Source organism: Ochotona princeps, chromosome 14 (genome assembly GCF_030435755.1).
Source record: "Ochotona princeps isolate mOchPri1 chromosome 14, mOchPri1.hap1, whole genome shotgun sequence".
NCBI lineage: Eukaryota > Metazoa > Chordata > Mammalia > Lagomorpha > Ochotonidae > Ochotona > Ochotona princeps.
The window spans coordinates 17,207,812-17,335,653 of NC_080845.1; the positions used below are offsets into that span (position 1 = coordinate 17,207,812).

The 127,842-nt window shown below is 44.6% G+C and overlaps 2 protein-coding genes across 3 annotated transcripts; one reads left to right on the forward strand and one right to left on the reverse strand.

The window, feature by feature from the left end:
• The first annotated feature begins 17,700 nt into the window (after window positions 1–17,700).
• On the forward strand, window positions 17,701–72,686 carry FKBP15 (FKBP prolyl isomerase family member 15). Of its 2 annotated transcripts, none has more exons than XM_058672966.1 (28): window positions 17,701–17,901; window positions 26,809–26,933; window positions 29,340–29,424; window positions 29,852–29,921; window positions 33,115–33,189; window positions 33,481–33,579; window positions 38,302–38,451; window positions 39,817–39,885; window positions 41,619–41,762; window positions 45,103–45,245; window positions 45,978–46,035; window positions 49,428–49,535; window positions 50,746–50,851; window positions 51,326–51,432; window positions 52,836–52,950; window positions 54,323–54,432; window positions 54,707–54,814; window positions 55,192–55,286; window positions 56,118–56,220; window positions 59,116–59,287; window positions 61,334–61,470; window positions 63,248–63,403; window positions 65,042–65,194; window positions 66,171–66,293; window positions 67,255–67,362; window positions 67,590–68,305; window positions 69,792–69,888; window positions 72,014–72,686. In XM_058672966.1, the coding sequence occupies exons 1-28, from the start codon at window positions 17,849–17,851 to the stop codon at window positions 72,089–72,091; spliced, it is 3,663 nt and encodes a 1,220-aa protein (XP_058528949.1). In that variant the 5' UTR covers window positions 17,701–17,848; the 3' UTR covers window positions 72,092–72,686. The 2 variants fall into 2 exon arrangements, with proteins under 2 accessions (XP_058528949.1, XP_058528950.1); XM_058672967.1 differs by having other exon boundaries at window positions 56,118–56,196; window positions 59,122–59,287.
• Window positions 72,687–74,848: 2,162 nt separating this feature from the next.
• SLC31A2 (solute carrier family 31 member 2) lies at window positions 74,849–89,717 on the reverse strand. The gene is made up of 4 exons (XM_012929739.2): window positions 89,652–89,717; window positions 83,787–83,853; window positions 76,699–76,888; window positions 74,849–75,803 (listed from the first exon to the last, which is right to left on the reverse strand). The coding sequence occupies exons 1-4, from the start codon at window positions 89,655–89,657 to the stop codon at window positions 75,635–75,637; spliced, it is 432 nt and encodes a 143-aa protein (XP_012785193.1). The 5' UTR covers window positions 89,658–89,717; the 3' UTR covers window positions 74,849–75,634.
• Between the last annotated feature and the right edge of the window lie 38,125 nt (window positions 89,718–127,842).

Below are 127,842 nucleotides of genomic sequence, written 5' to 3' on the forward strand. Positions count from 1 at the left end.
CAAGGAAGTGCCCTTGAGGTAAGACAAGAAGTAAGGAGCAAAACCAAATATTCTAGTAACAACAAGAAGAAAAATTTATCCCCAGATTATAAGAGTTTCTCAAATCACATGTCACATTTTACAGGTAAGCACTAAGCTCCCCCAATGCTATTAAGAATTTGGATTCAGATGGTCTTAAATTCTGGCTCTAGCTCAGTCTGTTGTTAACATTTCCTATACAAGCCCCCTGGGACAATAGGTTGGCCATACGTCCTACCTAAAGTGGCTACTAAAGGGACTGCATTGATTTCAATAACACTTAGGTAAATGACACAAATTTGGTATTTGCTCAATGAAGAAATATATAAAAACCTCACTTTTCATTGTACCTCCTCAAAACAGTAGTCATTAATCTAGGATTTATGTAACTCAGTGTTTAATGCCTTTGCTCCAAGTGGAAAACATGAGATGGAGTCCATGATGCATTCTGGCTACAATGATCGCAGTGGGCTCTTGCGTTAAACACCTGCTAAGGTTTCTCAATCTGAGCATTATGGACAGTGTGGGCAGCATAAATTTGTAGTATGAGCCATCCTGTCTGTTGCAGAATGTTTAACAAACATTATCTATAGCCTCTTCCCATTAGCCTCTTCCCATGAGCCATTAGCACTGCCCCAGTAGTGACAATCAAAAACGACATTTTCAAAGTCTCCTCTGGGGGAGGGGAGGGGAGGGATAAACCTGCCTTACCCTGTAGACAACCACTTTTGTTATCTGAGTTGTAGTGTCTTGTCTGAAACTCAAGGAAACACGGAGATAATATGTTTTGTCTTCCAGGATTGTTATGTAACTCAAATAACATGGGAAAAAAGAAAGATGGAAAAAGGCCACATATGATTTAAAAGCATTTTTACTACTTTGTAAATCATTTCTTGTTTACAGAAAGTATTACAAGATTTAGGTTAAGGCTATGTCCAGTCTAAAACACCTTTCAGGTAGGTAGTCCATTAACACTTACTGACTAAAGTCTGGGTCCAGTCGTAACTTAATTTACTGTTGTGATCTATTCTCAGGCACACTCTTTTCCCTGAGAATTGAAGTACAACAGTGTAGTGTAGTATGTTCCCAAGTCTAAGTCTACTTACAGGTTGGGCCTGGATTAAATGAGACTGGCTACTCATTTTACAAATAGAAAAACCAAGGTTCAGAGTTTGAGTGATCAGCCAAGATTACAGGGTAATTAGCCCAGTGGTAATCAGTCATTAGAACACCACTTCTGATACCAAGTCCCACGTTCTTCCTGATATCTGTAGCAGGTACTTCTATCTGCCTTGTGTCCTTGCATCTTAACACTATATTAGGTTTTTAGGATTTATTTATTTATTTACTTACGTATTTATTTTCCTGGTGATAATCTTGAAAAACTGAGGAAGGAAAAACAGCTGCAGTTTCAACAAAGACTTAGAAATGTAGACCTTTTCTATGAAGAGGCACAGTGAGGTTTTTTTTTTGTTGTTGTTTTGTTTTCAAATTACCAAGCACCCTGACCAGCCTAGGAAATCCTATTCGGTTGTCCAGGAGGAGTTCAGTCTGTTACCTACCTCCAGAATGGCTGTGTCTTGCAGTGCCTTACACTGTGCTATGTCAACAGACCACGTATGAAAACTGATAACTACAGTATTCTGGATGGCTCCATCTCTAAGGAGCTCTACAGCAAGTGAAGAGGAACTTCTTTATAATTCCAAGCTCCATGTCATATTTCTTCATAATAATTCTTCTTAATAATTCACAAAAGCCCTAAATGCCATTTGACTATAACTTTTAGCATCAAAAGCAGAAGTTTTGAGAATAATTCATAAAGTAATCATTTATTCTGATCCTTTGGAATACTGGATCACCTCTGATTATTATGCCTTGTGTGAGCTTTCAAACACTGTCTCAAGTAGCACCATTCCCAATCATCGACACAACAGTTTTCTGGGTAATTCTCAGGCAACGTATGGGTTGGAGCTCACCTTAACTTTTATGATGATGACAATTATTTTTAGTTCTAGCTCTAGTTTTTCTACTATATTAAGTAATCTAGCTTTTCTGGTTACAGCTGTCTTAGTCAATGGATGGAATAATCTATCTTACAGCCTATTTCAGTTAGAACAATTTAGGTGTATATAATCATTCGATGAGAAACAAATGCATACTTGTCTTTTCTGGACACTCTTAATAGCAGAATATACTTAAACATTCTAGCATTGCAGTGGCTTTCACACTTATCAAACACTCAGCAGAGCATACTGCTCATATCATTTGCTAGCATTTTCCTATTCACCAATCTTACATAGTCATACCCTCTGAGAGGCACCCTGCCAAAGTTAAACAGTAAGAACAAGAGCCTTCCCTATTCCTGGAGTTGGACTGCTGGCTAATGTAGGGGCCTGCCATCTTTGGAACTCAGAACAAGCTACTAAAACTTCGTGAGGATGACACATGCACTTACAAGTGGGACAACAAAATTGTACAATATCGTAACATCAAATGTAAACAGACTTACAAAAGTGACTGGCACATGAATAACACATATAATAAGTGCTAATTACTTTCCTCCTAACTCACGTGTTTTAAAAGTGTGGTCCAGGAACTGCCTGTAGCAGAAGCATCAGGGATGTCTGGCTGAAAATGAAAACTTGTGGAAATTACTTCATACTACTGAATTATCTCCCAGGAAGTGCAGCCTGAAAGCTTGACTATAGGGACTGATATTGTGCCACTGTGTTAGGCCGCCAATTGTGCTTGCATCCCAAATTGGAGTGCTGGTTCGAGTCTCAGTTATTCTCTGTTAATTTATTTGAGAAGCAGCAGATGATGGCTCTAGTACTTGAGTTGCTGCCACTCATGTGGGAAACCTAGGTTGAGTCCCTGCCTCCTTAAGCCTGGCCTAACCTCAGCTGCTGCAGCCAACTGGGAAATGAAGTGGTAGAAGGATCTCTCAGTTTCTCCTACTATTTGTCACTCTGCCTTTTAAATAAATAAATCACTCTTTAAAAAAATAAATTTAGATATAAATAAAGTGAAATAGCAATTCTTATATATTCTAAAACCTGAGGACTACAGTTCTGAATTATAGAGCTGTATAACACAGTTAGTAGTACAGTAGACCTCCCTTGCCCACAATTGATTATCTAGACTAAGGTGAGTGTAATAAAGTAAAACACTTTGATAAAGCATATTCATTTACCTCCTATTACATTGCTCCATTTTACTGCGACTTATTGTAATTTCACACTATGTTTAATTTATACATTAAGTATGCACAGGAAAAAAACATAATATATATGGCTTTGGCACTATCTATAGTTCCAGGCATCCACGGGATTTCTTGGAACAAATCTGTAGTTAAGCTGTGAGGGAAGCTACTGTGCAAAGAACACAAGAATTGGACATTTATCAACTGAGAACTCAAAAAAAAAAAAAAAACCCAGGAAAAGAAAAAGGCCAAGATTCAACCAAGAACTAAAATAAAGTATTTATTTTCAATTGCCAAAAGAAGCACACAGCTAGCCTGGTCTCACCTTACAGTTCCACATACTACTAACTAATAATGAAAGGCACTTTTGAGCTAACACTGAGTTCATCACTGAAGTATTCATCTTCAGGATTTGACTGAGTTTCTTTTTAAACCACCGTGTGGGTAAAGTCCGTAAGTCCCAGATGAAGGGGAAATGTTATATTTTTGGTAGTCTTCTTTTTCTAGATTTGTTATAAAATGCAGGGATTGTGTTTGAAAGGGAGATTTCAAACAGGAAGCTGCTATTTTGCCAAGACTTTGAAATCCTATGTGAAGGGCCCAGCGGCGTGGCCTAGCGGCTAAAGTCCTCTCCTTGAAAGCCCTGGGATCCCATATGGGCGCCGGTTCTAATCCCAGCAGCGCCACTTCCCATCCAGCTCCCTGCTTGTGGCCTGGGAAAGCAGTCGAGGACGGCCCAATGCATTGGGACACTGTACCCGTGTGGGAGACCCGGAAGAGGTTCCAGGTTCCTGGCTTTGGATCGGCGCGCACCGCCCATTGCGGCTCACTTGGGGAGTGAATCATCGGATGGAAGATCTTCCTCTCTGTCTCTCCTCCTCTCTGTATATCTGGCTGTAATAAAATGAATAAATCTTTAAAAAAAAAAAAAAAAGAAATCCTATGTGAAGAAATGGTACTTACAATTCCCAACATGATTAATGAGTTTAAGACTTGCTGTTAGCAGACTGACTGCTCAAGGGTCTTTCCCTAACCAACTGCCTTTTTAAGATGACATTGAGTCCAAAATCCTGATTAGTTCACCCCCAAAAAACAAAAACATGCGAGGGTTCCAAATATATTGTCCTTCTTTATTATGGCAACTTTCCAGACACACAAGGATTTATACTTACTCTCTAACTGGTAAAACTGTACTTACTGGTTGTAGGCCCTTGGGCAAATTACTTAATACCTCTATGCCTCAGCTCTAAACTTCAGATAATAAAAGCAACTTATCTCATAGGACTGTTTTGCAAATTATTATCAGGAGTTCACTGAGGCAACAGTGCAGTGGCGCAGAGGGCAAGTTCGCTCCCTCTAAAGCAGGGATGACAACGTCACCTACGTCATGACAGCACGTATTTAAACACTTGCCTAAGCACACAGCCTCAAGACAGTACGTCCTCAGTGAACACTAATACTACTTCTTGACTTAATGTGTTTTTTTGTAAAGCTGGCATGGGTACAATCCCCCACATCCATTTATTTGTCCTCTACCAGTCACTCCATAGCTAGCCTTTCTTCCTCATCCCTGCTGTTCTCAACATGGGGGTTTTGAGGGCAGTGCTTCTTACTCATGTCCACTTATCTTTACAGGCAGCAAAGTCCCTCACCTATGTTAAATCATGATCAGTTATTTCCTTCAACTTCCTTCTCGTCTGCATTGTATTTTTCTGCTTGTTTTCTAATTACAAGAAGATCTGTGTTTTTCCCCCCCTACTATATTTCTATAGTAATTTCACTGGAATTTGAGGATTTTAAAAACACCATGTTGAAAAGCAGAAATCATTCTAAGCTATAACATAGCACCACGTACCCTGTGTTACTGCAGAAATCACAGCAAACATATTTTCACAGTTTATTTCCAGAAACTTTGTGAGCCTTCTCATAAGTGTTCAAATAGCGACTTTGTGAAATCTGAAGGCAGAACGAGCCCTGGAAGGCACTCAGTTTCAACCAGCCGACAGCAATTTTCCATGAGAATCCGACAAGTTGAAAACCATGGCTACTTGATTTCCTGCATGTTGGAATTCTGTTCTGTATAACTTATCAGGATTATAATCCACAAGCGGGTCTGGTTATCTCATATCCCACCAAGATTATCAGCGCTGTTTCACAGAGAATTTATGAGTGCTGAAAGCATTCCTGGCAGGTTTATTTATTCTAAAATCAGAAAAACCACCAAATCATATTGTGCTTTGTAAATGTATAACTTCATTCATTTATAACTGGAGTTCACATTCATCTATTACACTTTAGTATTTATGATCTGAGACATACAAAATGAGATTTGTGGGAATCCTGTTTGAGTTGGATGAGTATATCCCCATGCTGTACCTATGCCTACTGAGTAAACCTAACTCCTTGGGTATCATTAGTGTACAATTAAATTTAAAAAGCTATTATAAAAATTCTAAAAAAAATTATATATATTTGTCTGAAAGCCAGAGCTAGAGAAATGGGGGGAGAGATAGAGATAGAAAGAGAGATCTTTTTCTTAAGATTTTTAAAATTTATTTTTATTGCAAAATTAGATATACAGAGAGGAAAGACAAAGAGGAAGATCCTCCATCCATTGATTCACTCCCCAAGCGGCTGCGGCTGAGCCAATCCAAAGCCAGGAGACTGGAGCCTCTTCTGGGTCTCCCACATGGGTACAGGGTCCCAAGGCTTGGGATGCCCTCTACTGCTTTCCCAGGCCACAAGCAGGCAGCTGGATTGGAAGCAGAGTCGCCAGGATTAGAACTGGCGCCCATATGGGATCCTGGTGCATTCAAGGCAAGGACCCTAGCCGCTAGGCTACTGTGCTGGGTCGCGAAAGAGTTATCTTAACATCTTCTGCTTCACTCTCCAAATGACTGCAACTACTAGGTCTGGATCAAGCCAAAGCCTGGAGCCAGGAATTCCTTCCCGGTCTTTCACATAGATGGCAGGGGCCCAAGCACTTGAGCCATCTTCCTCTACCTTCCCAGGCCACTTTAGCAGGAATCTGGTTACAAGTGTAGTAGCCAAGACTTGAACTGGCACTCTGATATGAGATGCCAGTGTCACAACTGGTGGCTAACCAGTTACATCACAATATTAGCCTCAATGGTCTGAATTTTTATTGCAGTACATGAAATGGCAGTGGAAGCTAGAAAGATGATGTATGTGCATTTACAAAAATATATACCCATTTTCAAGATCTTTACTTGGTCTTTCATCCCTTCCTGAACTGTATTAAGTGAGCAAAGAGATAGGCAGAGACGTAGGTCAAAGCTGTGCAATGAAAAGCAAGGATATGGCCCTGGTAGGGCAGCACAATTGAGGCTAGGTCCCTTTGATATCTACTGTAACTCAATTCAACAAATATTAACTAAATACCCTCTGTGCCAAGGGCTAAAGAAAGGTTATAGATGAAAAGGGTGGAAGTTCTGGCTTAAACTTGCTATCAGACAGAACAAACTTTACAATTTTTTAAAAAAACAATTTTTTTTTTTTGAAAGTCAGATTTAAAGAGAAAAGGAGAGATAGAATAATAAAAAAAAAGAGAGAGAGAAAGAAAGATCCTCCATCTCCTGGTTCACTCCCCAAGTGGCTGCAATGGCTGGAACTAAGCCGATCCAAAGCCAGAAGCCAGGACCTTCTTCTGGGTCTCCCATGTGGGTAAAGGGTCCCAAGGCTTTGGGCCGTCCTCCACTGCTTTCCCAGGCCACAGGCAGAGAGTTGGATGGGAAGTGAAGCAGCCGGGACACAAATCTGTGCCTATATGAGATCCTGGTGCATAAAAGGCAAGGTTTTTAGCCACTAGGCTACCACACCAGGCCTAAACTTCACAAATTATAAAAAGAGAATGCCAGAGGGATGGCAGGTTAATAGGAACAGTTAAGAAAGTAGAAGGGAGGCTGGTATGGCGATGTAGCAGATTAGGCTATTGCCTGTGACACAATTTCTTATGGAAGTGCAAGTTCAAGTTCCTGGCTGTCCTACTTCTAAATCAGCTTCCTGTTGATACATATGCCTGGGGAAGTAGTGGAAGACTGCCCGAATATTCGGGCTCCTGCCACCTTACGTGGGAGACCCAGATGGAGTTCTGGACTCCTGACTTTGGCCTTGGCAACTCCAGTCACTGCAGTCATATATAGGGTGAATCAGTGGGTGAAAGATCTCTTTTTATCTTTCTTACATTCTCATTGTCATTTTGTCTTTCAAATAAATGAATATTTTTTTTAAAAAAAGGTATGGGAAGATGACACAATTCTGACCTGCTTTATGAGCACCTCGTCTCTCAAAAACAGAAGTGATTGTGATGGTATCACACATTTATCTGATGGTCATTAGAGCTTTTGGAAGACAGATACTGGGAAGCAGGGTAGAGAGGCAATCTCCTTTTGCTCTAAGTTGAAAATCTTCACCTTGCAAATTAGCTCTTGAGTAAATACTGAAAAGCACTTGCAAATCTATAGGACTGTGACACAGGGGACCTCAGTGATGTCTACAATTAACATAATTTTGATGAGGTTACTTGCCATGCGCTTATTTAAGATTTAGTCTCTGAATAAAAGATCAAAATTAAGATGCTTCCAAGTAAATGATACTTTGTCACTTCTTTTACTCATCCTTATTTAAAGTCTCACAGTCAGAACTTCAAGTGTCTTTAGTTCTCAGTCTGATGCACATATCCTTGGATCCAGCAGCTCTACTTCTAAATATACTGGCACATATGTGAATGGTCATAAGTTGTTATTCATTACAATACTATCTAAAAGAGTAATATGCTGAAAACTCAATCTAATTCTTAATTAATAGGTCTCTGACTAAACAAATTGTTGTATTTATGTACACTAGAGTACTTTACGGAATATTTTGCAGATAAAAAGAAGAATTAAAGGGGCTAGTGCAGTGGCATAACAGGCTAATCCTCAGCCTGTAGTACCAGCATTCCATATAGGCATAAGTTCAAGTCCCAGCTACTGTACTTCTGATCCAGCTCCCTGTTTATGGCCTGGGAAAACAGCAGAGGATGGCCCAAGTCCTTGGGACCCTGCACCCACATGGGAGACCCAGAAGAAGCTCCTAACTCTGAAACAGCTCAGTTCTGGCCACAGAGGTCATTTGGGGAGTGAACCAGCAGATGGAAGGTCTCCCTGTCTCTCCATGATTCTTTTGAGTAAAATTTTAAGTCTTAAAACAAATTAGAAAAAAAAAAACAATGAAGCTCTTTATATATTTATATGATGATCTCCAAGATATGTAATAAAGTGAAAAAAGTGCATTTTATGCTTTAATTTGTAAAAAAAAACTGAAATAAGAAAAAAGTATATACAGATTATTTGTATAGACCTTATACTAGCATTAGTGGAGGGATGATACAAGAAAGAAGTTAACAGTAAGGTATGTAGGAGGTTAATTGGTCAAGGAAGGATAGGAACAACAGATATTTTTCACTGAATGTCCTTATGTATTTTGAATTGTGAACCATGTAATATATTTCCTATTTTACAAAATTAAATAATGGCTTAGTGGCTAAATCTTTGCCTTGCAATTGTCAGGATCTCATATGGGTGCTGGTTCATATCTCGGCTGCTCCACTTCCCTTCCAGCTCTCTGCTTGTGGCCTGGGAAAGCAGCAGCAGAAGATGGTCCAAGGCCTTGGGACCCTGAACCCACGTGGGAGACCCAGAAGAAGCTTCTGGCTTCTGGCTTCGGACCAGCTTAGCTCTGGCCATTGCAGCCACAAGGGGAGGGAACTAGCAGTCACAGATCTTTCTTTTTGTATCTTCTTCTCTCTCTAAATCTGCCTTTCCAATAATAAATTAGTTAATTTAAAAATTAAATGATCAAGTTCAACTCCTTTACTTCACAGATGGGGAAACTGAGTTCCACATTATTGAATAGTGACATTAATACATTCTTTGGTCAATGGAATCTATAACATCTGCTGTTTTGACCTACGCCTTACAACACCAATCTAACCTCATTTTTCAACCATCCTCCCATTTCTCTAGATGGTTTTCTGGGAAGTAGCCAAGCAGGAAGGGTTCCTGAGCATCCAAATCCTGTTTTGGTGGCAATAACATAGAAGCTCCTATTTCTCTTATCCACTCCCACCTTCCCATACAAAGAAGATCAAGTGTACAACTACATTCTTCACAAAGGCCTTTAGAAAAGGTTTTATTTGCCTGGGCCGAATAGGACAACTCAAATTTGATATGTCAAACAAACACACTGAAAAGGTCTTTTAGTTATGCAATGATAGAAGGGCCTAAGTCCAATGGGGAGTGGATCTCTTAGCTACTATATTTCTCTGATATCTTGTGTTGCTGGCTAAGCCACAACCTGGAATAATGCAATCACGGGATGCACCCTTTCATTTGTCCCTTGCTGGATCTTTGTGTGGTCTTGACACTATTCTAATCTGCTGAATTCAGATTAGACTTACATAAAGGTTTTAGTGTGCTGTATCAGCAGCATGATAAAGGAAGCACTGTACAAGGTGTTACAGGCTGGGAGTTCCAGATTGTTTTTTTCAAGAGAGAGAGACAGACAAATATCTACCCTGCTAATCTCAAGGGGTCTTAAAGATTAAGAAAATGTATCAAATACTTTCTCATCTAAAGTATAGTAAACATAAGCTATCATTAATACCTTATTTGCTCACTAGATGAGAAAAGGAATCTTCAAAAAGAGATGTATAAATTAAAGGGCTCACTTTCATGTCATCTGCACTATGCCTCTTAGAATCTCATTTAAAGAGTACTAGCTCTGGGCCCAGTGCAATAGCCTAGCGGCTACTAAAGTCCTCACCTTGCATGGGCCAGGATCCCATATGGCTGCCGGTTTGCATCCCAGCGGCCCCACTTCCCATCCAGCTCCCTGCCTGTGGCCTGGGAAAGCAATTGAGGAGGGCCCAAAGCCTTGGGATCCTGTACCCGCACAGGAGACCTGGAAGAGGCTTTGGGCTCCTGGCTTCGGATCTTCCCAGCTCCGGCCATTGCAGTCACTTGGGGAGTAAATCATTGGATGGAAGATCTTCCTTTCTGTCTCTCCTCCTCTGGGTATATATGACTTTCCAAAAAAGCAAAATAAAACTTCAAACACTGGAAAACATTTGAAATACTATTTTTTTTAAGATTCATTTATTTTTATTACAAAGTCAGATATACAGAGAGGAGGAGAGACAGAGAGGAAGATCTTCCATCTGATGATTCACTCCCCAAGTGAGCCGCAACGGGCCGGTGCGCACCGATCCGAAGCCGGGAACCTGGAACCTCTTCCGGGTCTCCCACACTGGTGCAGGGTCCCAAAGCGGGTCTTAGGCCGTCCTCAACTGCTTTCCCAGGCCACAAGCAGGGAGCTGGATGGGAAGTGGAGCTGCCCGGACTAGAATCGGCGCCCACATGGGATCCCGGGGCGTTCAAGGCGAGGACTTTAGCCATTAGGCCACGCCGCCGGGCCCTTGAATTATTTTTTTAATTCAGTAGGAAAATGCAATTAAATAAAATATGAAAGACAATCACCACGAATTAATAAAGCTGTTCTTCAGGTAGAGGTTGTAGAGTAGAGTAAACTGAGCCAGCAGTTGACACCTAGCATCTTAATCTGGGTCTTCAGATGTATTAGCTATGTGGCTCACTCAGACCTAAATATTTACTGCACAGCTGTGGAAAGAAGGCCCTACAGGAACGCCTAGCCTCAAGAAGCCCAATCTGGGGTAAGAGGAAAACAGGTGAGTAACTGAAGTTCAGCGTGAAATGTACTAAGATATAGATTATGTGAAGGGTTGTGAGGGAGCTGGCTAAGAAGCCATCAGAAGAGGTAGAAGGAATGGGGAGCGGCACAGAGTTACACAGCATTCTTCTGTCGCATAAACTGAAGGATTACCTTCTAGGCATTCCAAACTGCTTCAAACTTCTAAACTAATCACAGTTGGACAAGAGCTCTACTACTGATTTAGGGAAAGACTCCACTTGGCTAAGAAAAGTCCTCTAACTTGTCACTGGGTGCTCTCTTTATATGCTTCCTTTCATGTTTACCTTTGAGATAAAGACTTCCATCTCCTTATGCTGCATTGCATAATGTTCCCAGCCTGCAAAAACAGGTTGTATACAAAAGCCTAGAGCCTTTGTGTAAAGGAAAAGAGGTAGGGTGGACCCTACACAACCCTTTCCTTCTCTGCAGGGCTTTGCATTCCTAAGGATGGGCCCCTCCTCTGCTGGGGCATGTTACCTAAATCATGAAATGATGTTACTCAAAGTGAAGGGACTTCAAAAGCCTTTCCTTCCCAGTCCCCACTATAAGACTTCTTTTGGCAGAGACAGCTCCTTGTAACTGATTAAGTGTCGGGCTTTTGATGACCTGTCATACTCAGCTGCAAACTACAGGGGACTTTGGAGTTATTAGAAGACATTGTTATGTTTAGAGCTGAAAGTGGGAGTAGAGGCTTTATTCTACTTCCCCCTCCCAACCCCCAATCAGACCTGCTTTGCTAACTTTAAATAGCAGTTATCTGGAGCTGCTGGGTCACTACTTGTCTGGCATCTTTTCACTCAAGTCATCTTGTCACTGCAAACACTTTGCTGGTTTCTGGTGATGATTATTCCATTGTTTTGGGAGTAGTTTTGGTGGGGAAGGCACAAGGGAGAACCACAAGTAGAGGCAATTCAAAAATAAGAGAGAGAAGAGAGAGAGATCTGAAGCATCAGATTTTGAGTACAATGTAAATTGCTGTTTTCACAGTAGTCATATCACTTAACTCAAATTCAATCGGGCAACTTTGTTTTTCTCCATTCAAACACAGAGATTATAAGAGGGCATTTAACCTAGCAGTTAAGTTTCCCTAGTCCCATATTAGAGCACCTGAGTTACACTCCAGACTCCAGCTTCTCCATAATAAAGACCCTGGGATGCAGCAGGTTTAAGTAGGTGGTTTAAGTAACTGGGTTCCTGTCACCCACGTGTGAGATCTGGATTGAGTTTCTGGCTCCTAGGTCTGGCTGGGCCCTGTTCCAGATGGGCTCTGTGGGCATTCAGGAAGCAAACCGCAGATGGAAACTCAGTATTTCTCTCTCTCCCTCAAATAAATGGATACAGATTTTTTAAAAATTTGAAATTGACATGATAATCTGAAGGAAAACTGAAGTTTTTAACAGATGCCCTATGTAGTATTTAACATGCCTTAATCTTATTCAACCTTCAAAATAACCCCTATGTTCTAAGAACATGACAAAATGAAAAATGAAGAGGCTACTTACAGTAAGTGGAGGTAGGAGAATTTTTACTTCTTACTTCATATGCTTCTAAGCCATTTGAGATTTTTATATGTCATTTAGCAAAAATGTCCCATTTTCTACAGAGCTAACTACAAAGTTGTCACCGTACCTTCAAAGTATTTGACAAACATAACTCTACATTCCTTTTCTGTTCTAACCAATTACTTCTTTATGTGGGTTGTTGTCTCAGACTCTTGGCAGACTATCCCACACAACTCTCTTAGCCAACTTGACTGACCACACACTGGTAGATTATTCTCCAACATGAAGGGTGTAACACTTCCGGTTCTCCTTGGTGAAGCTGTGTACATACCAATGATATTAGCTTGTTTGTTCACAAACCAATATATGCCAGTTGAGTTCTAAATGTTTTCTATGAATTAACTCGCATACTCTTCACAACAATCCCAGGAAAGGGATACTGTCATCATTCCTATTCTACAAAGGAAGAAACTGAGCAGGATGCCCAAGGCCTACAAAACTTACAAGTAGAAGAGCAATTTGGCTTTGGAGCTTAAGTATTTTGCTACTAAACTACATAGCCCCTCTAGTTTTTATATTAAAACCGAGTCCATTGCTCTGGATAGATAAAGGCCAGTCGGGTGAATATACACACAGGTCTGACAAGTGTAGGGGAGATAACTACACAGCTTGAAAGGAAGTTTAAAAGCACCTAGGAAGATTCTGCACTCAGACTGCTTTGTAAGCGACTGTAAGCATCCACTTTATGTCAAAGAAATCAAACATGATGTAGATCAAAGTTGGCAAACTTTATGGAACGAGTCAAATAGTAAACATGGGAAGTGTGTGGGCCGTGTGGTTTCAGTTGCAACTACTCAGCTCTGCCTTGTGGGACAAAAAGCAGTCAGTGACAATAACACAGTTGTGTTCCAATAAAGCTTGTTTGCAAATACTCATCAGCTAGGCTGACAGTCCACTGATCCCGGAGACTTACTCCTGAAAAAGCTTTATGTTAAAATAAGGAAGGACATTTGTATTTTAAGGAAACATAAAACGCATGCAACTAACATCCACAAGATTCCCTGCTTTAACTTACATTTTTTTTCTGTGTGTGTGTGTGTGTGTGTGTGTTTATTGATTACATTGCATTATGTGACACAGTTTTATAGGCACTGGGATTCCTCCCCAACTTAACGTTTTAAATTAATCAACTAATGGCTATAACTGCTAAGAGGGGAACTCTGGCCTAGGAAGAGAAGTGTGCCTTCTTTCCTGCTTCACATGTTTGCGGTGCTTACGCCCTCAATTTGGAAACCTTTGACTCTCATCTTCACTGGGATCCTACTCATTTTCTTTCTTTTTTTTTTTTTAAGATTTTTTTTTATTATTATTGGAAAGCCGGATATACAGAGAGGAGGAGAGACAGAGAGGAAGATCTTCCATCCAATGATTCACTCCCCAAGTGAGCCGCAACGGGCCGGTGCGCGCCGATCCGATGCCGGGAACCAGGAACCTCTTCCAGGTCTCCCACACCGTCCTCAACTGCTTTCCCAGACCACAGGCAGGGAGCTGGATGATCCTACTCATTTTCAAAGCCCATTATCTAAGAATACAATCTCCTCCAAACAAGATCAGATCTCTTCCTCTTTGGAAATCCCACAATAATTAATTTCTCCTTCTCATGGGACTGTTTCTATTATAGTTATTTGTGTTCTTTAATTACCCCCACTGCTTAACTACAAGCACTTCAAGGACAGGAATGCTGACTTAATCATTTTCCTAACCCTCACAACACCCAGCAGTGTCTTAAACATAGCAGGCTTCTAGATATTTTTTTAATTGAATTCTCACATTCTTCTACTTTGACTGGCTGTGTGAACAAACAGTATATTCAATTGTTACCCCTTATCACTGAACCAATGATACACAACTTGGTCATAATTTTAAACTATTAATTTTACAGTGCATTTACCAGTACAGATTAGTATGGGGTCACTTGTGCATAAAAATTGTCTTCCAGGTTCGTGAGTCCCGGGAGTGGGGGATCCAGCAGGGCTCGGGTCGCCTAGCCCTGGTCCCTTGGCTTGCCTGAGCGGTGGGTGCTGGTTTTGTGAACCACCAGGGGTGGGAGATCTGGCAGGGCTTGGGTTGCCTGGCCCAGGTCTTGAGGCCCACATACAAGGTGGGTGCTGGGTTTGTGAGCCCCAGGAGAGGGGGACCTGACGAGGCTCATGTCACCTGGCCCTGGTGCTTGGTCCTGCCCATGAGTGAAAAAGGCATAGCTGTGGATGCTGGCCCTGATATATGGACAATATGGCAGTCCATTTGGTACCATCACAGAGGAAGGAGAACAGAGCAAATTGGACAACTATCCCAGCAAACAATGGCAGCAAAAATCGGGGTGAATGGAGACTTGAGGTCAGCTATCGCAGCCAGTGGGCACTGGGAGGACTGCCTCACCCTTGGATTGGTGAAATTGGCAGCAGTGCAGAACCATCCAAACCACTTGATCAAAACCCTCAGAACATGTACTCTAGTGGGACCTTGGGTTGATATCGGGTGGCAGTTCCCCATCCCTGGGTACTGGGACATTTGGGAGGCCGAGTGTGCCTTTCCCTTTTATTTCCCCCCTTCCCTCAGAGACAAGAAGAAATGGAGAATCAGGAGGCAATGATTTCACCCACTTTTCCCTGATCCTCTATTCTTTCCACCCTGGTCAACCCTGTAATTACCACCAAATTAGTAAAAACCGTAAAAAAAATTGGGAGAGGAAAGGGAATGGAAGAAAAAAAAAAAACCTGTCACCTCTGCTGCAAAATTGCTCATCATTTGAAAGAAACTGTTAAAATTGCTGCTGCCCACTCAAACTTCAGGTGTTCAATTCATTTCATAAACACATCAAGCTGTGTACTTCAGCAAAATAAATAAACAAAAATGCTGACTTCCAAAGCGTTTGGTCAATGTCTGGGTCTAATCTACTAGTATGAAGCATTTAGAGAGCTTGGCCCAAGCTCAGGGTGTGTTAAAAGAAGGGCTGGGACATGAACTTGGGTTTCTGGATTCCCAGTTCAGTATTTCTAGTTGGGAGTATTCTGACGTTGGAAGGCAGTGGCTTTTTCAGGTGCACACAATGATGCAATCCAAGGAAGAAAGCTGAGGCGCACTCACCACATCTCCCTTCCTCAAAATGTCCAGGAGAACGAGCAGCTGTGTTCCCACCAGTCTGGATATGCCTCTGTGGCATCCCACTGCCCAAAGGGCTGGTTTTAGGCTTCCTATTGGGTCTAAGAAGGCCACTTAACCACCCTGGATAAAACACCTCCACTCGAGAAGGCAAGATAGGCACGATCCACATTTCCCTGTGAAGGACCTCAGTTTGTTCTGGAAAGTGAGGTCAGAAAGAGCTATGGTACTTTCCCACTGCATTTTTCCTCTGGAGAGATGGTCAAGTTCACATGCTCTACAGAGCTATGGCAGCAGGGTCCAGTTCTGGTGCTGGATTCCAGTTGCGTTATTGCTTTTGCACCGTCAGCTTTCACTGCCTTAATTATCTTAATCCGTAAAATAAACACAAAAAGCCAACCAGCAGCCCCATCCTCAGAGGGCTCATTTACTGAACAAATTATTGTTACATACAATATTTCTCACTCTCCTTGTCACCCCCCACCCCGCCCAAGAACTTTGGACAATAACACAATCACTTGCACTTAACAACGCAGGCCAAGCAACTCAGATGGTTCACAGTCTGGATGGCAATTCTAATCTTTCCAGAAGCTACCTATAAAAGGCAAGAACCACCTCTGGGATCTCTGGAAAACAATCCTAAGAGAGTAAACTAAGTATTGAGGCAACAAGGATGAATTTGTTGTATTGTTTCTCCCCACTCCCCCACTCTAAAAGAACCCATCAGACCCCATTATGGACAAGAAGGCTTATCCCTGAGTAGCATATCAACTGCTATAAAAAGCAGAAGAGCGGAAGTGCCCAGAAGCACAGAGTTCTCTGGGAGGGCGTTATCTACGTCCCTTCCACTAAATAATGTTAGCAGATGAAACCAATCAGGTGAGGGCCACCTGTAGTGCCAATCCCAGGGAGAGAAACCTTGAGTAAAAACAAAAACTCCAGCAGTGACATCCACAGAAATGGATACTGCACTGAGACACCACCTGCTTATTCACACCTGGGCTATGCCAGTGCTACTCCAAGGTTGTTCCAAGAATGAGACCAAAGGCAGACTTGTGTAAGACTCGGAGAGGTAGGAAACCGGAGGCGCGCGAGTAGGCAGCAATTGATTTCGACTCAAGGACAGTCACAGGAAGGTTTAGAAAACCTCGGGGCTGGGCTGGGGGTTTTCCGGCTCCCAAATTCTCCCCTTGCCATCACTCAGAGCACCCTCGGTCTCCCACACCCCACCTGCGTGGAATACAGGTGGACTCGGCCAAGAGGACTTTGCGCAAACTGCATGCCACAGTCTAGCAAGAACCACTCTATGTCAGGGCAGCGGTGCTCAAGGTGCTGTAAGACTCTCGCGCGCCCCTCAGCTCACCGGACGAAGGACCAGAACCCAGCCCCACTCTGCCCTTTGCTTCATGTGACCTCGGACCAGTCCCTCTAGAGCTGAAGTTCCTTCGTTTACTTCGCTGGAAACCCTGGAGTTATGGGGAGATCTGGATTGAAATGGCCTCTGACGTTTACAGCTTCTTGACCAACTAGCACGCGAAAGCACTGTGAAAACGACCCGTTGCATAGCCGGGGAAACTGAGGCAACGCGCACGCCTGTCCCAAGGTCACTCCGGCTCCGTGGTTGCAGGGTCCAGGCCAAAGCTCAGATCCCCAGAATTCCAGTCCTGGACTCGGTCTCCTCCGCCGAGCCGAGAGTGCGGCGCGGAGGGTCCTTGACCCGCAGAGGACGGTGCCCGTGATTGGGCCCTAAGAGAGGGGCGGGGGAGGCCTTACCTTCCCAGTTCGAGTCCCGCCGCCGACGCCTTCCTCTCAGAACCTTGGCCGGTCTGCCCTCAGGATTCTTCACAAGCCCCCTCCACTGGTGCCCGGCTCGACGTGTCCACCGCAGCCAGAGGCCGCGGGTTCCCGCCCCTGCCCCGCCCCCAGGCCGCCCAGTCCAATCCCGACGCCAGACTCGCCAACTCCGCCCCTGGAGAGGCCTTGCGTCACGGGACGCTCCGGCCCGCGCCAGCCTCTCATTTGCCTTTACCCCGCCTTCCTGGAGTCGAGTCTCCTCTCGGCCTAGTAACCGTGCCAGAGTTCGCCCTGCCGGAAAGCAGGCCGCCCCACGCTGCGGCCTTTTGCGACGGCGGTGGTGACAGGACCCGGGGGGCGTCCGGCTTCCTCTCAGCGCCGCCGGGAGAGAACGGACGCGATGTTCGGTGCGGCGGACGAGGACGACACTGACTTCCTGTCGCCCAGCGGCGGGTGAGTGGCTGCAGAGCGTGCACTAGGGGGGTACGTGACTGAGAGGCAGACTGGCGGATGATTACAGGGGCGGCTGGAGCTCAGGCCTTTTCCGTACTTCCGGGTCCAGAGGATTTTATATTATCATCATCACCATCATTATTTACTTGTTTATTTTGACCACGTTCTGGGGCCCCACCTGTCTCAGAATCTGGACCGAGATGACGGCTGTGCTGAGTCCTCCGTTCTGGGTTCCGGACACACCATCTTCTCCTGACACACCTCGTGACCCCGGGGTCCGCCTTGTGCTTCTTTGGCTGTAGTTGCCCCAGGTGGAATGAGGGTGATTGCGGATGTGGGTAGGCTTGCCTTGGAGTTTTTACAGGAGTCCGCTGTCCCTGTGGACCTTGGAGCTAGGCCCTGGTGATGCCGCACCAGCATTTTTCAAGACCCGGCTTGGATGTCACTTTTTTTTTTTTTAAGTACTCGCTTTCTCTTCCTTTTTCCCACGGTGAAGCTTTGTCCACCGAACCCACTAGGTGCTGAGCACCGACAGGACAGGACACCGTAGTGTTGGATGGGTCGTGCCTGTTGAATGAATTTTAGCCACGGAGTTTGACTTTGTCAACCCTCAAAGAGAAGGATTGTTATCCCCTGTCCTCAGTCATGCTGTACACATGTCTGGTAGATGACTTCCAAGGAGGATGGGGCATTCATCTCTAAAGAATCAGGGTAGCTGCTTTCGCGTGTTACAGTACACGCCTTGACTCATTTCCTAACTGGGGAGTTTCTGAGCTCCTGTCCTTGCAGAAACTTACTTTGAACACCTGCTCCAAAAATTTTGTGCGACCTGAAGCATGTACTGACGCTTGCCCCAACATGGGTCTCTAATTCTGCTAAATGCTGAAAAGTTATACTGACAGTTAAATTACTGTGCCGCCCTCATGTGGCGCTGCTGTTGGAAGGTTTGAGATGTGAGTAGGTATGAGATCTCTTTGGCAGACATTCAGTATAGTGGTTGACATTGCTTGGGATGGCCATATTCCGTATCAGAGTGTCTCCCTGGATTTCAGCTTCCTGTTTGTGTGCTAGTGGGAGGCAGCAGGTGATGGATGGCCCAGAAGGTTGGGCACCTGGACCCACGTGGGAAACATTGGGTTCTTGGGGCTGTCCTAGACATTTGGAGGAGTGAACCAGCAGATGCAAGAGCTTTCTTTCTTGCTTCCTCTCTTCCTCTCTCCCTCTCCCTCTTTCAAAAATAAGAAGATTCGGGCCCGGCGGCGTGGCCTAGCAGCTAAAGTCCTCGCCTTGAACGCCCCGGGATCCCATATGGGCGCAGGTTCTAATCCCGGCAGCTCCACTTCCCATCCAGCTCCTGCTTGTGGCCTGGGAAAGCAGTCGAGGACGGCCCAGAGCACTGGGACCCTGCACCAGTGTGGGAGACCCGGAAGAGGTTCCAGGTTCCCGGCTTCGGATCGGCGCGCACCGGCCCGTTGCGGCTCACTTGGGGAGTGAATCATCGGACGGAAGATCTTCCTCTCTGTCTCTCCTCCTCTCTGTATATCTGACTGTAATAAAATAAATGAATCTTAAAAAAAAAAACAAAAATAAGATTTTAGGGGCCAGCACTGTGACATAATAAGTTAAGTTGCTGTTTGCAAGGCTGGCATCCTGTGTGGGTGCTAATTCGGGTGTCTGCTGCCCTGTTTCTAATCCACCTGCCTGTTCATGGGCCTGGGAAAGCAGCAGAAGATGGAAGTCCTTGGGCTCCTAAACCCGTGGGGAGATCTTGATGAACTCCTGGCTTTTGGCTTCAGCCTGACCTGGTCCTGACTGTGGTGGCCATTTGGGGAGAAGACCAGTACATGGGATAGCTCTTCTTCTGTCTTTAACTCTGCCTTTCAAATCAAATCAAATCAAATCAAATCAATCTTTTTAAAAATGGGAAATGTTAATGAGATCTTTGGACATTTACTGGCTAGCTCTGTGTGACATATTTGCTTTTACTCTCCCTGCTGTCTTCCTCCTGTTCACACTTTAAATGGCTTGCTTGGATCCACCTAGTTCTGCTTTGAATTCCATCCGTTGCTCAATTATCTTGAAATTTAGCCATGCGTGTTCTTTCTTCCTGTTCTACCCACAACATTCTTTAACATTTCTGCACAGTCTAACTTCTCTGCTTTTGCTGACTGTATAGTTTGCTTTGAGCTCTATTTTGCGCTTTTTGAAGATTTCTTTTGAATGTGAGTTACAATTAAAACTCCTGGCTTTGGGGCCTAGCGCGGTAACCTAACAGCTAAAGTCCTTGCCTTGCAAGCACCGGCATCCTATATAGGTACCAGTTTGTATCCTGGAAGCCCCACTTCCCATTCAGCTCTCTGCTTGTGGCCTGGGAAAGCAATTGAGGACAGCCCAAAGCCTTGGGACCCTGCACCCAGGTGGGAGACCTGGAAGAGGCTCCTGGCTTCGGATCGACACAGCTCCTGCCGTTGAAGCCACTTGGGGAGTGAATCATCGGACGGAAGAGCTTCCTCTCTGTCTCTCCTCTGTGTATATTTGTCTTTCCAATAAAAAATAAATGAATCTTAAAAAAAAATCGCATTCTGAACTGTGTGAATAGGAATGCTACGACTTCCAACTCTCAGACCCCAAGAGGAACACTGCTCACTGAGTGTTACAGAGCAAATGACAGTCATGTGCTATTTCCCGGATCCCTGGCCAAGATAAGTTCCTTAAGTTCTTATTAAATATTTTCTTTGTTTCTTCCCTATTTCCTTCCTTTCTTTTTTTGAAAGACAGATAGACTTTCCAAGCCGCTTTTCTCCCCAAGTGTCCACAACAGCAAAGGTTGAGCCAGGCCCAGCTGAGGTCCCAGAATTTAATCCAGGTCTCCTGTGTGGCTGGCAGGGGCCCAAGCACTTGAGATACCACCTGCTGCCCTCCAGGATGGACATTAGTTGGAAATGGGGGAGCAAGGTCCTGAACCAGACAATCCCATATGAGATTGGACACCCCTAGTGGCGCCATTAATCTTTGTGCCAACTGCCTGCCTCTCCAAGATAAGTTCTTGGTGGCTCATCTCTTCTGCTTTCATCAGCCTGTTTATGAAGGCCTGAGATACTTTTTAACTCTGGGCATGTGACTCTTCTCCCAGGCATAGCTAGCAGCTAATTTGATAAAGAAAGACTTAGTACAGAAAATGAAGCAAAGAATTAGTTATTGTTCTCAGCTATAACCAGGAAAATGGAATCAACTTTAAGATTGAGACTATAGAAGGTTTTATCAGCAGCTGTTCCTTCCAGGTTTTTCTGAGGAAGTAGGACACATGATAGTGAACACTGTGGCTGCTGCTCAGTTCCTGTTTTCTAGCTGTAATTTACTGTGAATATGCTTGTATAATTTTCACGTCTCTTGACTGAGAGGCATAGTTTACTTTATTCTAGTTAGGATATTCAAGCATAAGAGAAATAGGAGTATAGGTGTCTGGGGTGGCTGACTAGATGACTGATAATATGTCTTCCAAGACTGATTAGTGTTGAAGTAACAACCAAGGGACATATTTTTTCTTTTGTTGATTGTGATTTTAGTCCTTTCCTTACCATTGTGACTTGAATTTTTTTTTCTTTATTTGAAATGCAGAGAGAGAAAGACAGAGAAATGTCTTCCATCTGCTGGTTCATCTCCACATGACCACAGCACCACGGGCTGGGCCAGAAGGCAAGAAGCCTGGAACTCACTCTGGGTCTTCCACGTGGGTAGCAGGGACCCAAGTCCTCGAGCAGTTATTGTCTGCTGCCTGCCAAGGTGCACATTAGCAGAAAGCTGAATCAGAAGCAGAGCCAGGATGGGATGCCCAGAAATAGATGCCCAGATGGGATGCAGGCATCCCAAGTGCGCATCTTAACCACTGTGACAAATGTCTGTTCCCATCGTAACTTTAAAATGGATGCTTGCTAAGTGCATACTATTTGGCTTTAGTTAATAAAAGCATGTAAGACACAGCTTCTAATCTAAAGAAACTTCCATTTTAAAAAAGATTTGTTTATTTTTATTGGAAAGGCAGCTTTACAGAGAGAAGGAGAGACAGAAAGATCTTGTGTCTGCTGGTTCACTACCCAAGTGACCACAATGGCTGGAGAAACTCACCCAGGTGCTTGGGCACCTGCCACCCATGTGGGGACTCTTGGCTCAGGAGTGGCCCAGCTACTTTGGGAGTGAATTAGTAGGTCAAGTTCATTCTCTGTCACTCTGTCTTTCAAATAAATAGATAAATAAGTAAATCAGTAATTTTAATGAGATTTGCTTATTTGAAAGGCAAAGTGAGAGGGAAAGAAAGGCAAGATTCCAAACTCTGGTTCACTCCTCAAATGGCTGCAGTGGCTAGATCTGGGCCAGGCTAAAGCCAGAAGCCTAGAAGTTCCCATGCAGGTTTCCCACGCGAGTGAAAGGACTCAAGGTCTTGGATCATCTTGTGCTGCTGTCTCGGGTACATCAGCCAGGAGCTGGATGGGAATTAGAGCAACCAGGACTCAAACCGATGCCTACATGAAATGCTGTGTTTTATGCAGCAGTTTAACCTACTCCGCCACAATGCTGGCCCCTCTATACAGTTCATTTCCATTTTAAAATATTAACAAGACATAGAATTAATGTGTTGACCTGACTTTCAGGACATCTGTGGAAACACAGATTGCCTGAAATACTTTTATCTTTAAAAAAGGACATTTCTGCAAAATAGCAAGGCTAATACTCTTGGCTCCAGGCTTTGTATTGGCTCAGTGCTGGCTGTTGCGGCCACTTGGGGAGTGAACCAGAGGATGGAGGATCTTTCAGTCTCTCTTCTGTGTAAACCTGACTTTCCAATAAAGATAAATAAATATTATTTTTTAAAAAAATCTTTTTTCTAAACAGAAAGAAAGCTGGGAAATGAGAGGCAAAGTCTTTTTAAAATATATAATACACACACATATACATTTTATACATATGTATATACACACACATACATACATACACACACATTCACAAATGTATTTTATTTGAAAGGCAGATAGGGAAAAAGACCAAGAAATTTTCACTCCCCACATGCCCATAGCAGTCAGCTGGGCTAAGGCAAAGCCAAGAGACCAGAACTCAGTCTGTGTCTACCATACGGATGGTGTGGATCCAAGCACTTGATCCATCACCTGCTACCTCCCAGGGTTTGTATAACAGGAAGCTGTGTTAGTAGTAGTGTAAGGTGTGATTCAAAACAGTCACTCTGACAGGGAATCTAAGTATCTCAAGCCGTGTCTTAGCCACTGTGCCAAATGACTGCTCTATGGAGAGGTGAAGTCTGTAAAACTGTTTTGTAGAGTTTGGATTATTGTCTTGATAGTACTGAAGAGTTGTTGGTGTTTAGAAAGTTCATGGAGCCAGCGCTTGGCACAGCAAGTAAAGTCTCCAACTGTAGCAGCTCCGGCGTCCCATATGCTGGCGCTGGTTCAAGTGCTGGCTGCTCCCAGTTCCAGTGCAGCTTCCTGCCAACGCATCTGGGAAAGCAGTGGAAGATGGCTCAAGTGCTTGGGCCCCTAAGCCGATGTGGAGACCAGGAAGAAATTCCTGGCTCCTGGCTGGCTGCAGACCAGCCCAATTCCAGCCGTTGTGGCCTTTTGGAGAATGTAACAGCAGACTGAAGATCCCTCTTTGTCTCTCCTTCTCTCTCCCTTTCAAATAAACGAAATAAATATTTTTTTTATTTTACAAAAATAGGAAGGAAGGAAGATAGATACATCATTAGGGGTACAGTAGAGAGACAGATAACTTGAAGCAGACAAGACCAAAGCAGATGAATCAGGAAATTGTTGCAATAATTCAAACTAATCGAAATGTTAGTGGTCTGAATTAGGGAAATGACTGGATAAGGAGAAGTGAATGTGTTTGTGAAACATTTAGGAAGTAAAATCAAATGGATGTGGAGATTGGGCCTGACCACTGTGGGCTAGGAGGAGGCAAGGGTGGTGCCTGGATTTCAGTTTTGGTTGTGGATGTTTACAAAAAATAGTTAATACACCAGACTCAAGACTGTCACCCGTAGAAAGGGCTGCATACAAATTTGGCATTTGGGTGATAACAGGGAACTTACTGTAAACTGTCTCTACATTGATACAGGAATTTCTAAACATTCATAAAAAAATGTGTATTGTAAAAAACTATGCATGGAATGAAAAAATCTTTTTGCACCAAAATGAACATTTGCTTGCCTGCCTTCTTTCCTTCCCTCTTTCTTCCTTGCTTTACCTTGTCCCAGGTTAATTTGTGGACAATGTAGGGGAACACTGGCCTCATGCAGACAGCAGCACAGGAGACATACAACAATTATGTCTTCTTGTTGGCAGTCAGAGGCTGTTACTGTGGAATCTTTATGGAAGCCTGAGTGCCTTTGGAGAGGGAGAGAGAGAGCAGACAGAGAGATCTTCCATTTGCTGGTTCACTCCACAAATGGCCACAACAGATGGAGCTGAACTGATCTGAAGCCAGGAGCCTCCTCTGGGTCTCCTACGTGGGTGCAGGATCCCAAGGGCCTGTGCTTACCTAGGCCATCAGCTGGGAGCCAGATTGAAGGTGGAGTAGCCAGGACTGAAACTGGCACCCCTGTGAGATGCCAGCACTGCAGACGAAAGATTAGCTTGCTATACTCTGTGCCTGCCAAACTCATCATCAACCCAAATAAAACCTTTTTTTTTTTGAAAAGATGATTTATTTTTATTTACTTGAAAGGCATAGCCCAAGATCTTCTGTCTGTTGGTTCACTTCCCAAATGGCTGCAATGGCTAGGTCTGGGCCAGGCTGAAGCTAGGAGCCAGGAACTTCTTCCAAGTCTCACATGTAGGTGCAGGGGCTCAAGAACTTGGGTTGTCCTCGATTGCTTTCCCAGGTACATTAACAGGAAGCTACCCTGGAAGTGGAGTAGCTAGGACATGAATTGGTAACAAGATGGGAAGCTTCTGTTGTGGGCAGTGGCATTATCCACTACATGAGAATGCTGGTATTCCAAAAACTTTGCAGAGTGACAAGAGAGGATGAAACACACACACACACACACACACACACACACACACACACACACACACACATCCTGTATTCACTGGTTGACTCTCCAATGCCCATCTGTAATAGCAGGAACTGGGTCAAGCCAAATCCAGGAGCCTGTCACTCTGTCTGGATCTCCCATGTGGGGTGACAGAGTTCCAACTACTTGTGATATTTTCTGCTGCCTCTATAGACACATTAACAGGAAGCTGGCTTAGAAGTGGAGTAGTTGGGGACCTAGAGCGGTAGCCTGGTGGTTAAAGTCCTCACCTTGCATGCTCCAGGATCCCATATAGGTGCTAGTTTTAATCCTGGCTGCTCCCCATCCCATCTAGCTCCCTGCTTGTGGCCTGGGAAAGCAGTTGAGGAAGGCCCAAAGCCTTGGGACCCTGCACCTGTGTGGGAGACCCAGAAGAAGCTCCTGGTTCCTGGCTTTGGATCAGCTCAATTCTGGCCTTTGCAGCTGCTTGGGGAGTGAAATAGTGGATGAGAGATGTTTCTCTTTGTTTCTCCCTTTCTCTGTATATCTGCTTTTCCAATAAAAATAATAAATAAATCTTTGTAAAAAATGAAACAAAATGTCAAAGTCAATCAACTCACCCATACTGAATGTCGATGTTATAAGTGGTAACTTAGCCTAGTATACCACAACAAGCCCCCAAACTGGATTTAGTCACAAAGAGGTTATTGGTGACCTTAGCAAGACCAGTTTCTATGGAATGGTGAGGCATAGAATTCCTTGCAGGCAGTGAGAAAATAATGATAAGAAGGTTCAGACTTACCCATAGGAAGGTAAGTTTGCGGTATAGTTTTATTTAATTTTTAATAAGCTAGTAAAAAGCAGGAAGGGGGAATAATCCGTAGAGATATCTAGAAGCCATGATTTACTAAAAGCGAGAATGTATGGCTTGAAGAAACTACAGGTGGCATCTGGACTAAAAACGTCAATTTATAGGTGGAGGAACTCAGTGTAGCAAGAAGAAATACTTTGGCCAATAGCCGGTGACTCCGCAAAGTTAGCTTGTAATATTCAGACCAGCAAGATACAATTTTGATATCAAGAATTTTTTAAAAAGATTTATTTTTACTGGAAAATCAGATTTACACAGAGGAGAGACAGAGAGAAAGATCTTCCATCCGCTGGTTCGCTCCCCAAGTGGCCGCAATGGCCAGAGCTGAGCTGATCTGAAGCCAAGAGCCAGGAGCTTCTTCCAGGTCTCCCACGTGGTGTGGGGTCTAGAGGCTTTGGACCATTCTCTACTGATTTCCCAGGCCATAAGCAGAGAACTGGATGGGGAGTAGAGCAGGCCGGACATAAACTGATGCCCATATGGAATCCCAGCGCATGCAAGGTGAGACTTAGGCCATTAGGCTACCGTGCTGGGCCTGATTTCAAGGACTTTCAGCTGTTAATTCCTGTGTTGAATCTTGATATCTAGTCAGAGAGCTGTGTGGGTTGTCAGGATTGTTTTTTTCCCTAAGATTAGTTTATTTTTGTTTGAAAGGGAAAAATAGAGGTGAAGGGGAGAGATCGTTCGTTTGCTGGTTCACTCCCTAAATTTCCACAGTAGCTGGGCTGGGTCAGGCAGAAACCAGGAGCCAGGAACTCCATCCAGGTCTCTCACGTGGGAGGCAGGAACCCAAGTACTTAGACTGTCATCTGCCTTTCCAGGTGCATTGACAGGGAGCTGGATTGGAAGCAGAGCAGTCAAGACTCAAACCTTATTCATATTGGCTGCTGGCATGGCAGGCATTGGCTTTTCCCACTGTGCCCCCAACATTGACCTCATTTAAGGAGCTTTTATAATGATCCCACATTTAGGTTATAGTAAATGACATTTCATTTTCATTTTCTAACAGTACCAGATTGGCTTCACTTTTTGGACTGGACCAAGCAGCTACTGGCCATAGCAATGAATTCTTCCAGTACACAGCCCCGAAGCAGCCTAAGAAAGGCCAAGGAACAACAACAGCAACAACATCAGGTAAGTTTAAGAGGCATTAGGACTGTGCCTTAACAGTGTAATTTGGCAGGTGAGCATCCTTCCAAAAGTGACTTGCCAGGTCATCCAACTTTGGTCAGTCTGGCTAAGTGCACTGATAGTGGTGGATGCCTCTCTAAGCTCTGCAATGCTGAATTTCAGCAGCTAAGTAGTATTGGAGACAACGGAAAAGGTAGCAGGCAAACTCTTCTGTACACTGTGGGCATTGCCATCCAAGGCGCCCTTAACTAGGCATTGTCAGATGTTTGAGAAAAAAGGAGAATACTTTTGCTTCTTATACCTGGACGGCCTAACTGTATACCAAAGTGAGCTTTCCCCAGCTAGACCATGACACATTTCTGTAAGCCTGTACCTTTATTGTGGTGGACATAGGATTTGTTTACTGAGTGAACGTTTATTAAATGAAAGGAGAAAAAGGGGAGCTAGTATTCTGACATGCCTGTTGCTGTGTGTCTAGTCTCAGGTGCTGTCTACAGACTATCTTGCTCTGTCCTTGCAGCAATTCTGAGATAGATGGAGCAACCACCACCATTTTATAGGCCCAGAGGATTTTTAGAGCTTGATCCAAATCTTCCAGTGGAGACAGAATTTGACCTGTATTCTAATCTAATTCCAAATCTTTTATTGCTTCTACATTTTGCTCTCTGTGCAAGAACCCAAATAGGAATGAGACTGATAGTAATAACCCTGGACAAAACAGCTGACTGGGCACATTGAACTCACATTTGCATTTGTGAAAATCAAAATATTTAGTGCCTTTTACATGCTGGGCGCTGTGTTGGCATTAAGGAATTGTCAGGATATTTAGAGTTGAGTCATTCTAACAGATACCATATATGTGGTCCACACAAGAGGGAAAAACAGCCATTTCCTTACTGTCTGTTTACTCACTACATACTTCTGTGCCTTTAGATGAGAGTGAGGTTTTTCCAACACACTCAGCAGTTCTCCAGACCAGCCAGGCTGGCCTATAATTCAATTAAATTCTGCTGCTGTTTACTTGGATATAGTGTTAGATCTCACAGTGAGGTAGGTCCCTCAATTAACAAGATTTACCCTAGTTCAAGTCTTCACTACCTTGGCTTCTGAATTACTGGCTATGCACGTGGGTCCTACAATTCCTTCCTTGATAGGATGGCTCCCAGAACTCAGGGAAACATTTTCTTATGTTTGATTTTTTCTTACAAAGATGCAGATGAGCAGCCAGATGCAGAGATAATGTAGGACAGGGTTTTGGGAAAGAGTGCATGGAGCTTCCCTTTTTGGTGTGCTGCATTCTGCCAGCACCAGCCCATGTTCAACAATGCAGAAGCTTATCAAGCTTTGTGGTGGAAGAGTTTTTACGGAGCTTGATTTCCAGCCCTCAGCTCCCTTTCCTGGAAGCAGGGGGCAGGAGGGAGGTGGTTGAGTGGAAAGTGCCAACCCCTTTGAATCCTGCTTTGGCTTGGTCTTCTGAGTGACTGCCTCCAGCCTGAGGCTTTTCAGGGGCCCCACCCTAAGTCACCAAATTAGAGCAAATTTAATTTTAAGACATGATTTGCAGGAGTTGGGAAACACCTCCTTCTATAAAGTAGAATGTTCCAAGGAGTTGAACAGAAGGGGGCTGACTTTATAGACAGTAAAAAGATGAAAAAAACAGAAATAAGAGAAAGTGGATTGGTTGAGAATTAGTCTCATTGACAAAGAGGGGACTTCCTTAGTATGCTGACACAAGGCTGGTTTGCTTGGGGTTGCAAGTCATTTTCATTTTCTTTAGGCTTTTCTATATTTTGTAAGTTTTCTACAATGCACCTAAAAACCAGAAAAAAGAAGTCCATATCAAAAAACTCTAAAAAGGATGCTTCCGAAAACAAGTTCTTGCTTTTTTTGTGTGTATGTTAATTTTATCTGTTATTCTTCCATGAGCACATTCCTTCAATGGAAATATGCATCCTATTTGCTGTTTTAAAACATTAATATTACTCTATAGATTTGTGAAGTCATCCTAATTTGTATCTGTAATCCTAAATTTCCTACCCTCGAAAACAGAAAAAAGCGCAAGAGCTTTATTCTCATTTATCATAGTGATCAAGACATTGGAAAGGAGAAGATAGATGGACTGTGACCTTGCTGTTTAGATAATGCATCTTGTCCAGCCTAAAGTCTTAGTTTGAGGAATATGATTGGAAGTTGAAATTATGAGTTCTAGTAATGACTAGCTTGCTACTGTCAATGTGTAAGGCACCTGGCTTAAAGCCTGTTCCCTCACCCCCACATTAGATCATAGCAATTCAGTTTTTGCAACACTAATGACAGGGTATAAAAAAGAATTTTGAAGCTACTTTAATTGTTAAAAATCAGTTTCAAGCAAGAAATGCATCACACCTTTATTTTTTTCTTCCTCTTCAGGAAATCAGGCAACGCCCAAAGCAGCCCCAACCGCCGCTGGCACTTCCACAGTCCTGGGCGCAACAGCAGTGCATGCCTACCGATAGTAAGTGGCTAGCAGGGAATGCCTTCTCAAGAATTTTAGAGGGGAGAGAGGCTGAACTCATACCTTTTCTCAAAAAAAAAAACCTCTCTATATCGAAGAATGTTTACTTACCTGTTTCACAGGGAAAGTATTTTCATTTTTCAGTCTGAGCTTTCTGCACATAAAACTTGAAGAGCCATTATCTGTTGTCTTTAAGAAATATGTGTGTGCCTTTAGCAACTGTCTTTTTAGGTTCTCAAAGCCGCTCCATACAGATAAGGTATCTAAAAAGTAAAGAAGTATAAGAGTTTAAATTATAAACTGTTCACCTCTGTTCGTTTCTGGAGATTGAATGACTAAATTTGTCCCTTCTTTGTGCCCAAAAGGAAAGCTGACTCTGTGGAGTTTATGAGAGTATTAATACCTATTGTTTTTCTCACGTCCATAGCATTAATGGTCAGTATGTAAAGCAGGGGAAATTTGGTGCTGCAGTCCTGGCAAACCACGCGGCCAAAGAGGTGAGAATGCTTCCTTCGCTCATGCACATTCAGGTGACCCAAACATTGCCATGGAGCTGTTTTTGTTTCTTTGTTTTATATCTGGGTTTACCCTGTGGCTCTTGTGTTGGAGGATTAGAATTATTGCTGTTATTGAATGTGATTTTGTAAATCAGTGTGCATATAGTAAATGAGTGCTGTAGCGCATGGAAATAATCCAACCACTCAAAATGTTTAAATTCGACTTCTGTAATATCTTTAAAATTTGTAGTTTTAGAGTAAAGCATTCATCAAGAATGTCCTTTGTTCAGGTAATTAATGAACAGCATGTATTGTGCTACTCAGCATTATGTCTTTAAGCTTCATTAATAACCAAAGTCTATCCTTTAAAAGTTTGTTAAAGATGATCACGCTGTAGTATTGATTTGACTCAAAAAGCGAGTTGTGACTAGAGACCCTGAAATTAATTTCTTTCTGTGGATTGTACTTAGCTTCAACTACATAGAAGTTTGGAGAATTGTTGAAATAAGCATAAGAAATTTTAGAATTACAGAGGGTCCAGAGTCCTAGAGACTCCAAAGCAAGTAAGATTATTTTTCCAAAGTAACTAGTATAATGGGCAAGATTCATTGCCCATAATAAATAATAAATATGCAAATTATATAATATATTCAACAATATAATAAATGTACCGTATATAAAATGTTATATTATTGTATAATAATTATATATTACTATAAATATAATGAAGCAGTAAATAATTTATTAAAAAAATGAAACACATGTAAGAAAAGTTGGACTTAAATATTGAGTCCTGAGGTGCCTGATAACAGGATCCAAAAGTTATCAGTTTTATTTACAATTTTGCCTTCTTTTTGTTTTATCACTTAGATTCCATTGAACAAATCTATTCTAACATACAATTTTAATTATAAGCATTAGTATGTTTCTGTAATTTTTAAAAAAATTATATTTTATTTGAGATGCAGGATTATAGAAAGAGGAGAGACAAAGAGAGAGATCTTCCATCCGCTGCTCTACTCCCCAAATGGCTACAATGGCCAGTGCTGGGCAGGTTCAAAGCCAGGATCCAGGAGTTTACTCTGGGTCTCCCGTGTGGGTGCAGGGACCCAAGAACTTTAGCCATCCTCTGCTGCTGTTCATGACCATTAGCAGGGAGCTGGATTGGAAGTGGAGCAGCCAGAAATCAAACTGGTGTATGTATGGGGTGCTAGCAATGCAGGTAGAAACTCAACTTGCTATTCCACAGTTCTGACTCCCAAGTAATTTTTTAAAATGTAACTGTTGAGCCATTATCACACTTACACAAACAACTCCTTGATTTCATTTACTACCAGTTAGTGTTCAAATATCCTGGTTACTGTCTATTTCTCTCTCTTTTCTTTCTTGTTTTGCAAATTGTAGATGCAATTATGGTTGGTTACTGTGTCTCATTATCCATCAGGAGGCAGGTAACATATAATTGTCTCTCATTTTATTAATAGCCATTTATGATTACTATCTAGATTGATTAATTCATTAGAGGTTGTCATTGGATTCTTAAAATCTGATATCAGCAGACAGCTGGAATCAAAAGGAAAGGAGCAGGAATTCAAATCAGGATTCTCATATGGAAAACAGGCATCCCAAGTGATGACTTACCCTCTCTCCCCACTGCCCTCTCACAGTCTGATTCTCTTACTGTTTCTACCACATAGCTTCCTTCACTGAAAATTTTTTTTAAGATTCATTTTATTTTATTGGAAAGACAATTTTACAGAGAGAAGGAAATAGAGGGACCTTCCATCTGTTGGTTCACTCTCCAAATGGCTGCAACTGTTGGAGCTGCACTGGTTTGAAACCAGGAGCCATGAGCCTCTTCCAGGTCTCTCACATGGGTGCAGGAGCCCAGGGACTTGGACCATTCTCAGCTGCTTTCCCAGACCGTAAGCAGGGAGCTGGGTCAGAAGTGGAGCATTGGGACTAGAACTAGTGCCCTTTTGGGATGCCAGCACTTGTAGGTAGAGGACTAGCCTGTTGAGCCAACACACCAGCACCTTGTCACTGAAATCTTAAACCCTTTAAAGTCATCCATGAGGATTGGGATCAGCTTCCAAACCACTGGTTTTATTGATATTTTCACTTCTTGCTATAAAACATAAATGTTTAGTGGGGGAATCCTTTGCAAAACATTTCCAGATCCATCAGAGAAATCATCTCTGGCAGCCAATATGTGTCAGTCTAAGGGGGGTGCAGTTTGAGGTGCACCAAAACAGTAATAGCAAAGATCATTGAACACAGGTTACTGTACAGGTAGCTAATAATGAGGAAGTTTTAAGAATTACCAAAAGGTAATGTAATGTACTGCATTTTTCTCCTGGGAAATAGAGCAAACGTGCTTGCTCAACACATGCTTACAGAAACTGTGAGATTATCCACAGGATGTGACATGAGGAAGCCTTTTTGGTTGTTGGAAGTGCTCTATATGTTTTTCTCCCCAATTTGCTTGGTGGTCACATGGGCATTTATGTGTGTAAAATTTCACTTACTTACACATTTAAGATTTGTATGAAGTTCTGTATATTCTCTTCCTCTTATAAAAATGTTATATTAAGTAAGCAATCCCTTTTAGTCATCGCTCATATAAATCAAAATACCAAAACAATCAAGACATTGTCAATTACTGTTACAAAGTAAGGCCAGGTATAGACATTTGGCCAAGTGGTCAGGCAGTTAAGATGCTGGCATTCTGTCTTGGAGTGTCTGGGTTTAATACCCAGCTCTGACTCCTGAGTCCATCTTCCTGGCAATGCAGACCTGGGAAGCAGCAGGTGATGGTTCATGTGACTTTTTCCGACCACCCATGTGAGAGAACGGGATGAAGTTCTGTTTGATTGTGAATATCAGGGGGTAAACTATGATGGCAGTCCTCCCTCTCTGCCTGTGTGTGTGCACATGTGTGTGTGGTGCTAGTGGTGGTGGTAGGGATTTCTCTCTCTCTACCTCTAAAATAAATTAGTTAAAAATTTTAAAAAGGTAAGATCAAAATGAGAGGTTAAAACAGTGAGAAGAGATAATTTAAAGCATGAGCTGTAAGGGGTTGAATAGATTTACAGCTATATAAAGCACAGCTTCTGGGACCTTTTGTTGATTTTGGATTGCATTTTAACTTCTGCTCTCTCTCTCTCTTTTGGCCATGTTTGCTTGAGTACAGTATAGGATTCTTCTTTACATCAGTCAGCAGCAGCCGGTCACTGTTGCTAGGATTCATCTGAATTTTGAACTAACGGTAAGACTTTCCCATAATTATAACCTGTAACTGCTCTGGTATAGATTCGCAGGAGAGACTGGTCTGAACATGTTTGATGGAAACTAGAGCCATTACCTCAGTTTTGGGTGTCAGTATGAGTATCCAATAGAGCTAGCTACTCAGAGTGGTCTCTTGTCCACCATCTGGGAATGTGGAAGAAAGACTGACTGGTAGAGGCTGTTGGAAGGGAAGAAATGTCCTTGGAATGGCTCAGTCATGTCTGCTGTGCTACTTATGGTTGAATTTTCTGAACATTTTTCTTTTTCCCAGGTTCGGCCCAATAACTACAGCACCTTTTATGATGATCAGAGACAAAACTGGTCCATCAGGTTTGAGTCTGAAAAGGCTGCCGTGGAGTTCCTCAAACAGGTGACCCCATAGCACATTTATTGTGAAACTCCAAGAGACATGTTTGGATTTCCCTTAATTTCAGAAAATAATTTCGGAAACTTACACCCTGCTGTATTTGCTAGAGACAAGCATGAAAATACCTGTTACACTTGCCACTTGAATCTATTGTATGGGTTTTGGAAAATATGAGGATTTGTCAAAATATTCCTGAAAAATTAATAACAAAAAATTTTAAGATGCATGTATTTTTTTCATACATGCATTTTCCATTTTTTTCACCAACGTAAGGTCATATTTTTAATTCCATATTCTATGAACTTTTTGAAATTCTGTATTCATTCATATTACTTAAAAATAGAGATTTTTAAAGATTTATTTTATTTTTACTGGAAAGTTAGATATACAGAGAGGAGTAGAGACAGAAAGGAAGATCTTTCATCCGATCATTCACTCCCCAAGTGAGCTGCAACGGCCGGAGCTGAGCCGATCTGAAGCCAGGAGCCAGGAGTGTCTTATAGGTCTCCCACGCAGGTGCAGTGTCCCAAGGCTTTGGGCCATCCTCGACTGCTTTCCCAGGCCACAAGCAGGGAGCTGGATGGGAAGTGGAGCTGCCAGGATTAGAACTGGCGCCCATATGGGTTCCTGGGTGAGGGCTTTAGCCACTAGGCTACCATGCGGGCCTTTAAATTTTCTTTTCATTTGAAAGGTAGAGTGGCAGAGAGAAAGAGACAAAGAATGAGATCTTCCATCCACTAGTTTACTCCCTAAATAGCCACTACAGCCTGAACTGAGCCAATCCAAAGCCAGAATCCAGGAGCTTCTTCTGGGTCCCCCACATGGATGCAGGGGCCCAGTGACTTGAGCCAATCTCTGCTCCTCTCCCAGGCCATAAACAAGAAACTCCCACACAGAAGTGAAGAAGCCTAGGACATGAGCCTGCACCCATTTGGGATGTCAGCACCCTGGGTGGAACCTTGGCATTCTACACCACAGCTCTGACCCCAAAAGCAATGTATTAAAATAATTTAAGTTACTAAATATTCATTGTAAGAAATTAAAAATTTTAAAGTCATTCATAATCTTAATACCCACAGTAACCACTATTAACATGTTGCCTTTTTTCCTATGGTAGTACATAGACGTAGATGCTCTTTTAAGATTTCTGTATTTTGCTTATTTTATTTAACAACGTATGATGCACCTTTTTCACCTCATGAAAAAATTACTTGGAAGTGCTTTTGAAAGCTGCATTATGTGGTGGTTGTTTGGTTTATTTGAAAGGCAGAGTAACAGAGAGAAGGAGGAGAGCCCCAGAGAACTTCCATCTGCTGGTTTGTTCTCCAGATAACACTAAAGGCCAGAGCTGGGCTGATCCAAAGGCACGAGCTGCTTCTGGATCTCCCATGTAGGTTCAGGAGCCTAAGTGCTTGGGCCATCCTCTGCTGCTTTCCCAGGTGCATTAGCAGGGAGCTGGATCGGAAGTGGAACACCTGGGGCTCAAGCTAGTGCCCCAATAAACAAAATAATGTGAATCTTTCCAAACGCATTTGCTGAATAACATTCTGTATGCTTAGTGTTAGAACAATCTTGTCATTCAGACAAATCAGTGCTGGTGCCTAGGCATTTGAAGCTTGCTTGCTATTATTAGTTGGGGCTTATCCTGGTGGGTTTCTTATTTTGCAGTTTTATACTAACAACATCGAAGATAATTGTGATGAGCTGTGCATTAAACTGTAAATTTAGATCTCATCACTCTAGTTCAGTTGATGCTCACACAGAGAGAATGCCCTCTGTTAAGATGACAGTCTGTGATAGAAGTTTATTAGCTTGTGGGCTAGAAAAGAGGCGAAAGAATATGCCTGGTTTAGCTGTTTGTCTACTTAAAAGTTTTTTTTATTAGTAATGAAATATGGTTCTAGGTATTACATAGAGAAAATTATGTTTTCTTTATGATATCCAACTGTGTTTTCTCTGAAGTGGTATTTACTGTTCATATTAATTGTATCTAGGAGATATGAAATATGTACTAATTTTTCACTTCTTTGCCTTTCAGTACTATTTATTTATAATAAGCACATATCATTTTCACATAACTTGTATAAGATAAATTATATTAACAATAAAAAATTATTATATCATTTGATTAGTAAAGCCTATTCTACCCCTAATTTTATATCTTCTTATTTTACTTAGTGATTGTAAATTTATGGAAAAAGAATGTATTTTATTATGTTAAAGTCTTGCAATACTAAATTATTTTAACAAACAATTTGTTTTCCTTACCTAAAATGTAAATATCCAGTACATAAAGTATATATAATAGTCCAAGTGTGGAAGCTCTAGTGTTTCACTTCTGAAAGAGGTATGATATGGTGGCAAGGGTTTTGTTTGTCTTAATATAAAGCACTCTGCCACATGAATCAGATCATTATTATTATTTTTAAAGGTTTTATTATTATTGAAAAGCCGGATATACAGAGAGGAAGAGAGACAGAGGAGGAGAGAAAGATCTTCCATCCGATGTTTCACTCCCCAAGTGAGCCGCAACGGGCCGGTGCGCGCCGATCCGAAGCCGGGAGGCTTCCCATTTTCTTATTTGACATATTGAATCCTTCACTTCTAATATCAGTTTAATTTCTCTTCACTACCTCTATCTTGCAGCAGAACTTTTTAATTGTGTCCTATTAATCTTGTGATTATAAAGTAAGGTCAGAGCATGTCATTATTAAAATTAAACAAAAAATAAGAAGGGAAGGATGAAGGAGGATAGGGTGGAAAGTATCATTATGCCTTAGAACCGTATATAAAATGGATCAGAGCCGTGGCGTATCAAGCTAAGTCTCTGTTCAGGGTGCCAGCATCACATATGGATATGGGTTCATTTCCCAGCTGCTCTACTCTTGCTCTAGCTTTCTGCTTCTGGCCTTGGGAGACAGAGGAAGATGGCCCTAGGCCCTGGGCCCTGCACACATGTGAAGATCCAGAGAAAGCTCCTGGCTCCTGGTTTCAGATGGGCTGAGCTCCAGCCATTACGCCCATTTGGATGGAAGATTTTTTTCTTCTTTTTTTTTCTCTGTAACTCTGCCTTTCAAATAAAAATAAATACATAAATAAAATTAAATCTTAAAAAAACTGTATAAGAAATATGTGAAATTTATTCCATTAAAATAAATAAAGGTTATGTATGTATTTAAAAAGCCATTTAGCTACAAAAAGTGTTTTAGAAGGACTTAGAGGCTGTCATTCATCACTGTGCATTCCTCAGTTGAACTGCTTTCCTGCAGTCCACAGGAAAATGCAAGATCTGGGCTCTGGAAAGAAATTCTTTCAGATGCCTGCGGGCCTTCTGCCTGCCTGCGTGCCTGCCTGCCTGCGTGCCTGTTGAGGCTCTCAGATGCCAGGAAGACCTCAGTCCTCTGCATCTAGCCTCCACCCTGAGCTGCCCCACCTGCACCAAGGGGGCGATCATGTTGCAATCTGGGGACACTGGAATCTGAACTGGGCAGGACTAGGCTGCAAGTGCCTCCCCGCCTTCCATAGTTGTCTCATAATACACATTTTTTGGTGTGTTTTAAAGACAAGTCTTACACATGGGTTTCAGAATAGTTTTATACCAAATTAGGCATTTTTAACTTCAAGTTTCATGAACTCTTAAAAGTATTCTTGTATAAGTATGTATTCTGTTTTTCCTACGAAATCTTTTAGTTATTATTTCTAGAAGTGAATGATTCACTCAAAGGGTCAAGAGATTATTTTAAAGTTCTGAACACTTTGACACACTGCTTTTCAGAAAGCCTACACTATTTCATGTACATAGTCTCTCACCAAGTCTTTGCTGGCATTTAGAACAATTCATTTTTTTTCCTTCCGGTCTTGCTTGCTAAGAAGTGATATCTTGTTTTAGCTAGCATTTATTTGATTATGAAATGAAACATTTAAAAAAAATAAGTAGCAGATTTCTATATATACTGTATTAAAACCCTGAGTTCAGAATAATTACTCATAAAGATCTGTCTGATGGGCCCTAGCCTGGTATTCTAGTGGCTAATGTCCTCACCTGTGCTGGTTCGTATCCCAGCTGCTCCACTTCCCATGCAGCTCCCTGCTTGTGGCCTGGGAAAGCAGTCGAGGACGGCCTAAAGCTTTGGGACTCTGCACCCATGTGGGAGACCTATAAGACACTCCTGGCTCCTGGCTTCAGATTGGCTCAGCTCTGGCTGTTGCAGACACTTTGGAAGTGAGTCAGTGGATGAAGATTCTTTGCTCTGTCTCTCCTCCCTGTAATTCTGACTTTCCAATAAATAAATAAATAAATAAATAAATAAATAAATAAATCTTTAAAAACAAGAGATCTGTCTGACCTTGTTTAGGATTTGTGTTAAGGTAGTATGACCAAATATATGTGGTGGTAATGTGAGTTCTGGGACTGCAACAGGGTACTGTTTTTAGAAGTACCTTTTGACATTTTGAGCAGCTCCATTTTATTTCATAGGTTTCCAAATGCTGGAACAGTAAATCAATATAATAATCATAACTAATGTTTATTGAATATTTACTGTTATTTCACAACTTTTTTGCTAAGTGCCGTACTTGTATAAACTCATTTGATTTTCCTAAGCACTCTTTAAGATGTGAGAAGCTGATGTTTTGCTAATGGATTTAACAGTTTGAGAATTATAGCAGTTATTAACAGCAATAGAATGAGAATGATTTATTCTGATGCAATGTTTTGTCTTACAGGTGTGCATTGCCAAGTGTAACAGCACCTCTTCCTTGGATTCAGTGTTGTCACAGGACCTAGTTGTGGCAGAAGGCCCTGCCATAGAAATTGGAGATTCTTTGGAAGTAGCCTACACTGGCTGGTTCTTTCAAAATCATGTGTTGGGCCAGGTAAGAAAATGTACCCTATAATTAATTTTGAAATTAAAATGGTATGAAGGATATTGACCTGGAAGGTGCTACTGCATATTACTGCTATTGTAAAGTAGAAATCTTTCAGGAGCCCTGCTTGAGTCACTGCAGCTGCTTTTGGGGCATCCCCATGAAATGTTAATGTGTAAAATTTGCTCACTGCACTCCATCTCTTCTGCTTAGGTAAAAGTAGAAATCTATTTTCAAGTATTATTTTTGCTAGCTTCATCTGTATGTCTTGTTATTTGTATGTCTTGAATTTGAATATATTCTTAGTGGATTGGATTTTTCAACTTCTTTGTAGACCATCATCATAGATCCTATTATAGTAGATACTATCAATATGTTGGGCAGGTTATATTTTAATACTATTAAACCATCAAAAGCAATATTAAATGATAGATTTTTAGAAGTTTAAATTTCCTACTTTATTCTTGATTAAGTCATTTAAGGTTAGTAGGTTTTTTTTTTCTTATTTATGAGTGAAAGTTAATGATCCTTGCTCTGTTTACCAGCCAGGGCTGTTTTAGTGCTAAATGAGTTAATTTTTGAAAAAATTTTATAGGTGAAAAATGCTTAAATACATTTTAAATTTTTTTTAAGATTTATTTATTTTATTACAAAGTCAGATATACAGAGAGGAGCAGAGACAGAGAGGAAGATCTTCCATTTGCTGGTTCACTTCCCAAGTGACCGCAACGGCCAATGCTGCGCCGATCCAAAGCCGGAAACCTGGAACCTCGTCTGGTTTCGCACACAGGTGCAGGGTCCCAAGACTTTGGGTAGTCCTTGACTGCTCACCCAGGCCACAGGCAGGGAGCTGGATGGGAAGTGGAGCCGCCGGGATTAGAACTAGTGCCCAAATGGTATCCCGGGGCACTCAAGGCGAAGACTTTAGCTGCTAGGCCACACTGCTGAACCCTAAATTTTTTTTTTAATTTTTAAGTAAAAATATAAGTTTTTAAATAAAAATAAAAATATATTTTATTTTTATCAGAAAATTAATATGCAGAGAGGAGGAGAGACAAAGAAAAAGATCTTTTATCTGATGATTCACTCCCCAAGCTGCTGCAGTGGCTAGAGCTGCACCAATTCAAAGGAGCCTGGAACCTCTTCTGGGTCTCCAGCATGGGTGCGGGATTCCAAGGCTTTGGGCCATCCTCGACTGTCTTCCCAGGCTACAAGCAGGAATTTGGATGGGAAGCAGGGCTGCCGGGATTAGAACCAGCGCCCATATGAGATTCCAGTGGATAGAAGGAGAGGATTTAGCCACTAAGCTATCATGTTGGGCCCTATTTTTTCTTTTTAAATTGGCTGACCTCATTTACTTTGATGAAATTACAGGTTTTTGACTCTACTGCTAACAAAGAGAAACTGCTTCGATTAAAATTAGGATCAGGAAAAGTCATTAAGGTAAAATTTAACTGCTTTTGTACAGTTTTGTATCCGTTGAAATGGACTTAATTCGGAACAAAATTTGTGGCATTTTTAGCCTTTATGTATATTGTCTAAGCATCTGGACATGACTGGTTGACAAGTTGGAGGTGTCAGTGTGTTGCATTATCTACACTGTGAGGTTATTACCTATGAGACAGTGCCATGAAGGTGGGTACCTTTGTTTTCTGTAGTTCCCTCCCTTTACTCTTCTTTATGTGACAGGGAAGGACATAAAGCTATTGCATCTAGATGTAGGTCTAATGGGTTAATTCTTATCTGGATGGCTTTGAATCAGCACTTCCCAGTCACCATAGAAGACAGCTGTGGCATAGCAAGAGAAGCATTGTAACTGGAATCTGAAGACTTTAACTCAAAGATACAGATTTTTTTCTGTACCAATTGTGTAAGTTTTATAAAGGGTATTTTATACGTGTTGGTAATCATGGTGTCAGGAAGTGTTGATGCTTTGTGCTGTACTCATTCATCTGTGTGGCTTAAAGGGTTTCTTCGTTGCTTTGTTTATGATTGCTGTTCCCCAAATCCCTTGGAGGCCTTAGCAGTGAAGGTATGACCCTTGAGGTTAGATCTAGTGTTGAATCTTAGCATAGCCACCTACAGTATGATCTTGTGCAGCTTACATAACCTCCACATGCCTTAGTTTTGTCATTTGTAAAATGAGAATAATACTATCAGCTTTATGAGATATTGGGAGAATTAATTAGATGGTGCATATAAAGCACTTGGCATAGGAAAATGTGCCTGGTAAATGATAAATAAATCATAGCTTTTATTTCTGTCTAATGAGAAATTTTTTGTTTTCCAACTTTTTTAAAAAAGAAATTAATTTTATTGATGTTTACATAGTTTATCAGAGTGGGAAGGATTGAGAATTAAGGAAAAGTAGGTGTGATCATTGTTTCCACATTTTCTATTTCTTCTTCCTGTTTCTGGGGGACATGAGGAGATAAGGGGAAGAGCCATACCCAGCCTTCCAACCATTCCAGTCCCCGGGAATGGGGAACAGGCACCCAATATCAACCCAGGGGCCCGATATGGCACACCCTCCGAGCATTCTGCCCAGGTGGTTTTGATAGTTCTGAAATGCTCTCCATCTCCCTGATCCAAGGATGAGGAATCTCTTCTAATGTTCGTTGGCTGACATAGTCAACTTTACAGGTTCCATTCGACCAGATTTTTGCTGTTGTAGTTTGGCTGGGGTAGTTGTCCAATTTGTTCTCTTCTTCCTCTGCTATGATACCAGATGTCCTCTGCAGGCTTCAGTGGGCTGCCATATCTTCTGTGTGCATCAGAGTTTGCCATCCACTGCTCCATCTTTTCCACTGGGAAGGGTCAGTTCTCACAGATGGACACAAGCACCCAGGCCCCACTGGACCCCTGCCTCCGGGGCTCACAGACTTGGTACCCACTGCGCAGGCAGGCCCAATATTTTCCCATTTTCTCTCCTCATCATTTAAGATTGAGGGAGAAGTATTTTTCATCTAGCCTCAAATATGCTAGTTTTTGCAAGTAGGTTAGAAGTTGTGTTCTCCATTGTCTGCTAACAATGTGGAATAATAGTTGAGCTTGACCTCTAGCTTCTCCATCTAAACCTGAAAGTGTGGGTAAATGAAACTCGGTGCCGCTGTACTTCACTCTGGCCTATTAGGATCTTCTTGCATAATGAGCTTTTCCCCATCTGTTTCCTAAAGGGCTGGGAAGATGGAATGCTGGGCATGACCAAGGGAGGCAAGCGATTGCTTTTCATTCCTCCAGCTTCTGCAGCTGGCTCTGAAGGGATGATAGGCTGGACTCAGTCAACGGACATCCTTGTGTTCGAGGTGGAAGTCAAGCGGGTGAGTCTTCTGAGTTAAAGAAAATGAATAAATAGAAATTATGTTTGACAACCAGATTCTGAAGATACAGATTTCTTAAAGTAGAAATTGTACAGTCAGAAAGAGCAGCAACTTTGGGATCTGAAGATTGAGGTTTATGTTCTTCCTGGCTCTCTGTTGAGACTCTAAAAGGGATTGTGACTTTGAGCAAATCACTCCTCCACACTGAGCTTCTGATTATGTGTATAAATAGTGGTTCCCACCCATTGTATATATCTTTTGATTTATTGATTCCATGATTGCAGATTTGTCCTATGTATATTTTATATGACTATTCAAAGATGCAATATACACATATGAAGGCATATTAAAGAATTCATGCAAACAGGAATTAAAAGACAAGTTTCTTTTGGTGCAAAATGTTTTTTCCTTTGGTGCCGAATTTTTTTTTTTTTTAATCTGAGCATGCTAGGATATCTGTGTGTATGTATGTTTTTTCCCCTTCTCTCATGTTATTTGTAATAACCAAAAAAACTGAAAACAACCTAAATGTCCATTGTTCAGAGACTGATTAAACTCTGGTATTTTTATAGAGTGGGTTTTTTTATAGATCTTAAAAAATGCCTAAAATCTATTGTTAAATGAAAGAAACAGTGGCAGAACATTATGTATTGTATGTTCTCATGTGTGTGCCTGTGTACATGAATAGTCATATAAACATCCATATACACACATGTGTATATATGTATGTATGTGTGTGTGTATGTACACACACCCGGGTCTGCATATTCATAGAACATTTCTGGAGGCTTTAAATGAAATGATTGGAGGGGTGTTGTAGGATGTTGAAGTTAAGCTAAAGTCCTGGCTGTTCCACTTCTGATTCAGCACCTTACTAACGTGCCTGGGAAAGCAGCAGAAGATGGCCCAAGTACTTGGGGCTGTGCCACCTACATGGGAGACCAGAACTCCTGGCTCCTGACTCTTGTTTCAGCCCAGCCCATACCGTGTGGAATATCTCTGTCTTCCTCTCTGTAACTCTGCCTTTGAAACTAAAGAAATAAATAAACAAATAACTAACTAACTAAATAAATAAAGGACAGGTATGGCTAGAAGTGGCTTTCTCTGCAGTTCAGAACCTTTTATACCCTCCTCTTTTTAATTCCCTTTGTGCTATCTAAAATTTTATCACGGCTATACGTATTTCTGTAATACAATAATAATGACTTACAGAAATTAAATTAATACTGCTCCCTTACCCCATGCTTTTCTATTACAACTTCATATTTAGGTTCAACTGTGATGCGGTTTGTTACTGTAAGTGATAAAACACATGCAAAGAATGAACATTTTGGTGATAGTCATTTTTAAAAAATATTTATTTTTATTACAAAGTTAGATATACAGAGAGGAGAGACAGGAAGATCTTCCACCCGATGATACACTCCCCAAGTGACCGCAACAGCCAGTGCTGTGCCAATCCGAAGCCGGGTACCAGGAACTTCTTTCCAGGTCTCCCACGCGGGTGCAGGGTTCCAAAGCTTTGGGCAGTCCTAGACTGCTTTCCCAGGCCACAAGCAGGGAGCTGGATGGGAAGTGGAGCTGCCGGGATTAGAACCGGCGCCCATATAGGATCCCGGGGCATTCAAGGCGAGGACTTTAGCCGCTAGACCACGCCGCTGGGCCTGATAGTCATTTTTGTTTCAGCTATTCCTCCTACAAAAAAAGAAGGAGTATGTTTTCCTACTCAGTGACTCTCCTAATTGAACACTTTTTTTAAAAGATTTATTTATTTATTTATTTATTTATCTATTTATTTATATATTTATTTGAATGTCAGAGTTAGAGTGAAATAGAGAGCTCTTTCATCTGCTGGTTCACTTGGGCCATTCAGAAGCCAGGAGACAAGAGTGTCGTCTGGGTCTCCCACATGGGTACAGAGGCCCAAGTACTTCTGGGTGCATTAGCAAAGAGCTCGATCAGAAATGGAGCAGCTGGGACTTGAACCAGTACCCCTGTGGGATGCCAGTCGCAGGCAGCAGATTTATCCACTGTACCACAGCTCTGGCCCTGCCCCAGGAGACACTCTTCTTAGTTGGACTGACCTAGTCCAGCTTGCTGTTTGCTTCCTCCCTCCCTTCCTTCCTTCCTCCTTCTCTGCTCCCTCCCTCCTTTCCTCTCTTTTTCTCTTTCTTTTTCTTTAGCAGTTCTTATATTCTTTTCCCATCTTCCTGTGAGTTTGAAGAATTAATGGCTGGTAATAGATAACAATTCAATTAGAATCTATCAAGATTGGCATTTTTGTAAACACAGGAAATTTTTTTTTGTTTTACTAGTAATCAAAGAATTACAAATTGATATTTATGTTAAATTGACAGGACTGATAGGAGATGATAATGCTCAGTGTGGCAAGAGTATTGAGAAAGTTTATATACTATGTGTATAAGCTAATTTATTCTCTCTGGTAGGGAATTTCAAGGTATATATTAAATGGATTAAAATGATCATACCTTCTATCCAACAATTTAGCTTATGGAGACTTATATTTTAGAAATAATGAATGTTACCTGCAAAGATATAGATAGAAAGATATTTGTAGGGCATTGATTATGAAAGAATTAAGGTGAATGTTTAACAATGAGAAATTAGGGGGCCTGGCACAATGGCTCAATTGGCTAATCCTCTCTCTTGCAAGCACTGGGCTGCTGTTTGGGTGCCTGATCATGTTCCAGCTGCTCCACTTCCCTTCCAGCTCCCTGCTTATGACCTTAGAAAGTAGTTGAGGATCACCCAGAGCCTGTACCTGCATGGGAGACCTGGAAGAAGCTCCTGCATCCTGGCTTTGGATAGGCTTAGCTCTGGCTGTTGTGGCCATTTGGGGAGTGAACCAGCAAATGGAAAATCTTTCTCTGTCTCTCTTTTTCTCTGTAAATCTGCCTTCTTAATAAAAATAAATTTATCTATTTATAAACAACAATAAGAATTAGGGAAATCTATTTTGTAATAAGTTGGATATTTATGACTTATGTCCCCACAATCCATATGCAACTTTTTCCTATAGATCTTAGCAGTAAGGGCATGGTCATTAAGCTTAGATGTACGCCTCAGTAGTGTAAGATAATATTGTAACTTAATATTTAGTGACATGGAACAAAAGCAGGTTACAAAAACTATGACTTCGTTTAAAAAAAATACACATACATGGTGGTTGGATTTCAGATGGTTATCCTTTTCCTACATTTCTGATTTGCCTTCAATGAAAATGTGATGGATTGTGTAATATACAGTAAGTAGAATGGAAGGAGGGTAGAAGGGGCAGGATGTGTGTAGTCTATTCCACCTGTGCCGGCTCCTTCCCTAGGTGAAGTTTGCCAGAGATTCCGGCTCGGATGGGCACAGCGTTAGTTCCCGGGATTCTGCAGCCCCTTCTCCTGTACCTGGTGTTGACAGCCTCTCTTCTGATCCTGCTGTGTCTCTATCCACATCAGTGCCTTTCAAAGCAGGGTAAGATACTGCAATTATATCAGGCTCCTTTATTGTTCAATAAAATGATTCCTTTTTGTTAAAAATATCTGTTTATTTGAAAGGCAGAGTGGCAGAGAAAGATCTTCTAGCTGCTAATTAACTCCTGAAATGGCAACGATACCCAAGGTTGATTCAGGCCAAAGCCAGATCCAGGACTTCCATCTTGATCTTCTACATGGGTGATCTGTCACATGATGACAGGTGCCTGAGTACTTGGACCATCCTCCACTGCCTTCCAAAGTGCACTCACAGGAAGCTAGATTGGAAGCAGAGTAGCCTGTACTCCAACTGGCATTCCAGTATGGGAAGCTAGTATCCCATCAGTTTAACCCTCTGCGTTACAACATTGACCTCAATAAAATGTTTCTTGAAGGGATTCACAAATAAGGATATAATTGAAATGAGATAATTTAAAGCAATGGAATAAAACAGTAGGATCAGAGAAGTGGGCAGGGTACTTCATCTGATTTTTTTAATGGGAAATTAATATTCAGTCTTTAAAAGCACTAACTCAAATAAGAATACCTACAGGACTCTGAAAGAAAATTGAGAAAAGGGCATTCAAAGATTATACAAAGAAGAAAAATTAAAATTGTTTTTACAGTCATCAAGTTGAAGAATCTTTTTGCAAACACTTTGTTTAGCCATTATTATCTGCAGTTGCCGTTGTGAAAATTATGCCTATCTCAAGATATGTCTGTTTGCTTTCAGGGAGCCGGCTCTTCGTACCAAATCTAACTCCCTGAGTGAACAGCTTTCAATAAATACAGTAAGTGTAAGAGTCTGTTCCTCACTCCTAATGTGTTAAGGTTTCATGTGCCTAGGATACAGTATGTTAGAGAAAAAGAATATGGATTTGGGCAGGAAATCGCTCATTACTCAATTCCTTGTACTTGAGAGTCAGTGTAGGCTAGTTAGCTGTGCTGTCTGTAGGTGGAGCTAGGTTTAGCCATTATTCCTGTATGCATGTGACCTTGAAAAAATGAGCTGATTTCTGTGATCTTCAATTTCTTCATTATTCCAATGGAAACAATTCTCTCAGCTCCCTTATACAAGTCTTTGAGATTAGAGGTATACCTAAGTCTCTGTGCCAAGATCCTGGTGCAACATGTCTTCAGAAAGTGGTAGCTATGATTATGGAGAGTGGTGTCAGAATCAGAGAGAACTTCAATTAAAATACACTTACGAGAGGACTATCTTAGTGGTTAATTTTAGGTTCCCTCTGCTACTGATTTTATGTGACTTTCAACATCTTAGTTCCTCTAAGCCTCACATTTATTCCCTTGTAAGGTGGAGAAATTGCCCATCTCAAAGAAAAGCGTGTGACTTTTAAATAGAATAATACCTAGGGAGCTTTTAGTGTTGTGTTTGGCATATTACTCGATGAATACTGGCTCTTGTTACAGTCACTATCACTGGTGACCCTGCTTGTCTTCATCCTTCCGTTCCATCAGAGTACTTCTGAAAAGGTCAATAGCTGCTGTGTCTCCACAGATTACATGGCCTATATATATTCTATCTTAATAAAGTTTAGATTTGAGTGCCTCTAGGAAGGGTGTGTGGGCTGGTTTACTGCTGCGCTGTCGGCTCCCTGAAGGGTTCTGGGTTTCCTGCATGGGGGAGCCAGAGGCTATTTTAAGATTTTTTTCTTTTTCTTTTCTTTCTGTAATATTTATTTATTTCAGAGGCAAAGAACCAGAGAGAGGGAGAGGGAGAAAGAGAGCAAGCACTCTCATCTATTGATTCCAAACTGTGAACTCAGTCTGGGTCTTCACAGGTGAAAGGAAACCAATTATTTGAGTCATCACAGAGCCTTCTAGGTTGTGGATTAGCAGGAAGATGAAGCAAGAGGTAGGAGCTGGTTTTTTGAATCCAGGCATTCCAATGGAGCCTCACGTGTCTTGACTGGCATTGCATCTGCTAAGCCAAACATCCATCCCCACTTCAAATTGTAAAACCCTATGACTTAACTTATCGCGGTGGGAAACAAGGTACATATAAGTGAAATTGGTGCTTAATCTCCAACTCTAGTTTTTTTATTTATATTAAACTGAGTGCAGGACTTATTTAGCAAATAATTGATCTGATATGTATAAAAGATGATTTCCTAAACCTAGATGGTTAAACCAAAGAGAGCATTCAAACACTTTTAAAATAATTATAATATTGGATCTTTGAACAACTACAGAAATTGTTTAGTTTTAGGGCTGGTGTTATGGCACACTGCCAGCATTCTGGGTGGGTTACAGTTTGAGTTCTGACTGCTCCATTTCTCATCTGATTCGTCTGCTTAATGTGCCTGGAAAGGCAGCAGAGGATAGTTCAAGACCTGGGTCCTTGCTACCCACAGGTGATACACAACTGGACTTCTAGGCTTCTGGCATCAGCCTGGCCCTAAGTGAACCAGCAGATGGAAGATCTCGCTTTCTCCGTCCCTCTCCCTCTGGAACTCTGCCTTTTAGATAAATAAATAATTCTCAAAAAAAGATTTAAAAGTCATCCAGTTGTTCCATTGTACTTCCTAATCATAGCTACCCCTGTACCCATTTCTAAGCTTTAGTAACTTTTGCTTTAGTTATCTTCTTTCTCTTTTTTTAGATAAAATTTACAGCACACATTAACCATTTTTATTTTTACTTTTGAGTTTAATTTTTTTTACTAGATAGTTACAATCATACAGTTACACATTGTGAATACTCAGTCGATCTCACATCCCTTCATTACTGCTTTCTTTAGTTTCCTCATATGTTTTTTCAGTGTTCTTTATACAAATACAGGTCAATAAAATGGATATTTTATTCCTCTCTTTTTTCACATACTCACAGAAGCATTCTTTCTATATTGTTCAACTTCCTCTTTATGTGTGATAGTTGTTTCCATGTTAGTATACAAAGAGCTTCCTCAATGTTTTTGAAAATCTGTAGATCTTGATATTCTATTTTCTGGACTTGGTTGGTGCAAAAGTTCTTTCTTAATTTAACCAACTTTGTTGTTGTTGTTGTTTATGTATCCAAGTAAATTAAACACATAAAAATGAGCGCTTATTCCCAATATGTCTGTTGACAAACTCTGCATATAGAATACTCTGTCTGTGTAAACAAACAATCTTTTATGTTTGTAGTTTAGCAACAGAAGTTGTGATCACTTCTCTGTCTATGTTGGGTAGCATCTTGTGTACCTGTAGGCATAGGCACACCCCATTCTAAATACTGCCCTTTGTCTTAGTGAATGGATATTATGTAGTCAGTGCAAAGTCAGAGGTAAATGAACCTGAGTTTAGAACACGGGGATCCTTTTTCTTTCTCCCCACAGCCTATTCCAAATATCTATACTTAATTGCTATAGGTTTGAGAGGGCACTGTCATCTTAAAGCTTCCCTTCTTTAACATCTTTTTCAATGTTACATATTTTTTTGTGTGCGTTATCAGTGTATATAAGATAATTACTCTTGTGAAATAGGACTTGATTAAAATTCAGAGGCAGTTGTTAAGAACTGACAGGAATTTATGTATTGTGGCATGTGTGTTGTAGCGAAGCTTTTACACAAGCCTCAGATTTGGCGCTCCTGACTTCACTGCTCATGAGAAGTGATTTGAGAAATTTTAAAAGATTCATATGACTATAAAAAGGAACTGACTCCAATATTTGCAGGGATTTGATTTGAAGGCCTTCAGTTATTAGAAGGTCTTGTGGAGCACTGTACAGAGGACACTGTTTCAACCCTGCAGCTGCCTGGGAAACCTTGGTGAGGGTGAACCTGGCCTCCAGCCAGTGCAGTCAAGCTGGTTTCATTATAGCAGCAGTGCTGGAGGGGCCAGTCCTGGCATCCCTAAGAGCCAGTCCGTTTGTCTGCTACCTTAGCTTTTCATGTGTAAATTGAGAATAATTATGCCTGGTGGGGAGATTTGATTGAAGTGAAGTAATATGTATGAAACTACCTTGTCCATTCCAAACATGTAGGGAATTATTTTTGCTGCTATTATTAATTGTGACCTATGCCAGAAATCTTTAATCTTTATTTTGTGGAGGAAATGGTTTCATATACATAAGGGAAGAGGGTTTGTTCAGGGATTTGTTGTAAGAGCCAAAGGAATAAATCTTACTAAAGGGAATAACCTTAATTGTAATGATTTAATTTTTTAAAACTTCTTCTCTTTTTAGAGTTCTGATACAGTCAAAGCCAAGTTGATCTCTCGAATGGCTAAAATGGGCCAGCCCATGCTGCCCATCCTTCCACCACAGCTGGATTCCAATGATTCAGAAATTGAAGTATGTCTCCCCTCATTGTGTTTGAAAGCTTGCTGTTCAAAGCTTGATGACTTCTGTTCTGTTGATTGAAATGATTGCTTATTCTACCTCTGACCCAAAATCACTAGTTAAAATACTTATATAGAAAATGATGCAGGTCGGCATGATGCAGTGGTTCTACTTTCTTGCAAACAATTCTGTTGCACATGTAATTTTAAGTAGTTAAGTTAGCCTCCATGTACTGGAACCTGTGTTGTTTGACTGCGGCAGCATGATAGCCCACCCAGAGCAGGTGTTTCATTTCTCTTTGTTGATTGGATGTTTAGAACCTTTTGGAAAATGGTGATTTTCACACTAGTGTTACTAAAGGTCTATCTGTTACGTCTTTTGATCTTATATTAAAATAAATAATACAAATAGAGCAAATCATTGTGTTGAAAGAGAACTCAGGATATTAGATTCATTTGTCATAGTTACTCTTGCCCTGTTTCTTGACATTTGGAGTAATTTAGACCTGTCAGGATCTACAACTGGGAGACTTTTTTGGAAAAGAATATTAGGGGAAGAAAAGAAGTTCCCCCCCAAAAAAGGTCAGTGACTTCAGCCCTTGAGCTGCAGTAGAGCAAATCAGACGCTGTGTGCTGTGTCACAGGATTTTCTGTTTGAAGTGATATGAAGAGTAACCTTGGTCAGAGGTATTACTGTGATTTTATGAAGAAGAAAGGGAGAAAGCAGTTTGAAACTTTATTATCCAAAACCAGCATGTTGATGAGATGCAGCGAGTCCTGCTCTGAATTTCCTTGAGTGGTGTGAGGCCGGTGGAGTTTATCTGGCTAAAGAGAAGAGTCTGAACTATGCCCTGAGAAAACCCCCCCTGCTTTGTGAGAGCAGATTGAGTCAGTTTTAGAGTAACTGCTGGTTTAGAAAGTGCTACGTTTCAGAAAGCTGTCAGTTTCAAACAATAAAACATTAATAGCTTAGAATGTTTGTGTAAGTTAACTGTATTTAATTACTTGGTATGATTAACAGGGAGCAGTCTTACTCTCATCTGTAATTGAGTGTTTGCTTTCCACAGCCTACACCCTAAACTCTGGGCCTTCTGCCTGCCTTTCCTCACTGTCGTCTGTTTGGAAACCACGTGCTGAAAGTGGGTTTAAGGCAGACAGTCAGTCGGCCTCAGTCTTCAGTTAAGATCCATACATGGTAACCAGAACCCTTGTGCCTCTTGTAGGAGATGAATGCTGTGCGAGGAGCTGGACAGCCAATGGTGACTCCATCATCCATCCATCCCACTCCTCAGCCAGCCCATCCAGTGTTAGCACAGATGACCTCACAGGGTAAGAAACCTCTCGGAGGCTCCATGGCTTTGAATCGGGTGAGCATTGAAATGATCAGCATTGTTCCTCAGTGTGAAGTTGCATTGCTTTAATACTGAGATCTGGACTGGAGTGTTAAGATTCCTCATTTTGTCCTGGGTAGAGCTTCTTCATACTTGAAGATATGTTTGGCCTGCTACTGTGTTGCATTGTCAGTATGTGAAATCTGCACTAAGCTATTGAGACATCTCTCTGTGTGTTGTTATTCTACCCTTCTTGTCAGTGGATAGGATCGCGGGTCTGAGTCACACACATGAGAGATTGCCCAGTTTCCTTCCAGTGGCACATTACTGAGACTCTGGCAGAGCTGGTTTTAGGATAGTAGGCGAGAAAAATAGAGGAATCTAAAACATGGCGATACATGAGGTGCTAAGTCCAGACTTAGACCAGGAAACCAAGGGTGGATAACAGAGAAAATGTCTTCCTTTATCTTAGCACCCCAGTCATCTGTTTCTGGGCTCCATGCACCCTCTGCTGCCTTAATGCAAGTTGCACCTCTTGATTCCCACTCAGCTGTACCTGGAAATGCCCAGTCCTTTCAGGTAATAACATATTAAACTGTATCAGTTATAAATTATCATTTATTATGGTTCTTTCTTGCACAGTTCATACAGAAGCATTTTCTCAAAGTCAAAACTTGTAGTATTTTTTCCTCTTTGGATCACTGCTTTTTCATCTCTAAATCAGGCAAAGGATTGCCTATCTTGCAGGTTGTTGTACTGTGGTTGAGTGCAAGCACAACACAGTTCCTTTTTGATGTCTGGGCCTGGCATATGGTAAAGGTTCAGTCGATGTTCGTTTCATTTTCTTTTCTTTGCTCACATACGTTGTTGAGGTGTACGTGTTCACCTCATCTGTGCTGTTTCTAACAGCAGATAGCAGGCGGTGTGTACTGTACTCAGCCAGATTACCATCCTGGCTTGAGGGTAGACGCTGGGTACCCATGACCTCTGCTGTGTGAATGTCCTCTAAAAGTAGGCTTGTTTTCTGTTCTCATTGAAGGCAGGGCAGCCACCTGCCTGCCTCTGTGGCCTGCTTGCTGCTTGGCAGGCTCTCTGACCTCAGCTCACTTGGTGGTGAGACCAGGGGCTCACTTCCTTAATGGGAGAGATGGTGGGCAAGCTGGGCCCTGTTAGGGTGGAGAGCGTCAAAACTGAACAAAGTCCTACCCTGTCCTTTTTGTGTTCCCTCCCCACTTCCTCATGAAGAACTACTATGCTACAGACTACAGATTGTTGTTTTTGTTTTTAATGGATGTATAGTTATATCTTTTCCTAGAAATGAGCTGGTTTCCCCTAGTTCAAGGAAAAAATGGTCATCCCCATTAAAAATGATAGCTGTTTATTTAGCATTTACTTGTTGCCAGGCACTTAACTTACTGGCTCTTAAGAACTTTACTATGTCACTTGTTTTAGTCACATAGTACCCTATGAAATGATACGGTTATCCTTATTCTACAGTTGAGGTGATTGAGTTTCAGAGAAAAATGACAGCTTTCAGTCACATTAGACAAGTATCAGAATCTGACAGGAGAGAAGCATTTTTTGAAAGCCAAAAGATTTAGTTTGGGATTTCAGTAAACACTTCCCCTTTAATTCAGGAGAAACTAATCAAACTTTAAAACTTTGTTTTAAATTTCTTAGACAATGTGCTTGCTAGTAGGGAATGAATTCCTGCTTAATTAAATCGTAACACCAGGGAACTGGGTAGTGACCCAGGATCTCTTTCCTCAATTTCTGTGCAGGGCTTCAGTGACCAGGTACCATGGGTTACAGTGACAGCCCTCACTCTGCCGTAGCTCCCACCCACTGCCAGACCACATCTTAGCCTTATGCAGTTTGGGTCTTTTCCCAGCTTACCAACTTTGTTGCACCAAAGGAGACTACTAAGCAAAAAAGAGACAGCAGAGTGTTCATGAAGCAGTGGTAACCTATCACTCTCTCAGCCCTATTCAGGAATGCAGGCCTACGCATATCCCCCAGCAGTTGCCGTGCCCTCACAGCTGCAGCCTGCTCGACCGTTGTACCCAGCGCCACTCTCACAGGCTCCCCATTTTCAAGGTAGGAACCAATTCCCTCCATTTTCCGCCCTCCGCCCTTGCTGTGCTCTCCTTCTCCCCATTTCATTTTCATTTTTGTCCCCACAGCTCTCTGGCCTTCGCTTCTTTCCTGTGTAGTGGCTTCACTGAGGTGTAATTTATGTACCACACAGTACACCCATTCTAAGATTTTTTTTAGGAGAAATCTTATGGAGTTGTATATCCATCATAAGGTGAATTTAGAACATTGCCGCATCCTCAAAGTTCCTTGATGTCTGCATTCTGTGTTTTGTTTCTTGCATTTTTTTCCTCAGTAATCTTTCTAATTCCTCTGTTAGAGGGACTAAAGTACAGAGAATAATAGAAGAGCAAAACATTGGAGAAAATTGGGAGAAAGCATGAACACTGCAATAGTTCAGAATCTCAAAAATGAAAGCTGAGGAGTTAAAACTTGAATTCTGAACGTAATATACTTTATAAAAACATCAAGAACTGTGAAAGTGTCTAGAGGGAAAGGTTACTGTCTTCCTTCGTTAAGCCCCAACTCTAGGAAACCATTGTTGACGGTTACTTGAGTTACTCTTCAGGTGTTTTGTATGCACATACAAGTGTAGGTACCTTACGAGAGAAAATTCAAATAGTTGTAATGGTATCCTGCCTGGTCCTGCCTGGTTTGTCCTTTGCTAAGTAATCACCTTTGGTATTTGCACGGTGCTAGGAAGAAGCAAGGATATCCTACAACATGATTTGTGTTCTGAAGTGGTAGTGGCTTCCTGCACACAGCTTTTTCTTTTTTCTGGAAGCCCTTTGCCTTCTCCATCCAGAAAACTTTTTTTTTTTATCCTTCTGTGAAGCTTTCCCTAAACTGGTATCATCCTGCTTTCTATCCTCCAAGACTCAACTTTGTGTATTATTAAACAGTTAATCATGCTTGAGTACCTTGTACGTGGTCCCTTTTTTTTTTTTTGCACTTGGAAGTTTCTGTTGTAATGATTTGTTTATGTCAGCATCCTGATCAAACAGCTGACCAAGAACAAGAACCATGCTCATTGATGGCAGCTGACATCATGCCTGGCAAGTTGGATGAAAGGGTTGGCATTTCAAGCTGCCAGTGCCATGGCAGCCCAAAGTGAACACATTTGTGTCCCTGAACCACACTGTAGATCTTGGTGCATTTTGCAGAAACATGGTTTAATTGTTAGCTTTGGGGCTCTGTTGCTTCTACCATACTGTCCTGACAGTGTTTCCTGGTACATAGTCTGCCGAAGCATTTCCTAGTACATGCAGGCGTTCATTCCTTGCTTTTCTTGGCTTGTAAGACTTAGTAACTTTTCCTTAGATCATTTCTTTTGGTCCAGTATTTTTAAGTTTCTTATTGGCTTTTATGTGTCTAGGATCAGGTGATGTGGCTACATTCCTTATGACAGAAGCCCGGCAGCATAACACTGAAATCCGAATGGCAGTCAGCAAAGTGGCTGATAAAGTGGATCATCTCATGACTAAGGTGACTGAGTGAGGGTGGGGACCCTGTTGAAAGTGAGGGTAAAAAGGGAGTGCCCACAGCTACAAGTAAACTCTTGTTTGGTAGTAGTTAGTCACTATTTCACCCAGAGGAGGTATTATCGGGGGATCTAGTGAGTAGGAGTAAACTGTAGCTTACATTTAGAGATGACCTCAGAAACTCCTTAAACCCCTCACAAAGGTAGTCAGATCTTGAGAAAGCTGCATATCTTCGTATTAAACTTCCTCACAAGATCTGTCTGGCATTCCTTTTGTAGGTTGAGGAGTTAGAGAAACATGGTCCTGGCAATTCAATGCTTATTCCGAGCATGTCAGTTACAATGGAAACAAGCATGATCATGAGCAACATTCAACGGATCATTCAGGTGAGGGGAATCAGAAGAGAACTCTGTTTGGACATTGCCCTCACTTTCCCCTTTAAAACTTCTATACCCAAAGTAGAGAGCTTGTGATAAATGCTACACAGGAAAATCCACTGTGGCTTAATTTGGTCTGAAATGAGAAATGAGAAGAAAACATTGCATTTTGATTATATTTCAAAATTACAGTAAGACCATTCGTTAGATCTAGTGATTTCAATCCATTGGGTATAACTTGATATGGTGTTTTAACTATTATGTCTGTGAACATAAGTTAGAGTTTTTCATCTTAAAATAATGTTGACTATGTCAAATTGACTCCATTTTCTTTGGCATTTTTTTCTCAAGGCAATTAAATTGTACATTGTGTATTTTGAATTTAGGAAAATGAAAGACTGAAGCAAGAGATCCTTGAAAAGAGCAGTCGAATAGAAGAACAAAATGACAAGATTAGTGAACTCATTGAACGAAATCAGAGGTAATAACAGGTATGGGGCCTGACTAGGATGGACAGAAAGACTACACGTGTAAAGGCCCAACTTAAATGCACGTGTTTGTTTAGGGTATTACATATGTACTTCTGCTGTTTGTCTCATGCCTGTCTTGTGAATTACTGCCTGATTTCTGAGACGCACTTTTGGAGAAACTGCTCAGGGGGCTGTGATATAAGGCCATGGAGTGTTTGACTCCTGGCTCTACCCTGATGGATTGCATGACTTTGCACATTTATTTATTCCCGCTATCTCTAGTTTCTTCATGTGTAAAAATGATGTTAGCGCTTGAAAATGTCTGCTGTCAATATTTCTGTCATCACTATGGGCTCACTCTATTTTATCAACTTGAACTCGGGCAGAATCTCAGTGACTGCCATATAAAATCCCACATTTAATGTAGGTTCTTTTGAAGATTTAAGGGGTCAGGCGAACATGCCAGAGAACATGAAGAAAAGCTCATTCTCTTGCATTTCTCTTCTCCAGGATCTCTTGTCTCCCATATGGCAGGATTGGGGGAGTGATGTTTTCCTCTCTCTCCCTTCCTTCTAGCAGCCTTCTTACTCCTGGCTCTCTCCTCTTTCTTGACTTGTTAATCACACACTCCTTGCATTGCTCTCATTTTTATTATACAGAGCAACTCACCCGGGTTCCTGCCTCCAACCTTCATTACTATAGATCGAAGGGAAATAAAATGCTTTCAGATGATTTTTGATGAACTAGAGAGCAGTGTTGTGAAGGCTGAACAGATACTGGCTTGTGCTTGGCAAACATTCTTTGTTCATTGAATGTTTTCTTTTTCCTTGTTTCTTTCAAAGGTATGTTGAGCAGAGTAATCTGATGTTGGAGAAGAGGAACAACTCACTTCAAACAGCCACAGAAAATACACAGGCAAGAGTATTGCATGCTGAACAGGAGAAGGTAAAATAACAGGGGAGAGAAAAGCCCAGATCAGGATGTGCAGTGCTCAGGCGTGGCCCCACGTACATACATACCAGATGAGTTTTCAGCAGAATTTTTGCTGTCAGTGGACAGATAACTAGAAATCAGCGGATTTTTATATATTCATTGTCCATATATTGCTCTTACAATATGCTTTGTAATAAGTTGATTCAAAATGATCAGTATACCTCACAACTTCTGGAGTTCACATACTTTCTCATGTTCTAGTAACAGTGAGGCTTCCTCGTGTATACCTTATGCTGGTTTTCATATTCTCCTGGCCATTGTGTCCAGGCAAATAATGTCTGACTAGAAGACACAGGCAGGGTCTTGCCTAAACAGCATTGTCTATTACTAACCCTATTTTTTTTCTTTTGTTTTTAGTATTTTTTTTTTTTATTGGAAAGTTGGATATACAGAGATGAGGAGAGACAGAAAGATCTTCTGTCCAATGATTCACTCCCCAAGTGGCCGCAATGGCCGGAGCTGTGCTGATCCTAAACCAGGAGCTTGGAACCTCCTCCTGGTGTCTCATGTGGTTGCAGGGTCCCAAGGCTTTGGGCCATCCTTGACTGCTTTCCCAGGCCACAGGCAGGGAGCTGGATAGGAAGTGGGGCCACCGGGTTTAAAACCAGCGCCCATATGGAATCCCAAAGCATTCAAGGCGAGGACTTTAGCCACTAGGCTACCGCACCAGGGCCCACTAACCCTATTTCTTTTTTTTCTTTTAACTAACCCTATTTCTTTCCAATTGCTATATTATACCAGTTTGTTTATTGTGCTCATTGTAATGCCCAGTTCAAGGTCAGCAGCCTGTGACATTGATATAAGCCAGTATTGAAGTTACTTACCAATATACTTTTTACAGTTTCTCCTTCTTCTGCCTTTATTTTGTGTCTCCTTTTTATTTTCTCCTACCTCTCATGTTTTTCTTTCCCTCCTTTTTTCCTTAGACATATTCATCATCCAAATGTATTATTTGTCCTCACTGTTACTTTTCAGAGATGAAATGATAACTATAACCACTTTGGTTGTCCCCAAACCCTGGCTGACTACTTCAGAATCATTTGGGGACTTTATTAAGCTTACCTGCAGAGATTCTAATTTAGTATGTCTAGCTGAGGTTTGGAGTTTGAACCTGATTCCAAGACAGAGCCATGTATAGGAATCACCATTGCTGTTGGTGATTTTACTGTCTCTCTCTGGAGGTTGCAGCTGGATGCCTTTGTTTTCAGTGAAGTTCAGCATTTGACTTAAAAAATGACCATCACTCTTGTGTGTTCTAATGTAATGATACTTTGTTTACTAAAACAAGTCGCAAGTCAATGTGGGCTACAGGGTGTAATTAGCTGACCCCTTGAATTAATTAGCTCATTCTTCTATCAGATATTTGCATGTTGACAGACTCAAAGACATCTGGTATAGTGCTTTGAACCTGATGAGTGCTCCAGTTATACCAGCAAAGGAAGCAGCGGAAGTGCCCATAACAGCCATAATCGTAACGAATGTCAAGTACTCGCTGGGCTTGAGAGATTGTGCTTCAGACACATGAGTCTGCAGGAATCTCCATAGCTGGTGCTGGTATTCTTGAAGGCTTGAACACTTACCTGACTTGGTACCACTTACTTGACTTGGTCACCTTTTAAACATCGACTCCGTTATCTGTCTGATACTTAGTTAAAAGCATTTTCCTCATGGTAGTCCATCTAAAGAAAGACAATCAAGGTCCTTCTAAGCGTGGAGGCAGGTCTATCTTCAAACACAGCTCAGAAAGGTACTGTTAAGAATTCAATGAGGGAGAAAAGGGAAGTGAAGGATCCAGGGAGGTAAGAACCCCTATAGCTACAAAACTGTATCATGGTAAATAGTAAATATACTTGAATTAAAAAACAAACAAACAAAATTCAGTGAGGGGCCAATGATGTGGCATAGCACCTTAAGCTTCCGCCTTGGTGCTGGCAACCCATATGGTGCCATTTCGAGTCCCAGCTTTTCCACTTCCAACCTAGCTCCCTGGATGCTTATGGCCTGGGAAGGCAGCAGAAGATGACTCAAGTTCTTGGGCCCCTGCACCCAGGTGGGAGACCTGAAGGAGGTTCCTGGCTCCTGGCTCCTGGCTTCTGCCTTTGGATTGGCTCAGCTCTGGCCAATGCAAACATTTGGGGAATGAATCAGTGGATGGAAGAGCTCTCTTCTGTGTCTCTCCTTCTCTCTGTAGCTTTGCCTTTCAAATAAAACGAAGCTATTTTTCCTGATGATAGGATTAAGAGGGCCGTGCAGAATGATGGAATAATTGTTGAAGAAATAGTAGAGGTTACTTAATTTAATCTTGTTTTATGAAGGGACAAATTCAATTCAGCCCAGAGGGTGAAAGGTGACCTGGGATATCGCTTCTGGTTAGCTGTGTTCTTTTTCCCATGTCAAATGCCATCTGTGTTCAATGTCGTTTTCCTGCTCCTAACTTAACTGCTTTTTTCACTTTTTTTTTTTTAACTTCTACTTCATCTTGTCATTTTGTTTCCCCAGCATTCCTTGTCAACAGTAAAACTTCATCTATCTGGAAATCAGGGAGCCATTGCACCCACTCTAGGTGTTTGGTGTGTTTTTTTCCCCACTCAATATTGTGTACCCTGACTTAAACCACTATGGTAATATCTAAACACACAAATGTGTATACATGCACGTATTTTTTTCTCTTTTTACAGACTTTTCAAGGATCGACCTTAATGTCATTTCATTCTAGAAAATTTGGAAAGCCTTAGCCTCCTTCTTGTTAATTTAGTTACACCAGTATAGGGCTATGTGAGGTTGAGTCGTTACTTACAGCCAAAGAGCACCCATGTTTAAAGTGACATTGTCCTTGTTACAACACAGGCCAAGGTGACGGAGGAGTTGGCAGCAGCGACCGCACAGATCTCTCAGCTGCAGCTGAAAATGACTGCTCACCAAAAGAAGGAAATGGAACTGCAGATGCGGCTGACAGAAAGCTTGAAGGAAGCAGATGTTCTCAGGGGCCAGCTTGCCAAAGCGCAGGCAGAGCTCTCAGGTGTGCCCTCCCTGGGGGATGCTGGTGGTTTTAACATTGAAACTAAGGAGTTCAAGGATTTTCCTTGCTCTCCATCCTTGTGCAGCACCATTTATGAAGTTTGGGAAGCGGGGAGCCAGAGATTAAGACAGATCAACAGGATTGTTTTAACCTAAAGGAAAACGAAAGAACTCTTTGGGATTGAATTGACACTGTCTCCCTTTGAGCTAATACCACCTGCAATTTCTTTGGTGTCTCTGGTTGGCTTCATGTGCCTGGAAGAATTGATGTGTTAAGTCACAGTTTCCATTGTACATTCCTGCTTCCTAGAGGATGACTGACAAATCCTCAGCCTGGTCTCTCCAACTTGATGTATCTTCCATTCCGTTGTCCAGGTCATCCTGGCTCAGATTGTGGATCTCTTTGGATCTTGGGCCTTGGGATGTTGGGAGGACTGTTACATTAAAAAGACACAGGGAACCAAGGGGATAAGGATTTCCAAAGCAAAAAGTATGTTGCGAGCTTGCCTTCTGTCCGTTCTACCCAGCATTCTAAACAACCTTCAAGAACAGACAATCCAGGAATATTTTGGCTACAAGGTCACTTGGTCTTCAGTTAGACGTAGTTATGACCATGCAAGGGGGTATTCTAAATGTGTCTCCTAGTTCTCATGAACTTGCGTCCTTTTTCTAAGCTACAGTTGTTTTCCAAGGATAAAAGCAAGCCCGTGTGGGAGTGGGCCATGAAGTGCTGCGACAGAGCCTGTTCACTAGGCAACGCTCCAAGGGGGTTATTCATGTGCCCACCTGCAGACACTTGTCTCCAGGCCTTCCCAAAGACTGAAGGCACTCCCAAGGGTCATGGCAGTGGGGGGAGGGATTGCTAATCAGGTCTCAGCACACACTCCTCCGAGCCCCTCAGGGTTGTATCTGACCACGTCAACAAGCTTGCTGACTATTCTTACTTTTTATCCAAGAATATTCTTGTATTCTGTGGGCCTGTGGGCTTGCTGTGTTGCTATCACCAATATTTGCTTCCACTCCTCCCAGAATATGCCTCTTAAGCTTTCTCAGTTTTTTCCTAGAATATTCTTTGAGACCTCTTTATTTCTGTTTTCCCCTTTTGAATACAAGCCCCTGGAAGGAATGAGTGATGTTTTGCTTGTATTTATGAAGTTCTTTCCTCCAGATTAGTTCGGTACCTGGCACAAAGGTAGTACTTAACATGGTGCTTGGGTGGAAGAGTTTTGAAGACCAGTATGTTGATTTGTCTACCTCAGTGTATAGAAATAAATGTGGAAGGCATGATGGGACCACTGGACAAGAAGTAATTAGTGCCCTAAGGGCTGGGTAGAAGCACAGTTCACTTGCCTAAGAGGGAGTTACAAACACTGTCAGTTAAGATGTGTTTCTTGCCCTTTAGTGCATCACATGAGGCAAGCAGGTGTTGGACAATCTTAGATTTCAGTGCTGTTTAATTTTCTTGTTTCTGCTTTTGTGATGTGTTACAATGATTACCTCAACTTTTTCAATCAAGTGTTGGTGTGCTAAATTTAAAAAATATATCAAATAGCTTCATATTAGAAGGCATGTTTTGAAAGTAAGGTCTTGGTAGAAGGGCCTAGCTATAAAGAAAGTTGAGAGCATTTTACCTAGGTAGGGAGAAAGGGCCCAGATCAGTACTAAACAAACATCTGGCTAGTGTCATAAGATGTGACCATAATGGAATTGTTGGTGCGTTTGGTTCCAAAGGTGATCTTTGACCGCTTGGACTATTTTTTCTCCTTTTGACCTGTCTAGAAGGGCCACATATGTTGCCCTCAGCCTTTTGGCTAAGATAAAGTGTAGAAGGGCCACATACATATAGAGATGGCTAGTCCATAGAGAATAAATGTGGTCTAGAAAACCTTACTGCTGCCCAGCAAAGTGATGCTGGAAGAAGCAAGTGGAGGGTGTTTGTGTGGTGATTTGAGGGATGGAGATGTGCACCTCTCACAGAGCTGCCGGGGTGCCACAGAACCCCCTGCAGCTCTGGTTCCACAGCCTCAGCTCTGCTCTGACATTCCAGAGCTCCAGGACACTTCTGAACAAGCACAGACCAAATTCAAAAGTGAAAAGCAGAGCCGGAAGCAACTGGAGCTCAAGGTGACATCCTTGGAGGAGGAGCTGGTTGACCTTCGAGCTGAGAAAGAGTCTCTGGAAAAGGTAAATTGCACAGAGTTTCTGTGTTGGCCCTATATATCCAGAAATAGCTGTGCAATAGATGGCTTTTGTTTTTCTTTTAAAAATTGTACTAGTATGTGTTCATTGTGCAACATTGTAATACAAGTAATACAGAAAAATGTAAGGTATCTTACCCTTTTACTCTCTAATCTGAGGTGTCGATTATAAACAATATGTGATCCTTTCAGATTGTTTTCTATGTATATGAAATCTCTGTCCGTCTCTCTGAAGATTTATTTATTTGAAAGGCACAGTTACAGAGAAAAAGAGAGATCTCCATTCTCTGGTTAACTCTCCAAATGGCCACAACAGCCAGGGTAGGCCCTAGGCCAAAGCCAGGAACCCAGAATTCCATCAGTGTCCCAGATGGGTGGAGAGGCCCGAGCACTTCAGCCATCTTCTGCTGTTTTCCCAGGCACTTGATCAGAGAGCTGAATCACAAATGGAGCAGTCAGGAGTTGAACCAGCATTCATATAGGATCCTGATGTCACAGGTGGCTGCTTAACGCACTGCGCCACAACTCCAGCCCCCTTTTCTCTTTCTATTGAAACCATTTCATGGTGGTCTACTTTGAGGTTGTGCCATAATTTAATTATTTACCACTTTTAGATTTATGTTCCTAATTGTTCATTATTTCAAGTATTACTGCTGTGAATTTCTTCATACTATGTAACTATTTTTGCTAACATATGTTAGGACAAATTGCTTAAAATTATGGGATGTAAAAGAATCCTATATATTCACATTTTAAAATAAATATTACAGTTTATTCTCCAAGAAGAGTATGCTAATTTATACTTTCAGTACTATATCTCTCTCCACATTTTTCTGAACTCTACATGTTACATTTTTTAATCTTTATTAGTCTGACAAGTAGACAATGTATTGCCTTGTTTTAAAATGTTTTTTATTAGTAATAATACTTTTGTACACTTAATATCTTGTACTTATTCTGTGAATTTTCTCTTTAATGTCCTTTGCTCTCTTTCTCATTGTTATATTGTATATTTTATTTGTAAACTGTATTCAGGATATGAATACTTTGTCATAGATGTTGGAAATGTTTTCTCTAGTTGGTTATAATTTTACTTTATCAGAAATTTAATATGGAGGCAATACTAGCCCAGTTGAGTTAAGTGGGAACATTTATATATTTTTCTGTGTTACAGTGATTTAAATATGAAAAAAGACAAACTGTTCCTGAGGTTTTAAGTAAAACTTTACTTGTAAAGCTGTTTTAATCCAGTCCCTTTTTAGGATGTTAATCTTAGTCTGTGTTTACATTTTCATCTGTAGTTTCTTTAGTTCATTTTAAGTAGTTTCTTCTGATTTGGGGGGTCATTTGCAGCTTTTCATTGTAATAGACAGTACGTCAATAACTCATTGTAATATTTTCTTTATGAATATCACTTACTACTTCCTTAAGATAAATGATCATTTGTGCTGATTTTTAAAGGCTTTGTGTAGACTCGTTGTCCCAAGACAGCATATGCGTTTGTTTCCTACTAGAAGAGTGTGGGAGTGCCTGTGCTGCGTACCCCACTAGGGTTAAGATGTTCCCATCTGTCACTGGAGTAGAGACAAAGCTCTTCACATTTTCATTCTCCTTATCACAATTTCCCTCACCCATTAGCCAAAGATGTTAAATATGTAGGGAAAACTTCAGCTAAAAAAGTGAACTATTTCCAGAAATGGATGAAGGACCCCATAAGGTCTTATTAACCGTCACCACCATCTCCATTGTCTTTTGTTCCTAAGAACCTCTCGGAAAGGAAAAAGAAGTCAGCTCAAGAGCGTTGCCAGGCTGAGGAGGAGATAGATGAAATGCGCAAGTCATACCAGGAGGAGTTGAACAAGCTTCGACAGCTCTTGAAAAAGGCTCGCATCTCCACAGACCAGGCTGCTGCGGAACAGGTGATGGGCGGCTCAAGCACTGGGGAATGATGGGAAGGTGTGGGGGACTCAGAGAGAAGAGCTGGTTTCTCCCATCAGGTATATGTGCTGCCCAAGTGAGTACGGTTTCTCCTGTTAGGGTAACATTTCTCATAGCTGGCAGAAGGGTGGGGATAGGGATGCACATAGATGCAGGAGGACCAGGAACTAAATGGGGATAATAAATAAAACATAGAAAAAAGTCTCTTTACCAGAAATTCCAAACATGGTAAGGCCAAAGTACTCAGCTGCCAGATGCCATTCTTCAGGTGCAGCGTTGTCTTTGAAAGGCAGGAGTTACTTAAGGTGATCAGGAGTGGCAGCCAGTGGTAGTGGCAGGGCACAGTGGGATCTTTAGTCCATTTGACAACAAACCATTCTCATTATAAGTTTACAATTCATATGTGTATGTATGTTTAATTAGAGTGCCTCATTCCGTTATTTGATTATCTCTGGGAATTTTGGTTTAAAAAAAAAAAGAAATTCTGAACCTATGAAGTTGATGGTCCAGACTCTGAAAAGTGCTGATCTCATCATGGCCTTTCGTGGATCTGAAGCTTTGGAGTCATACGTTTGATTGGAATACCTTTTGGAGTCCTAACAACCAGTGTACATTCCTGCCTGCATTTTAATTTTTTTAAAAATTTTTTCAAGATTTATTTTATTTTTATTTGAAAGTCAGATATACACAGAGGAGGAGGGACAAGACAGAAAGAATGATTCACTCCCCAAGTGGCCGCAATGGCTGGAGCTGCACCATTCTGAAGCCAGGAGCCCGGAGCCTATTACGGGTCTCCCAGTGGGTGCAGGGTCCCAAGCCTTTGGGCTGTCCTTGACTGCTTTCCCAGGCCACAAGCAGGGAGCTGGATGGGAAGCAGGGCTGCCGGGATTAGAACCGGCGTCCATATGGGATCCTGGAGCATGCAAGGCAAGGACTTTAGCTGTTAGGCTACCACACCAGGCTCTGCATGTTTTTTTTTTTTTTAAGATTTATGTATGTATGTATTTGAAAGAGTTACGAGGAGAGACAGAGATAGAGATCTTCCCTCTGCTGATTCACTCTTCTAGATGGCCTCAGTGGCCAGGGCCAGGCCAGACTGAAGCCAGGAGCCATATATGTCTGACACTTAGGTGGCGGGGACCCAAACACTTAGGCCATCCTCTGTTATCTTTCCAAGGCCACCAGCAGGGAGCTGGATGGGAAGTGGAACAGCCAGAATACAAACCAGTACCCATACAGGATGCCAGTGTTATACATGGCAGTTTTACCTGCTGTGCCACAATGCCAGCCCCACTACTAACATTTTTAAGGTACAGTTGGTTTAGATATTAAGCCTAGCAGCAAAGATGACCACATCCCATAGTGGAATGCATTCCCAGCTCCCTGCTTTGGCCTAAACTAGACCTCACCGTTGTGGGCATTTGAAAAATGAACCAGCAAATGGGGACACTCTCTGCCTGCAGTTGAAGAAATAATTTTTTAAGAAGCACACTTCCTTGGAAAGTAATGAATATCTTTCAAATAGTTATTTCTCAGGTCCTTTCAGGTGGGTAACTTATTATTGTGCCTTGGGCAGGACAGGTCTCTCTTCATAGCATATCATTGTTTTCTCTTGGCAGCTGTCTGTAGTGCAGGCCGAGCTCCAGACCCAATGGGAAGCAAAATGTGAGCATCTGTTGGCCTCCGCCAAGGATGAGCACTTGCAGCAGTACCAGGAGGTGTGTGCACAGAGAGATGCCAACCAACAGAAACTGACACAGCTTCAGGAAAAGGTAGAGCTTTGCCCGGGGCCATGCATCTTACACAGTCCAGTTAACTTGAGGCAATGAGCCTTTTGAGTCCAGAGGATATAAATGTCTAGAAAACAAAACCACACTTGTTTAACCATCTATTTTGTTAATTATCCTTCATATGCTTATTTGAAATGACAGGTCATTGACCTGGAAAAAGAAGAAAGAGCACCAGTGTTCTGGAACGTGTTTCTCATTATTATTTGATTCTTCCTTTATAAAAAAAAAAATAATGTGTCAGGTGCCAGCTGTGTCTCAGCAACTGTGTTCTGGAAAGGGCATACAAAACATTCTGCTCTCAAGAATCTCAGTCAACAAGAGTAACAAAGACATGCGTTAAGTGCTGTAAGTCCCAGAAGAGGAAGTTCTTAGGGGAGTCAGGAAGGCTTTCCAAAGGTGGTGACATTTGAGCAGAAGCAGGAAGGACCAGGAGGGTTGGTAAGGTAGACAAGGAGGTGGCATGTCCTGGGCCAAGGCATTGAGGTGGAATGGAGACTGGGCTATGCTGGGATTATCAGACAAGAAAAGGAGAGATGGGACATGGCTTAGGGTCATGGTGGGAATGTCCTGTAACTGGAGGCATTTTATCTCAAAGTGTCCAGCTGAAAACCACTGACCCAGAGATCTGGGAAGCAGGCTTGTGGATGAATAATTTCTTGCTATGCCGAATGTTTACATCTATGTGATGGGGATTATTTCCACCACCACCACCCTCACATTTATTTCATTGTTTCTTGACCTGATTAGAAACAAGGCAAGTGACCATGTGGCAAAAGAGAAGTGAAGTTGTGAGTTGAGGTAGTGTGATGAGGAAGTAGAATACTGGATGGCAGCCAATCTCCCCCCAAAGCCATGTGAGGTTCAGGCTGGAGAGTTAGGACAAATGTCCTCTCCCCGGGTTTCCTGACTTGCGACATGTAGTACAGGTTCCCCAGGCCCACAGTCTGTTCTTTTGCAGTATCTGGCCCTCCAAGCCCAAGTTGCAGCCCTCACCCAACAAAAAGAGCAGCACATCGAGGAACTGCGGAAGAACAAGTCCCAGCTCTCTGGGGATAAAGCTGCTGCTAACCCCTCAGAAAAGGTGAGCTGGCATTTCAAAGCAGCAACAAGCCATATCCGTTCAAGAGATTAAATGTACCAGTCACACATTCACAGTGAGGCCAATTCGTTGTGTGTGTAGTAGCTATTTTCCTAATGTTAGTGATACACCACTTTCCTGACTTAAAGTTAATCTTTTGGAACTTGACATCCAAATGGCAGACCCAAAAGGTCCCTGTCTGAAACTTTGACATGTTTGAAAAGTGCCTGTAAAGCACAGGAGAGAAATAGGTGGAGAGGCTGTACTAACCACTAATCTTCTCAGTCCATGAAGCTCTTAGTGGTACTCCAGGGGCGGTGGGGGGCGGGGAGTACAGGGAGAGGCACCAATAAATAGTCTTATTTATTTATTTATTTGCTTGCTTTTTTATTTAAAAGGCATAGTTATAGAGGGAGAGAAGGAGAGACAAAAGCATTTCCCATCTACTAGTTTACTCCTCAAATGTCTGCAACAGTCAGGGCTGGGCCAGGCCAAAGCTAGGAGCCAAGAGCTTCTTCCAGTCTCCTGTGTGGGTGCAGGGGCCCAAGCATTTGGGTTATTTTCTGTTGTCTCCTCAGGCACATTAGCAGGGAACTGGATCAGAAGTGGGGAAGCCCAGCCTTGAACCACTGCCCATATGGGATGCTGATGCTACAGCAGTAGCTTAACATGGTGCGCCACAATGCTAGCCCCCCCAATAGTCTGTAATCAGTCTTGAGCACATATACCACAGCTTGCCTGCCCCAAACAGCGATCTCTCAGGGCTAGCCCTGCCTCCGAAGTACTGTTCACTATTTAATGTCGTCCGCTCCCCAGGACAACCTTCAGTGTTTCCATTCATGACTGACTGTCCTCCCCCTATCGAGATCCAATGCTATTTCATTTTAGTTTTCCAAGCCTCTTCAGATTTAAACTCATCTCTGCTGACTTGACTTTTACAATATATATTTTGATCTTCACACAGGTCAAGCAGATCATGAACCAGGTATTCCAGTCTTTGCGGGGAGAGTTTGAGCTGGAGGAATCTTACGATGGCAGGACCATCTTGGGGACCATCATGAATACGATTAAGGTACAGTTAGCCAGCTCTCAGTTACTGCTTTACAATGGGTATTCTGTTGTTTAAGTACCTTCTGAGGGATCAAAGACTATCAGACTAATATTAGGACACGTGGAGTGACTTGTGTGAGACGGGCAGAAGCGGTCATTTGAAGGAACTGACCCACAGTGATACAGAAGGAACCGGGAGCTCCGGCGCCGTTCCTCTCAGTGATCCTCTCCTCCTTGGCTTTTGGACAGATGGTGACACTTCAGCTGCTAAATGAACAAGAGCAAGAGAAGGAGGAGAGCAGTAGTGAAGAAGAACAGGAGCTGCCACCTCCAGGGCTCTGCCAGGAGCGGTTGGTCTCAGCCAGTTCTGCGCCATCTCCAGCACCGCTGCACAGGGAGAGGCCGGAGTCCCCCCGGGGGCCGTCAGAGCAGGTGCTGCAGGAAGCTGACTCGTTGCTGCCTCAGGACCCCCCCACTGCCCAGAATGATGGACAGGGAAGGAAAGGGGAGATCTCAGCAGTCGAGGTGCTCTCACAGGCAGAAGATGGCTCCCCTGCAGCTGAACAATCCTGCGTCCCATCCCACAGAGTCCCTGGGCCTCCAACTTCTATTCCACCTCAGCCTCCAAGTCACGTGATTATGGACTGTGAGAGAGAGGGGACACCAGCCACCAGCCCTGTGGCAGCAAAACCTGAGAGCTCACTGGGAAAAGTCCACGCTGGGGAAGTAACCTCAGGTGGCCCATTGTCAGACAGCCCCACGAGATCACCCCTGACGATCGACCCCAACACGGCAGACCCACTGACCTCAGGATCTGAAAGCACGGAAGGCAGGCCGCAGCCTCCAGATTCCAGTGAAGGAGGGCATGTTTCCATCTGCACTGGGTCCTCGGAGGAGCCGACAAGCACAGAGGCAGGTTCTGCAGGTGCAGCCCTCGGGCCCAGCCCTTGTTCTCGGCATTCCGGGTATGTTCCTCTGAGCACAACAGCTCCAGTACCCGGGCAGCTTCAAGTGGAAGTTGTCTCGGTTATTTCCAGGGCTGCCACCTTGCTCTTCGGTGTATCTAGTCAGTTATGCCTACTATTATGAGGCTCTGTGGTAAGAAACGTGGATTTGGTTCTTGAATTTGGCGAGCTTATGTTCTAGTGGGGAAGATCAGTGTGTGTATATTACAAAAGTATAAGTGCCCAAAGTATCAGGGTGGTCTAATGGAGAGTAGAGGGAGGTGCTCTAAAGAGCTGGCTATGGGAGGATTCTGAAAGGGTGATATTGAAACTGATACCCAAAGCTAGAGAGGAGCCTTCCATACCAAGAGTAGGCAGAAGAGGCTGCAGAAGGAGAATAACACATGATAAAAGACCCCCTGGGAGGGGGCATGACACAGTCAATGAGCTGAAAGAAAACATTGCGAGTAGGAGAAACATGGTGTTAAGCTGAGGCAGGAAAACTAAGCAGGGGCAAGGTGAGATTTTCTGTTGCTCTTATAAGTTTGGATTTCAAGATCACTGAGATCTATAAAAGGAATTTAGGCAGAAAGAGTAATCGTGGTCTGGTTTGTTAGGGTTTTTTTTGTTTTGTTTTTTTAAGATTTATTTATTGGGCCTGGCAGTGTAGCCTAGTGGCTAAAGTGCTCACCTTGCACGCGCCAGGATCCCATATGGTCGCCGGTTCTAATCCCGGAGGCCCTGCTTCCCATCCAGCTCCCTGCTTGTGGCCTGGGAAAGCAGTCTAGGACAGCCCAAAAGCTTGGGACCCTCACCCACACGGGAGACCCAAAAGAGGCTCCGGGCTCCCGGCTTCAGATTGGCACAGCTCCAGCTGTTGTAACCACTTGGGGAGTGAATCATCAGATGGAAGATCTTCCTCTCTGTATCTCCTCTCTGTATATCTGAGTTTCTAATAAAAAAAATTGTATTTATTTAAAGGCAGAATTAGAGAGGGAGATGGGAGGCCTGGGGAGAGGGAGAGAGGAAGGAAGATCTTCCATCCAATGGTTCACTTTCTAAACAAATGCAATGCCTGGGATTGGTCCAGTCTGAAGCCAGGGGCTTGAATTCCACCTGGGTCTTCCATGTGGGTAGTGAGGGACCAAGTACTCCAGACATTTTTGGCTGCTTTCTTATGTGCATTAGCAGAGGGCTGGGTTGGAAGAGGAGCTCCAAGACTCAAAGCAGTGTTTATATGGGATATTCATTTTGCAGGTGGTGGCTTAAGCCAATGTGCCACAAATGCCAGACCCTGTTCTGCTTTAAAAGCTTGTCCTAGCTGTAGATTGTGGAGGTTACCGCCTACATCAGGAAGCTAGCACAGGGTATGGAAGGAAGGAATTCCTTGGTGACCACCATAGCTGTGGAATTTTTCACCCTATGGCCCAGTGACCCTTACAGCTGGTTGGCACAGTGGGCCTGGAGCAGTAACAACAGCACTGTCCCTGACTTCATTTTCCTTCAGCCTCTCTGGGGATGAAGAGGATGAACTGTTTAAAGGAACAACTCTGAAAGTTGCGAGACCTAAAGCACAGCCTGAAGAGGAGGATGAAGACGAGGTGGTAAGGAAATCCCAGACACTGCCAAGTCGTCACACCACCACCTGGGGGCCTTTTTCCACAGGTTCTCAGAAGACAAATGGCGTATGTTGGTGGCCCACTCCCTGGACTCTATGTGCAGGGGCCTGTGGGACCAGGCTACAGGCTGGGAAGAGGCCACTCTGTAAGCAGGGTGGGGATGGTCAGATACCACTGTACTCTTGAAAAAGAAACATCTCTATCTGCGAAAGAATTACTCCTCCATGAAATGAGGCAGGTTGGGCTGCCAAGCCCTGCCTTGGTCTAGCAAAGTTTCCATTTCAGATCAGTTAGAATATTTATAACAGAACTGGAAAAGAAATGTAGGTCCTCTTGTCTGGCATCCATATTCATAGACAAAAAGACAAAGGCACAAAAGCAGGATTTGCCTAATCCCCAGAGGGGGCTCCCAGCCCAGCTAGTGCTAATCCAGGTTCCTGTTAAGACCCCTCTGTGCATTCTCTGCTTGCTCAACCTGCTTTCCACCTGCTGTCCTGTTTTGTTATCACTGTGCCCATGGGTGGACTAATGGCTTAGCCTTGCCTTACAGAACACTAGAGAAGAGGCTGGGAAAGGAAATTGCTGATAGAGCCTGGATTGTATCTACCATCCCACTGTGCTCAGTTAGGAAATTTCTGGCTATCCCTAGGCAGTTTTGACTGCCACAGTGGGAACCGGCTGTGAAATGTGTGGAGAATACAGATGAGCTTCAGGCTCAACTCATTCTGGGGACAGAAGGATGGATCTGAGGCTGAACGAGAGCCGATTCCATCCCCTCAGGTGGGTTTCACCTTTGGCAGAGGCCTTGAGAGGCTGCCTGTGACCTGGGATTCAGCTTGCATGTCCCAGAGCCCCTCCTTCTAACTGCAGGCCATTGGGAATTAAATTTTCATTTGGGAATTCTGAATAGATTCTGCACGAAAAACAAGCAAACATGAACAGTGACTGACTGTCCCAAATGATTGTCCTGAATATAATTGGAACTTTTAAGCTTGTTGTATATTTTTGATATTAACACTGATACTGCCAACTAAACGTATTTCTTAGGCACCCTGAAGATGACTTCACATTCTCCTTTAATCCTCTCCTAGTCCACTGAGGTAGGCACTTTTAATCTTAGTGGATAAATAGGACTGAGCTCAGGAAGAATAATGGAACTAAGCAGATCCAGATGGTAAATGTCCAGTCAGAGCTTTAACTAGGACAGAGCAGAAGCTGCAAGCCACACTTGGAAATCCCATCATGTCAGAGTTTAGAGATCACATAAGTGATGCCAGAGAAAATTGAAGTTCTGCTAAGTGGGTCATGGCGGTGAGATTAGCCCCAGATCTCTGCACACACCATGATGCCTTCCTGGTGGCCTGACCTCAGGAGGCTGACCAGACCCAAAGAGAACCCATGCCTGTTTCTAGTTGCACTGCTGCTAGCCCCATGATACCTGTTCCCCCTCCAGTCCAGAAGAGAAAGGCCAGGAGCTCATCAGGAGAATGCGGGAAGACTCCCAAATCCTCCTACTTGGCAAGAATGGGAGAGGGGTCATTGAGACCAGGAGCGTGAGAACCTGGAGCCCCATGTTCCAGGCCTTCTTCATCACTTGCAGTTCTCCATTTGGGGGTGTAGCCCAACCTCTATGTTTAGCTCAGCTGTCTCAAATGATGAGGTCACATCCAAAGCCACAATAGGCCATGGCAGAGTTTCTCAGTGCGATTGTATCCTTCCCAGCCTCCTTCATCCTCCTGCACCCTCTCTCAGGCCACTCTACTTTGGTTTCTCCTGCTCTCATTTCTCCTTTTTGGCCCTTCTTTACCACCTATGTATGTTATCACGTGAGAATACCTTTCAGATCAATATGTGTGCTTTACAAATAAATGACACAATTAGCCAAAGTTGGTCTTTTGTCTCTGTTGAAAGACAGCCTGCCTTTTCTGCACACTTGTCTCTGCTTTACCTGGAAGCCTACCTTTGCTGGCCTCAGGACAGTCCTTTCAGTAGAACCTCCTCTTCAAGCCGGAACTGCAAACTGATAGACATGGGGTCCTTCACCTCCCAGGCAGAAAGCCTAGCTCGTGCAGGGACAAGCGAGGCTGACTCCTCTTTCCTGTTTTGTCAGAGCATGAAGGGACGCCCACCCCCAACACCTCTTTTTGGAGATGACGATGATGACGATGACATTGACTGGCTGGGATGAAGACCCAGAAAACATGCAGATGTTTCTCTACGGACCCTTCCCCAAGCATGATTTTGCACAGCCATCCTTGGGTGTAGGTGAGCCACAGGGTGAGGTTAAGGTGAGCATTCTGAGGACAATAGTTCAAGGATCTGAGCAGCCATGTTCCAAGCCCCTGCCTGACCCTGTGAAGAGCAGCAGCAGGACCCTGTCTTCAGAAGCAGCATTTCCTGTGGCCTATGGTGGCTCTACCTCTGAGGCCCCACTGGAGAAGGGCTGGTGGTTCCCCCACAAACCAATCCACTACAGGAGTCCTGCCCTCTTCCAAGCTTTGTCTCTCTGTGTGTGTGTGTCTTCCTCAATGGCTCTCAGTTGGCCTGAGAACCCTCCTCCATCCACATCCAGGGCTCAGCTGTGCCCCAGCAACAAGATCTGTCACCTGGGGACACATTTTCTTGGGGACAACCACGAAGATCATACTATTTCAACCCCTGTTAACATATTTGTTTCTAGTCCTGGAATGTGTTATCTTTTCTTTTGCCTTAAATCTGATACAAGAGGTCAGTGCATATTTGAGACTAATAAAACTGAAATACACATCTGTTGTAAAACTTGAGCCCTTGGAGTTCCTTGGTTCTACAGGTTTTCTGTTTTCCTCTTTGGGAATCTCGGGGTGGGAACTGCAGCTGAATGGGATCAGTTATCAGGCACAAAAACGTTGTGGTATGTCCTTTGGTACCTACCCTGGAACTTTCCAGCTTTCAACGAGTCCCTGCTCCAGACTCGAGGCATTGTGACTATCTGAGGACCGGTCCCGTGGTCCACTTGCTCCTGCAGGCTTGGCCCTCTAGGCTAGAAAGCCGTACAGAGAAGGTGGAAGAGTCTCTGCTTCCCACTGCACAGCACCTGAGGGGTTCCCTCCTTGAGAGAAGCCCCCAGTCCCTTGGGACTCAGAGGGCCATGACTAATGCAGAGAACATCAGCGAGAAAATAATCTGGAGTTTTATTTACTGAAAAATCCTTCAGAGATCCTGCAACTAGTCTTCAAAAAGGTAGACTAATGTGAGTTAAAATGCTCTCCAATTGTGAATGTTTATAAATAGGATGGAGTGGGCACTGAGGTCACAGGTGAAGCTGCCACTTGGGATGCATGCATTTCACATCAGGGTACCTGTGACGAAATTTCACCTCCACTTCCAACCCAGCTTCCTGGTAGTGTACACTCGGAGAGATAGATGATGGCATGAGTAGTTGGGTCCATGCTATGCAACTGGGAGATCTGCATGGAATTCTTCGTTTCTGGCTTTGGTCTTGTGCAGGTATTTGGGGAATGAACCAGTGGATGAAAATGTACTTTTTCTTTCATTAAAATAAGTAAGCATAAATAACTAAGAATAACTAACTGGAGAAGAAGAACCTGAATTCTACTCTATCCAGCCTGACATCATCTTTGCAGGCTTTTTCCCTGCCTCCCGTATGTGGGCTGGGAGGCAGATAAAACTACCAGTTACTAAGCTTGTCATGTAATAAAAAGGCACTGCTGCCTGGCACTTTACACAAACTGTCCCATCTTCAGCCAGCACGGCAGAAGACCCTGAGCCTGGAGAGCTAAAATGACTTGTCCAATGTCATACTGCTGGGAAGCAGCAGGACAAGAGTTCATTTCCTAGCCATCTGCTTCCAGACCCTGGACTCTTGCCTACCACCCTTGCCCGACTGCCACTGGGTTAGCAGAAAGAATGGTGATGTTTCTCAGAAATATAGGTTCCTGGAGTCCACTTCAGATCTTCTGCAACAGAATCTTTGCCAAAAGCTCTCTGCTAGAAAAGCCTCAAATGCATCACACTTCAAGAGAACATATCAGGCCAAGGGGGTGAGTGCGCATCCATGCCAGCGATGTTCAGAGAAGGCAGGAGCACCAGCTGGGCAGGACTTAAAGATGGGCTGAAGAAGCCCTACCAGCACAAGTGCACTGAATGTCTGACATCTGATACCTGTTGAGATGCTGGGCTGGCCAATGCCCTGCACTCACTCCTAGGGAAAACGCACGGAACTGTCCACTCTGTGACAGTTACTTCTTACTGTACATGAACAAGTAAGTGGTGGTCATGATGTTGCTTCTGCCTCCTGGAGACAAGGTGCTAAGAATGACGCCCACATGGGTGTTGACAGTCTGGGTGATGGCTGCTTTTCTTAGAGCAAGGATCCAAGCAATGCTCATTACCTGAATGAGAGAACGGCTGTCACAGCTAGGCTGGCCAGCTGTGGGCACAGTGTTTCAGGGCTCGGGGTCCTTGGGCACATAGCCGTCACCATGATGGCAGATGAACACCCTCAGTCCTGAGTGAGCACTGTCAGCTGCCTCACCAGCTCAGCTCCTACAGTTGTTTAAGAGTTACATTGCTTCATGTTGGAATGAGGAAAAACACAAGACCAGTCACAGACTGTACAAATATATATTTATTAAAATGGATCTGTTTATAATCCCCAAAGCTCAAGACCATCTATACTGTAGCCCATGAGGAACTTGAGCTTGGACTTGACACTCTAGAGCAGTGATTTTCCTCCCCCTTGGGTCACCTTGCTTTGCTGTGAAGTGAAGAGGTTCAGATAGCTGGGTCATCCACCTCATTATAAACAGTCCTGGATTTGGTTTCACTGCTTGTTGCAGCTTCCATTGAGACACCCTGAAGTTTACTCAGTATTTAAGATACCAAATCCTGCTCCCCAACCAAATCATCTAGAATAAGAAGTACGAAATAAAACATTAAGTGGAAATCAGTTCTCTGTTCTGCATAAGGGAGGAGATGTAAGGTCCTAAAGAGCTTCCCAGACCCATGGCCATCAGACTGTTCCTCCTGCGGGCACTGCTGTCTGATGCCAGGAGCCTCGATAACAGCCCTGCATCTCTGCTTTCAGTCAGCTGCCACTGATCCCCCACCGCTGCCCTTGAAGGTTTCAGCAGATGCTGTCGTCCATCAAGAGCAAAATAAAATAACTTCATTAAAAGTTTTACATGTCTGTGCAAAATTGCTAGCCAGAAATTCAATGAGGAAAATGAGGAATCTTGATTTGTCAGCATGGGCCACAGAAGAGACAATATTCATGTGTTCTGAAGGCAGAAAAGTGAGAAAAAGGAGCTGGCTTGGTTTCTGTCCCCTAATGACAGAAGAAGTCCAGTGGAAGACGTTCCTTTAGATAAGGCACAAAGCAGGAGGAGATGGCCTGCAGGTGTCAGGCCCTGCACCCATAACCCATCTCCTGCTTTCAAGATCTTTGGAAATGCAGTCTTAAGTCACACAGATGCACAGTCATCGGTTCAACAGCCCTTCCCCTGGGTTCTGTTTTCTCCATTCTCCCTGTGGTCACATCAGCCTTCCTAAGGCACAAGATGAGGCCTGAGCCTGTGCAGGCTGTCAGGAGGGAGATACGTGTAGTGGCTAGGGAGCAAGTGCAGCTTTCGCTTTGTTTCCAAGAGCTGAGAACAAGGTAAGGCGCAGCGACCAGAAGAAGAGGGGAACCTGAGCTCCTTCCAGTGCTTAGTGCTCATCCATCTCTTGCCAGTTATACCATGCCGAGAAGCGGGTAGGCGATGTAATAGCCCACAGCGGAGCCCAGCACCACGCCAAGGAAGATCCAAGTGTTATAGGACATGACTGCCAGCATCATGAAGTAGCCAATGACCACCTGAATGATATGGACTAGAGACTGGCCAAAGTGGCACAAAAACCACCTAGAGGAAAAGGAGAACCAAGTTAATGCCGGTAATGAGTTGAGCGTCGGGAGTTGATACCACACAGTAGAAAGACACTGAGTTACATGGTTCTATATAACTTAGACAGTTAACCCCAGAGACTTTTTTTTTTTTTGTAAAAAGATATATCTCTATCACCATTAACCCTGAGCTTCCTGGAATTCCGGGAAAAAGGGAAAATGACAGGGTATGTAATCCATCTGGTCTGATGGGGTAAGAGGCAGATGTAACCCTGCATCTGCTGCAGGAGACTACCTGATCATGGAGGTGGACTTTGGCATCAGATCAGTTCCTGGCTCTGCCACTTACTAAACGCCCAGAACCAATGTGTGAACTACTCTGAACTGCGGTGTCTTCAGCAGTAGACCTGGAGTAAGTGCAACTCACTGGGGCATTCTAAAGATGTAAGATGCCCATGGACAGTGGCTGGCAACAGCAGATACACTCATTAGGCAGACGGGAGACTGCAGGTGGAGAGGGCAGAATAGAGACTAAACAGTCACCTGCTCAGAGTGGGAAGGGAGGCAAAGGGAAATGAGGGTGACTCCTTTCCTCACCACGTGGGCTACACTGTTGGCAGCACTCCCTAGGGAAGCCTGGTGAGACTTGGGGAGTGCTGGGTGACCATCCTTTGCCTGGATAGGCTTCTAGCAGAGTCCTGAAGATCACAGAGCCTGTTGCTATCTTGAGTTCCCAGAGGAGGTTCCAGGTGCCAGGAGATTGTGGCTCCGGGTCACCTTACTAACTAACTGCTTCCATAATTCCTTGTCCTTTCCATTTCCTTTCTGAAATGATGCTACTGCTCTCTGTGACCCACCTGCCTCTCAGGGTTAACCTGAAGCCCCTGCCCATGACCCACGCATGGTGTCCATACCTGAGGCGAGTTCTGCCGACTGGAGGTACATCTGAGCCTGCTGAATCCCGGTCTGTCTCCAGGATGAGCTGCTGATTCAGAGGGGTAGACAGGCTCGCCAGTGCCTGGTAGAGCAGCTTGGCTTTGCCAACCTTTATGCCTTCATACAAGATGGCCAGGAGCAGGACTACCAACACCGAAAGGGCCATGCCTGTTGAAAGAGGCCGAGCTGGAGAGACCAGGCAGGGGAACAGCTGCTGCCCTGGGACCTGGCCCAGGTGACGGGAACACTGCCGTCCAGTGCCTCCCAATCCACCCCGTCCATCTCTCCTTCATACTCGCTGAGCGTAGCTTCTTCCTTATATCTCCCATTCCAGGCCTTTCTAGGTAGGGTTGGCTAAATGTGTGTGGCTTTCAGATCAGCAGAAGTTACCTGGAGAATCCCAGGGTGAAGACAAAGAAGTGATGATACCTTGGACCCAGCCACTCCCCTAGCAGGCTGTACACAGAGGTCTCAAGGGACGAGTAGGCCCATCCAGGTGCTGTTTATGTGCAGGTATAATAGGTGCACCCAGGTCCTGTTTCGTGTCGGTATGGAAAAAAACAGCCAGGAAGAAGGGCATGCTACCAGGGAGTAACAGTTCCCACAGCCAAGTACAACACAAGTGGTTTTTTTTTTTTTTTTTTTTTTTTTATATATATAATCCATTTTATTGTATTGTTGTTGACAATCTTTACATAGTTAACTATAGTTGAAGGAAAATCAAGAAAGAGAAGGAAAAAAAAAAAAAAAAAAAAAAGGTTCAGGGGGATAGGGAGGTGGGCAATGCTATTATGTCCATATTGTTTCCATCATGTATCTGAGGTAAAAGGGGGTATTGAGGGAGAAGCCCCACCCGGTTTCCCGCCCACCCCAAGTCCCATATGTGGGGCATGCTCTGAGATATGTGCTCAAGTGGAGTTAATAGTTCTCCAGTTATGAGTCACTGCCAGTTTCGCTCGATGAGGTGGTCCACTGATTGATATGGTCCATCATGAAGTCTCCATTTGTCCCATATTTCGCTGCCAACATGTAGCTGAGATGAATGATTGTCCTATTCTGTCTTCTGTCTTTTCTTGGTTAGAATTCTGAGTCCAGCAGTTCAAGTGGGGAGATCTCCAAAGATACTTTGAGGTATTCCCAGACCAGATTCTTGTATGTTCTAGCAAGCACAGGGCCCGGCACAGTCCATCACCCTGATCAGCTGGTGGTTGCAATTGCTGTGTTGGTTCTGTTTTCAGTCCCGAGTTGCACTGGAACCAATGGGTGTTGCAGTCCAGTCTGGTTCGGCCCTTACATCAACCAGTGGGAGCTGCAGCCTAGTCGGGGCGACCCACAATAACCCCCACCAAGCCTGCCCCCTACCCTGGTTTGCCAATTTGTGTAGCAGAAGACCAGTCTGTCCCCCATCCCATTTGGCTCTGGTACTTGTCAATGGGTATTAAAGCTTAGTTCTATCTAATCGACTCAACCGTCCAGCCCTCACAGATGTTGTTGAGTGCCTCTGTCTAGCCATCCCAGCCCCCGTCCTAGTTTTCATGCCCTCCCACGGGAATAGTGACCCAAGAAGGGGGAACCCACTTTTTCCCTCCCAGGTCTCTCTGTCCCGGTTTATGCACTCTTTAGGTGGTCCTGTGATTTGACTCGACAGAATTAGTCCCCAGTGCCAGCTTCTGCCAGCTGATGCTGTGGCCCTGATCTTGTCCACATGCAGCGCACAGGTGTTGTAGCCTTGCTTAGTCGTGTCTGTCTCTATCCCAGCCAACACTCTCCAGTGGGAGTGGTTGTCCAGCGAGGGGACCAGCCCCTTAACCCCCCCGCCAGCTCTGCCCCTCCCTTCCTGGATCTCACGTGTGCTGGATGGGTGTTGCATTCATATCCAGTACAGGCAACATGCCTGGGTGCGGCCTGCTTCCTTCTGGGGTGAGTACGCCGAGGGGGGAGGCCTCCGTGACTGGGCATGTCCGGGACCCACCCACCCTCATTGGGTGGTGGGTGAACGGGATTGGGGAGGGGCGCAACCTCAGGCCTGCAGGATTTAACTTCCGGCTGCCAGAGGCGAGCCGAGGGCTGCGGGAGAGGACGTCTAGCTCGGATCCCGAACCCAGTCCGCCATGTGCCCATGGCTCATGGCGGGCTGGGCCCGGACATGCCTGGGTGCGGCCTGCTTCCTTCTGGGGTGAGTACGCCGAGGGGGGAGGCCTCCGTGACTGGGCATGTCCGGGACCCACCCAACACCCTCATTGGGTGGTGGGTGAACGGGATTGGGGAGGGGCGCAACCTCGGGCCTGCAGGATTTAACTTCCGGCTGCCAGAGGCGAGCCGAGGGCTGCGGGAGAGGACGTCTAGCTCGGATCCCGAACCCAGTCCGCCATGTGCCCATGGCTCATGGCGGGCTGGGCCCGGGCGGCCAGTGCGCCATTTGGCGCCAGGCTGAGCCTGCTGGCCGCCCGGCCGGGGAGTTCTGGGGTATTGGACATCTGAATCGCTGCTGAGATAGCTCTAGAGTGACCCCACTGTTTCTGGGATCTGAGCCAATCCTAAAGATTCCCAATGCCAGTAACTCTTCCTTTGAAGAACTTCCAATCCCTTAATAATGCTGAGCTTTGAACACCTATCAAGTAAAAGATAAGCTCCGGCTTGTGTAGCAGGCTGGCACCTAATGGTCCTCGGAGCAACCACGTGCAGGTGCGTGATTTACAGCTAGGAACGGTCCCAATCTGGGATGCCACAGCTGGGATGAGGTTCCCACCAAGGGGTGTATGTGCTGGAATGGGGGCTGCGTTCTATCTAGGAAACAGTTGCAGTCACCCGAGGCACTAGTGTGGGCTGGGATTGGATGCACCAGGCCGGTTCAGATCCCAGCACCATCTGGTGTTATGGAGAAACAGGGTAGATGTGGGACTGACTAGGCTGGGTCTCAATCCCCTTCTGAGCCATGTGTGAGCTGTATGTGGGTATGGACGAGCCATGGCTGGGCTGAAACATCCAACAACAAGAGTCAGAATGGGGTGAAAGCCAGCCAGGAAAAGCCACTGTTCCTGCTAGGACAGGAGGTGAACTGAGTAGGGTTGGCTCAAGAACCCCCTGGCAAGCGCAAAATCTGGCATTGGGAGGGGTTCTGATGGAGGAGCCTGGGCAACTCCTCTGGCAGGACACAGTCCCTGCAGGTAAGCGCGAGAAGCATGATTGGAAACAGCCCAGAATAGGCCATGGAAAGTTTCCCACTGGCATGCATTCGGCATGGGTCAGGAGCAGGCCAGGCTGAATCAGTTCATGTCATCCTCTGGCAAATCCGATCACCAGAACAGAGTGTGGAATGGGCCGGGTTTGGTTGCGACAAAACCAGTACACATTCTGGAACACAAGTGGTTTTTATTCTCTTACCGGACATCCTAACATTTCTAATCTGAGACTATGACAGGTCTTCAAAGCGTTCATGGAAAATGCACATTATGAGAAGATTTGCATGGATTTCAAAATCATGGACACCAACCAAAATAAGCTCATCTTTGAACGCCATTTTCCACGAATGTTCTCAAGAATCCCTGTACTACTTTTAATAAAGGGGGAAAGGCCAGTAAGTTATTTTGCAGAAAACATTAAGTGTGTGCTAGAGCCATTGTGTACAATTAACCACCAATATAACACCTGTTTTACAAATAGAGGGATAATAAATGGTTTAGCTAAAGCATGTTATCAGATTCTGTGACACAGTAAGAAATATGGCCCTAGTCTCTGTCCTAGGGGTCCTGGCACTCAGCTTCTGCAACCCTCCCAAACTGCCAAGTGCTGACTTATATGCTAATGAGATAGCTGGGGGCTCCAAAGCAGCCCTGTGATCATAGAGGTGGAACTGGCAGCTCCCCCGGGCCAAAGGAAGGGGTCGGAGAGCTTCCAGGTAGTGATGCATGCAAGTACTTAGAGGGTGGTGTACCAGGAGAGGGCACGGAAGAACAACATCCCTTCTCACATACCTAGCCCTGTGCGGCTCCTTCAGCTGATTGTTCATCCATACATCCTTTATAATGAGCAAGAAAAGTGTCTCCCTGTGTTCCTGCAAATAACTTCAAAGAGGGTTCATGTGAACCCCAATTTATAGCCATTAGTTTGGTCAAAAGTACAGCAGCCAACTCCAGGACTTGTGATTGGTGTCTGAAATGACTAGCTGAGAGTGGCAAGCAGTCTTGCAGGACTTTGTCCTTAACCTGTGGGTTCTGAAACCAGGGATAATAAAAGATCCCCCTTCCCAGGCTTAACAGCAAGCTGCTCTTAGCTGCCTAACACACTAACAGCCCAGACCAGTCATTCACCTTATTGTGTAGGTGTATATTACCCCATAATAGTTGTCTTTCTTACAGCTTCACTAAAGTTGCTTTTTAAGGGTCCCTGATAAAGGAGACAGAACCAGCTATGATGACTGGCATCTGTAGAGTGGGTCAGGCTACAGGGTGGACTATATTAGGGTTCTTTATGGTGAAGTGACACACCTCTAGCTCTGAACATGAAACACAAGTAAAAGCACAACGTGCATTTGCAAAGGACTCCACACACACCCTTTACCTAACATGTTCCATCACTTGGTTTCACCGGGGTACACCCCATTTACCCTAACTCCATACGTCCCCAGACCACTTTTGAAAGGGAGACAGACTTGGGTTCCCCCTCTCCATCCCCTAGCATGGGGATGGAGCCTTGTAAAACTCTTTCTCAGAAGGCAACAGCACCTGTTGTTTTCCTTTCAGAAGCACATGGGCAGGGAGGCTCCACTGCTAGGCAACCACTCTGCACTAACTCCTTTAGTGTCAGGATTATACCAGATGGCAGGATACACATCTCGTGTTGGAGAATTGTTCGGTGTAGGGGGAAAATCTACATTTATGGTCACAGAGGTGTGTTCAATGCAAGCAAAGGAACAAGATTGTTGTTGTTTTCCCTTCTGTGGCTGCCACTGGAAAATCCTCCTCAAAACATGCAGGTTTTGACGATGTCAAATTACAAGTAACTTCATGCATCCGATAAACATTCACACAATGCAAAGGGTGTACAGTGGAAAGGAAGTCTTCTCCCTGCCATCTTCCCAAATCCCAGTTCTCGCCTGCGTAACCTCTGCTACTCAATGTCTAGCAAAACCTTGTCTGAAGGACAATATCCCTTCTGCACAGCCTCTTCTGCATCTTGCAAACATGGCTTCACATCTTGCAAACATGGCTTCCCAAGTTCACACAGAACCACCCGATTTTCCCATTAGCTTCACAGTGTCCGTGTCAGTCTATTTTCCCAAAACAGTCAGCACAACACTTCCACCCCACATGGTCTTATACTGTCAGCACTTCTGACACCACACAGCAAGGTCCGTGATCCCTCCTCTTGAAGTTGGTGAGATGTCTGTGACTGTCTCAAAGGCAAAGTTAGGCTATGACAGGGCTGGTTGGCAGGTTAAGCTGCTGCCTGAGGTGCTAGCATCCCATATTGGCATTAATTCAAGTCTCAGCTGATTCACTTATGATTCAGTTCCCTGCAAATATGCCCGGGAAGCAGCATAAAAAGGCCCAAATCCTTCAGCCCCTACACTCGTGAGACCCGGATGAGTTTCAGGCTCCTGGATTCAGCCTGGCACAGCCTTGGCTGTTGTGGCCATTTGGGGAGTAAACCACAAAATGCAAGATTTCTTTCTCTCTATCCTTCTCCCTGTGTAACTCTGCCTTTCAAATAAATCATAAAAAAGAAGTAAAGCGTGTGACTTCCAAGGCTAGGTCTTAAGTTTCCTAGGAGCTATGTTTTACTTTGTTCTCTTGGGACACTCATTCTTGGAAACTAGCTACCCTACTACAAGGAAACCCAGGTCTTAGGAGCTTCTACATGTGTAAGTTCAACCAACAATTCCAGCTGAAGTCCAACCTAACAATAAGCATCAACCACTAGACATAACCATAAGTCTTTAAGACAAAGAGGTCCAGCTCTGTCCAATGACCGTATCTACTGAGGCCTCTAGGGAGGGCTACGAAGTTGAGCCCAGTCAACTCACAGAACCGTGAGAACAATAAAACAATTGTTTTAATTCACTATTGGTCAGCATTAGGCTACCAGAATGGGAACTGCAGTGTAGAGACAACCATAAGTTACTGGATCTAAACTTACACCAATGGGTATTTATTTATTTTTAAGGATTTATTTGGTTTTACTTTGAAGGCAGACTTTACAGAAAGGAGAAGCAGAGAAGTCTTCCATCTACTGCTTCTCTCCCCAAATGGCCACAGTGGCCAGAACTGGGCCAGTCCAAGGCAGGGAGCCAGGAACTTCTTCTAGTTCTGCAACATGGGTGCAGGGGCCCAAGGACTTGGACATAGCAGGCTAATTTTCTGTCTGTAGAGTTAGCATCTCTACTTCTGGTCCAGCTCCTTGCTTATGGCCTGGGAAACAGGCAGAGGATGACTCAGGTCCTTGGGTCCCTACACTCAGGCAAGAGGCCTAGAAGAAGCTCCTGGCCTTCAGCTATGGATCAGCTTATTTCCGACCATTGTGACCATTAAGAGATTGCACCAGCAAATGGAAAACTTCTGTCTCTCCTCTCTCTAATTCTTTCAAGTAAGATAAATAAATCTTTTTTAAAAAGTTATTAAAGGTGAAAAAAATGACCAGCTGAGTTCATGCCAAGCTCTGCCTTTTTCAAATCAAAGCAATATTCTTCCCTTTCAAACTGGTTTCTCATCTGAGGGCCAAGGCTATAGCAGCAGCTACAGAGGTAGCTTCTGAGCTGGGCCTGACAAAGCACCTGGATGAAGGAGATACCAGGAGGTGCCAAGTGGCTTGATCTAGTCGTGGCTCTGATGCTTCCTTATTATGCAACCCTGCACATGCTTCTTCCAGTCTCCAGACTTCAGGGAACACTCCCTTGGTGAGGACCACTGTGAGAAGCTGGCCCTTTGCAATCTGTGGGGTAGTGATTGCAAAGGGAGTTACAAAGGCCAAGTTCTTGCCTGAGGAGTCACCGACAGATAAGGAAAATCCAAGTTCTCCGCTGCCTGGTGGCACCAGGGGCCCAATCTACAAGTCTCTCAATTCTTACCTGCAGGACTGTGAACATTCCAGAAATCGAAGAGCAGCACCACCTCCTGTGAGAAGGTGAAATGCATCTGCAAGACAAGGGAACCTGTATCACAGGGGGCTGGAGCAGTGGGTGTGGTGGACCCCTCCTCTGGCTGCCCACAAAATGGGATCCTAGGACTGGGAAGACCATTAAAGGTTACCAGGGCCAACCAAGAGCACATGGAGCAGGGACTGGTCTAAGCATGTGGGCAGCAGAGCTATCACTGAGCTGCCCTTTCCCTGTGAAAGTGAGGGTGGGAACTAAGTGTGGGTGGGCAGTGCCCATCCTCACAAGGTCAGCCAGATTCTAGATGCTGCAGCACATGCAGGCCAAGGGTGTATGTCTCTTTTATGCCCTTTAAACCCAATGCAGAACGCTAGGCCAAGGACTCCCTGCCCCATCATATCCCTCAGGCCCTCTGCTTGAACCCAGGAGAGGATCCCAAGGGAAACAAAGCAAGGGGAACACAGAGTCCTCTCCATCCTGGCTTGTCTCAATCTGAAATCCCCATCGATCACTCCCTCACTAACTATTGCTGGGCCCCATTCTGTCCCCAGCACTACGGAGGAAGGTCTCTGTCCTTGATGAGCTGGCAGCCTTATAGCAAACAGCGAAGCAGAAAGCAATGGTTATACAGTGCCTGCCTGAATGCTCATCCTGGTCCACCTTGCACTCAGGGCGATGGCATCTAAGGCACGTAAGACAGTGTCTTATTTCAGGATCACAACAGTCCTCTGTATGACAGGAAAGACAATGGCAGAGACCAGGCTCAGAGAAGGGAAGAGTTTGCTGGAGGTTACAAAGCCACGAAGTCAACCTAGCTAGGTTTCAGACCCTGTGCTTTCCAGGACACTGTGAGCTTCCTACTCTCCAAGCAAGCAGAATCATGAAAGCTGGGTGGCAATCTTTTTTTTTTAACAAAAAAATTTTGTTTATTATTATTTAAAAGGCACAAACACACCGGGGTAGAGAAATCTTCCATCCACTGGTTCACTCCCTAGATGCCTACAACGGCCAGAGATGGTCCAGGTGGAAGCTGGGAGCCTGGAACTCAATCCAAGTCTCCCAGGTTCAAGGAGGCAGGTACCCAAGTGCTTGAGCCCTGACCAATTACCTCCTAGGGTGCACATTAGCAAGAAGCTGGAACCGGGAGTAGAGGCAGGGCTCCAATCCAGGCACTCCAATACGGGATGCAGCTGACGCTTGCTGGGCTGTGTGGGGAACCTGACCTCTTGGAAGGCAGGGTCACAGCCTTGTCTGCAGATGTGCTGACCTTCAGTGGGCAGATAAAAGCCCTAAAGCACAGGCCATCCACTTGGCAGCCTTCCCCCGCCTAATCATCTAGGACTGGGGGAGACAGTATGAATAGAAGATTGATGTGGAGACATAGGATGAAATGCCTCAGTCTCCCCCTAGCAGAGATTGAAAAAACATGGCGAAGTCATCCACATTATGGGAGACCCAGGGAGGGCTCAAAACCTACACTGCCCTCGAAGCTGGAAGGGTATGTCTCAGTAGTGTCTGGTAGGGGAGCCACATGAGGTGAAGAACTATTCCAGAAAATGGACTCTGTGGTCAAGCACATTTTTGAGAAACCAGAACTAGGCCAAAAAAGAGTTGAATGGCTGCCTCCTTTGCCATAGTTCCTTCAGCAGAAGCTGCACATAACCTTACCAGGCATCCTGGCAGGTGACCCACACCCTGTCTGCCAAGGGCACATCTAGGGCAAACTCATATCTGGGGAGGAAATGACATTGAGTATTTCATGCCAGGTGCTGTTCCAAAAACATGACATGTCTCAATTATATGAGGGGGTTATGAGGATATTTCAAAAATGCTCATGGCAAATGGAATTAAAAGGTAAGCTCACGTTGGTCCAAACATTTTGAAATCCAGGTGTAAGTTTTTCATGGATTCACAAGAGTGTCGTGAAGGAGCCTAGTCCTTTTCTTAGCCCCATTTAACAAATGAGAATACTAAGGCACGGAGTGTTTAAGGAACGGGGTGCAGAGCGAGCAGTCTACCCTGGGCAGGCTGGCTTCTGACCATCTGGGCTTCTGACCATCTCAACATAGCCTCTCGGAGTAGCACAGGAAGCTGTAAGCTTTGGGACTAGAACCCATGTCTTTTCACCTGACCCTCATTTTGGCACTGGCTAGAAACAGAAATATAAGGAGACATGCTCACTGTCGTTTGTGATACTAGAGTGGGAGTAGGTATTTCAGGAAAAAAAAAAAAGATGAGAAAGCAGCATAAAAAGTAGATAAGGCTACTTTGGAGAAAGAAACCTGGGGAGGGCCCGGCGGCGTGGCCTAGCAGCTAAAGTCCTCGCCTTGAAAGCCCTGGGATCCCATATGGGCACTAGTTCTAATCCCGGCAGCTCCACTTCCCATCCAGCTCCCTGCTTGTGGCCTGGGAAAGCAGTTGAGGACGGCCCAATGCATTGGGACCCTGCACCCGCGTGGGAGACCCGGAAGAGGTTCCAGGTTCCCGGCTTCGGATCGGCGCACATCGGCCCGTTGCGGCTCACTTGGGGAGTGAATCATCGGACGGAAGATCTTCCTCTCTGTCTCTCCTCCTCTCTGTATATCTGGCTGTAGTAAAATGAATAAATCTTTGAGAAAAAAAAAAAGAAACAAACTTGGGGAGAGGGATGGAAAGTATGAGGGAAAAAAAGTGTGTGTAATTTGCATAACCACACTTAGACTTTTCCAAGGATGTCCAACCGGTGCCTTGGCTGGTGTCTCTAAGAAAATCAGCAAGCTCACATTAAATAAACAAAGAAGACAGACAAGGAGCAATGTGAGGGCTGAGAAGGCAGGCCTGAGTCCAGGTGACTACATCCGGAGAGCAGGATGAAGATGGACAGCAGCAGAGGAGGGAGGGAAGGGAACTTGAGCAGACACAGGTGTGGGTGTGCCTGTGCGTGGGTTACACGAGCAGGGTAAGCTCCAGACTGATTGCCAGGCAGAGTGGAGCATGGCCAGGCCTGGGAGAAACTGGCCCCCTGGGAGCCCCGTGTTGGCAAGCAACTTAGTAAAGGACAGCAGCGCCTCCTAAGATCTGTAGGGTCTGATTAAAAATGCAGATGCCTGGGCCTTCTCAGGACCCTAACCCAGAAATCAAGGGCGGCACCCAGGAGGCAGGGGAGACACAAGATGTTAATAAGCTCCCGTTTGCAGAATTGCGATGCTCTTTTCAGTTTGTTAGTCTGAACACAGCTGGCCAAACCTACCAGGTAAGGACACAGAATCTAAAGGGGAAGCCTGGTTCTACCTCCCAGCTCCTCCCAGCACTGGGAACGATCAGTGTGCCCCAGAGCTGCTAACACACAGCAACCTGCCTCTGGGTCGCAGGCTCCTGGTTGGTAGATTGGGAGCGGGGCTTCAGGAAAACCTCAGCTTCCCTTTCCCAGGCACCCGTTAACTCAGCACAGATCTCTTCAGCTCTGAGCTGAATCCTGAGTCCTCATAATAGCGAAAAAATGAGTGTGCCTCTGTGTTTCAGGGCTGGGTTGGGGGACCACACCCATACACCTGCTACATCCTCGAGTTTCCAACTTGGACCCTGCACTTCTAGGTTTGGTGTAGACCTGGCTATTCAGCTCAGCAAACATGCCTCTTCCACCCAAAAGGGGTCTGGCCTGTGTCACCAACCCCTCCCTGCCTGTGCCCATGCTGGAGTTCCTAGATTTGCAGAACAGAAAAAGCCATGTGACACCAGCTGACAAAGCAGAACAGCTGAGCAGCCAGTGTTGGCTGGTGACCCGCGTGTGCATGCACTGTGCCTACCTTCCAGCCTTGTTAAAAACAATCTGTTGGGAAGAGAGGGAGCAGATTGAGGTCTCCCCGACCTGCTGCTTCATTCTCTCAATAGCTTCTGCTAATACACACCCTGGGAAGCAGAGAGGCCCCAAGGCAGTCCCAGGCTGCTGGCTTCCACCTGGCCCAGCCTGGCAGTTACAGGCATTTGTGGACTGAACTAACAGATGCACTATCTGTTTGTGTGCCTCTGTTGCTTTGCCTTTCAAATAAACAAACTTTGTTTCAAAACTCATGTTGAAGAGTTTCTAAATGCTTATCCCCTTTGCAGGAATTTGTTCAACAGAAAAAACTGAGACAACACCAAGAAACAGGTAAAAGTTATGATTCTTACTCCAGAAATATCTCTCCTGTTAGGGTTTTGAAAAGAATACTTACTGACATCACAAAATTATTAATATGCAAAAGCAAGCAGATCCCGAGAATCACATGGAATTCCATTTATACTGGAATTGGACTCAATTTGAGCAGAAGCCGCTGGCTCCACCTCTGCCAGGTGGGGGTCAGAACTGTGCCCATCACTCCTTCCCTGAGTCCAGCTGGTGAGGCAGTTGGCATGAACGGAATGTCTCCTGGTGGCTAATTAATCACTCAGGGAGTTTCCATAACTGGTTCTCTGCTATCATCCCTGGGGCTAGGCCAACCCACACACCTACTGCCGTGGGTGTGAATGCCCACACAACAAACTGATTCGGACAGCCAGTGCAGAGCCCAGAGATACAGAGACGAACGGGAAAAAGTCCTGGGTCAATGTAGAGCTGACCACAAGGAGGACAACAGAGATGGCCAGGCATTAACACAGCTGTCTGCAGAGAGGTAGGCCACCTGGGGGCCGCCTGCTGGGTGCTCAGCCACCTGACCTAGCCCAGGGGAGCAGGAAGCAGCTGGGAAAGACAGCCTGGGGAGTGTGCTTGGAGAGAGAAGTGGCCACACTGTGCAGCTGGTACTCCTTGCCAGGCAAAGGCCCACCTGTCAACTTGGCCTTTCCTACCTCTCTGCCAGAGGAAAAGATTCAAATCAGCAACGTGCAGGGAGGGAATTCTGGACTGCCCTTTCCAAGTACACAACGTTGTGTGGTCAAACCGGGGAGGCACACAGCCCCAGTCTCGCCTTCTACTGGGATTGGACAAATCTCTGGCTCCAGCCGTTTATCTGTGCCTCCTCCCGCCACACCCTGGGTGGAGAGGACCTTGTTTTGCTCTAGATTTTCTCTCTTGGGGTTTCTCTCATTTCAAAACCAAAGATCGTAGATTAGAGTCCCAACAGCACGTCTGACTGGCTGGCAGCTTTGTCAAGGGCTCCCATCTAGTTCTCCTTTTAGAATAGCCATAGGAGGCAGGAGGCTGGAGGCCCTCTGACTAAATGACTTATACAGATGAGCTTCCTGATTCTGAAATTCTACCATATTTTTCATGGGAAAATAAAAAAAAAAAATGCTCCGACTTCTTCAAAGACCAGTCTTGCAAGCTGTCACCTTCTCCTGCCCAGGGGAGCCCGAGGTAAGAAAACCAGCGCATTGCAAAGGTTGTTTTCCGACCCAAAGGGCAGGGAAGATGGGCAACAGCTGGGACTTAACGCCCTGAAGAGTAAGACTGGGAACTTGCCAAAGGCAGGGCCCCGGCTGGCGTGTGCGCTCCGTGCGGGCTGGAGTGCCCTGAGTTTTCTCCCTCGTGGCAGTCCTCCTGGAATGTCCCTCAAGTGACTGCCCTGCCGCCCCCGCCGACGTCCAGGGCTCCACGAGCCGCCTTCACCGACGCGCCGGCGCCCTCTTGCCGGCCACGCTCCGTGACAGCTCTTCCAGCAGCACTGACTCCCAGCAGCAGGGACAAACAGAAAGAGACGCCTAACGACACCGCTCCTGCTGCGTCCCTCCACCTGATGCAGCTGTGCGGGTGCCCCCCACACAGCCAGTCACCCTCACCAGATCTCGGCCGGAGCAGCGAGGATCTCGGGGTGCCGTGGGCGCCCCTTCCAAGGGGACCCCGCCCCAGGCGCCCACCCCGCATGGCCCTCCGGCACTCACCGCCATGGCCAGTGCGCAAGGCGAACGCCGGGAGCTGACTCTGCTCTCTCGGGTCTCCTCTGTGCGAATCAGTCCCGCTGCCGCCGCCGTCGCAGCAGCGAACGCGACCTGGGCCGCGGGAATCACATGGTCCGGGAGAGGCTGCGCGCGGGCGCCTGGGAGTTGTGGTCCCCACGCGCGCCCCACCCCGCGGCTGGAGTTAGGTCCGGGACAGGACTACGCGCCCCGTCCTCCGGCCGTGGCTGCAGAGGTGTCTGCGAGCGGATCGCCCGTGTGTTTCCGTTTCCCTGATTGTTTTGTGTTTGACTTTGACTTGGCAATTACCATAAAAAAATGTTTATTGCTAAATATAATAAGCACATGGGAGGTGGACAATGGAAAAATCCATTTTTATGGACACAATCACAACAAATTAGTGTAAATTAAATCAGATGTGCCCCGGACTTCGACTTGTTTTATGGTAAATATTTATTTGGAAGATAGCTCAAGGGGGAGTGGAGTGGGGGTGGACTGAAGAACTTTTCAATTGGCAGGTTCACTCCCTAAACGTTCTAAACAGCCAGCTGGGACCAGGCTGAAGCCAGGAGCCTGGAATTTCGTTGAGGTTCCCCACAGGGGTGGCAGAAACCCAAGCACGTGCTGCCCCAGACTCTTAAAGTAACCACTCTTTTCAAACCTTTTCCAATATGATAAACTTGGAAATACGGTTGTGATTTTTATTTGTATTTCTTTGACTACCAGGGTGGGAAACTTCTCTTGCTTACTAGTATTTCCATTTTTTGTGTAATGCCTGTCTATTTCATGGATCCATTTTTGCTGCTGTTTTAGGGGGGGGTGAGGGTGTTTTAATAGTGTTTAGTTGTCAGATACATTTAGTAACCCTTTGCCGGGTCATTCTGTAAGTTCGAGGCTACTAAGAGAAACCTTTCAGGGAAAATATTAGCAAAGACCCTGAACTTGGATTCTGATCACAGCCCAAATCCTGAGCCAGCTGCTATTGACCATGGGACCTTGGGCAAATAGCTTTGCTTTCCCTGAGCCTTGGTCTCCTGGTCAGTAACATGAAGATAATAAAATAACAGATACTAGAATCTGTGTCATAGAGATATGATACAGTTTACGTAGAAATTAGGCCTCATTACATGCCCCAGTCCCTGAGTCCTATTCTTTTCATTTTTAATTTAAATTTGAAAGGCAGAGTTACAAAGAGAGAGACAAATCTTGCATCTGCTCACTCACTCCCTGAATGGCCAAAATAGCTGGGGTTGAACTGGTTAGGAGCCCAGAGCCTGTTCTGGGTTGCTCATGTGGGATGTGGGGGGTCCAAAGCCTTGAGCTATCCTCTTGTTGCTTTCCCAGGCCATCAGCAGGATGCTGGGTCAAAAGTGGAGCAGCTGGGACTTATCCTGGTGTCCAGTAAGATGCTGGCACTGCAGGCAGCAGCTCTACTCTCTATGCCACAGTGCCAGCGCCCCTGACTTGTACTCTCAGCATGAAACTCGGCAGTGGGAGCTTCTACGGGAAATGACAGGAACTATCCCCATCTGGTGGGAAGAAGCCATCTGCAGAAGACCAAGCCACTTGCTCAAGGTTGCACAGCTTCTAGGAGCCTCAACTTGAGGGTTAATGGGGGGTGGAGTGGATGGGTGGAGTCAGCCCAGGGCTTGTGAGGGGTTTGTGGGAGGGTGCTGCTGTCAGGATATGCTGTGCGATGCGGAGGCTACCAGGAGAAGCATCCAGGCCCCAAGAGTTGGGGAGCAATGAGGGGATTATGGAGGTCCTTTGTCACTTCTCTGGGCCTTGCGTGCAAAGCGGGAGTGAGAAGATCCCAGCTTCCAGAGGCAGGCTGCTGTGTGCCGTACTCCCTCTGCCCCTGGACAGTTCTGCAGCACAGGCTAATTCATTTGGCTGCTTTTGTTGGCTTTGTCACAATCTGATGACCTTCACACTTCTAACTTACAACACTTAACCCTAACAGTGCTACAGTGCCCCGTCTCTCTTGCACCGATACACCTTCCTCCTCTTCTAGCCCCCCTAAAAGAAAACTAAGTGCAAAGCACAAGCCCCTTTAAAAGGCCCGTGAAGCGGGGGCTCACTTTCTTTCTGGTCAGGTGTTTCCGTTACTCTGGCACCTTGACTCTTAGCTGATCCAGGACAGGTAATCACCTGAGCATGGTCCCTCTATACTGCTTTGATTGGACTTGTGATCTGCTATCTTAGTATGTTCTGTTATCACCAAGCTTGGTTAATAAAAACTCCTGAATAAAACCTTAGACATGTCTGGTGTGATCTCACCCGCAACCTGTAACAAGGAAGAGACCAACCGACAGAAGGGATCACCACTCAAGCACCTGCAGCCATCGGGGCTGGTCCAGGCTGAAGCCAGGAGGCAGGAACTCAATTCGAGTTTTCCCTTGGAGGCACTGGAGCTGTCACCTGCTGCCTGCCGAGGGATGCGTATTCACAGGAAGCTGCAATCAGAGCTGGGACTGGAACTCGGGCACTCTGATTTGGAGAGTAGGTGTTCCAAACAAAGTTTTACCCTCTGCCCAGCTCCCCAATTCTATATTTAAAGAAAAAAAAATTTATTTTATTGGAAAGGAATATTTACAGAGAGAAGGAAAGACAGGGATCATCCGTCTGCTAGTTCACTCCTAAAATGGCCACAATGGCCAGGGCTGAGTGAATCTGAAACCAGTCAATAGCAGCCAGCCAGGAGCTTCTTCTGGGTCTCCCACTTGGGTGCAGGGTCCCAAGGCCTTGGGCCGTCCTCTACTGTTTTTCCAGGCCATAAGCAGGGAGCTGGATGGGAAGTGCAGCATCCGGGACAGGAACCAGTGCCTATATAGGATCCTGGCACTTGCAAGGTGAGGATTTAGCCACTGAGCAATCGCCCTGGGTCCAAGATTTTGTATTTTGATAGCTCGTGTTAGCCCCCTGAAAACCACGCTCAGTGGTGAGGGACTGGCTCCACAGTAAGAAGAGATGGTGCTGCTTGGTGGGTACAGAGGTCAGCAACAGGCAGCCTAGTCAGTCAGTTGGTGGAGGAAGTGGGCTGGGGGAATCGGAAAGGTCATTTCTCCTTCTGAGGTTCAGTAGAGGAACTTGAGGGCTCAACTGAGAGACCACATTTGTGACATGTCGTTCCTGCAGAATAAGGGACCTGTCTGTACATGCAGATAAGACTATGTGACCCCAACATGGCAACTGCCCCTCTTGTGGCCCTGGTTTCCCCATCTACCCAGTGAAGTGGAACAGATGGCTCGTGGTTGCCCCTGTATGTGGTGATGACTTGCAGTCGTCAGGGTGCTTAGAGTTGAGTCACACGGCCTCTGACCAGCACCCTTGCACACTTGCCACGGTGCTGCATGCAGCCAGCCTCCTGTTTTTCCCTGATGCAGAGTGTGTGCTCTGAATAGCATGGTTAATGAGGGAACTGCAAGCGGTTCATAGAAAAATATCTATTGGAAGAAAAATGATGTATGTCTTTGAAACATTTTTTTAAATTAGAATAAGTTTATCTTTGAATTCCATTTTCCATGAACTTTTTGAAGTAGTCTTATATCTAAGTATGAGGTACAGGGAGAGTGTATGCATTCAAGATTGGCCAGAGCATGGAGACTGTGTGTGTGTGTGTGTGTGTGTGTTTAGTGGGCTTTGTGCTCATGAGGCCAGAGAAAACAGGAGACATGGCACTGCCAACTCAGGTGCCATGTTAATCACTTGGAATTTAGGGGCCAGCGCCATGGCAGAGCAAGGTAAACTTTGGTCTGTGATGCCGGCATTCTGTATGAGCACTGGTTCTGGTTCCAGCTTCTCCACTTCTGATCCACTTTCCTGTTATGGCCTGGGAAAGCAGCAAAAGACAGCCTGAGACCTTGGGCCCCTGACCCATGTGGAAGACCCAGAAGAAGCTCCTGATTCCCAGCTTTGAACCAACCCAGCTCTGGCCATAGCGGCCATTTGGGAAGTAAACCAGCAGATACTGGTTTATTCTAACTCTGGCTTTCAAACAAAAATAAACTAAATTTAAATAAAATCAAGAAGTTATTAAGACAGTGGGAGGGACCACTAAAGAGTTTTAAATATATATTGTGTACCCTGTACTTTCTTCCTTTTCTTAATGGGACCACCTAAAACTGTCATTTCCCGTATCACCCTCATTCCTACTCTGCTTTGTTTTTGTTCCCATAGCACATAGTACCTTACAGCATACAGCTTCATAGGTGGGGTCTTCAAAAAACTCAAGAAAAGGTGAAAGGTGGTGGGCATTGTGACACAGTGGGTCAAGCCAGTGCTTGCTATAGCAGCATTCCATTTGAAAATTCTGGTTTGAGTCCTGGTTACTCCATTTCTGATCCACCTTCCTGTCAACATACTGGCAAGCAGCTAGGTGATAGCACAAGGATTTGAGATCCTGCTACCCACATGGGAGACTCAGGTGGAGTTCTGGGCGCCTGTCTCTGGTCTGGCCCAGTTCCAATCGTTTGTGGGCATTTTAGGAATGAAACAACAGGTGGAAGGCTTACTCTCTCTAAATAAATAAACAAACAAGCAAATAAATAAACAAATCTTTTTGAAAATATTACTACCAAACAGTTATGCATGAATTTTTAAAAATTGGACTAAAATAACCAAACCAAATCTTATTTCCACTTCTTTTCCAAGAGCTTTTGAAAGTGTCCCTACTTGCTGATTTATTATTTCTTTCTCTTCACTTAGATGGAAATCTTGTGAGAACAGGGCATTCAGCCACACCCCTCAGTCCTTACTCCGTGGGTGTCCCATGGCTGACTGTTGATTCAGTTCTCTTCGGTGAGCCGGAGTAACCGGAGAAGAGATTCTATGGGAAAGCAAAGGCTTGTTTTAGCTGCAAGCTGGAGGACACTCTATCAGGCAGTCACGTAGCCTGCAAAGCTGCTGAGGGCCGGTGCAGAGGTCCATTGGATGATGAGGCAGAAATGGGGCACAGAGAGCACCTAGGCTGAGCTTGAATTCAAATAAACAAACCTCTCATGAGACCCACTCTTCAAAGGCATCACCCTCACCCCGATGGCTCAGTAATCATCCACGGCCCACCTCTTGGAGACCAATGTCCCATCAAACCTCTGCCCTTCACACAGTAGCCATTAACATTCAGACATCTGAGTGAGAACAGTTGTGTGAACTTCAGGGAGACAATTTCACTGTGTCCAGAGCATGGTCCCTGGATATTTGTTGAAGAAATGCATGAAGCCCCGCAGGCAGCCCCTCTGTGCTCATTGCTTTGGAGCAGAAATGGAAACAGAAGCAGCTGTTGGGACCTGAGAACTGTTTCCCAAGCCAACTCTTGCTGATCTGTAGCAATTTGAGGAAGAAGGGAGAAACCAACTCATGGAAAAAGCAGGAGGAAGAGCAGCTTCCTCACCCCCTCCCCCGCCCCGGCAATTACCTCCACTCAGAAGAAAAAACAAGAACTGAAGGGTCCTTGACATGCTGGCCTGGAGTCAGCCCTGGGCAGGGTCATCGTGGAGAGGGGTCAGGAGGTGGCACCAGGGCTGGAGTTGGCAGACACGATGATGCAGAATATGGCCCAGTGTGGGGAAGGGGAAACGACCTGGGACAAGATGCCAAGTTGATCAGGGATGCAGGCGCACAGGGTACAGCCAATCAAATAAACAAATGATCCATGTAGGGGGTGAAAGAGGATGAGGCTCTTTTAGGAAGCCCAACCTGGGTGTGACTAATTCTTAGGAAAACTCAAGCAAAAGGGAGGTAGTGGGTGATGAGATTTCTAGAATGTTGTTTCCTCCCTTTCTGTTTTTCTGTTTTCTGAGCTGTGAATAGACTTCACTGTTTACCAAGGGTGCTGGGATTGGCCTGGTTTCTCTTGTGAAAGCGTCCAGCTGGGTCCATACTGATAATGTCCCCCGCACCTATTTTCCCTGGGTCTGCCAAATTTGCCACTTACAATAGGCCAGGAACCAGAATGGCACATGTGAACACCTCAAGGAGAGGTGTAATTTATCCAGGGTCTACCACATGGTAGAGGCAGATCCACACCTGGCACCTTGCTCCTCACACCACATGAGAGCCAACTCTGGAAGTCTGTTGCAGCCTCAGCTAGGAGAAAAGATAAAGACGAGAGCTGAACCAAGCTCCCCAAAAAGAGAGTTTCTGGCCTGGAGAGGTGCCAAACATTCTTTTTTTAAAAAATTTATTTTAATAATCTTACTTAGTTACTTAGGGTACAAAGGGTCAAGGGCTACAGGAAAGTGGGTAAGACCATTGTTTTCACCCTAATATCATCATTTTTCCCCCCTGTATCTGGGATCAGGGGAGAAACAAAGGGAAAAGCCCCACCCAGCCTCCCTCCCATCCCAGGTCCCTGATGCGAGGTGCACTCCAAGGGTCCTGCTCAAACAGTTTTGATAGCTCAACGATTCTGAATTGGTGCCAATATCGCCATTCCAATCGCAATGAAATCTATTCGGAGTCCACTGGCTGACATAGTCTCTTCCTGGCTGGGGTTCTGAGATCAGCAGTTCAGTTGGCAGGATCTCCAAAGAAACTTCGTCTGAGGTGATCCCAAACCTGATTCTTGTGTGTGCTTGCCGGTACAGGGTCCAGCACCGTCCAGCACCCCGATCAGCTTATGCACATGCTGGTCGTTTCAATTGCTGGGTCAGTTCTGTTTCCAGTCCTGTCTTCCATGCGAACCGATGGGTGTTGCAGTCCAGCCTGATCCTGCCCACTTCATACTCAGCCCTCAGGCAAACTAGTGGGAGCTGCAGCCTAGAGGGAGCAACTTCCCGTAACGCTCCCCCAGGCTTGCCTGCTACCGTGGTTTCCATGCTTGCCACTATGTACCGCAGACTTGTTCAGTCTCTCCCATGTCCCATTCAGCTCTTGTACATGTCAATGGAGGTGCCGACATTCTACACAAATGTATCTGGATACCCTTGCAGAGATAACTAGGCCCAAATGGGACCTGGAGAGGCCAGACTTCACTTGCTTGGTTGCTTAGAAATCACAAATTACTTGCACTGCTTCTACCAAGAGGTTGCATTTCTCTTTGGTCTAGGTCAACCTCAGTGACTCACTCCCATAGAGCATGAAACCATGCTACCCAGGCAACCCTTTCAGGTCATAAAAGGCAGTGCAATTGTGCAAGACAAAAAGAGTTCAGGAAGCAGATTGCACACCTACAGGAATGTGCTTAATCCTGCTAAGCTCTGCATTGCCACAGGGTTGCAAGGCTCAATTTTGGTTTATGTATAGTTTATTATAGTTTTTGAAAGTCATTCATCACACATGGAACATGACTCCACCTCCAAAATGAGTGAAGTTTTGATGCATGCTACAACGTGCGTGAGACTGGAAACAGAGGCTAAATGAATAAGAGTCAGTAACCAAAAGCCACATGTTACATGCCCACAGACACAGAAAATGTGCAGTCATGGTACAGGGTTTCTTTGCAGGTGATGCAATGCTCTGGAAGGAGACAGTGGTGATGACTGGATACATCTAACAAAATGTCTACACCTACTAAAATTGGCCACTTTGAAAGGGTAAGTGTTCTGACATGTGAATTGTAACTTGATAAAGTTGTAATTTATCAGGTTACAACTTGTACATTAGCTCTTTCATTTTCGGATCTCTGCACTGCCAAGGATTACAGACTGAATTCTGAGCTACCAGGCTGTGGGACAGCCCAAGCCATGTGCAGAGGGTCTAGGAAAGTGCCCCAGTTCAGTGCCTGATGAATCTCACACTGTCAACCGGCACCAACTGCCAGCCCTGTGAGTGAAGCCATTGTGGACACCCAGTCCAGTCAAGCCCTCAGTTGAGCCTGGCTTCCACCAACGTCTCAGTGAAATGACCTGAAACACTATGGCAAGCGGGGCATGTCGAGCCAAGTCCTTCCCAAATTCTTATTCCCCAATGTCCTGGAGGGGTAAAAATGATTGTTCCAAACTGTTAGATTTGAAAGTATTAATGGGTAACAGCTAGCTGACTTCCTCATCATGCTTTCAGTTTGTTCACTGGAAGTAAGATGAGGCCAGGGGTGGGGTGTCTCTAGCATTTGTTGATGTATTAACATTTCCTATCTAAATACAAAAGCTTTGAGGTAGCTCACAAAGCGACTTTTGAGAGAGGATGGCAAAACCTGATGTTGGGGGAGGGCGTTTGGTGTGGCGGTGAAGGATACTGTCTGGCAAACCTGCTCCCCACATCAGGACGCTTGGGTTCAGGCCTCAGCGGTGCTGAGGTCCCAGCTCCATGCTAGTGCATACCCTGGGAGGCAACAGGGAGTGTCTGCAGTCCTTAGATATTTGGCACCCTGTGGGAGACCCAGATTGGTTTCCTGGCTCCTGACTTGGGCCTGGCCTGACTCTTGTGGTACAGACTATATTTGGTGAGTAAGCCAGCAGATGAAGACTGAACTCTGTCTCTCCCTTTTCCTCTCTGTCTCCATTTCTTTTCTTTTTTTTTTTTTTACATTTATTCATTTTCATTTACTGAGAGGAGAGACAGAGAATAAAAGATCTTCCATCTTCTTGTTCACTTCTCAAGTGGCCACAACAGCCAAAGCTGAGCCAATCTGAAGCCAGGATCCAGGAGCTTCTTCCAGGTCTCCTACGAGGATGCAGAGTCCCAAGGCTTTGGGTCATCCTCTAATGCTTTTCCAAGCCAAAGCAGAGTTGGAAGGGAAGTGGAGCAGCTGGGACATGAACCTGAGCTTATATGGGGGAAGTACTAGCCAACTGAGCTATTGCACTGGGCCCTATTTCTATCTTTCAAATAAAAATAAATACTGTGAAAATGAAGCAAGGAAAGGATTCATATGATCAGAAAAGGGCCGTGTCAAGGCATGTGCCTAGAGTCATCACATCCTGCCAGCCATGCATAGCTTCAAACCTGGAGGCTTGGCCCTTCCTGAGGGTGGGAGTGCTGGCACTAGGGCCTGCTCTTTTTAAGAATGCTGACCACAATCTGAATTGCTTGCAACATGAGACCTCTGGGCCCCAGCTCTGCCACTGCCAGCATCCTGATGGTTTTTCTTTGCTTCTGAGAGCTCCTGGGATTTCTGCTGTAGATGTCTCAGTTCTCAGGTGGCCAGGGCTATACAGGGGCTTCCTTCTTCCTCATTGGCAACTTCCCATGCTTCATGACCCAGGCCTCTACTCTGCTACATTCAGGAAGGGACTCCAAGGATCGTAGGGGGCCCTTGTACCCTTCCAATCCTGCTGTCAGAACTTTGCTTCCACTCCCCTCTGGTGGTAGAGTCTGCTGGGCTGCGGGAGGGCAGGAGACAGCCTGCCCGTGAGCTGGCGTTAGTGTCCCATGACTACTGTGACAAATTACCATAAATGTGATGGTGTGACAGCACATGCTTGTGCTCTTACAGTTCAGAGGTCCAACATCAGTGTCCTTAGGATGAAACCCAGGTGTCACCTGGGCTGTCCTCCCTCCGGAGGTGCTGAGGAACGCTTGTTTCCTGGTCCTTGCTCATTCCAACTTCTAAAACTGTAAACCTTGGCTTGGGAGTGGGGGGTATTCTTCCTCCATCTTCAAATATCTCATATCTATCCCTTTTCCACATCATTTCCTTCTGCCCCTCTCTTCTAGAGACCCCTGAAATTTTACCCAAGACCCACTCAGACAATCCAGGCTTATCTCCCTGTTCCATTTAAGACCCTTACTTGAACCATATCTGCAAAAAAAAGACAAAAATCTCTTTTTGTCTTTCGAGATAACATAGCTTGGAGAAATTAGAAACTATTTTGGCGGCGCCATTATCCAGCCAATCACAGAGCACATCAATGTTTATCATTTTACTGCCTTTCTAGAAGGGCTAGCAGCTAAACCAGACTCAACAGCAGGATGACGGACAGCTGAGAAGGAGAGGAAGGGGTTTGTTGAGGCTTTATTGGAAGGTTAAGTTCTGAGTGGGTCAGGTCATTATTAAAGGAGGGTGAGACTCCTCTGAATTCACAGGTACAGACAGACCTGCTGCCTGAGTTGCCTATCCATCCAAAAAACTAATTAATATCTATTTGAAGGCAGAGAGACAGAGAGATTTTCCATTCCCAACGGCCCACAGCAAGTAGGGCTGGGCCAAGCCGAGTCAAAGAGTTCGGATCTCAGTCCGGATTTTTCCGTGGGTTCACATGGATGACAGGCACTTGCACAATCACCCACTGCCTGTGCATTAGCTGGAAGCTTGGACTGAGAGGGGAGCTGGGGACTTGAACCCAGACACTCTGATGTGGAATGGATGTGCTATACCAAACTCTTGCCCCTGCTGGAGCTGTTGCCACAAGCTCCTCTATATCCACCATCACGTAGTCCATCCCAGCTGCCCAGGACTTTCAGGAAAACTGGGGCTTCTGAGGAAATCACACCAAAGCTATCCTTAGCCCAGAGGGCTAGCCTCTTGGCCTGTACCACATCTGCACACTACACAGGTCTGGATAGCTGCATTGTCCACACTCCACTCAGCTGATGACAGCAGATTCATAATGTATTATTTTTTAAAAAACATGCATGGAACATAAACTTTACCACATTATTTTTAAGTGTACTCTTCAGCATATGCCCATATTGTTGGGCAAACCATCTCCAGAACTCTTTGCGTGTTGCTGAGAAAGGTTTATACCCATTAGACTGTAACCCCATTCTCACCTGCCCCAAGTGCGTGGCAACCACTCGTCAGCCTGATGTCCTTGTGGCTTTTGCGACTCTAGATAGGCTTCTATCAGGGGAGTCACACAGACTCTGTCCTGTGACTCAGTGTCCTGCATGTGTCAGAGTCGCCTCCTTTTTTAAGGCTTGAACACGTTTTAAAAATGAATTAATTTTAATTAATTTTGGAAGGCAGAAAGACAGACACCATTCCCATCTACTGGTTCATTCAACAAATTTCTGCAACTGCTGGGGCTGGGCCAGGACAAAACCAGAATCAGCAACACAGTTCAGGTTTGCAACATGGGTGCAGGGGCTCAAACACTTGTGTCATCCTCTAGTATTTTGCTAGGTGCATTAGTAGGGAACTGACTTGGAAGTGGAGCAGCCGGGACTTGAACTGGAGGTCCTTTAGGATGCTGGCATTTCAGGCAACAGCTTCAGCCACTATACCACAGCACCAGCGCCTCAGAGCAACTCTTGAATGTTTGTTCCCTCTTCTACTGACTATCTCCACCTGTGGACCCCGGTCTGCAGAAGGCTGTCAGCTTCCAGAAAATAGCAGGGACTCTAAGTTGAGCTTATTTGCATAGGGTTGGGTAAACAGGTCACTAAACCAGTCTCTCCAGTCCCTGAGAGAGGGTGAAGCCCAGAGGAATCCAAAAGGCAAGAATGTGAGGTTACTTCCTCCAGAGGGGTACCCTGCAGAGTCTCCCCTCCCTGCCCTGGCATTCAGGAGGCCCCACTCCATGCTGTGCTGGCTCTCTGAGAACTCACAGGAGTCCTTGTCTTCTCCAGGCTCCTGTCAGGATTTTCTAGTGCTCAGACTCTACATTTCCTGTCTAGTCCAAGTCATTGGCACATGATGGTAGTACAATCACCTGTCAACTTGTCTGTCTCCAATACTGGCACATGGAGCTCCTGCCAAATTTCCAGGGTCTGCCTATTCCTGGCGTGTATGAAAGAAAGCAGTATCAATGCTATCCAGCAGTTGCTGTGAGTGTACCATATGCTTCATTCTAAACAACTCACTTCATGTGGATTCTCTTTTAAAAAAAAAATTTATTTATTTATTTTTAAAAACAGCCTGTAGGCATCTTTTAAAACTTTATTTTTATTGCAAAGTCAGATATATAGAGAGAGGAGGAGGAGAGACAGAGGGGAAGATCTTCTGTCCAATGATTCACTCCCCAAGTGACCGTAATGGCTGGAGCTGAGTCAATCTGAAGCCAGGAGCCAGGAGCTTCTTCAGGGTCTCCCATGCAGGTGCAGGATCCTAAGGTTTTAGGCCATCCTCGACTGCTTTCCCAGGCCACCAGCAGGGAGCTGGATGGGAAGTGGGGCAGCCATGATTAGAACTAGCGCCCATATGGGATCCTGGTATGTTCAAGGCAAGGACTTTAGCCGCTAGCCTAATGTACCAGGTCTCATGTAGATTCCTTTTTATAGTTGGTAGAACAGCTGATGATGGTTGAGCTCTATCTGAGAGAGGCCAAGTGACTTGATGTGGGCATATCTGAAGGCCTCTTTTAGTGCTAAGCCCATGGCCTTGCTTAGCAGGTGGGTCAAGGTGTGCAACAAGCAAAGATTAAGTGTTCCCTAAGGACTAGCATATGGTTAAGACACTGCTTGTGATGCTGGGCTCCCACACGCCATGCTGGTTTCAGATCCAGCTCCCTGCTAATGCACTGGGAAGGCAGCAGATGACTCAAGTGCTTAGGCTTCCACCACCTGCTTTGGGATACCCACAAGGAGTTCCAGGCTCCTGGCTTTGGCCAGGTCCAGGCAGACCTGGTCACTGCCTTTCAAATTAGCAAACACGTTTAAAAAAGAAAAACCAAAATGGAAGCTGCTCCTTTGGCCCCATCAAGCGTATTTTCAATGAATTTTTTGAAGTGTGTGTGTGTAATCACTGATCTAAGGAATTCTATGTAGAACAAAGTGAGGCATAGGGTGAACACAGTTTCTCAAAGTGGCTAGTACCCTTCCCTCAGTTTGAATTGTAAGACATGTTGTAGGCGTGGGTGCTTCGTACAATGGCTAAGTTTTGGGTTGAGACGTTCTTATCTGAGATTGGATTACCTGCTTTGAGTCCCAGGTACCTCATTTCTGATCCAGCTTCATGCTAATGTGCAACCTGGAGGCAGCAGAGGACGGCTCAAGTTCTTGGGTCCCTCACACCTCCATAGGAGACTTGGACTGAGTTCATAGCTCTTCACCTTGGTCTGGGCCAGCCCTGGCTGATTTGTGGAGAGAGCCAGTGGGTACAAAATCCCTCAGTCTGTATCTCTGTCTACCTTCTCTGCCTTTCAAATAAAACAAATATAAATAAATAGTGGAAGTTGGAATATATGACATAAAATATACTAAAATGATGTAATCATTTGATGAGTTAGTATAAGTTACTATTCCACGAGTTATGATGTGTGCTTTGGTGTTTTTGATAAGTGCATGAACCTGGAAAACTATTACTCCATATAGAACATAAACTCCGAAGGTTATCTTGTGTGCTTTTCTAGGCAATTCCCCTTACCACCCTCCACCTCGCTCTCTGCAATCATTCCTTGGACTTTTCATCATTGGTTTAGCTTTGTTCTAAACCATCATCTAAATGGAATCAATGTTTTTTTTTTTTTTTCCTGCAGTGAGCAGTGTTTCACTTGGTGGATCCATTATTTTTTTTTGATGTGTGTTTGAATTTTTACAGCAGTATTAACCTGGCACAGACAAGTGATTTTGTGAATACATGCTTTTGTTTTTATCGAGTAATTACCTGAGAGTGACCACTTTTCTTGATACCAGAGATCCTTCATAATTGATTACCTGAGATGACAAGCTGACCTGGTGATCAAGGGGTCTGGCCATTTCCTGGAGCACAAATAGTTTGTGATCCATTAATTATAGGGAGGGACTCCAGGCCTGCCCCATAGACAGGGTATTTACAGCTCTGTTGCAATTTCCTGCTAAGTCAGAGCGGGCCCTGAAAAAGAGAAGAAGAAAGGCCATGACCTTCACTAGGGTACATAATGTTTCCCAGAACATCTATGGTTTGAGCAGGCAGCAGGAGACACTAACATCTCTCCATCAGCGCAGTCTGTGGAGAGAAGACTTGGCCAGTTTCTCACTTGTAAAGTGGAGGGGCACGTCTTGTGCAGTGATAACAGTCTCTGGATGCTGCAAGGGTGAGCCAAGACAACAATCTGGCTCTCACCTGTGATAAACCCTGGAAGTGCTGTGAAATGTGAGATGGTGGCAGGTGAAGAGAGGCCGGGACACACACAACTCACCTTGTTTTTGCTGGAACTGGCAATCACTGCCTTGAAAGACTCAATAGCCCTGCTCTCATGGGACTTGAGCAGGGTCAGACCAGAGTGACAATAACTCACTGTGAGCTGCCAGCTGGACCCGGATATCCCTTCTCACTGCATTCAACTCTGTAACCGGGAGCTCTCGGGCTCTGTGTTCTTCTGTGGAAGCAGAAGAATCATTCCCAATGGCACAGCTACCTTTGTACCCTCCCCAACCGGATGTCCTTAGCTCTTTGGGTCCTCACTGATCTCAATTTACCTAATTCATTCCCTGTGTACCCTTGCAGACGACAAAAGGCTGAATATTTTGTGAAAAGTCTGTTTGGAGTAATTCCAAGTCAAATAAGCAATGGATAAATCTTCAGTGGATATAAAAGTGCTGGCACAATGGTTCAATAGGCTAATCCTCCCCCTTAAAGTATTGGGATCTCATATGGGCACTGGTTTATGTACCAGCTGCTCCACTTCCCATGCAGCTCCCTGCTTGTGGCCTGGGAAAGAAGCAAAGGGTAGTTTAAGACCTTGGAACTCTACACCTAAGCGGGAGACCCAGAAGAGGTTCCTGGATTCAGACTGGCTTCAGACTGGCTCAGCTCTACCTGTTGCAGGTACTTGGGCAGTTAACCAGCAAATGGAAGATCTTTCTCTGTGTCTCCTTTTCACTGTAAATCTGCCTTTCCGATAAAACTGAATAAGTCTCAAAAATGTTCAGTGCACGCTGGATTCCATAATAGGTGGTATTTCCTGAAAGCTTGTTTCTCAGGGCTAACTTTTCACAACAACCACTTGAGCTGGGGATCATTCTTATCCTTAGTTTACAAATGAGGTAACAGGAGTGTTCAGCAATGGGGCTGGGGCAAAAGCAGCTCCTTGCAGTGTGGCGACTGTGGGGGTTGTCCCAGCCAGACCAGACCCAATGCTGGGGACTCAGGTCAAAGTCACTGCCGACAGACAGTGACCGAGTCCTAGGTTTTCTCCAGGCCCGAGAGATCTGTTGCCTCAGGGTAAGTACACCATGAGGGAAACTTGGGAACTGGATTAAGGTCCTGGCTCCGCCCTTCCACTATCATCTTGTGGCAGGAAGAGTTTGAGCAGTGTTCTGCCATGGGGCTGAGGCAAAATCAGCTCCCTGCAGTATGGCGACTGTGGGGGGTGCCCCAGCCAGGCTGCACCCAATGCTGGGGATTCAGGCCAAAGTCACTGCCAACAGATGGTGACTGAGTCCTAGGCTTTCTCCAGGCCAGTGTGCCTATTGGTACCAGGCTCTGCCTGTTGGCCACCCAGTGGCGAGCTCTGGGGTTTTTAGCATGTGTAATTGCTGCCTAGGGACGTCCATGGATAAGGCTAGTGTGAGTGTAGGTAAGGGATCAATTCTGGGTGTTTCCAAGCAATGGAGTCACGGAACTTTGTGGCAAGCATGCAGACTGAGACCTGGTGATTTGGAGGGGAGAGTCCATAAGATCTATTTGGGCCAGACTGATTCACCAGCCCACATGGGACTCATGAGATGGGCTGTTAGTGTAGAGCATCACTGACTGCCACACACCAGTCCACATGAAAGTTATGGATGGGGGTCTGTCTGGCAGGGCTAGGTACCAGTACCTGACTGAGTGGTGGAACAGTGGATGGGTCACACTTGGCAGGGTCAGAACACTAACCAGCATGCAAGAGAACCTGGTCTGGGGGTAGATTCTGTGGGGGAAGTGTGGGCCCAATCCCATGGAAATACAAGTCCTACTGGTTAGCTCGTGAGCTGGGATGGTGATGGGTTGAGCTAGGTATGACCATGGAACCTGCCATCACTTATGGGTAAAGGAACTGACAACAGTCTGGTCAGGTCAAGGCAGCAGCACCTAAATAAACTAGGATGTGGTGTGGGCCGATCTGCAACTGGAAGAGGGCAGACCGGGCAGGGCCGAGCAAACCTCAACTCACAAGGAAGAACAGAAATCAGGATGGAGCACAGGTCATGCCAAACGAGGCTCTTACACCAACTGGTCTGTGTGAGCCAAGAATACTAGGCCATAGCATCAAAGGCAAAGGCTGAGACTGGTGAGGGGCTAAGCCAACTGGGTCAGAGCAACGACTGGCTCGTGCATAATCTAGGGCTGGGAATAGGCTCGGTTGGGGAACTGTGAGCGTACACCCTTGCTGGGTTTGGATTCCCACGGGAAAATGCGGGGGAGGGGCGCGGAATAGGGGCTGCGTTCTGGTCTGGATATGGCTGCAATCTCCCTTGGAACAAGTGTGAACTGAGGCTGGGCGCATCTAACAGGGCTAGATGCCAGCACCATCTGGTGCTCTGGAGAACCTGGGTAGATGTAGGACTGACTAGGCTGGGTCTCTGCTGCTGCTGAGCCATGTGTGAGCAGTGTCTGGGTATGGACAAGCTTTCGCTGAGCTAAAACATCCAACAGTAAGAACCAGAATGGATTGAAAGCCAGCAAGGAAAGGCCACTGTTCCTACCAGGACATGAGGTGGACTAAGTAGGGCTGGCCCATGGACCCACCAGTATGTGCAAGATCTGGCATAGGGAGAGGTTGGCATGTGTGAGAGCTAAATGGGATGTGGGAGAGACTGAACAAGTCTGTGGTACATATTGGCAAGCATGGGAACCACGGTAGGAGGCAAGCCTGGGGGGGCGTTACAGGGAGTCGCCCCTCTAGGCTGCAGTTCCCACTGGTTTGCCTGAGGGCTGAGTATGAAGTGGGCAGGATCAGGCTGGACTACAACACCCATCGGTTCGAATGGAAGACAGGGCTGGAAACAGAACTGACCCAGCAATTGAAATGACCAGCATGTGCATAAGCTGACTGGGGTAATGGACGGTGCCGGACTCTGTACTGGCAAGCACATACAAGAATCAGGTCTGGGATCACCTCAGACGAAGTTTCTTTGGAGATCCCGCCAACTGAACTGAACCCCAGCCAGGAAGAGACTTTGTCAGCCAGTGGATTCTGAATAGGTTTCACTGCGATTGGAATGGCGATATTGGCACCAATTCAGAACCGTTGAGCTATCAAAACTGTTTGAGCAGGACCCTCGGAGTGTGCCTCAATTGGGGACCGGGATGGGAGGGAGGCTGGGTGGGACTTTTCCCTTTGTTTCTCCCCTGATCCCAGATACAGGGGGGAAAAATGATGATATTAGTGTGAAAACAATGATCTTACCCACTTTCCTGTAGCCCTTGACCCTTTGTACCCTAATCAACTATGTAAGATTATTTTAAAAAATGAGGAAACAGAGCCTCAACCTTTTTTTAAAAAATTATTTACTTATTTATTTTTTATTTGAAAAGAAGATTTACAGAGAGAAAGTGACAGCGAGAGAATTCTATCCACTGGTTGCAATGGCAAATGCTGGCTTGATGAGCAGCCAGGAGCCAGAAGTGTATTCTGGGTCTCTCATGTGAGTGCAGAAGCTCAAGCATTTTAGCCATCCTCTATTGCCTTCTAGGCCATAAGCAGGGAGCCAGATTAGAAGTGGAACAGCTGGGACTAGAACCGAGGACCATATGGGATGCTGGGGCTATAGGGCAGGATTAGCCTGAGAAGCCACTGTGCAGGTCCCAAAGTCACAATTTGAAGGGGAGCTCAGAAGTAAGAGTCCTGGAACTTGAGCGTTCCACTGTTCACTCCTGGAGCCTCACTTTCCTCATGGGTTAGAATGACAGTGGGGACTGTATCCTTTAGTGTCTGATGTGGTTTGTTTGTTGGTTTGTTGGTTGGTTGGTTGCTTGCTTCTCTGCAGTACTGATACACTGAGACTCCATGCTTGGGTTGGGAGAGTGACGTAGCCTCTCTGAAACTGTATCTTCATCTGTGAAATGGGGAGAATGGTCATCACCACTGCCTGGCTAGTCCTCCCCCTAGGGCTGCCTCGGCATTGTCCTACAAGAGGGACTTGTGTGTGTGTGTGTGTGTGTGTGTGTGTGTAAAATGAGCAGTATTTTTTAATTCTGATTTTCTACTAACTTTTTTTTGTCTTGTTTTGTTTTTAATTGTTTTTAAATAATCTTACTTAATTGATTGGAGCAAGAGGGACTCATGCTGAGACACACAAGTGTGTGTGTGTGTGTGTATTGACTCCCTCAGGAGTCTCAGGACCTCAGGTACTCCTTCCTTCAGGGATCCTCACTTCCTGGGTCAAAAGTGGAGAATCAGCAGAGATGACAGGATATTTTCCCATGAGAAAGCCTCAGGGATCATCTAGATAAATGCTTTCCACTAGATGGACGAGATAACCGGTGTCGGTGAGGCTAGCACTTTTCCAAGGACAACTTGAGAGCCAGAGGCAGGCTGGAATAGCAGCGCTGGGTCCGTGGCTCCAGGCCAGCTGATCCGCAGACATCCAGGGGCTCTGGGTGTAAAAGGCTGTGCCCCTCCCCGGTTTGAATCCTGCCTCTGCTCACTGGCTGCATGAGCTTGGGTAAACTATTTACATTTTGTGTGGAGGTAATAGTACAGTGCTTCAAAGGGCGGTTGTGAGACTTTGATGTAAACGAAGCTTTTAGAACATAAGCAGGCATATGTAAACTCTGTGTAAGGGTGAGTCATCTTAGGGTGGAGATAAGAATGACGGGTAGGTCCCGGTTCTCTACTAGTTTGTCTCCTACAGTACTAGCCACACAAAACAGGGTGTTTCTCATGAAGCCCTTGTGGACGTGGTAAATGATGGTCAAGAGTGGGCTGGGAAAATCGAAGGTCACTTCCTGGAGGAGGTAGGACTCTCAGTTGGACCTGTGTGCACTGAAATACTCAGCAGAGACGTGAAGGCAGGAGAGATGGGAATCTTGGAGATGTGTTTGTGTTGATGTCAAGGGGGTGGGAGGAGCTTTCTGGAAACCTGGGGAGGGTTTGACGTGGCTGGAGATGGGATTATAATTTGGTGAGAGAAGCAAGAGCAAGCAGGTCTTAGTAATTTTGTTTTTTTTGTTGTTGTTTAAAGGAACCAGAATGGAGTATGCTGTTTGTGACTAAAAACCAGGAGGAATAAAATCGGGGTGCTCTACAAGGCCGTGAGAGGGCTATGCATTCCATCTCTGTCTTATTGAACCCCTCTAAAAGGCACCCCCATGTAGGGCCAGCTCCTCCTCTTGGTTGTAATGCTATCCACAGCCTGGCCTAGACTCATCTTTGCACCTGTTCTCCCACTATCCTCGGACGTGCTTGCATCATCAGGTCGTGCTTGTGTCATCTTGTCCCATCTCCATGTGATCAAATGCTTAAAAGCCCAGCTCAAAGACTGCCTTTCCCATCACATCTTCCATTTGACTCCAGGCAGACTCAACCCCGTGTCCCTAAATCTCTAGATCCTTCTATCTCACGGCTTCTCGCAGCCCTTTCTGAGCATTGGCCCCTGAGCAGAGGTGCACAAAAAAGCAAAACCTTTTCAAGATCCCAATCAAGTGATGGATAAGCTCATTGTCCTGGTGGTGGAGAGGATTTCAAATATGTACACGTGTCAACATCATACAATTGAAACAGAAGCAGTGTAGTGTGTGTCAACTATGACTCAATAAACCTTTTTTATTTTAAAGCATCAATATTTAGGAATTTAAAAAAACACTGCAGGTAACCGCAGAGATATTTTTTCAGTGGTTCTGGGGTGGAGCCCAGGTATAGAGATCTTGCGGAAGCTTGTAGAAGATTCTGATGTGCAGTCCTGGCTGGGAACTACTATATAATGGGAAGAAGCGTCTGTACCTGCTTCTCCCATGAGGGTAAGCGAGCTTTCTAAGGGTCCCTACTGGCTTAACCATGTTCAGCAGTGGCAGGAGTTTGGTTCAGCAACTGTAACTTGAGGAGTTTTGTCCTGTTATCCCATCAGGATTAAACAATGGTTTCTGGGTTGCATAATTAATTCAGAAGACCCACCCATTGAGAAGGAGTTGGATAAAGCTGATAGAGATTACAGTGGGATTTGCTAGGAATTTCAAGGTTTTGAGCAGAACTAACATGAAACAAAGGACCTTGTTCCTGACCCTAATCCTGATGGGAAAAGATGCTAAATATACATATTCAGAAATAGATGCAGTTGCATTTATTCTGAGCTGTACTGTTCAACAGAAGTAGGAGTCCCAAAGGCAAGCTGTGTAGACTTTAAAATTTTCTAGTATGCACATCACGAAAGTAAGAAGAAGTGAAGAGGTCCTGGTTTGAGACCCTGCTCCCCCATTGCGGATCCAAATTCTGCGAGAGACCGTCTTGGGTTCCTGGCTTTGGCCTGGTCCAGCCCTGGCTGTTCTGGGCACTTGAGGAATGAAACAGATGGGAGATCTTGCTCTGTGTCTCTCTGCATTTTAAGTAAAATAAAAACAAAGAATAATTTAAAAAGTGAGAAGCAGATAAAATTTATATGTAACAATGTATTTGACAAAACATACCCCAAGTATATCAACATGTAATTCACATAAACATTGATAAAAATATTTTCAAGCATCTTCTTATGCCAAGCTTCTGAAGTTCAGTGAATTTTTCCTTTACAGTACAGCTCAGTTCAGACTAATTATGCATCACAAACATGGCATATAGAGGCTGGCATTGTGATCTCAGAAGGCAGCAGAAGATGGTCCAAGCACCTGGACCCCTGCCACCCACATGGAGACCAGGATGGAGTTCCTGGCACTTGCTTCAGCCTGGCTCAGACCTGGCTGTTGTATTTGGGGAGTAAGTCAACAGCTGGAAGATCTCTTTCTCTCACTCTCACTCTGCCTTTATAATAATAAAAAGCATAGCATATCTCAGAGGTTTTCCAGGACTGGTTCCAGACCACTACAATAAAACAAACCATATGAATGTTTTAGTTTCCCGGCACATGTAAAAGTTACATTACACTATGGCTATGAAGTGTGCAATAGCATCATGCCCCAAAAGCCAATATACAGATTTGATTTTTAAAATGCTGCATTGCTCAAAAACACTAATGATATCCTGAACTGGTGAAAACTAGCACTGCCAGACTTGCCACATAGGGTTGTCACAATCTTTAATTTTGTAGGAAGTGCAGTAACTGTGAAGTGCAATATAACAAAGCGAGTATGCCTGTAATTGGTAGTCACACACTGCTAACCGCTACCTTTCCAGGCTGGCAGCTTTCAAGGAAAGTGATGCTGCTTTAACAAGACTGGCCATTAGGTGGAGCTGGTACTTGAGAAAAGTCTAGGTACACCAGCAAGGCAATTTACCAGTCTTGTCTTTGCCCCACCCCTCTCCTTCCTTAGAAGACTCAGCCACTAGATTTTCTGGGGCGCAATGCGTGACCTCTCATAGCCTCATCGGAGGCCGAAGCATGCCTGGGTCATTGGGCTTGCAGCAGAACCAACACAGGTTACACAGGAGAGCTGTCTCAAGGCTCCCACAATTCATCAGGGAGTTTGGATGTTGGAGAAGGTGCGATCCAAGCCCTCTTAGGGCAGAGCATAGTATACACCTGTTACTCATTTCTTACACCAAAGAAAACATTTGGAAGTAATCGTGGAGCTATTGTGTGAAGAGTGATTAACAACCCCATTGTTTGTGTCCCTTGTACACAGGTGACATGAATGTTGGGAACGAGTGGGGCAGTGTAATGCCCCTCCTCAATCAAGAATCTACTCTGTTAGCTATTACTAAGTGTTCAATTTCCCTTGTGATTTCCTTTGATTTTTTTATGTGATTGATGATCCCACATCAATCTGTATTGTTTAAGCATGGTTCATTGCTTCCCCCATACTGTAAACGAAAGAACAAAACTTGTAATCAAACACAGGCTTGCAGAACAGCCATCTCAGGCAACCCTGGTTATTTATGGCTTGAATCCTCAGACTGGGGACCAGTATAGTGGTGTAGCACGCTAATTCTCTGCCTGTGGTGCCGGCATCCCATATAGAGGCTGGCTTGATCAAGACTGCTTTACTTTCTGTTCTATATTCCTGTTTACGACCTGGAAAAGCAGTGAGGATGGCCCAAGTCCTTGGGCCCCTTCACCCACAGGAGACCTGAAGAAAGCTCCTGGCTCCTGGTTTCCAATCAGCTTAGCTTTGGCCATTGCAGCCATTTGGGGAGTGAAGCAGCAGAGGCAAGATCTTTCTCTTTGTCTCTCCTTCTCTCTGTAAATCCACCTTTTCAATAACAATAAATCCTTACAATAAATCCTCAGTCTGACTAGCAGAATAAACTTCTGCTTTGCTTTTCCCAGCAGACTGATGATGGCTGTTGGTAAAGGTTAGACCCACAATACCCTGGTATGTACCCAGGTCCATCAGAGCCAGAATATCCCATGGAAAGTTCCCTCTCAGCCGAGACAGCCTGGTGATGGTGGTCTGGGCATCTCAGCTACTTCACAGCAGTGTGGAAATGTTCACTGAACAGAAAGGTTGAGACCGCAAACCCATCCCAGGCACTGCCTCTGCATTCTGATCTGCAGGGAACACTCCCCTCCAGACATGAACCCGTGCGTTAGACCTGAATCCCCAACGGCACATCATACTGGGGTGGCACTACATGGTAGGAGGCTGGTGGGGACCATTACACATTGCTGTTTCATTTCGAGATTGTACAGGAACACCTGTTTCCTAGTATAAATGAAAGCCCAGCGGGAGTTCCCACCACCAGCACTGGGACCCTCCTCTGAGCTTCCTGGACTTGGTGGGAGCTCCTTCTCAAGCTTTGCTCATTGCTAGGGGACAGCCAATGCCCTTGAGTGTGACGCTCCCCAAGTGAGCCCAGCGTATGATACAGTGGAAAGAAGGAGGGGCCCTGGCCAGGGATCCAGAGACAGGGTTTTGTTGTTGTTGTTGTTGTTGATTTGTTTATTTGTGTTTTAAGGTTTTGTTCTCTTTTTAAAATTATTATCATTTTATGAAACAGTTCCCTAGGCCCTGGGATTTCCCTTACCCCTTTCCCTAGTCCCTTCCTACTGAGTTCCCCTATGTTATTATTATAGTATAATTTTTCATTAACAGTCATATGTCCATCATTGAGGGCATGGACAATGGTAGAGTCCAGCATCCTGTTGTCAAGATATAATTAACAGTTTCATTGGGAGTCTGTCTTTGATTTGGAAGTACAGATGCATACTGCATTGTATCCTCACATTTGAATATAACAGTCTCCATTACACAATTACTATACATCCCTTTAAATGAAAAGCCACAGAACAAAATCAACAACAGGAAGAAAAAGAGAAATAAAAAATGCCATGAAGTTAAATATCATGCTACTGAATGACTAATGTGTTGTTGAAGAAATGAAAAAGAAAATCAAGAATCTTCTTGAAGAAAATGATACTACTGTATGATATATAAGAGGGTGAAAAATTTAATAAGGAAGTGTTTTGAAGAGATGAAACAAAAAAAAATCAAAATCCATGAAATACAGTTTCCGCTGATTTTTGTTGGTGAAATGTGTCTCCTGTAGGCAAAACATAGATGGATTTTGTTATTTTAATCCAGTCTACTAATCTATGACGTTTGATTGATGAGTTAATCCATTTACATTCAGGGTTAATAGGTATGGGTGGTACTTTGGTCCTGTCATTTTAGGAATGGGGTGTTCACTGGTTTAGTCTTGTGTTGTCATTTTACTGGGATGTTCTTCCCATTTGCCTTGGTTTTGGTGTGTGTGAGTCCTCTTCTCTGTCAAGAGAACATCTTGATGTATCATTTGTAGGGCAGGTTTGGAAGAGGCAAATTCTTTTAACTTTTCCTGGCTGTGGAAGAATTTTCTTTCATTTTTGAAGACAAAAGAAAGCTTTGCTGGATATGTTATCCTAGGCTGACAATTTTTTTCCTTTTAGAATCTGGAATACGTCACTCCATTCTCTTCTTGCCTGTAGAGTTTGCTGTGAGAGATCTCCTGTGAGCTTCATTGGTATTCCTTTATATGTCAACTGATTTTTTTTTTCACGTGCACATTTCAGGATCTTTTCCTTATGTTCAATTGAAGAGAGCTTGATGATCATGTGTCTTGGTGGTGAAGATTGCTTTTGGTCAAGCCTGTTGGGAGTTCTGTGCCCTTCCTGAATGTTGTTTTCCAATTATTTCTCCAAATAAGCGAATTTGTCCTGGATTATCTTGTTGAATACAGTTTTAAACCCAGCTTCTCTTTCTGCACCTTCTGGGACTCCCATAACTCTTATATTTGGCCTTTTAATAGTTACTTTCAATTCTTGAATACCTTTTTAAGGTTGACTCAACTCTGTTTCTGGCTTTTTGTTTGTTTCCCCGGGTTCCAGGAAATGTCTTCCTATTCTGAGATTCCTTCTTCTGCTTCATTCATTCTATTTTGGAGACTCTCCACTGTATTTTTAAAAATTGTTCCACTGTATTCTTAATTTCAGATATATCAGCTTTCATTTGATTAATTTCCTGTGTGACATAGTCCTTAAATTCCTTGAACTCTCGTATTACGTGCTTCTCGTAATTGATAAGAAGCTTTATAACAAGTGTTTTGAATTCTGTATCCCCCATTTTCTTGATGTCTTCCACAGCTAACTCTGAGGTTTGCAAAGGGCTTTGCTCCTTTGCAGGGGAGTCTTCAGTACTATTCATTGTGCGGTCAGGTCTGAAGGCTACCCGGACCTGTTTTGGATGGAACCTGTAGAAAGCCACATTGTTGCAGTTCACTGAGCCAGAAATGAGTTCACTCCCAGCTCAGTGTATGCTCAGTCCTGTCCTATAGTCTTTGCCTCCCTACACAAAAAGGCACCTGATTCAGCTCTATGGGGGCTGACTGGGCTGTGAAATCAACCCTGTTCCCGTACTACCCGTCTGAGACATGCCGCTCTGTCTCTGCTCCTGGTGAAATCAAACAGACCAGCAGGATGGACAGTTCTTTGTCTGGGTTCACCTCCTGAGCTCCCAGTGTATGTCTCTTCCCACCTTGTTGCTGTGGAGTTCCAGCTGCTGGTGCAGTTCTGATTGTTGCTTGCTGAATGCCGCTGGGGTGTCAGTCACCGCAACACCACGCTGTTGTGTCCGTGCTTTCCTGTGTCTGTCAGTCTCCAGGTGCCCCTCTGCTTTCGATCTGCCCTGTTCTGTTTCCTGGAATGTGCACTCTCTGCTTCACACTGGCTGATGTTTCAATGTTTGTTTAAACGTGTCCGGATGCTATTCTTCCATCTTAATTCTCCAGGGACAGGTTTTCCAAGAACCCAGAAGAACTGGTGGCCAAGGCTGAGCTGGAAGCCTGCCCTGACTTAACAGCAGGAATCTCTGTGCTCTGCTGTTCCATCCATTCCCACAGCAGGGCCAAGAGTTAAGTTCAGCGAGGGCATTTGTGGAGCAAGAGGGTGAGGAAGGAGATGTTCCAAGGCCTGTTTTCTGCTGGGCAGTGAATCTTGGAAGGTCTCAATGGAACATTTCTTTGGAGAATCAGAAGTTGAGAGGCAGAACAGCAGCTGGGCACAGTTTGGCTTGGTCTGACCAGAGTTGTAGAGTTGCCATCGTGTCTCTTGAGAAATTTCAGAGCACAACTGTTGCTTTTTTTGGATTGCCACAAACTTGGGTGGTTAAACAGCCACAACAATGTTTCACAAATTATTAAGTATGTGTGTGTGTGTGTGTACATGCACATGTGTGCACAAAATATTTCTTTATATGGAGAATCCATCATTTTTATCCGAGTCCCCAAAACAACACAGTAAGAATTCCAGCATTCAAAGTCTCTGAGTAAAGGAGAGAGATATGATCTCAGAGAATCAGAACACTTGGACAGGGGTTCCCAGTGAGGAGCCAAGGGTTGCTAGCCTCGTCATTAGCAAAAGGTGCTTCATGGCAAGGTGGTGAGTGAATAGTGGCGATTTGAAAGCTGTTTAGTAAAGGACCATAGCTTGTATGTATGTCATCTCACAGACACTCCCAAAGGTGACAACAGTCCAGAGAAGCTGAGCAGCCTGCCAAGTGACCCCTCTCTGGGTGGCCCAGCCCCCAGTGCTCTCCCACCTCCAGCTCTGGGACTGGGCTCTCTCTTCTGTCCTTTGCCATAGTTGACTCTTCATGTCCCAGTGTGAAGCAGAATCATTGCTTCCTCTACCCCAAGAGATGAGGAGAAGCTCGCAGCCTCAGCCCAGTTCTAGCTGCTGAGGAGTATGGCATACAACTGAGTTAAAAGAGGCTTTGGAGGGGTGGGAGGGAGCAGCACCTGCTGTGGCCTATCAGGTTAAGCCTTTTAGGGCACCCACATCCCATATGGATGCTGGTTTGTGTCCTGTATGCTCCATTTCTGACCCAGCTCTCTACTAATGCACTTGAGAAAGCAGAAGCTCACCCAGGGGTTTGGGCCCTTGATAAACAGGTGGGAAACCTGGAAGGAGCTGTTAGTCTTGGCTTCAGTGTGGTGCAGTCCTGGACCACTGTGGCTATCTGGGGAGTAAGCCAGCAGATGGAAAATCTGTGTGTGTGTGTGTGTGTGTGTGTGTGTGTGTGTGTGTGTCTTTCCCTCACACTCTGTAACTCAGTATTTCAAATAAAAATAAATACACCAGAGAGAGAAAGAGCAAGCGAGCAAGAGAACAAGAGTACCTGGGCCATGGCCTGAAGAACCCAGCATGTGTGCACAAAATATTTCTTTATATAGAGAATCCATCATTTTTACCTGAGTCCCCAAAACAGCATAGTAAGAATTCCAGCATTCAAGGTCTCTGCCTTCAGCCTGACCCAGTCTTGGCCAATATGGTCATCTGGGTAAGTGAACCAGCAGATGAAGGATCTCTTTCTTTCCCCTCAATCCCCTTTGTAACTCTGTGTTTCAAGTAAATAAATAATTCTTTATAAAAAATATATTTGTGGAGTGTAAGGGCCAAGCATGTATGGATCAAGCATGATGCTAAGTGATTGGCATTCAGCAAGGAACAAGGTTATTTAAAAGAAACCCATAGATCAAGTGGCTGGTCTGAAGTCACAAGTCCTGATAAGAAAATAGGCATCTCCTTGGCTCCTGACCACATAGGCTGGGCTTCAACACGGGCTGCGCCGAGGTTGATGAGGTTCATGTCTCCGGACTGTCTGTACTGTGTATGTCATAGGCTGGTGAGAATGGGTCCTTGTGTCACCTGGATCATGGTTGGGAGAGGAAACTTGGTCTGACATTTCTTCCCTAGGGTCCTGGGCTGGGTGCTGGTACCATCCTGATTCTCATAAAAATGGTGTCCTCACCCAGGCAATTTATTCTAGCAAAGGAGTGTAGCGTGGAGCCCCTGGTGGGTTTTAGCAGCTCACTGAGAAGCCATATGACCTTAGGCATCACCAGCTGGACCGTATAGTGAGCAGCAATGCAACACAATCACCCTGGAGGGCCAAGCAGGTGCAACATCTGTCCCTGACTACATTAAAATTATGTTTTCAGTATCTGTATTTCTCTCTAGATTCCTGAACTTACAAGACAGGGAAATGTGCTCTCCTTTTCTTTACAACTTAAGAGCTCAGCTGTGATTAAATGATGACTGCTTTGAGCAGAGGAAGGAGGTAGTTGTTCCTTATTCTGACTCCTGTGACAAGAAGTCCAAGCTTGACAATTTGTTTTAGATCGATGGTCCGTTGAGATGTGTCATGTACCTGCTACTACACCAGGTGGTGCATATAGAAACTTCCCTTGCTTTGGTCTGGAGAGGCAGCTGTTCTTGGAATTAGTACTATAAATTAGAAACAATGAAGCAGGAAAGCCCTGGGATAGGAGTGACAAATCTCAGCTAGCACATGTGTTTGTGAACACGTGGACAAAAGTAATCACAGACCCACATCTTTTTGGTGATTTTAGACAGTTCTGGTTGTGGTTTTTGCGTTTGTAGACATCAGGTTTGCAGTTAAGTCCAGTATCCGAACCCATTTTTAGATCCTTTCTGGAGTTCCCAAAATGGGTAGCTGGCAGTTGACCAAGATGAGAGCCAGAATTAGCTGGTAGGATGGAGAGGAATCCTGTGAGAGGTGTCTACGGGCTTGGAGCCTGGTGCAGTGGGACAAAGTCAGGGAGCAGCACAGTGTTAGTCTACTCCTAAATGAGTGCATTGGGTGGTGTGAGTGTATGTGTGTATATGTGTGTATATGTTCACCTTCTCTTTGGCTGCGCACTTCTCAGGTTTGCAATATATGGTGTTGACACACCCACAAGTGTACCCCCAACCTTTCACACCCAGAGGGGGGATCACATTGACCTTTGGTCCTGCCATCTGTCACCATACACTCCACTTAAGTGCTTGCCTTTGTGCGTTTATTTCAGTCAGTATGTACATACTCTCTCTTTGAATGTCCTATTTTAAAAATAAGATTTATATATTTGTCTAAAGAGAGAGGGGGTATTTAGAGAGAGAGAATCTTTCATTTGCTAGCTCACTGCCCAAAAACCACTCCTGAGCTAAACTGTTTCCAGGAGTCTAGAACAACATTCAGACCAAACCAGGACTTGAATTCATGCTCAAATGGGATGCTGGCATCACAGGCGGTGATGTACTGAGCCACAATGCTGGCTCCTGAATTCTCTACTGAAGTGTCCTCTGAAACTGCTATGGGTTTCCTGCCAATCTCACGCAGTGAGACTTCAGGGTGCGGAGGGATACTTCCCAGCTCCACTAAGAGGCCCTTTCCCTTGGGAGAGGCTACTAGCTACTTCTCTCCCTGTCTTTGTCTTCTCACACCCGGGCCTGATACAGTGCAAGGTCATTAAAACATGATTTTCCTAGAGGCATTTGCAAGTGCTCCTGCAATAATGAGCTCTCTCCCTCCTGGCACAGCTCAACTGACTTGTCATTGCCATGCCATCCTGAGCCAGTGTGGTAAGCGTCCCCATCTCCGAACTACATTGTCAAGTTGACAATACTATTTCTAGATGCAAATTCTTCCTAATTCTGCTTATAAAAGAGCTTTTTGTTCAGGGATAAATGAGGAAGATTCACATTGATGGTCTTGGACAGGGATCCAATAGGATCTCTACATGGAAAGAGTTGCATCAGCAGCCTTACACCCTCCTACCTGGAGAGTGGACTGATACAGCACCTCTACTTCCCCATGGAATCTACACCTCCATGTCCCTGTTAACTCTGAAGGTGGCACTCAAGACACGTAAGAGACTACAGGAAAGTATCACGAGAGTTTATTTGTAATTCTGAAGACCAATTTTTAAGTTCAGTAGATAAAGTGTGTGTGTGTGTGTGTGTGTGTGTGTGTGAGAGAGAGAGAGAGAGAGAGAGAGAGAGAGAGAGAGAGAGGAGATAGAGTGGAAGAGAAGTGGGGGTGGGATAGAGCAAACTTGCCTTTAGAATGTTAGATTTCCAGGAATTTTTCCACATGTGGAAATACACTGTAGGTACTGATGGGGAAATGAACCATAGGTGTACTCTGGACATTGGAATAATTTGGCTGAGCAGAAAACCATGTCTGCTACTGCTGTTTCATAGTGCCAAGTGTGTTTGTTCAGAGGCAGACATAGGAATGTCTAAGTGCATTTGTTTATCACAGTTCCAATGACATTGATTCTTTGGGTTTAGCATAAGTGGCACATTTTATTTTGTGTCTTGATTGCTAGTGAAGACATCATATTTCTCAGTACTTAGAGATCTGAAACTTGTATTTAAACATATATATATATCTGTATATATTTTGTGCATATTCAAATAATAATTTTTCAGTGTTCACTAGTTTTCTCACTTCTGTCCTGTTTAATATTTTCAATGTTCTCTCTCCCTGTTTTTAAGGTTTATTTATTTCTATTGCAAAGTCAGATATATATAGTGGAGGAGAGACAGAGAGGAAGATCTTCCGTCTGATGATTCACTCCCCAAGTGACTGCAACGGCAGAGCCGAGCCAATCTGAAGCCAGGAGCCAGGAGTTCTTCTGGGTCTCCCACGTGGGTATAGGGTCCCAAAGGTTTAGGCCGTCCTTGACTGCTTTCCCAGACCACAAGTAGGGAGTTGGATGAGAAGCAGGGCCACCAAGTTTACAACCGGCGCCCATAAGGGATCCAGGAGCGTGCAAGGTGAGGGTTTTAGCCGGGTCCCAATATTTTCTTTTATTTGATTCTTATGCACCACTGAATGCTAGTTCCTAGTAGAACCAGCAAGTATTCCTGGATTGAAATCATATTGAGAGAATCAAAATGGCAGAATAGAGTAAAGACATATTAAACAGATGAAGAATCATTAGCCAGGATGAAGCAGACAGGGTGTGAACAGAAGAGGACAGGCCAAAGGCAAAGGGACACTTGGAGACTCAGGGGCATGGGGAAGCAGAGGATACAGTGGAGCATTGTTGTAGTGACCAGGTACCCCAGTGGTGGTTGGTAATTGGTGATTGGAGCCCCACCAGCAGCCAGGTGGGAAGGAGATTTCACTGGGAGCTAAGGAGGTAAACCCAGGTATTGAATTGTCTGTTCTGCTGATTTGTTTGACCACAAGCAGAAGCAAAGTGACAGAGCCCAAGTAGGCAGGTGCAGGAACGGGGTGGATTTCACAGCTCAGACCCACCCCCTCCCACCAGTTGCCATTTTGTGTATTAGATCAAAGGTTGGGGGGATGGAGGGACAATAGCAAGCTGCACATTCACTAAGAAAGGAGCAAGCACATTTCAGGCTTGACACATTGCACTGGTCCCATAGGGAAAGCATACTGACTTGACATTCAGAGATTCTGCCCAAGATAGGTCTGAGTGGCTCACAGACCTAATGGTCAGCAGACCCAGACCCCCACCAGTGCCACATTGGGTGCCATTTTGTGTACTGAGGAAAATGCTGTGGGGCTGAAGGAACAACAGTGAGCTGTGCAGGCACTGATCCATGAAAGAACTCACTTCCAGGTCAACACATTGTACTGGTCTCCAGGGAAAATACTACTGACTTGACATCCTGTGTGTTTCACCAAAAATAGGTTCAGGTGGGCCTCAGAACTAATGGCCAGCAGGTTCCAGCAAGACCAGCACCACTGACAACCCAGCGATTTAGGACAGCTGATGTCTCCCTAATCCCTGGCATTGCTCAAAGTGGGAGTGCGAAAAAGGTTATGCAGGCAATAGTGTGCCACAGCACAGGAACGCAGAGGGTAGAGAGTGGTGAGCTAGAAGCTGGGACTACAGAGACCATGGTATAAGCCTAGCACAAGAGCCGGGGTCTGAAACTTGCTGGAGGGGGGGAGGGTTGACATGAATGATTGCAAATGAAGAATTGAGTACTGAATGCAATCAGTAAAATCAACCTATGGACCAGGGGGCAACACAGCTTAGAAACTGGCCCTATGGAGAGGAATTGGATAACCAGAATACCAGTGACCAAGAGCAAAAAAACAGAGCGGCACAATGAATATTGCTGATGCCTTCCCTGAAAAGGAGCAAAAGCCTTTGTCAACCTCAGAGTTATCTGAGGAAGATACAGACAGAAAAGACACAATGGAACAAATTAAAAAACTTAAATGGAGTGCCTCAGCAATAGAATGAACAAAGCAGAAGAAGTAATCTCAGAACTGGAAGACATTTTCTTCAACTATGGAGGAGAAATAAAAAAGCTGGAAGAGGAACTGAGTCAAGCTAAGAAAAGTATTCAAGAATTAAGAGACACTATTAAAATGCTGAATATAAGAGTTACATGAGTTCCAGAAGGCCTGGTTGGGGAGCCAAGGGGATGCCCTGGCTGGGTTGTGATTCTCACTGGTGAGCATGAGAGCCAGAATGGGGACAGCGATCTGGGCTGGACATGGCTGCAATGTCCCTTGGCATGGTGTGGACTGAGTCTGGGGCATGCCAGACTGGGCTAGACTCCAGTACTAGTGTTCATGGGAGCCACGGTGGATGTAAAGTGGGCTGGGCTAAGTCCTGGTTCCTCCTGAACCACGTGAGAGCTGTGTCTGGGTATGTACCAACTGTGGCTGGGTTGCAACACCCAACAGTAAGAACCAGAATGGGTGTAGGCCAGATGGGTAAGGACACTGTTCCAGCCAGGAGTTGAGCTAAGTCAGCCTGAGCCAAGGACCCACCAGTGTGCATGAGATATGCTATTGAAAGGAGACCTGATAGAGGAACTTGGGGAACTCTTTGTCAAGAACCAGTCCCTGTAGGTGAGCAAAAGAAACAAGACTGGGAGCAGCCCAGACCAGACCAGGTGACAGTACCTACCGGCATACATGTGGGTCAAGTCTGGGGGTAAACCAGGCTGGGCCAGTTCGTAACATCCACTGGCAGAACTGAGAGATAGGACAGGGTGCAGGACAGGTGGGATTGGGCCTCAGCACCAGCAAGTTCACATTAGGGTTGGGACTGGGGGCTGGCAGGGCTGGTTGGGCAGCAGCATCTGCCAGCAAATGCCAAGGTTAGACAGGCCATGGGCAGACTGCACCGCAGCACCCTCCTGTCCACATGAAACCTGGGAGGGGGTGTGAGCCTGACAAGGGATCAGTGTGGGCTCCCTCAATGGATCACTGCTCCAACTGGAAAGAGTGGGAACTGAAACTTGGGGAAAATCAGGCCGAGTAGGGCTACAACACCTATTGGCCTGAATGTGAATGGGGTTGGGGTAAAACCAGGTTGGGCTAACTGACTGTATCCACAGATGCATGCATGAGCCAGAGTAAGTACAGGGTAGTAGGGCTTTATTACAGCATTGGCTGGCAAGTACTGGGACTGGGAGTAAATTCTGTCAAGCTAGACTGCAGAACCACCTGATGAGTGCAAGATCCAGGACAGTGAGTAGGGAAACTGGGCACCTCTTTGATGGGCTGCAACTCCACTGGAGAGCATGAGAAACAGGAGTGGGGAAAGGCCTGGCTAGATAGGTGGTGGCATCCATTGGTATGAGTATTGGCTGGATAATGGGGTCAGTTGGATTGAACGAGGCTCCAATGCCCATTGATGTGTATATGAGCTGAATAAGATGTAGGACAGACTGGACCAGTCCTCCGCACATACTGGCAAGCGCAGGAACCAGGGCTGGGGGTGGGCCTAGGGAGATGATTGGGGGTTGTTCTGACTAGGCTGCAGCTCCCACTGGTGTACGTCAGGGCCAAGTGTAGTGGGCTGATTTGGTCTGGGCTTCAGCATCTATTGGTTTGTGTAAGAGATGGGGCTGGAGACAGAACTGATCCAGGAATCACAATCTAGTATGTGCAAAGGCTGATGTGGGTGATGAACTGAGCCAGACTCCATAAAGGCAAGCACACAAAAGATTCAGATCTGTGGTCATTACTCCAACCATGAGGAGAACTGCAGGATCAGTGGACTGATCATAGAGTGTATGTGTCAGAACTGGGCCTCCTCAATGCAATAAATGGAGCAGTGGACAACATGCCCAGATGTACATGAAGGATATGACAGCCCACTGGGATCTGCAGAAGACATCTTATACCATAACAGAGGGAGGCAGGCAGAACAAATTGGACAACCACCCCAATCAAGTGATGATAGCAAATATCTGGGTGAATGGAGACTCTAAGGTGCAACTGTCAGCCAATAGACCTTGGAAGGATTTCTTTATCATTGGATTGGCAAGACTGACAGTATTTCAGGACCATAGAAACCATTTAAGCCGATCCCTCAGAGCATGTTCCACATTGGGTACCCTTGGTTGACACTGGGTGGTCGTTCCTCAACTCTAGGTACTGGGGTGGTTGGAGTGCAGCTTCTCCATTTGTCTCCCTCCTTCCTCAAATACAGGAGGAGGATAAAGAGGTTTTGGAAACAATGGTATAACCCACTTTCCCCTGACCCTGAATCCTTCCCACCCTGATCAACTACACACATAAGGCTGGATATAAGAGTTATGGGAGTTCCAGAAGGCACAGATAGAGAAGCTGGGTATAAAAATGTATTCAATGAAATAATAAAGGAAAACTTCCCTTATTTGGAGAAAGAATTGGGAAACAAAATACAGGAGGGACATCGAACTTTCAAAAGTGCTGATAAAAATCAATCTTCACCACAACACATGATATTCAGGGAAAAGATCCTTAAATATGCACATATTAAATATGTAATCGACATACACAGGAACTTCAATCAGACTCACTGCTAACCTCTCAGAGGAAACTCTTCAGGCCAGAGGAGAATGGAGTGACATACTGTAGATTCTAAAACGAAAAAAAAATTGTCAGCCCAGAATAACTTACCTATCAAAACTTTCCTTTGTCTTTAAAAAATGGAAGAAAATTCTTCCACAGTAAAGAAAGACTCAAGAAATTCACCTCTTCTAGACCTGCCCTAAAATGATGCTTAAAGATATTTTATTGACTGGGCCCGGCAGCGTGGCCTAGCGGCTAAAGTCCTCGCCTTGAACATACCAGGATCCCATATGGGCGTCGGTTCTAATCCCGGCAGCTCCACTTCCCATCCAGCTCCCTGCTTGTGGCCTGGGAAAGCAGTTGAGGACGGCCCAAAGCATTGGGACACTCCACCTGCGTGGGAGACCTGGAAGAGGTTCCAGGTTCCCAGCTTCGGATCGGCGCGCACCGGCCCATTGCGGCTCACTTGGGGAGTGAATCATCGGACGGAAGATCTTCCTCTCTGTCTCTCCTCCTCTCTGTATATCTGGCTGTAATAAAATGAATAAATCTTTTTAAAAAAAGATATTTTATTGACATAAAAAAGCAATAGTAGCTAACAAAATCAAAGGCAAACATGGAGAATATTCCAACAAAACAACAAAAGAAGACTAAATCAGGACCAAATTACTACCCATCAATATTAACTCTGAATGTAAATGGCTTAAACTCATCAATCAAGATTCATAGATTGGCAGATTATATCAAAAAACAAAACTCATCTATCTGTTGCCTATAAGAGACACATCATACCAACAAACATGTGGAAACTGATAGCATATTTTCAAGAGGATTTTTTATTTTCTTTTTTATTTCTTCAGTAACATGGTCATTCAGTAGTATGTTATTTAATTTCATGTTGTAAATTTTCTATTTTTCTCCCTGCTTTTGATTTATAGTAACTATGTAATAGAGACTATCATATCCAAATGTGAAGATACAATGCAGTATGCATCTCTATTTGCAAATCAAAGATGGGCTCCCAAGAAGCTGTTAAATATATCTTGACAACAGGATGCTAAATTCTCTGCCATTGTCCATACCTATAATGTCAGGATGTGCTTAAATAGCAGAATGATTGACTTATGACTATTTATGAAAGGTTGTATTATTGTAATAATATAGATGGAATGAGTTGGAGGAAGGAATTTGGGGAGAGTGTGTGGGGGTAAATCCCAGAGCTTATGGAACTGTACCATAAAATAATAATAATAAAGAGATATGCAAAATAATATGCAGATTTCAAAGTTTTTTCATCAAATAAGTTTATTTTAACTCTTTTTTTTTTCAAAATATGTGAAATCAGGTTGAGTTAGAACTAGCAGGGGTTTTGAGGTCAATTAGTCCAGGAATCTAGACATTTACACATAGAAAATGAGGCTCAAAATAGTGTAGTGACTTACCCAACTTCAGTATTAGTAGATCCAGAGTCTTGAACTAGACCTAAGTGTGTCCAGAAAAGTTCTAGTCTCCGTCCTAATATCTTTAACTCTACAGCAAAATTTCTCAACTGCAGGACTATTGGAGTTTTGGGCCAAATAATTCTTCATTTCCAGGGACTCCTCCATACACTGTAGAATATTTAACATTAGCCATGGTCTTGATTCTCTAGAATCCAATAGTGAAGTTTCCTTAGCCCTGTCTATCTATGAGAATGCAGCAACCAAGAATATCCAGACATTGTCAAGTATTCCCTGGAGAGTAAGATCACTGTTCTAGCAGACAGTGTCAGTTGGGAAGAAGTGAGGTTGAACAAACAGCAGAGTTCAAGAGATACCTGTGCTTACTGCAGTCATGCCTCTGGCTGAGATGCACGCAACATTTCAGGCCCAGGAGAAAGATACCTTCAGGCCATCTAAAGATAGAGCACTAAGCTCAGGAGAGACCAGCACCACGGACAGCTCCAAAGGGTTCTTGGACGTTTAGACACTAGATGGAACCAGAGGATTCCTTGTAAGAACAAGTGCTTTGAATGTCAATATCCTTTTCCTTTGTTTATTCTCTCCACCAGGGACTGTCTGCTCTTTACTGACAATATTATGTTAGTAAAGTGGCCTTCACCCTTACACTATGATATTGCTATCATGTTCTCAACATTAAAGATCTTCAAACAGACTGGATGTTCTCTAGTCCAGTGTTAATACAAGTAAAAAACATGGGCTTCAACGCTGAATGGAGGATGCTGGCTTTAACATTTGCTCTTTTCCCAGTGTCTCCACCGGGCAAAAGTGAAACATTACATTCTCTATGAAGAACTTCAGGAATCTTGCTATCCCCAGCAAAAGTGACCACTCTCTTTTCTGTCCTCTACTCCTTCTCACAGAGCTTACACACACTTTGTACCACCTCAACTTCTGTTACACACTACAATGACGTACACATCTTTTGCTATTATACTGTTCACCTACTTAAAATTAGGTCATGCTTCTCTAGTTAGTAACATGGTGTCTGATGTATAATAGGCAGCCAATAAATGTTGAATAGATTCAGATAATCTGTATGAGTCAATAATTTGGGCAAATTCCCATGATAACACTTGATATAGGAAGGTCTAACTTAATACTGAAGCCTTTTCTTACAGTCTTAAAGAACAGCACCAAAGTGATGCTTTTAGTACAAGTAAAAAACAAAGTTTCTTCGCTCCTGCTATTTTTTTTCCTATGTTGTTCACATTGTTAGGCTAACAAATAAAAGCAATTTACTAGGAAATGCTGCAATACAAGGGACTGAGGCTTTTCATTATTTTAAAGGTTGGAGAAGAACATTTTAATTATGAAAAAATAAAAGGGTAGAATTAGTCTCTAAGCATCTTTTAAAAGCAGGAAGTTTAAGCTCTGGAGAATATCAGACTGATATTTGGAATTAAATGTGGCTCTCCAAAGCATGTCAAAGATCGCTACAGACTCAGAGGAAGGTCTCCTGGTTTACACAGCAGTTATCTCATGTTTACTCACTTACTTACCGGATTCTTGGCCCATGCTTAAGGTTTCCACCCACACAAAGATTATTCTGTCTTGAAATTAAGCAACATAAAAGCAATCTAAGGGTCAATGGTAAAAACGTGGCTCTACTCAGACTGTGTTGGAAAACCGCCTCTATCTTTCTCAGTGGTCCTCACAGCCAGAATCCTCTACCAACAAACTAATGTCTCCTGAACAAAACATTAACACTGTAACATTAAGAATGTGGGACTGATACAGCATATGGAGAGAAAAAGACAGTATTGAGTTAGGAAGAGAAAAGGTTTAAATGCACAGATAAGCAGGACTTCATATGCCCAATTGAGTTCACACAGGGAAACTTTTTTAGGACATGGCTGATGAGACATTCAGGCAGAGCAACAATCTTAGCCTATAAAAAAAAATCTGCATGAGTGAAAAGCTATATACTAAGGTACCAGCATTTGGCCTAGAACTTAAGACGTCCGCATTAATAAATACTAAAAAAAAAAAAAAAAGAAAAAAAAGACATCCTCATTGTATATGCTAATGCTTAGTCTGATACTTGGCACTAGCTTTCAAACCCTGTATGACAGCAGTGCAAAATCTGGGAGGGAGCAGGTGGTAGTGCCAGTGGTTCAGTGCGATTTCCACATGTTGTGGCCTGGTAGTTACAGGCTCATAACTTTGACCTAGAGCACACCTAGCTGCTGCAGGCATTGGCGAAGTGTACTTTCAAATAAAGGCAAGCTCTGTCCAGTAATAAGATAATGACAAGCATTTTCCCATTTTAAAACCAGATTTACTTATTTCAAAGTATCAGAGAGAAAGAGAGAGAGCTCCCTGTGTTTTGAGCATGTATGTTCACAGAAGGGCTCCAGCTGCCTGGGAGTGAGTGACCTGAACAGGGAGCAGAGCAGGATTATATAGGTGCTGAGCCCGCCCTCTTGCGGTATGCATCCTGGGATTGCTGAGGAGGGCACTGCCTTCTTCAGAGAGGCAGAGAGGCAGAGAGGCAGAGAGAAGGGATTACATTGGGCTTGTGTGTGTGTGGGTCTAAGCCTTGCTCTGGGGCATTTCTTCTTGTTGTCTAAGCCTTGGTGACTCCTGGGTGCTGAAGCAAGGGACAGTGTGCTCTAGGCTGTGTGCATGTGCCAGAAGAGCATTGCTCTGGCGTCTGCTTGGGGGAGGTAGGGAGTGCCTTAGTGGCTCTTGGTTTGACTGGTCTCCGTGTGTGCGTGCTTCTGGTCAGTGCACCTGAGAACTCTCTGCTGGGGACCAGAGAACT

Bases quoted from the DNA above. Each gene is read 5' to 3' on its own strand.
- SLC31A2 (XM_012929739.2), bottom strand. The intron at 76,889-83,786 runs GTAAGAATTGAG...CTCTTTCAACAG, and splicing joins GAATGTTCACAGTCCTGCAG to GCATGGCCCTTTCGGTGTTG. The intron at 75,804-76,698 runs GTATGGACACCA...CTTTTCCTCTAG, and splicing joins GTCGGCAGAACTCGCCTCAG to GTGGTTTTTGTGCCACTTTG.
- FKBP15 (XM_058672966.1), top strand. From the start codon at position 17,849: ATGTTCGGTGCGGCGGACGAGGACGACACTGACTTCCTGTCGCCCAGC. The intron at 17,902-26,808 runs GTGAGTGGCTGC...ATTTTCTAACAG, and splicing joins TTCCTGTCGCCCAGCGGCGG to TACCAGATTGGCTTCACTTT. The intron at 65,195-66,170 runs GTAGAGCTTTGC...GTTCTTTTGCAG, and splicing joins TGACACAGCTTCAGGAAAAG to TATCTGGCCCTCCAAGCCCA.